The sequence below is a fragment of the Aotus nancymaae genome, unplaced genomic scaffold, assembly GCF_030222135.1.
Source record: "Aotus nancymaae isolate 86718 unplaced genomic scaffold, 86718_ANA_hifiasm-v0.15.2.pri h1tg000002l, whole genome shotgun sequence".
In the NCBI taxonomy this organism is placed as follows: Eukaryota; Metazoa; Chordata; class Mammalia; order Primates; family Aotidae; genus Aotus; species Aotus nancymaae.
Window position 1 is genome coordinate 41405947 of NW_026988413.1, and position 144179 is coordinate 41550125.

Here is a 144179-nt window from a genome sequence, read left to right on the forward strand (position 1 = left end):
TTACTAGTCTAAGACATCTAAAAGTTTGATTTTGAATTTCTATGTACTATAAGTTTTCAGGGAAATTCAGGGGGAAATATAGACTGACTATCCGAATGAGACAACATTTTAATGGCCACCATTATTAATATAAATATTACTATTTAAATATTACTAGTATAAAATAGCAACATGAATATTATATCTTCTAAGATCTTATAATATATCTGATAACTTTCTAAAATATTTTTAAATATTTTAAAAATTAAAACCTCTCAATAAATCTTATAATAAATCTTATCTTCTGAAAGGCATTATTTTTATCTCTGTATATAACACAAAAATGAACTGGGAAAAGATTTAGGTCTTTTTATTAAGATAAATATTTAGTTGAGGACGTGTTTTTGATACTTATCTAATTTTCCCTTACTGAATATGTAGGTCTGATACACACACACACACACACACACACACTCCTTATTTTAATTTGTATTACTAGATAAGTGACAATCTAAGTAAAAAGTACACAATATTAGAAAAGAAAGTCCTTCAAGGTCTGATTGCATTGTCCTTCACTAATTGTGCCTAACAATTTATTCAACTTTGAAACCTTTTTAAAAATTATGTTTTACACCATTTATAAATAACAGCAGAAAATTAAATGCTACACTGTTGTATTTTGAGTTACCGTATTTCTTAAAAGACAAATGGTTTTCTTTCTACATTTATAGAATTCTAAATGATAAAAATTTTTTATTGAATTCTGAGCTATATTCAAATGTTATTTCTTACTTTTTAACTTTTTAGATTTGAGATACAAAGATGGTTATGATTGGCCCAAAAAATAGCATTCAATTTTTAATATTGACAAACCTGATATATTTTAAAACTGAGCATATTAATTCCTCATTACTCCTGTGCTGATACCTTCTTCTGTTCCTGCCTCCCAGGAGATCTGTGTCTGGATTCTGGGTAATTATAACTTGGTAGACATGACAGTAATATTTAACATATGGCAAATATATAAATGTCTTAAAGTCATCAAATTATTAGGGCAGAAAGAAAGTTCTGAGATTGGAAATAAAATCAATTGTTTGAACAAAGCTATAAATTTGCTTTCCAAATAGCTATATAGATATATGTTATCTATATATGTAGATAGATAGATTCTATATATAGGAAAAGTGAGAGAGATTTTATCTCAAAACAAGCTAGACAGTGGCTCTGTAGCATAGACTGAAACAGGTATATTAAGTGATAAATGAAGCTGAGGCTGTAGCCCCACTGAGCTCTGGACCCACACACAGGTCAAGATAGCAGAAGGGTTTTTTTACTGTGATGTAATGAAGATCCCATACAATGTGGGAGCCTGCACCAACCTTAGTTCTTGAAACAAGTATCTGGAAAGTTGTTTCCTACTTCCTGCCTTCTGCTCCCACTGTTCTTTGAAAAGAGCATGTAAATAGGTGCTATAAATTACTTGGGATCATAGTTTATAGGATAACATATATTTTGAGAGGCAGGAAGAAGGGCATTCAGACTTAACGAAAACCCAAAATCCAACTCAGATACAGGCTGTCTCACATTTCTCCATGAATTACAAGAATGTTTGTAAAATGAACATCCTTGGGAGACAGAGATAGCATCTCCCTCTGAAGCCCAGGTCATGTTGCTTATTCTCCAGTATAATAAATACAACATATTCTTCCAGGACAAAAGTAAAACACATTTGCTTGCTGCAGATTAGAAAATATTTGAGTTCTCAGAAGGTTGGGCAACCCAGCCTTCTGCATATATAGGCATTGCCCATTCCTCTTTGTTTTACCTTGTGGGAGTTGGAGCTCTGGGACGTGGTGGAAATGCTGATATTCTGGATATTGCTACTTCTGTTAGTAATTATGTTCTTTGTCTTTAGCCCAGGAATCTCATGTCTTCTGACAGCATCTATAAAACTGTGGAAGGCTGACTTTTAACTCAGATAGAGTAAGCTCTCAAACTCTTCACAGCTGTAGACATTGTTAAAAGATTGAGATAAGTCTCCATGAAATGATATGGAATGATCTTCAAGACATATTACTAAAGAAAAAAAAATTTTACTGCATATACGTATATGAATACATATACACAATATATGTAATATGTACACATATATTCATGTGCACATATGAATATACACACACTATAAACCCATTCTTGAACCCCACATGCACAAATAAGTACGTAAATATTTAAATAAAGTTCTGGAAGAATTACAGATGATTACTTATCTACTAGAAGAGAAATGTGGGCATTTGGGCTGGAGGTGGGTGGGGCAATGAATCAGGTATTGAGGAGTAAAGAGTTCAAGCAGGAATTCTTTGACTCAGGATACGTTCAGTCACTTTGCCGATGGGGAGGACCTCTGAGTTCAAGAAAATAAGAAAAAGTAATTTGATTTGATCTCCTTGTCAACTGGACTTCCATGCAATAGACTAATAATATTTGCTAGGAGAAAGAGACCTTATTCACAGAAATCTCTTAGCAGGATGTCCCTGAGTAAAGGATTATTTATAATAAATATATCCAGCATCTATCAATTTATGAGGCATGACTTCTAGGACAATGTCTCATAAATTATAGAACTCTCTTGGATTAAAAAAAATGGAAATGTCATACCATTTAAATGCTTCTGATGTATCAAGAGACCTTACAAGACCTTGCTTGGAAGCCTCGTATGATGCTGGGCCAAAGACAATATGTCCAATCCAAAAAAAGGACCCAAGGAGCTACACAGAAGTCCCAGAGCTTTCTGTTTTATCTGTGCTTCTGGATTGAGGATAACTTTAAAATTATTTGTAAAGCTTAGTACTGGGTGTGATGTCTGATTTGTGTGTGTCTGCTTTGATAATTCAACACTACACTCATCACACTACTTCCCTGACCTTTTCTACACAACCCATAAATTTTGATTATTCTTGACAAAGCATCAAAAATACAATAAACCCTTTTCAGTATATTTTATATATTTGTCTAATTAAAACTATATTTGCAATTTTTCCTTGGATTCTATGATACTGTTTCTTTATGGGTATTTTTCCACCTTCTAACAACTCTTCATTTAATGAGCATTTATTTTATCCTTGGTACTTAGCACATGTTTCCTCTTTTATGCTCACAACATCACATAATATGTGTTATTATCTCCATTTTATCTGTTTTACAGAGGCGCATAATGAGGCTCAGAGAATGCAGTAATGTGCTCAAATTTACATAGCCAGTGGGTTATAGAGCCCAGATCAAACCCTGTCCTTTATGATTCCAAAGCCTGGGCACTTCTTTCCTCTTCTTCTCGCTGATTCTTAAATGTTGTTTTCCTAAAATGTTTTCTCTTACACTTCTGTGCCTGCTCCAAATTTGTATTCTTAAGCTATTCTGGATCAACAGCCACTTTGAAACCTTGATGAAAATGATGGACTTATTTCCCAGAAAAGGGCATATAGAAATAAATACAAACACATTTCATGCTTTCTATTACTTTACAGTGAAATTTGGCCATGAAAAGAGGCATCAGTTCATGTGTCTACTCTAGTGATATCATCAAATCAAGTAGCTTCAACTAGCACCTGTTTGTGGTTGCCTCTTATAGAAACTCATCTAATGCCCTGATTCACCTCTAAGTGATCTAAGAGTGCTACCTCTGTTTCAGCTGTGAATGGGGTCAATAGTTCCCTGGGGGCTTGCCGATCAAATCTAGCATAAAATAACCCCTTCCTAATGTTCTGCATCAAGAGTTCTAGCTCAGACCACCATACAATCTAGTTTGGCCAGAGTGAGTGAAGGTTGGCCATGTGGGATGTTACTACTGGCAGCAATGTCAGACACTGGAATAGGAGTTAACAGATTAACGTCCCTACCTCCTATCCTTTAGGTGCACATTTCTGGGAAACATGGTGTGTCTTCTCAGCAGTATTGTTGGAATGGAGCTCCACTACCCACAGTGACAACCTCAATGACACTCAATCTGGCTTTTCTTCTTTATCTGTCTCCCTCTTCCTGCTCCCTCATTCCTGCTCTTAAGATCACCTCCCAAGGCAGGGCACAGTGGCTCATGCCTGTAATCCTACCACTTTGGGAGGCCAAGGTGGGTGGATCACCTGAGGTCAGGAGTTCGAGACCAGCCTGGCCAATATGGCAAAAACCTGTCTGTACTAAAAGTACAAAAAAAGTTAATCAGGCGTAGTGGCACACACCTGTCTGTAATCCCAGCTACTTGGGAGGCTGAGGATGGAGAATCACTTGAACCTGGTAGGTGGAGGCTTCAGTAAGCCAAGATCGCACCACTGCACCCCAGCCTGCATGAAGGGAGTGAGACTCCTTCTCAAAAAAAAAAAAAAAAAGACCATCCCCCAAACTCGCAAATAAACTAAATGTGAATTCTTGCTTTAGACTCTTCTTTCAGGCCAACCCTATCCAAGCTAAAACAACTCTCAAATTCACTTTTCTGCTAGTGACCTCTCTTTTGAGATCCCATCCAGCATGCCAAACTGCATGCATAATTTAACTTTCATGTCCTTCATTCTTAGCACATTCCATCCGTCTAATGTCTCTTGTCTTGGTTAGTGACATCATTATAAGGCAGTTCTTCAAGATAAAAAATAAACTTTGGTGTCACTCTTGACTCTTTTGCATTCTATCTGATCATCAATTTATCTCCCAAGTTTCTCATTTCACCCACCCTCCTCCTTTCCCCACTGTCCTAGCCTTAGCCTTGAGTTCAAGACAATCACTTACCTCTCTACACTAACAGCCTCGTATCTGGTCTCACTTTCTCCCTTGTCTCTCCCTCATTTCCAATATCTTCCACTCCATTTGCCTAATGATCTCTCTAAAATACAAATCTGGAACTGCACTTCTGGCTTTAAATTATTGCAGAGAGAACTAAATATGAGTTACTTGGTATGGTATAAAAATTAAAAAAATCTTCATGATATAGCCACAGTTTTTCAGTCTCATCTTCTGCTTTGTCCTTATTGTAAAAGTTGTTTTTCAGCCACATTGAACATCCTCTGGTCTTAAAAAAAGTTTGTGCTCTTCACCACTTCACCTATTTGTTGTGGATTCTCTTCCTTCTGCCTGAACAATCCTCTCTCGTGTCTGTCTGAAATCATTTTTCAAGAACTAAATCAAATAACATTTCCATTACAATTTTTGCTCCTCCCAAGCTTTGGTGTTCTGCAATCCCATATGATTTTCATATTTCTGCCTTCTTACATTGTATTTTAATATTTGTTCACTTCATTATTTCCCTGAGTCTGCTGTGTGCTCCATAAATGCTACAATGTTGATTTATCTTGTCTTCCCAGTGCTTAGAAGAAAGTGGCTGCTTAAAAACTATGTGCTGAAATTCAATTGTAATGTACTGAGAATGTCAAGAGAGAAGCAGACATTGAAGAAAGGCCCAGAGAAAGAATGATGAACTGAGGAGACCTTATTTATAAACAGACAATTTGGGAGAAGTAAAGAGTGGTGAATGAAAATGGAGCTCAAATACAAAAGGAAAGCCAGAAGTCATAAGAAAAATGTGCACAGCCAGAATGCACAGAGAGGAGTAATAGAGATGGCACAGACAAATGCTCAGGTTCAGAGATGTTGCCATAATTTAAAAACAAAATTTGTCTTATGGGTGATTAATGCTAAATTTCCAATGTATTGCTGCTATGTATACAAACTTCTATATACTTAGGGTTAATTGAGCTTAATACGTCAAATTATTCTTTAAAAAATATTGTGCACATAAAGGCACTATGCATGCAATAATATTAAGTGATTGAAATGATATTTTCGAATTTGGAATGTTTCATAAACTGCAGTTTCTCTCTTAAGAAACTTGGTGCTCCAGGCTTGTGTGTCAGAAAGAATGTTGAGCATTAGTCTCTGAGTTTCTCCTACTTTACCTGATTTAAAAGCCAGAGGTGGAACCCCAGGAGTGATGGTATTAGGCTGCAAAAAGTCTCAGAAACCTTCACACATAAAAAACTCAACATGCTTTATCATATAAGTAACTTTAGAAGAAAAAGTTGTGATTTACAGTGTTAATTTTAATTCCCCTCGCCAGACTGTAGTACTCAAATAGATAAGATTTGAAATCTTTTTAAAATTTCAATATAGAAGATAGGTTGGAGAGATGCCAAACTTATTGTGATGTCCCTACATTCTGAATTCATATGAAAAAGGATTTTCCAGAGTCCTAATAAAAATAATATTTCCCCAATAGTGCAGTGATCCTTTTCTGTTGTTCTGCAGTGATGTGATAGTCTATTGTGTCACAATTGGTTGTTCCACAAATCCTTTGGCTTAAACACTGTCAATCATCTCTGTTAATGGCTTTTTAGTATATTACAATTGTATTTATATGCTCTGTATCTGTCCATGTTTTCTGTTAATCTGGGCTATTTTTCCTTGGGTTCCCCTTCTTAAAGGAGACAACTATATTCCTCATGCCTATATTATAATAAGATTTTGCTACTGTGGTGTCAGTGAACCTCCTCCATATCAGGTATTCAGAATGTTCTTCCAGGATATAGATGGTTACATCGAACAAGGAGATGAGACAGATAGATAGATATAGAGATACATCTCCTGTATCCTAATTATGTGTGTGTGTGTCTTTGTATCAATATACCATTAAAATTTATTATTTTCTGGAATCTGTTAATACTTAGCTCATCAGAAAAAAATAAAAATCTGTACTTCTGGATGAATTGGAAAAAACTAGAAGATACAAAAGGCAAACTGGAAAATGATATCAACCTAATTTTTAGACAAAGGGAATATCGTTGACATGTTGCATATATAAATGTAAAAAGTGATTGTATGATTTTTTTATTCTCCTTTGATGAGGTTCAATATAGGATATTAATTTTTCTTTGGCTAGAGTTTTTACATACATATATATATACCAGTTTCTCCCATTACCTTGTAAGAGTTCCTGGACCATAAACTATCCCTGAGAATTGATTCCACACTCCCTCAGATATCACTTTTCATAAGCCAAGTCCTTTAAAAATACATTTCATATATTTCTCAGACTACATGTCAAATCAGTATCATGCAAACATAATACTTTTACTACTTTCTTAGAGCATGGTGTTGAGAGGAAAAAATTTAATATATCTGTGCGACATCTACATTAATGCAATGGTGCAATATTGAAACTGCTTTTATCTGCCACATTTCTCAAATGAAAGCGGCAGCTAAATTTTATGGTAGTTAAACTGTGAACCCTGCTCACAATCTTGCCTATGTGAATGTAGCCCTTTGGTATTATTAAGGCAGTAGTCTTTATTCTGCATCTTAGACTTTAAAAGTTGCTATGGATATAAGAAGCCTATCATGTGGTCATGTCTATACTGTAAAATCTTTCCAAAGTGTGCAGCAAATTCTTGATAGAATTCACAGGCCTTTCAAGAAATTAGAGTAAAATTTCATCTGGCGTTGCCACAGTGTGCTGCAGAGAAGACTGTGATCTAGGAAGGCTCCCAAAGACACTAGAAATGAATGTATCACTAGTTCCTGCGTGAGTTTGAAAAAATCTGCCTGTTGTTTGCCTCTCCTGCTGTCTCCCTTACAATCACCTTGTGTTTCACACACAGGGAAAGCGTACCTTCCACTATTTGAACAAAAAAAAGGGCTATAATTCGGTATTTTGAGGTAAATATAGCCTTTATTAATTATTAAGCTAATTCTTTCAGAGAGGTATACCATTAGCAGAAAAACAGGATACAGATAAGCAACTTCCCATGTGAATACGTTTAAGTGGCTTGGAAAGGGATTATGTTTTAAATGTCCTTATACTTTAATGTAAATTGAGTATGCTAGAATCCTTGCTGTGATGCTGATAAACTCCTTGCATCACCCACAGTCAACAATATCTTTTCTTTAGCTGTTCTGATTAAATGACTGATATTTACTATTGGTAAATCCCCGACAGAGTAACTTGAGCTCACGTGTGCCTAGCCACAGTACCAGTAATGACATGACTCTGAGGGGATTTGAAACCCTACCTCAACAAATTTATTTCTGTTTTTTAACATACATTCAAAGCATTGTAATGTGATTCTTGACAGGACTAAGGTAAATTCATCATGCTAAACTGAAATGTTTCTGGCAGATGTCTACTCCATAACAATCAAATTGTGGTTACTGTAATATATGACAACCACAGTGTTACTTCTACTTGTAAAACTTACAAGTATAATGCTTTATTAATGCAAACCTGGAATGTAATTATGCAATATGTTATCCCGTAATATTTTTTTCATTTAGAAAAAACTTTGTGAAGACAGTCTGCCAACTTATAAATAATGGGAATTTTTAAATGAATACGGAAAGAATATAACTTTTCCATCACAAAGATATTCTGGCATTTTGATGCTTTTCAAAATTGTATACTTATTGAAATTTAAGAAAGCATAAAAGTGAAATGTTTTCTCTTATTAACTGTGGTCCCCATGGAAATGGCCGTTTGTCTGAGGTAGATGCTCTTCTTTGAAGAAGAAATGATTAAAATGCTAGCACTGAGTATTGAAATATTTTTAAAATAGATTTTGTGAAAACCTCTGCCTAAATATCTGAATTATTTATGTATTTAGTACAATTCATCATATTTGGGACTAAGAGTCTAAAAGTATTTGCTTGAGAGAAAATGTAACCGAAATGAATGGCAACCTTTTGACTTCCCTACACGTGGAAAGCCTCAGCCCATTATTCCTTTTAGTCTATGATATTCACTCAACACAAAAACACTCATGGAATCAGAATATGAAATCTTTCAAGATTCTGGTAAACTTAAGATTTTATATTACGGTTTGGATTCCCGTTGCCTTATCTCCTATGCTTTCAGCAATTATGTCAAAATAAATATTTGAAGGAACAGATAAAAGTTGTTCATTCCTATTTGATGATCTTGTTGCCAGATGCAAGTTGAACTCCTGCCTGGAAAGCTGCCTTGTGATTTCCTTTGAGTATCATCCTCTACTACTAGAGACAAAAATAATCCATGTGGTTTACCTTTGCCCTGGTGTCTACTCTTCTTATTTTTCTTAGTGAGCACCTGTATTTTAAAGACCTTGAAATTTCACTTGTATTTCCAATGCAAATTTAAATATTTACATTTTAATGTAATTTAAAAAAAAACAAAAACAAAAACAAATTTTCATTCCATGACCCTGTTGTAATTTATTGTGAAAATAAAATTGTTAAGGCAGGTTTGGATCATTTCATTAGGACTAAGAAAACAAAATGTGTGATGCACATAAATTATGACAAATTAGGCAATCTCTTGGGGCCAGTAAACACCCTCCCAGACTAACACAAAATTTGAAACATGCCCAACTGAGAATTTGAATCAGGTTGTGTAAGAGACAAAGGCTGGAAAAAAATATAATTTTGGAAGATTTACTAATTGCAGAGCTGCTGGAGACCAACCAGAGATTTGGATCATATAGCACCTAAGACTTACGATGGGAACTGAACTTCTTCATTAAGCAAATTAAAACCAATTCATTTAGCCAATTAGTAACCAGTAACAGGCTAGCTAATCAGTAGATCTAGTTAAAAATGGTCAAGCCAGTGTGTGCATATAGGTTGGTGGAAATTTTTTCTCTCTTCCAACTATTGTGCTTGTAATTGTCATGCAGTGTGTGTCTTAGGACTGCGTATCCCATTGTTCACATTATTTAGGTTACTCATACTACAATATGCATATATATGCACCCATTCGTTCACTTAAAAACCAACAAATATATAATTAACATCTCTTATATGCCAGGCACTCTGGATATGCTTTGTCAGTCTCTCTTTGCTCCTTGTGTTTCTCTCACTTCTGCCTACCACACCCCCTGACTAATACGCAACATTGGCATGCTAGGGAACTGGAAGATTTTACTCTGGTATTTAGCTTACCAGTTCACCCACCCGAGCACTGTTGCCATCCTATAAACCCTAATAGGTATTATGATGAAAGTTTCTGATGTTGGTGAAACTGCTTACAAATCACTTCCAAATCCATTGCCTTGCTTAAGGAAAACATAACGTTTGTGACCTGAAACATGAATGTACTTTATAACTTCTATGAACTTGATTGTTATTTAACATTCATATAGTCAGTTTTATTTAACATTCATATGGTCAGTTTGTATGCAAACACTGGGCACATTTAATACGTTTATTCACCTAGGATGGTTTTTCAATACCCTTTTAGAAAGGTATTTAATTCAATTCCCTCTCACCCATCTGTTCCTACAGCCAATGTGTTAGTTCAGGTCCTCACCATCTTTTGTGTTTGTAAATGAATGGAAAACCTCTCCACTGCCTATCCAAGTTCATTCTTCATCTCCTCGAGTTTATTATCCATATTGCTTTCCCCATAAAAATGTGATCAAAATATAAATTTGATCTCACCATTCCCTTAATATAAATCTTCAGAAGGCTCATATTGCCTACAAGACAAAATTGTGAGCCTTCAGCAAGGCATTTAAGGTGCTGCCTCATTGGACTCAGTTTTGCTTCTTCCTATTTCTCCCCAGATGGAGAGTACCATCCTGCTGCAAAATAACTGCAAATACACAATGCATAGATGAATTATGCATAGATGAATACTCTTTCTCCAAATCCAAGTTTGAATGCTTCCTCTTCTGAGAAAATTTCCTGATTCTCCTAGGGAAGCTTAGTCACTCTCACTTCTCAACTCTCATTGCAATTACACTTGTTTCTATTCCAACTATTTAATGCTGTCGAATTAACGTGCATTCTCTCTCTGTAGGCCAGGCGTGGCTCACACCTGTAATCTTAGCACTTTGAAAGGCCGAGGTGGGCAGATCACTTGAGGTCAGGAGTTCAAGACTAGCCTGGCCAACATGGTGAAATCCCGTCTCTACTAAAAATACAAAAAATAGCCAGAGTGGTGGCACATACCTATAATCCCAGCTACTCAGGAGGCTGAGGCAGGAGAATCACTTGAACGCAAGAGTCAGAGGCTGCAGTGAGCTGAGACTGCACCACTGCACTCCAGCCTGGGTGACAGAGTAAGACTCTGTTAAAAAAAAAAAAAAGTAGTGAGTTTTCTCACTTAGGGTTGAACTAGGTATTTAAGATCTGATAACAGACGTAACTTAGTTTAGAAGTATTTGTTGCCGAAGGTATATTGATGCCATATTGACTTGTAACCATTGGGTACATTTATATAGAATCTCCAAATATGGCATTTCTGGGTTGATTTGTAAGCTAAGATTTCTGCTATGGGTATGCTTATGTTGATAATGATGCTGAGTCATTTTAGATTGTGAGGAATAAAGGAAAATTTCATCACCTTTAGGGATCCTAAACTCTTGTAACTTAACCATAAGCTTTGTGTCACTCATGATAATGATACCCTCTTTATTTCTCTCCCCTATCCTCAGCTTGTTACAGTGTCAAAAGTTAACATGGAGGATATGTAGGCATTGAACCAAAACTATTGAGTAAGTTTCTGGAGTGTCTAGTGTAGTTCTTATATTGTTATATTTGCGTAACTGTCAATGTTAAATAGACACAAACATCCTAGATACCCCAGGATTTATAATGTTTTCATAAATCTTAGAAATACATGATAACAAGATTGAACTCCGACATGTGCATCTGCACACACACAAGCTCACTCTTTCTCACAACCTCATTATTCAGAGTACTGGCAGGAAACAGATGGCTCCCTCATAGGGTTTAATAAAAGGGACTGTTAGCAGAGAAACAATCAGTTGTAAGAAAACCAACAAGGGAGTTTGAAGTTCCAGGAACTAACAATGTTAGGAAATCTCTACTTCCCCAAGCCTGAAGAAGTACCAGGGGAGAACTGTAGCTATGGGAGAGGAGCCGCTGCACAGGAACCCCTAACGTGGAGGAACAGAGCTACTGTCAAACCACTGTCTGGAAGGAACAGGGGAAAGGATGGGGTAGGAATTAATGCCTTGATTTCTCTCCCATCTTTTGATTTCCCACCGGTGTCTACCATCAGCCAAAGCCAACTGGAAACCAGAAAACAAGAGACCCTGGCACAAAAATCAGGCAGAAAGAGAAAACTGATCTGAGGGGGTAAATGGAAAATGAGTGACACCTAATCTTATGAAGAACTTCTAACTCTTGATGCCTCATCCACCTAAAAAAAAAAAAAGGATATCGTTGATAAGTAGGCACAGAGCAGTAACACACTGCGAGTTCATTGACTTTTGGGTCAATGCATGTCATGAAAGATAACTAGTACAGTAGCTATGAATTGTATTCGCCCTTAGAGCCCAAGTCAAGGTACCCACTCAAGGTAGAAAAGATGGGAGACAAGGAACAAGACAGGCCAGACTTCAGATCCCCATGTTTCTAACCCACCTTCAAACAAAGCTGTTGTGATTGAACCTATTTATTATATTTGGTAATATGCAATACATAATAAATATATCCATCTAATGGAAAGATCCAGAAATAGAAATTATGTTTCCTAGATCTATCAGTAACTAACAGTGTTACTTTAAAAAGTAAACTTAAACAATCTGTCCCAATTTTTTCATCTGTAAAATGGAAGTAAAAATGCCTATCCTAGAAGAATCATAATTTTGTGAAGATCAAATGAGAAAATGGATACGGTTTTCTTCTGAAAAGTTAAACAAGCTTTACACGTGTTAAACCTATCACTTTTGCTATCTCCTAAAGCTGTCCCTGGGTGTAAGCCTGCCAATCACTGCATCCTCTTTTTTGGGCTATCTTTCCTCTACACATGGAGCACTTCACTCAACTCCAACTTAAACATCACACACAAAGGAAAGATAAGCAGCAAGAAAATCCAAATGCATTGGTAATACGACTGCATGTTAAAAAGAAAGAACTAGATTCACGTTGAACTTCGTTTTCGTGGTGCATAACTCCCCTTTCCATAGGTCCTATTAACTTCAAAGGGAGCTCCGTGCATGTAAATGATTATATTTATTGGATGCGCCAACTCTTTCTTATCCTCCGGGCACAATTAGAAATATCATAGGAAAATGAATGTCAGAGACTTGGATCCATATTTGATATTCTATGGGAAATTCCCCATAGTTACAGATGTTAAAAATCCTGCCCAATGGTCCAGTTATAAATTTATAGTATTTCCTTTTCTATATCCCTGGAATTATTTTTCTCAGATTTCCTTTTTACATTAAAGGAAAAATATTCCCTTTAGGTACAGATAAACTAGTGATAAAAACTTGGCTTGTTGTACAGCTTGATGTAGTAATAAAAATTTACACTGTGTAACTCCTCTCTTTTAAGAAACTATTAGTGCTTCCCTGAGATTATTCCATTAATACTTACAGCAACTCTGTTCCTAATTCAAGTTCAGTCTAGGAACTGCTGCTCTTCGAGTCAGTATCTAGGACCTAAATTCTCGGATGGTCAGTTCAATATCATATCCACTAAATCACACTGTAATTTCAGTGTTCTTGTAAATTCAGGCCGTTATCAATATTCTTGTTAGGTGGCTAATAAACTTAGTGTTCTCCAGCTGAAGTTGCCACAATCAATTAAACTTGTATGGAGCCCTGTGCTTTTCACACCAATTTGTTGTTTGTTCACTATAAATTTAGTAGTCTCATGGCTCACAGTCATGGCTCTAGTACTGACTCTGACAGCATAACGCCCCCATTCAGTGCTATCAGTGAATATAAAGACCTTGAAAGTGTTATGGACATGACTCCTCAGCAATATTACATATTATATATTTCATATATAATCTAAGGGTAGGCTAACCCTTTAATATTTTTTAAAGTGACAATGAAGGAGAAACATAGAAGAAACCTTTCAAATTAAATATTTAGAACTATCATAAAAGGGAAAATGTTACTATTAAATCATGAAAAATATTGCTGGAAATGTACCCACATCTGATGGACAGTCAAAAGATACAAAGACTTTTTTTAAAATAATGTTTTGATAAGCAATATGACTTACAAAAGGTTCATTTTAACTAGACTTACAAATAAACCATATCATATTAATTTGGACCTGTTTTTAATTATTAGTAAAAAATAAGTAAACAAGGACAGTCTAATTTTTATAAATATTTATAGAGCAAAACAATCCAAAGTATATATAACAATCAAATTTCTAGTGAAAATGTGTGTAAGTAGGTTTATTTTGAAAGGAAAAGTCCTACTCCCAGTGTCATAACCAATTAAATTCTCCAGGTAATGACCCCATTTGCATAGTGAGCGGAACCCACAAGTGGGAATTTTAATGGGTACACCACCTGAGTACAGTAATTGAGAGTGACACAACTTGAACTAGTTTTGTGCTTACCCCACTGAAAATTCTACTCATATTATTTTTAATGTCAAGCTACAAGTCAAATTTCAAGATGATGGATTTGTTCTTTTTTAAGCACCGAGTTTGAATAAAAGAAATGCTTTAATTCTGTTATGCATTGCATATCTTTGCTTTAACTAATCTGTACTTCTGATTCTCACCATTGCTTCATTTTCTTCAGTGATTGGAATTTAATTTTATTCATTAATTTGTGAATAATTAGATTTAAAAAATGTCCTCAGCAGTTAAATTACTTTTGGATTGTTATTTAATGTACATTTACCAGAATATGTATTATAGTTAAGCTGGCGTAACAGTTTACTAAAATACAATTGTGTAAATATGCCCAATTATTCTTTTTGATGATCTAACAACATCTAATATAATATGGATTCATGGGTATTTTACTCCTCCTTCACCTCAGCACCAATAAAACACAGTTTCTGCAGAGCTGATCAGAGACACCTTGTCATCTAAAGGTGTTACTTTTAAAAGATATTCTCCTTATCTCTCAGGCACTATTCATCTCCTTGAAAGAATTGTGCATTCTGATTGAGGGATCATATGACGTCCACATAAAATTACAAAATAAAGGTGATTTCAAGAATCTAAGAGTCAAACACACATGATGAACTGTGCTTTCTGGGTTTTGAGGTGACATTTTAAAACTTCTTTTGTTTCACTCTAAGATTGCTTGCGATCTAACTGTTTGTAGGTGTTTGACACCACTCTGCCACATCTGTAATTGGCATAGCATCCAGCAGACAGGCTCTGTACATCTTTACACTGCAACCTACCAAGTTAAGAAATGTATTGGTTCAATATAAAACAGCAGGCTGTTTTTAGACATAGTTACTAGTGCACAAGCTTTAATATGGCTTGGCTTCATCCTATAATGAGATCTTTTGGTTCCCTGCTCAACAGGCTTTTATTCCTTTGCAAAAGGCTATGAACTATGTCAAGTGGATCAGCTGCTTTTGTACACCCTCTTTCTTGGCTTTGGAGCATAATTCCTTTGCTTCTACCCCTTTATGCATCAGACAGAACTTAAGAACCTTTTCCATTTTTCAAGCTAAACTTAGAATTTGTTTGAATTTGCTTTTCACCATTTTCCTAATAATTACATTCTCAACTAAACCTCACACAAAGACCTGCCTGGAAGTGAACACCTAATTGCAGAGCTATACTTTGTCTTTAACACACATATCTACACCCCATGTTAGTAATGTGTCAAAGGATGGTTATCTGAAATGATTTCTTCATGGTCACAACTACATTCATGCTTTTTTTTCAGTGGACACTAAATGGGATGTGATGAGGGATTGAGAGCATACACAGACAGACAAACACACAATGGAAGTAGAACTACTAACCACAGTTCAGTTAGAAGGCAGGAAACTACTTAACTTGACATCTGGCTGCTTAAGAGTTACAGTTGTGGCTCTAGAAGAAAATGTCACACTATTATGAGAGCTTGGTGAAGAATGGGGTGGTGCAGATTCTGTTTGCATACAGACACTGCTTTCCATGTGGGGTTCAGCTGTGACTTTATTTCACTTCCCGATTATCAATTGTCTTCGTTAAAATTTCATCATAAATATGGTATCTTGAGTTGCAGTGCTTTAAAAGGAGCAGTCATTGTCCACTGAGAATTTTGCAATGTATGTAGAAGATTTAGTCCCCAATGATAGTTTGTGCAAAACCTACCCTCCAGGTTAGGGCTTCATTACAGTAGTATCCCCTCTCCACTACTTCTTCCATTTTAAGCAAACTCTAAAAGTAATCTTAAATAAGGAAGTAAATACTGGCAGCTTCACTATTGGAACTGTTTTCTCATGAGAGGTGCCAAATTTCTTCCTGGATTGAAACTTATTTAGGGTTATGTGACTTTCTTGAGGTTCCTAGTACCAGTCCAAGCACCAAGAAAACACTCATTATAATTTATTATAGGGGCATATGGAAATGAAGGGTTGAAAGGATTCTGTTTTAATACCCAATGCTTGATTATAGAAACTATAAATAGTAAGTGTGAAAGAAACCCTATTAATATATTGACCATTGTTTAAAACAAAAATGATATGCTCTGCTGCATTAGTGTAAAAGAAAAAAATGGGTTTTATAGTATTTGATGAAATTTTATCTCACCTGTCAGATTAGATGCAGCAATCTTACAAGCCTACAAATCACAAGTAATTGGAAGGGGCATAAAGGTCTTGAATAATTTGAAAAATAATCTTATTAATAAATAGCCTTGTTTATTATTAGGCAGTTAGGTAAATCTAAGCATTTAATCAGCACTCAAGAAGGCAAGATATAGAGTGTCTGGGCTCGAGTCTTATTTATGTTAGGCAGTGATGTTTGACGTTTATAGCATTAGAATCTGGGGCACTGATAAGAGTTTGTATGGATAAAGAATGGAAAGTTATTACATAAGGTTGTCTTGGTTACTCCTTGAACTGCTCAGATAACATTTGACTATCCAGGTGAGGAAAATGGATACAGCTGATACACTGTAAAAATGCAAAAGTAATTTTCTAAATAAAAGGCCTTCTCCTAAATAAAGTAGTACTGTATTGTTTTATTTAGATGCTAACTGCGAAGCATTTACAAAAATTGTGCCACTACATGCTCTATATGGAAATTCTTCAGATGATTTACTTTTGTGTGAAATTCACTAAATCTAAGACTCAATTTCATAGATGTTCAAGCACTTTAATCTTGGTTTTTAATCTTGGCATATATTATAAAATTACCTTAGTTTTTCTAAGTTGAAATATAACTCCAAAGTAAATAAATGAAATTAATTTACTAAAACGATGTAAAAAAAGTGTACTTTGACCTATTATAAATTATTTATTTATTTATTTATTTTTTGAGATGGGGTTGCCAGGCTGGAGTACAGTGGTACAATCTTGGCTCACAGTAACCTCCGCCTCCCAGGTTCAAGCAATTCCCGTGCCTCAGCCTCCCAAGTAGCTGGGGCTACAGGTGTGTGCCACCACACTCAGCTAATTTTTTGTATTTTAGTAGATACAGGGTTTCACCATGTTGGCCTGGATGGTCTCGATCTCCTGACCTTGTCATCCACCTGCCTCAGCCTCCCAAAGTGCTGAGATTACAGATTACAGGCATGAGCCACAGTGCCCAGCCATGAAATTTTAAAAGAACATTATGTTTTGAAATCACATGTCAATGATTGTTTACACCGTAAACTGATTGTCATAGTTCATTTATGAGCTTGAGTCATGTGATTTACATAAGATGACCAGGAAATCTTCAGACGTGCATGTAACAGGATAAAGGAACCCTTACGTTTTAATTTATGGTTGAATTCTTTCAAATGTAAGTTAATATGTCAATCACATATAAATATATGCTAAAGCAAAATGAAGTTATCTTTAAAAATTTTCAAAATAGTGTATTCAGGATAATATAAGTCCCATTTTTAAATATTTTAAAAAGCCTTTCCACATTTAAAAGGACACCAACTATAACTATAAATTCTAGCACTTAATTATGATAGCTATATAGTTCAACAAAACATTTTACATAAAGAAATCCTAAAATATATTGAAACGATTTTCACATTTGCCTAATTTTCCTTTTTCTGTTTTCCTTTTAATTATACAAGATGCTTTATGGAATGACTGACTGGAGTAGACAGAAGGAAAGGTACTATGAACATAAATACAAAAATAAAATTCTGGTATCCATTAACATTCTCTGTTATGGAGAAACATTATTTCAAATGTGCTAATATTTTCAACACAAATTGTGACAGTATATATTTAAATATTAGACAAATCACTTGGTTGACACACTTTGCATATAAAAACTCAAATATTCTAACAATTCCAGGTCTTTAGAAGGTTTTATGTGTCCGTAAACATGATATTCTCACATCCTAATATATGAGTATAAGTTAATTTGGGGTATATGTAAATATTCAGATTTTGGTTACTGTAAAATAGCTCAAAGATTTCCTTATATTTTATGTAACAAATGAAAGAAGTTCTTTAGAGGAGAAAAATGAAGAGAGCCGTTTACTAGAATTCTATTTAGATCCAAAAATTTAAAGGTTTTTCTTAATGTGTGTATGTATGTGTAAATAGCAATAAAAGAAACATTCAAAAGTTTGCTAACTTTTTCTTTTTTAAGCCCTTTAAGTAATGATATAACTACAAACTAGGTTTCATCTCAAAGGAAAAACCACAGGTGATGTTCTCATTCTTCAGCTTAAAAACCTCTCTTAAAAGGCTAGGTTTGCTGAAGGCTTCCTAAAAATATGCTTCTGTTATTACTATTAATTTGATATTCAGCCAGAAAAATTAAAAATAATTATTAATGCCAAAGCATACTTTCAAAATTTCTACAAAGACGTGTATTAAAGCAAACCAAACTACAATTTTAGAGAGATCAAACTGAGTAGGAGACTGCATAGTATGAACATTTGCTCTCCCTTCATCTAAGCCACAGTCTCCACGTCTCAATAACTGCATAATTAGTCTTGTAATTGACTTATTTCTTTACACTTAAGGATTATTATAACCTGCCATATTAGTTTAATTTAACATAAAATTGTAACACAGAAATTTTGTCATAGTAGTGGATATCTAGATTTCTTCTGCATTGAAAACAATGGTTTGCACTTATCTGTGTTTACAAAAAATAGCACTGCTTAAGAAACAAACCAGAGCAAACAACCAAAACACTCTCAACCCAAAAGACCTAAAGCTCTCAAAATAAAAGAAAGCCTCTGAATAACTCAGAACACTAGGATTTTAATAATAAAACTTTCCTAATTTAAATGTAATGTGTCAGAGTAATCAATCTTCTTTATTAGATAGAGCTATTTTACTAAGGCATTATGTTTTCATCAAAAAAGTATGATAATATTTAAGTTATGTGTAAGAAAATGCATGTTTTTAGTTAATTTAAACTTGATAGCTTTTTAAAAAAGCTATATTCCTGCAAATAACAAAAAGGTATGCGGAAGGCATTGTTCTTTTAACTGGTTAAGGACACACACAGTTTAGGGTGTCCACCTAAAACTCTGTCAAAAATCTAAATAATTCATTTAAATAACAAATGAATCACTCATCCTAAGAGAATTCTCAAATACACATCCTCCCTGAAGCCTTCCTGAATATTCTAGTAGCAATTTTCTGTGTATTCCCACAGCCTTTTGAGTTTATTTCTCTTACGATCCTCACTTCAGCATGCCTTGTGGTATGGTTCAGTCTTTACAGATCTCCTTAGTCTGCTAAATCTCATGTTCCCGTGGACAGGAGTGAAACTGTATCTGTCCCCACAACCTGAAGCAGAGAGTCTACACAGTAGGCATTCAGTGTCTGTTGAACAAGTGGAGAAGGTAAGGCAGAGAGATCAACACTGTTTCCCAACTACTATGTGGGTTTGTTTCCTAAAGTTTCTTTTAAAATAAAGACTGCTTACTTTTAATCATGAATAGATACACATCAAAATAAACTGCCTGGTTTAAATACCCACAGAAAAATAATATATTTGGAGCAAAGGGCTCCTGAGAATAGTTAGAAGAAATAGAAATGTCAGTAAAAAGGAGAAGACATTGAACATTTGGGGAGGGGGGTGTCAAAATGTCCCTAAGTTATTGTAACATACAGAAGAAGTTTATAAAACTAGTTAAAGTAGTTAAAATTTCACATATTAAACCATGTGGATTTGGTTAAAGTAAAAAGGCTTTCAGAGATTACTTACAATAATGAGTTAACAGTGCAAATACCACGTTGTTTTATGAGAATCTTACCATGTGCTTTTCTTCCCCCTAAAAAGTAAAATTTTTAAACACTCTCCAGTTTTAACACAAACAAAAGATAAATATTTATGAAGGAAAACAAATTCCACAGCATTCCATACAGATTTCCAAGCAGTCTGATGATTCACAACAGGCATCCATGATGCCACAGTCCATATCACAAGGGCAGTTACAGTCATCCCCCATCTCGTCCCCACAGCAACAGCAGCAGGCTTCTGAGGTGCAGATGCCACATGACGCTTGCCCCAGGACAATATTGCAGAGGGTCAGGAATTCGCAGAACAAGCATGCCAGGATACAGTGGACACAACAGTCTTCATTTTCAGTGGTGAGGAGACCACATAGTGAGAAAGAGGAGGAACACAAAATACATGTTATCAACAGACTCAATAAGAATTGAGCAAAATAATTAAGTAATCCACAACCCAAATGAAGTTTGCTTTGTGAGCTAGAAACTCATAAAGAAGCTTAAGTGAAACTCTAGATGAGTGATCTTTAGAAGTAGATACTTCATTTGAAAAAAAAAAGGAACGTGTGTACACATGTGTGCACATGTGTTAGATTATTACTCTCACAAACTGTGCAATGATCCTTGGTCCTAGACACCACTTCTCTATGCTGCTTACCCATCTTTCTATATCTCATTGTTATTTACAACATTGTGCTAAAACAATAGCATTATAGCTATTTAAGTCCTTCAGAAATAGAAATTTCCTTCAATTGCTTCACCTACCTGCTCTAAAATTGGAAAAGAACAAATTTAAATATGAAATATTTGATATATCATTAAAAATTAATTCAGTAGTTAAACCAGAATCCATTAAGACTTCACTTTGCAATACAATTGACTCAATTGCATGTTTTTAGATTTTTTATTTCACAAAAAATTAAATAAGAACAGTGAGACTCTCTGGTTGGGTCCAATTATTGTTTCTAGAATGGTTCTTCTACCTACTTCTAACAAAGGAATTTGTACCTTAGCAAATGTGAATAATGACACAGTAACATCGCTTTTCCACTTCCTTTGGTGGCCAAGAACTTTAACATCCCTGTTATCTCCTGAGACATCTCTAATAGTGCCTCTCTAAACAACAATGTTCACTAAACTTCATAAACTGATAAAAACGTTGAGAAATCAAACAGATTACAGTTTAATAAATTTAGATTCTAATGTTCTAATGTCCATTCCTTTAGAATTCTGTGGCAAGAAGAGTAATGGAAAGAAATTTCTATTTCTAGACAACTTTAACACATGTAATAATATTATTTAAAACCAATGTTACAAGACATTTGTCTGATATCAGAAATAGTTGTGAATTTTCACCAGGATGAATTCTGGGTTATTTTGTGCAGGTTTCTTGTTTTTTGTTTTGTTTTTGTATTTTGTTTAATGCAAGTTTTAATAAGAAGATTTAACTTCTGACAATAGCGACAAGACACAACAATCCCCATCCTCTTCCCATTGTCACATGTCCTTTGTGCTTCTATATTTGGTATTAAAATTAAGTGTCTTCGATGGAGTGTCAGCAAACTGGGAAAACCAAATATGAAGGAAAGAAAAGTAGGTTGTTGCTTGGCAGCCATGCTATTATAAAAAAGCATGCTCTTCTCTATAGAATGCCATATAACTGCATGTAGATGTGAATTGACAGAATTCCTCTACTACAAATTCCTTGGCTACAAATGCTTCAGGTAAGGAAAAAAAAAAAACAAAACAAAAAACCCACCAGCGTACCTAAGGCAGTCTCTGAACTCTACAGGCCTATCCCTAACCATCCCATCATAAACTCCCTAACTCCTTCAACACCCTTCTGTTTCTCTGCAGTCTCTAACTGTACAGAATGCAGAGGATGAAAGGAGAAAATGTGGAAACGCAAAGACATACACTCCACCTGCCAGATCATGAAAAGGAGGAAGAATCAGAGAAGAACACAAAAGAAAAACTTTAGAGTTGTGTTTGTAGAATTAAAGGCTAAAAGGACACACTGATCTTTCCTTTCTTTTTAGTGTCACCCCACTCTTACATACGATGGTTCATGTAGCAATTGGGAAAACAAAAACAAAAACAGAGTTGTGAGAGTTTTCAGGTCTCTCCATCTTCCCCTCATGTTGGTATCTGATAGTAACCAGTCATTTCTGGGGAACTCTAAAATCAACCTACATGAATAAAGGCCCATGGCCTTACAATGTTCTGGATTTCTAGATAGTATCTGTGGTTTTCCTTTATCAATACTGTTTCTATGCTTTCATCCCAGCATCTGTCTTATATGACTCTGTTCAGTTAAGCTTTTTCAGAATTACATTATCATCATGATTTGTAAAATATTTGAGATGTTATAAATAGCAAGCTTCATTATTACTCAGAAGATAGGATTTAACTGGCAGCATGCCAGTTTTATTCAATGTACCCTCAAGTGAATATCCATATTATCTAAGTCCAACAATATTTCACTGAGACCTTAACTTTCTGTTCCACTATGCAATGCTTAAATATCAAGAGTGACAGGGATTCAACAAAAACCCACTTGCCATTGAAGAACCTTTAACTGAATGTTTTTAAAAGGCTAAGAGTAGTTACTGAGTATGTAAATTATTTTTATACTAATCATAAAATTTATCAGACATAGAACTACATATAATAGATCTATCTATTTTAAAGGGGAAGGAATGTTTGTCTCATCCAGCCTTAGAAATAGAAGGTTACAATATTTTTGAAGCCTCCTTTGGTCCCTTCCTGAATACATGTTCCTCTCCAGAGAAGTAACTACTCTCTTAAATATTAAGTGATCTTTCCCTGGCTTTTCATCATATTTTTCACAGCAGTACATGTGTACACATCCCTAAAAAATGTATCAGATTGGAAACTATATGAATTCTGTGAGTAGCATCTTCTGCCCAATATCATGTGTTTGAGATTTATCTTTGTTGATTCACGTAGCTGTAGTTCACTCACTTTCCAGGTGCCTAGTATTCAACTGAATTAATATACCATGATTGATTTATCCATTCTACTATATATATTTTTTTTCAAGACAGTCTTACTCTATCACCCAGGCTGTAGTGCAGTGGTACGATCTTGGCTCACTGAAATCTCCACCTCCAATGTTCAAACAACTTTCCTGCCTTAGCCTCCCAAGTAGCTGACTACAGGTGCCCACCACCACGCCTGGCTACTTTTTTCTATTTTTAGTAGAGACGGGCTTTCACTATGTTAGACAGGCTGACCTCAAACTCTTGACCTCAGGTGATCCACCTGCCTTGGCCTTCCAAAGTGCTGGGATTACAGGCATAAACCACTGCACCAGCCCCATTATACTATTTATAAATATTTTGGTCATCACCAATGTTTTTGCTCTTCCTAACATTGCTGTTTGAATCAATCTTATGCAAGTCTCCCAACATACATGCTAAATAACCAGCAGTAGGATGTTGGGTCACAGGCTTCCACATCTTTAATCTTATTAGATAATGCCAATTTTTTCCCCAAAGTTGTTGCTCCAAAATTTACTCCCTCAAACTAAATATGGGAGTGCTCATTTCTCCACATTCTCACCAATCTTTGAAACTGTCACAATTTAACATGTACAAGTTGTGTTCATGAAATGGCATCTCTGGTGGTTTTATTTCGCTTTTCCTTGTTTCCTAAAAGGTTTGGACATTTTTTCATGTTCATTGGCCATTCATGTTTCCTCTTCTTTGATGTGGGTGTTCAGCATGTTCATATTTTTCCCTCACTTTTATATAGGGTTGCCTCCTTTTTCTCACTGATTTGTAAAGGTTTTTCACAAATTCAAGATACCGGTCCTTGGTTAAATATGATTGTCTTCTCTCAGAATGTGACTTGTCATAATTAAAACAAACTAACAAGAGGGAGGTAAGTTAACTTTTGAACTCTGAGAGTTTAAGGTGAGGAAGGGAAAGCCAAATTAAATCTTGTTTGATAACACTGGAGTTACGGGATTACATAGCTGAGGAAGTCAAGTGGCAGATAGAAAAATCTGATAATCAGCAAAAGGAGGAGGTGTTAAAAAGATTTGATAGCATAATGAAATAAAGAATTTTAGTGTCTGATTCAAAACAAGGAATTCAGCCATGCCAATGACAGAAAGGGGGAAGAAACCAATAAGCAATTAGGAGAGAGAGATTGGATGTGATTGGTGTGAGACCGAAGCGCTGAGGATGAAAAGAGATGGGAGTGACATTCCAAACAAAACCACCTGTTGCCTCCCATAGGATATATTCATTTGAGAATTAATATTTCTTCTAGATTGTAGACCACAATGACACATGTCATGAAGAATTTAAAAGCCTTAAGCCAAAAAACGAATCTCTCCTAACTCTTACTTTAATAAACAAGATTTATAAATTAATTTCCTGTTAAACTGTCATTTTATTTTTAGCAGACAAAATTGTTTTTTATGTTCTTAGCCCTAAATAGATAAAATACTCCTTTTCTAACTTATCTTCTTCAACAAAACCTGGTTTCTATAACTAATTGATATAAGTGGTTGCTTTACTAGAACAGGAGCTCTAGCATTAATGCAGGAAAAGTCCTTATTTGCTGTTTTCAAAACTGAGAAATATATTACCTTAAAAGTAGAGATGTTTTCATCAATTTTTCATTTTTTGAAAAAAATTTACACACTTTGTACTAAACACTCTTTATAAATATTGATTAATTTAATTCTAATAATACTCCTAAGAAGTCATGCTGGTATTATGCCTATTTTACCAGGGCAGAGACTGATTCACAAAAAATTTACGAAAATTTCCCAAGGTCATAGAGGGAGTAAGTAGCAGAACAAGAACCAGGACCCAGGCAGTTAACCTCCTGAGACCATGCTCTCAGCCTGCAAGCTATGCTGATGCTACAGGAGTGGGTCACTTCTAACACTGGGTTGATGTTCCTTGGAGGAAGAAGAGTTACAAATCCAAAACTCTCTGCTGATTTGTTTTGTTCATCTATCTGTTTTTAGCCTTGGTTCATCTTCCTTTTCTTTTTTAAAAATTACTCTAAATTTTAGTTTTAATAAAAAGTTGACAGTAAATGTTACCCTTCAATATGTAAAAACAAAGTCATCACTAAGTTGAAGCATTAATAAACTGCCAGTTACATTGTCAAAATAGACGTAAGAGAGAAGGCAGTGTGGAGAGAGATTATGTCTCAACCAAAGAAACCAATCTATAAATCTAAAACATAAAAATTAAGGTCTGTAGTTAGATGATCAAGAGTTCCATATGTAGCTCTTAATGTAAATATTAAAACTTAAAAAATGGAGACATTGTTTTAAAACATAAGTCCTTTATAATTTACTAGAAAAGTACTTTGGGTTACCCTGAAAAACCAAATCTATTAACAGGCATCTAAAGAAGCCACAAACCAAAAATGCATTTACAAGATCATAGAGATATTAAGCAAGATGTATCTACAGAAGTATCTACCAAAAACACGTTCATATTCTGTATTATTTAAGCAGAGAAATATTTAGAAATGACAACAAAAAATCAACCAAAAAAGGTTCCTTAACTTCTACCAAATCTTTAAATACTCTGATTGTTATTCTTTGCCAAAAACAATTTTTTTTTTGGTGGGACCTCTTTATAAAACCCTTCTATTTGTAACCTTCTATTTTTAAGTCATAGTTTGTGATTCAGGGTGATGAAAACGTTAAAGTAAATTAAGAAGAAACAGCTGTTATAGTTTGCATCTCTGCCACTGCTAACAGGTGTCAAGAATCATACAAGGCACAATAACGGTGGTTTTATTTGAGGCAAAGAGAAGATGATAAGAATTATCAACTTAAGAAGCCTTGAATAGAGAAACAAAATTTTCTTTTTTTGTTTTTTTTTTTACAAAAATGGGTCCTCTGCATCCGTGTGGCTTGTAGTCAGGATTCATCTTTTCCCCCTGTTCTTGAGATTTCAGTTTTTATTACTTTATTCTGTCATTATTTACAGTTTTTGCCAAAAGTATTTAACCTCTGAGAAGCCCATGGGGTTCTGGGAAAGACTGCTGTGTAAAACTGGGCCAAGCAAGAATTGCACAATTTAGTGTACTTAGAGGAGAACTCAGCACAAGACTGGCAGCTACTGTAAATTTAGGAAAACAAAGTAACATTGAAGAAGCCAAGTAGCTAAGAGGAGAGCATAAAAGGAATTCTTTACCATGTTTGATTTCAAAGCAAAACAAAACCACACAAGCTGTTATGAATTACTGAAGACACAATCCCAAACAAAATTTTTGAGTCCTACAAAAGGTCATCAGTGTTACACCCAGGCAGCTGGCCTATTATCTGGAGAACTTCTAGCTCCTCAACACCATTTAGGTAACAACTGGAATCTACTTAAATAGCATCTTAGAAATGTGGTGAAAATGTCTGTGACTGATCCCAAGAACTCTGTGCTGCTTAAAATGAGACTGAAGATCAGCTTTTGTAAAAACAAGTCAGTTTATAATGAAATTATCCCAATTGATACTTATACCTGATCTGTATGTGGCCAAATTACACTAGGGAATATGAGGAATGCAGTTTATTAAAGTGGAAGGAAATCTGATTGAGTCATCAGAAAACTATTTATACAGTAAACTCAGCTCTCCTCTAAACAAGCCTCTTCTATCTCTTTCATTTCCTCTTCTTAAGATGTGGTATGACAGGTGCTCTGAATTTCTTGGAACAGAGATACCAAACAGCTAAGGTGGAGTACAGGAAAGGACAGACAGCAGAGAATTCTGAGAATAACCCACAACCCATTTCTAAGAGAATGCGATTTGAATGGGTCTTATCTTATTTCTAATAAAGTTTCCTATGAAATAAGAGGCTTGAAAATACTTTCTTAATCAGGTCCACATCATGTAAACTACATGCTGAGAAACAAAGGTTTATTAGCATTTAACAGGCCAATAATATGCCAAACAAAGACTGGGGATTAGAACATGAGCAGTCAGAGTTATGTTTATTGCTTTCAGGACAAACCTGACTGTAGCTTTAACATCAAAGCCACAGAGCACCCCCAGTTGCTCCCCATTCTTTAGCTGCAATGACTGTCATCTGCCCAGTGGTGGTATAACAAAGATTCTGTGCAGAAGTCTAAGTGAAGGCATTCCTCTTCCTAGATATTGCTTTACTGCAACTGTTCTTTCTCAATACAAAAAGCAAAAAGCAAGCTAGAAGCGGGCTGTGGTTATCCTGAATCACAGCTGAGATAGCTAAGTGAGCATCTAGCCTCTCTGAAAACCCAGCTGTGAGGGACAAGACACAGACATCTCTGGGGAGTTCTGCTCCTCAAGTGTGTGTGGGGGCGGGAAATGTTTACTAATACCACACGGTAGCTCAGCTCCGAGTAGCTCATGTCTCCAAGACAGAGGACACACAGCACTTCTGGCCAGCAGCCCTAGTCTGACCTGCTGCCTGAATAAATTGGCCTAAAGTGAGCCTCCTACACAGAACGCTCTGGCCCAAGACTCTCCCGAGAGGCCATGCATCTTTGCCAGAATCCCATCAACATTTTCCTAGTGGGGAACAAAGTGAGATGGGTCAGGAGGTAAAAAGAAAGTTAGAGAAAAGCTACATTTTCCACTGCAGGACAAAGAAAACCGTATTTTGGGAAATCGAACAATAATCTTTACTACTATCTTTCCTCTCAACAAAGTCAAAAGAACCTAGGAAAAAACAGCACTGTCCTCCCACACCCCACAAGGCGACTCCGCAATCAGCTTCCTACCACATGGGCAAATCCTAGAATCCATCTCCATCCTATGGGAGGTGCTTTCGTATTTTAAACGACAGCAAGTGGATAGCACAAATTTTTTTCTTCTCTTATTTGTTTACCCCATTGCCTGATCTGTGGTTGATTCATTAATATTTGAAACTCTCAGAGAGATTGAATCCAGTAATTGTTGATCATGACTTAACTCTAGCATTGGTCGAGTAGTTCTTTCTAAAGATACGGATTTTACAAAGTCCAGTAAGTTAAGCTGAGGTGAGGTAGTCCATGCCTATAATCCTGAGGCAAGTGGATCCCTTGAGTCCAGGAGTTTGAGACTAGCCTGGGCAGTGTGACAAAATTCTGTCTCTACCAAAAACACAAAAAAACAAAAATTAGCTCAATGTGATGGCAAATACCTATAGTACCAGCTACCTGGCTGAAGCTGGGTGTGGGAGGGGTGGGGGAGGTGCTAAGGTAGGAAGATCACCTGAGCCCCAGGAGGTCAAGGCTGCAGTGAGCCATAATCACTGCTCTCCAGCCTGGGTGACAGAGAGAGACCCTGACTCAAAAGCAAAACAGAGTCCAGGAAATATATATATATATACATATACATATACACACACACACACACACACATACACACACACACACACTAGATAGATAGATCTCAGAAAATATTTTGATTCTTAAAAGCTTAACACAGAACTCTGAAGAGGGATAAAAGTTTAGTTATTAGAAGTTCTTATTTAAAATTTTTTACCTAGAAGGTCAGTTTTTGGGCAGAAGGAGAGAAAGAAATGCTAGAAAATATCAATGGTGCAAATAATATTTACATTCACTTACTGAATCTCTACATTTTAAGATCACAACCTTAATAGCTGGTAACAACAAACAACATTACTGTCCTCATAGGGTTATGATGAAGATTAAAAGAGATAACACACTTTAAGTGCTCAATAAAGGATTTAACATATAAATGCTTACTAAATATTATTACTGTGACAACAGTGACGATAATAGCAAAATACTTATTCTAGCAAAACCACACCTGCCACCTACCTATGTTCCATTTACTCTGATTATCACACTGACATAAGGCGATTCTATTTTAACCTAAGGAGGTTTGTAAAAGGCTCTGACCGCAGCTCAAACACTTGAAAGAACGAACCAAGAAGACAACTCTAAGAAACAGAATTTGCAGAGGAGTAGAGCATAAATCTGCCCAGCGAGAATTAACCTTGTGTTTGGCTACTGCAGAAGATTTAAAAATAATAACCTATCTTTCCATATTTCAATTATTATCTATTTATTTTTTCCGGAAGCTAGAAAGCAAAAACAGTAAAAGTATACTTTACTTGAACCTATTCGGAGCTATTTTAAGCTGACCAGTTGAAATATTTCTAATATAACAAGTTTAAATAATAACGAAGTTGAATGTAATTTTTGGATAATAAAATCTACTTTAGATCTTAAACATATTTTCCTAGAAAGGATCAATGTCCAGCAGTTCACTCAAGTTGGTAACAATACCATTTATAGCTAGGCAAAAAAGCAAGCAAGTAAATCCTCTAACTTTAATGAAAATATGCATTGGGATAAAAATAATCAAAAAAAACTCTTCCAAATACTTAATATATTTCCCATTTTTATTTTCCCAAATGTGTTTATTTCACAATTCACATTTCAGCTTCACTTCTTTTTATTTGTCCTTGGCTTATACACTGTGCAAGTTATAAATAAAAATAAACTAGTTTTGTCTTGTTTACAAAACTTAAACCACAATGTGCCCCTTGGGTGATTCTGCAAAAGCTGCTGCTGCTGATGATGGTGATCATGATGAGTAAAATGACACCCTGGCCATATTCAATGTTTTCAGTCACTGATATTAGCCTGTTACAGAGATGCACAGGGTTGGCCAGGTCACCTAGGACATAAGGTCTTTACGGCAGTATGGGAGGAAACAAACACACTAAAAGAAGGCTGACTGATGCTGACAATATTCACAGGACTGGGATCATACACAATTCTCCAGGCACTTGACCAGTCAGGGCTCAGCAAGAATCCAAAGGGCACTTTTGCAATCCAAAGGGCTGGGAGGTCCCCAGCAGTGACTGTTCCAGCAGGACCCCTGGAGGCAGGGGCAGCATCCCCAGTGGGAGGTGCAGACCTCACACAGGCAGGAGGAGCCTCGCCTGAGAAGGCCCAGGATGCACTCCCCATCCCTGACAGAAGAGACAGGCCCCAACCAAAGAAGCACAGCAGTCTAACAGACAGGCCAGGCAAGATGAAGCGAAGCAAGCAGAGTGAGATGTTACAGAGAAATGAGACACCAAAGCACATTTCAAAGCAGTGCACAGGAGGTAAATCCTATTATTTATGGAATTAATTTGTGAATCAATGATGGCATTGTTACTCTTTCCACATCCCTCCCTCTCCACCCATGTTATCTATTAATAACATTTCATTTTTTTTTAAGGCACTATTGCAAGCCTCAGGTGAAGAGGACAGTATGACATTGAAATTATAAGGTATAAACACCTCTGCCTTAATTTAGTGTACAAACAATTCCGGAGCCAAAAACAATCTACGAACATGTTGTTTGCAAGTATTCTCTAAAATTGCCAAAAACAGATAAACCTAGTTTTCTCATGCAATAAAAATGTTGTGGTCTAGTGTATTATTACTTATTACTGGGGAAAATAAGATAAAATTAAAATCCTCTTCCTGACGTGCTTCCCCATTCCCTGCGTGTCATCCGAGCCACCCCTCAACTGAGTTATTCCTGTCACAGCTCATTACCTACTAGTACCATTTGGGCAAGCTAATGCCAGAACTACAAAAAGAAAGGGCTGTAAGTGTCTGTGGTTGTTACTGCTGTTTGTTCAGTTTAAATGAGACTATTAGCAACACGGACACAACATAATAGCACAAAAACAAAGGTGTTTCAATTAATGATCACCCTTCCAACTTCACAAGTGGCAAAGAAAGCCAAGTATTAGCGTATTTATGAGGCTTGTGATGCTGGAAAATTAAAACCAGCTTTCTGGTCTTGGCTCTGACACTACTTGGCTGAGTAAGTATCTCGAACAGGTCATTCCACTTGTTGTTGATACACATACAAGTAACAGAAAATGCTAAGTTTGTTTCAAGCTCTGAAGTTCTAAGAAGATATAATCCATTTTCTATAACCAATAGACGTTAAATCTAGCACATGGCCTTGAACAGGGCCATTACTAGGTTTAATGCAATATTCAAAACAGAATGGAAAGTTAATTAATGCTGAATACAAGTTGATTCAAGTTGGCTAAGCTCCGGGAGCAAATATCCATACTGTGCAGAAACCACAGAGACAAGGCCTTGCCTGCCTTGTTGTAGATACTGAATGTGGACCTAGAAAGTAGGCGTCATAAAAATAATGGCCAATGATCAAAGTGCAACCTGTATACTCTGGTCCATCAAGGACATCAGAGGCACATGGAATTAGCCACAGAAGACTCTCAAAGCAGTGAGTTTATAGAAAGTGGAAGAAAATGGAATAAATACAGTCTTCATTCCTAACCAAATACAGTCTTCATTCCTAACCAGCATAGGAGCCCAGAGACAATGCCTTCATGGTTAAATGTTCATTCAACAAATCTTCATTGAGCATTTGACTACATGTCAGATTCTGCCCAAACTTCACAGACAAATGTCAAGGAACATAAAGTGTAGGCAAATAAAAATATAGTTACAATACAGTGTGGTAACCGTTGTGATCTGGACAAACACATCGTGCTGGTAGAGTAAGTAATGAGTTACACTTGTTTCGTTTTTGTCCTTTTTGTCTTTTCTCTTTGTGGAGAACAGCTTCTCACTATATTGCCCAGGCAGGTCTTCAACTCCTTGGGTTCAGGCTATCCTTTCGCCTCTGCCTCCCTAAGTGCTGGATTACAGGCATGAGCTACTAGGATTATAGGCGTGAGCCATCGTGCCTGGCTGGAGTAAATTATGAGCAAGGAGTGCTTACACAGTAAGTGCCTCACAGGCATTGCCTCTGCATCACAGACAATCTCATAAGGTGAACATTTGTCTCATTTTATAGATGAGGAACCTGATTTTCAAAGTCTTTATATAGTGGCTTGAGGTACAAAGCTATTAAGGGGAGCTCTGGGATTCAAATTTAGATCTATGTGATTCCACGGGCTATTCTCATCACCAAGAGATAATGTCTCCATATTTTATTTTTATTTTTTAAATTTTTATTTAGCAACATTTTATATAGTGCTTACTGTATTCCAGGCACTGCTGCAAGTAGTTTATAAATATTTACTCACTAAACTCTTAGAATAATTGTGTAAGATAAATGCTATTATTAACCCCATTTTACAGATGAAAAACTGGAGGTACAAATGGATGGAATATCAAATATCCAATTCAGATTTGTAAGATGGAGCTCTGAAAGGGGAGAAGAGAGCACAGGGTAGAGGAGGAAGTAAGGGGGATTCCTGAGCTATGTCTTAAAGAAGAAGCATATGTTAGGTGAAATAAAAGCAAAGATTGTTCCAGCCAGTAGGGAAGTTATGCAAAGACACAGGGGCAAGAAGACAGTTTTAGAGATGCCGGTGGCTCCATATTTTCGTTGGATCTAAAGAAACCGGGTAAAACATCTTCAATTTTCCACGTCAGAAATGAGGAAGCAAGAATGGCATGCAGTGATAATATAGTGTCAGTGGGGTCAGGCAGGATGTCTTTGAGGAAATAGCAAGAAAGTAGGATTAGCATGAGTTGCTAAGACCTTGGATGAAGCAGTGATGAGAAGAGTCAAGCACGACTCCCTGGTTTCTGAGGCCATTTACTAAGGAAGAAATCCAGGAGGAAAAACAGTTTGATTTGAAATATGTTGAGTGTGAGACTTGTTAAGTCTGGGGATGTTCAAGACTTAGCTGCAGACCATGATCCGGAGCTTGGAAAGTAGACCTGGGCTAGCGGGTGAAAGGTGGCTGAAGCTGTCATAGTGAACGGGCTTATTCAGCTGCCCAAGGAGGATGTACTCAGTGACAAGAGATTCAAGGTAACAAAAGCATTTAAGAAAGGGAGGAGCTGGCAGAGGAGACAGAGGAGTAGACGTGGAAGTAGAAACTAGGAAAGGGAGGTGCCATGGAAGCGCAAGATAACAATATTTCAAGGAGGCTGTGTCAGGTACTGTGGCCAGAGAAATTTTAGTGATGTGTTAGGTCTAGACACAAATAGCAGTGACATGAGGAGTGACTGGAAAGTGAAGGAACAGAGACCACACATGCAGCTAGCTTTCCAAGACATCTATTTGTAAAGAGGAGGAGAAATCTAAGGATGCAGAGTCCGTGAAGAGATACACTCACACATACACACACTCGTCACACATGCATTTTTAGACAGGAAAGACTTACATACGTTAACTATTCTCCAGAAGAAAGTTCAAACAGAATGCAGAAAGGGCTACTCAGTGGAGTGAGTGTATGCAAAGATGGGCGTGATGGGATGTGTGCTGCAACGGGAAGAGCCGTCTCGCCTTTGAGTGGAAGGTAAAAACAGGCTCAGAATTAGGTAAGTTTATAGGTAGGGCCCAGGGTGGAGATCCTGAGGAAAAGCCGGAGGGCCTCCTCCCCCCCTGGAGAGTGAGGGAAGGTTGCTGAGAGCTTCTTTAAAGAGAATGGCACCAAAATGGGATGGTCATTGTGGAAAATGGGAGAGGGCAGGTCTGCTTGTCTTTGTAGTTCACTGCTGTGTTCCCGAACTGTACCTAGAAGAGTGTGGCACTTACCTGCCACAGAGTCAGTGCTTGAGAATGACTTGTTGCAGGAATTTGAGACACACTGAAGTACTGTGGAGGGATTCTGAGGCTCCGGTTGAGACCTGAGACCACACATGTGTAGTGATAGTGATATTTATGGTCATCACGGTTTCTTCAGGAGTGTTTAGCTCCCTAGTATAGACAGGAGTTGAAAAGACAGATAATCCAGATTTTTGGTTCTGAAAGGTAGGTATGCCAGAATGACAGCGTTACAAGTAAGTTAGACATTTCATCAGGAAATACAACTCTGGATAACGGGGAAAAAAAATAGCATACGAGAGCCTTTTTTTTTTTTTTTTTGAGACATTGTCCAGGCTGGAGTGCAGTGGTGCAATCTTGGCTCACTGCACACTCCACCTTCTGGACTCAAGCAATTCTTCTGCCTCAACCTCCCAAGCAGCTGCCATTACAGGCATGTGCCACCACAACTGGCTAATTTTTGTAATTTTAGTAGAGACAGGGTTTTGCCATGTTGGCCAGGCTGGTCTCAAACTCCTGACATCAGGTGATCCACCTGCCTCAGCCTCCCAAAGTGCTGGAATTACAGGTGTGAGTCAATGTGCCCAGCCGGGAGGCCAGTTTTAAACATATCTATCCACATACATATATGTCTTTTCATGGTTAATTAGAGTTCAAGAGCCAATAGGTTCATACTTATTTCTAAGAGTGTAATTTTTAAAAGCAATAGGAACAAAAAATCAAGGGCACTTGATCAAAAAATAAAACAGGACTTCCCTACAGACTCCAGCAGACTGGTCTGGACATACAGTAGACCCTTAATAAACACCTGTTGACTCGATGCAATTCAGTTTTACGGCCTAAGGTAATGACGGCTTTTGGTTTTAACTTCCTGTCACTCTACAGAACACATTTTCTAGGAGATATCTGCCATAGATGTTAAAATGTTCTTTCTAAAATAACTACTCTTCTGTCATTCCAAAACACAATTTCTGCATCCTTCCCTGAGCATAATTATCAGGAAAAAAAAATAAACTTCAAATTCTAGTGTCAACTTCAAATTATGTTATGTTATGGTGATATTATTCCCCAAGAGGTCCAGTTCCTCCAGTTTGATTTCCCAAGAGACGTTACAGTGGAAATTTAGGCAGGTTTAATATTTCTTTGGAAAACTAGTATATTAATCATTTTGCTCTTTTCTTTCAATTACCTTCACATTTACCCCAAACTCCTGGATTTCTCAGTCTTCTAAGAGACAACTAGTATTTATTTGTGGGAATATTTTTTCTCCTTCAACGTGGATAGAATGATTAATATCCTTGAGCAAACTACTTAATAATTATTCAATTTTATTCTTCTAATTGCCTCCTACATCCACTTGAGAGGATGCTTACCACCTTCCATTTTTCCCTTCAGTCAAGTGTATAAGAGGAAGGAAAGCTGGTACAAATTACCAGGGTCCTATGCTTGGAAGGGGGCCTGAGGCCACACTATGTTGCATATCAATTAAAATCCCATGGGAAGATTTGCCTGGAAACCCTGAAAAACATGTGTCACCAGGTTGTTGACTTCGAAGCACTTCCTCTGTTTTCTCTTGCACTTATTTATGGAAATTTAAATTAAGGCTATCTAAACTGTGCCATACAAAACCCAAGGATTTTATTTTCTCCATTCTTCTGTATCCTGGCATTGCTGACTATGCATTGGAAAAGCATGACATTAAAATGCAAGCGTGAAAACAAGTCACTTAGGAATTTAATATTTAACATAGTTTTTTAAGGTGAAAAATTGAATATGTCCTTTATTATCATTTCAATTTAATATAAGCAAAAAGAAGCTATTGAAAAAAATCTGTGTTCTCAGCGTCGTGAAAATTACATACAGAAATGCAAATTTATAAAACGAGTATGTTACAAAATGAATTACTTTCACTACAAAGAATGCTTTGGATTCCGAGGGGCAAGAGCAGGCATTTTTAGTTTTCTGGGGTGTGCCATGGAGATAAAGTATTTTTAAATCCATAAAATAGAATCCACAGGATTTTGAAGGAAACAAATTATGTTAAAATATAGGGACACATTCTGAGGAAGGGGTCATTAGGTGATTTCATCATTGTATGAACAACAAGAGAGTGCACTTACACAAATCTGGATGGTATATAGTCCACCACATACCTAGGCTATATAGATAGCCTATCACTCCTAGGCTACAAAATTGTTCAGCATATTACTGTACTGAGTACTGTAGGCAGCTGCAACACAGTGGTAAGTATTTGTACATCTAAACATAGAAAAGGTACAGTAAAAACAGTGTTATAATCTATGGGACCATCATGCTATGTGTGGCACATAGTTGAATGAAGTGTTATGTAGCCCTGTGACTATAGTTGATAATATTAGAGTTAAGGTAGAATAAATATGTGCTGCCTTTTTTTTTTTTTGAATATGTGCTTCTTTTTAAACACATTAATAACAAGTTCTAGCAGTGATCTAATAACTACTATAATTTTAAAGTAGTGATTGGCATAAATAATATTTCCTAATTTCTGCAACAACTTTAATATATGAAAATGTCATCAACAAAGCCACAGGTGCTATGAGTGCCACTGAAGTTTATTGCCTATATGTATAAGTGAGAGACATACTAAATTTAATTTAAAGTTTAGAAGTTAGTAAAATTAAGTTGGTTATCTCAGACTTAGCATTGGACCCTCCCCCAATGCTAAAGACCCCTGAGCTGGAGATTCATAAGTGAATCTTCCTAATACCTTCCTGGTATATTCAACTTAAACCTTCTATATTTAAAAAATTCCCCTTGCAAGAGATCTTAAGAAATATGTCAACTTTAAACTATAAGCTTCCTTCTATACTATTTTACAATGTATTAGTTGAGAATTACACCTATTAATTATAAAAGATTCTCCAAACTATACATAATAGTTTAACAACATAAGTAATTTAAAAAGTAAAAGTATTTCTAAAAGAAGCTAATATTTCTATGTTGCTTCAATTAGTTTTGGGAGTCATCTTGGAATGTAATTTTTTAAAAAGCAGCAAATAGCTAAGTAAGTATGTATTTTGAAAGAATAATAATAAATTCAAACACTATGAGAAATTCATTTAAAAAAATCATTGTTGAAAAATTCTGGTTGTTCAGTGGAGATTTTTGAAGGTCTTTCTTTTAAGCTATGTACCCACAACTCACAAACATACAAGCTAAGAATAAAACTAGCTGAAAAAATTTTAAAACATTATTATGGAAAACGTCATTAATCACTGCCATTTGGGTTTCTGTAAATTGCAATCGATAATTAAATGAAATCATGTGAAATTTGCAAATGAAACAGATAAGGGAAGGGGAAGGAGAGAAAGTATGGAAAAAAGAAATGAGAGAAGAGAGGAAGGAAAGATGAGGAAGAGACATGGGGGACAGACAGTCAGACAGAGATATGGAAGGTGTACTTTAGAGTAACAAGCAAAATGAGATCACCAAAACTCTGGAAGCAGCAGGCTAGATCTGCAAAGATAGACGCTCCTCTTACTAGACATAAAGCAGTCATACCCCTGACATGAGTGGTGCCCTTTTGTTCCTATTCCTTCGAAATCTTTTCTTTTTTAAAAACTTCATGTTCAAAATTAATTTTCCCCAATATTAGCATACTCTGTTCTTAAACATGTTGGCGTCAATTCAGCCAGGCAAACAACAGATCTTTTAAGTCTATAAAGATAGAGGCAGAAGCACACAAAAAAGAATGGAAAGAATATAGTAACAAATTTGGGGGGAAAACAGGTAATTACAAAGGTACCAAAGGCAATAACAAAAATATAAAATATATAAAATATAGTATCATAAGAAGTAGTTCCAGTTAAAGACAAAGAATATAAATATAATCTAACTAAGCTTAAAATTTAGAATGTTCTCTACTCTCCAGATTTCCAGAAGGTAGACCACATGTAATGGACATGAATTAAGGCATGTATTACACATCAGTATATTTCTTTAGTTCAGCTATTTTAAATACACTCACTGTTCCACCCTCAACAATGCAACTCATTTTCTAAAAGGTAAAATATTTTAGCTAAAATTTAGGCTAAAGCAAAATGAAAAATATAAAGAAAATATTTTTATTCACCATGAACACCTGAAATAAGTTTTTACCATAGATGGTTATCATAAGTAACTGAAGTTGAAAGTTATATTCAGTGAGTAATACTCTGATACTATTTTTCTCTATGTATACTCTCAACTACAAGACACTCATGAGTCATTAGACAGTTTTTGTCAGAAAATTCAAAACATCCTGCACAAGCTGTATGTTTTCCTAAAAATTTCCTCCTCTGAATTGTAGTATTATGGAGTGTCTAGTGCTATTATTGTAACTAAGAAATAATTTTTTGAAGTCCTTGTAAAATGAATGGAAACTCTTAGTGTATTTTTCATCATCCCAAATGATAAAATATTTTCTTAGGTGGAAAGTTTCCAAAACGTGTAAATCTACTATGCCATATCCGACTGGTCATTTGAAAGAGCTCCAGTTAAACAAATTGCATAGGCCTTTTCTTTTTCTTTTCTCTTTCTTTGTTTTATTTTTCTGTTTAGATGCAGGGTCATGCTTTCACACTCTGTTGCCCAGGTTGGAGCACAGTGGCATGACCATAGTGCACCACAGCCTCAGAGTCCTGGACTCAAGTGATGCTCCCATCTCAGCCCCCTAAGTAGCTAGGACCACAGGCATACAGCAACATGCCTGGCTATTTTTTTTTTTCTTTCCTGTAGAGATGAGGTCCAAACTGATCTTGAACTCCTAATCTCAAGCCATTCTCTTTTCTGGGTCTTGAGACTGCCCTCGGTGACTCTTTCTTTAAAGTTTGAGAGGGACAAAACACACATACACACACACACACACACACACCCCTACAATACCGCAGGGTACTTTGTAATGAATCTCCTCCCCTCTCACCCTCTCAAGAACATCATAGTCCTGCATCATCAATGTCTCCTCTACTAGAACGTTACCAATAGCATTAAACCATATACCCTATTTTTAAAAACATTCACCTTTATATTCCAGTCTCTTTACTTATTCTACTTTTGGAAAATCCCTTGATCAAACTAATCTAGATTTTCAATTTTCTATTTTTATATTCTCATTTTCTCTGGAATCCACCTCAATCAGACTCTATCCCCATCACAACACCAAAGGTATGAAGGTCACCAGTGACTCTTACATGACAATTTCAGTGGTCATGTCTCATTCTTCTTACTGGACTTCTCAGTTGCTTTTGACACATGATCACTCCCTCTGTTTTAAAACACTTCCTTCATTTGGTTTCTAAGCTGCCACTCTTTATCCCTTCTCCATCACTGGCTACTCATCCTCACTTATTTCATGGTTTCTCTTCATTTCCTACCATCTGCATAATGGCCCAGGGCTCAGTTTTTGGAATATTTCTACACTTTATCTGTATCTGGGCAAGAGTTCTTAATCCTACATTCAAATGAGAATCATATAAGAAGCTTCTAAAGGATGCTGGCACCTTGGACCTACTCCATTCCAAATGAATCATAATTGCTGATTTGTATTTCATTTCCTATTCCCTTTTCCCTAAAGCTCTTTCTCCAAATATCCAGATGCCAGGGTTGAGAACCCCAGTTGCCAGCAATCTCATCCACTGTACCTTCTGCACCTTGAAAACTCACAAAACATATCTCAAGCTGTAGATATTTCCTTTGAACTCCAGACTCCCTTATCCAAACACCTCCTCCACATCACTACTTGTACAGATAATGGGCATCTCAAATTCAATATACTCAAAACCAAACATGACCTTCCTCCATGAACCAAACCCCATTATTCCTATAGTCTTCTCATCTCAGTTGATGGCCACTCCATACTTTCAACTGCTCAGGCCCAGAAATTTTGGAGTCATCCTTAATCCTTGTCTTTCACACCAAAATCTCATTCTTCAGCAAATCTTGTTCTGCCTTCAAAACATATCCAAATGCAACAACATCTCATCACCTCCACCACTGTCATCCCAATGCAATCCTACCACCTCCCATGTGAAGCACAGTAATTGTGTCATGGCAGGCCTCCATGTTTTGGACCTTGTGTACCTGTAATCTACTCTGAGCACAAAGGGCAAAGTGATGTTTAAAAATGGTAAGTCAGATCATGTCAGCCATCTGCTCATAGCCTATCACAATTAATCGAAACTCCAATTTATTATAGATTAAGCCTTAACCTTTTCAAGCCTTTGTTTGTGATAGTAATTCAGTGATGAGTAGGTCATACTAAAGCATAAATTTACTTTAAATATATTTTAAAATTAACCTACTGTTTCCCATTTGTCTGGATTATGCAGTGGCTTCTTTATTTATCTTTTCGTCTCTTACACTGTTTGTTTAGCTATGCTTGTTTTACTCCTTATACTATGTGTAAAAGCTATGATTAAATTCAATTAAGAGCCTTATGAACAGAAAGTGTAAGATGCTATAGGTTTTCATCAATCTGTGGTCCAAAACACAAAAGTCAGAAATTCGGAACTCAGAATCATAAGGCCCTATCAATGCCCTCCATTCAAATTCAATGATGTTTATGCAATGAGGTAGGAGTAGTGATTTGAGAAAGGCTTTTTAATCATCAAAGGTTACATGTCCTCATCCCAAATCATTCCATAGAGGTTACTCAGAAGTCTTCTAAAATTAATCAATCACATAACCCATACAGAGCAGAGCCATCGAGGTTAACAATGCAGTAAATGCTTCTCTGGTTGCTCAATTCTCTTGTTTTGACAATGTAAATGAATTTATTTAGTTCAGTGTATTAAACTCTATATCTAAACCCTAAAGACACTATATGCTGGCTTGTCAAGAAGGTATCATTATTGGCTTCTCATATCTTCAAATGTTTCTTCTCCCTGGATCTTTTCCATCCAAATGTAAATATACTGAAATTGTTCCCATCTTAAAGCAAAATAATACAAACCAAACAAACAACCCTTCTGAACTTGCACTTCTGCCCTGAATTTTGGCCTTTCTAGAACTGTTTTCACATTCCACAACCCACATCATTGTGGCTTCTCCACGAAAACAACTCTTAATAAGGTCACCAAATGATGCCCACGTTGTCACAACCAACAGAAATATTTCAGTACTCATCTTACTGAACCTGTCATCAATATCTGGTGCACTTTGATATAGTTCTCTTCCTCTTCTTAAAAAATTTTTTTCCTACCTCATGATATCATTCTCTACAGTCTGTCTCTCCTCTCACCTTTCTTGTTTGCTCTCAGCCAGCCAATCTTCCTCTTCTCTTTGCACTGTGACCTTTCCCCTAGGCTATCTTATCAGTATGGCCTGACTCTGACTTACTGTCTATCTGATATTACCTCTGGAGAAAAATCTGAACTTTCCATGGGATTGCCTCCCAAGCACACAAGCTGAACCCACACTCCCATCCCACCAAACTGGCTGGCCTCCAGCGATCCCTGAGTCACTCAGTTCTCAGCCATCTGACCTTTTCTCTTAAATCTCTACTTTAAAAAACTCATCCAGATTCATAGTCAAATATCTCTGAGAACAAATATAAACAAGTATGTTTGCCTCTAACTCCTTCTCTCCAGCTCCAGCTGTATATTTCCAAATGCATTTTGGAACTCTTCTCTTGAATTGTGTATAATCTCACAAAACTGAACAGATCTAAACTCAACTCATGATCATCTCCAAACTACATTCAGCTATTCCTCCTAATTTCCTAATCTCTATTCAATTTCCCAACTAATTGAACTAAAATGTTAATGACAGCCATGCTCAGAATAATACATATCTGACTGCTTTTCTAGGTCTACCCAGATTTAGCTCTGGATGATGACCACTCATTTAATCCTGAAATTCTAAAGTAAATCTTCAATTCCTCTACTGCCTGCACTTGACACAGCACTTGGGGTTGAATCCCTCAAGAACAAACTTTCATCTCCAGCCTGGCTACTGTGCCTACATATTATGTTTGACCTAAAAAGATAAAAAATAAATAAAATCACCTAACATTTCATCACTGTACTAAAAAACAAAACAAAACCTTGGTGCATTAGTAGGATCACAAGATTTATTCAATTCTTTCCATGATTCTGAAGCTTGGTTTCTAAATAGTCTCTGATCCAACTACCCCACACCCCAAAGCTTCCTGGACAATCTATCTGTATCTCCATTGTTTTATTTCCTCCCCACCCCTGTCCTGAGTGAATGCTGAGCTAATTTAATTTGCTACAGCAGTGACCTAAGACAGCTTGTCTACAAAACCAAAAGTCTGTCCATACATAAATGAAGTCCATACATAGCTGATAGCTTCTATCTCTTCTTTAAGATGGCCTGTAAATTGTTATTACAAAAAAAGAGCTCTGAGCCTTGAGGCATATTTTGAGTTATCTCTATGTTTCAATATGAAGTCACATATTTTTCAGAACCTTGTAAAATATTTTCTTTGCTTCTCACCAAATAGATAGGTATGAGAACAAGCTACACATTTAACTTATTTTCCTAAGCTCTAAAGGTACTTAAATGCTTACTTTTGGCCCTACAGAAACATTTACTGTTTATCAATACTTCTGATGGATAATTGCTTTAATTAAAAAAAAACAGCTAATTTAAATATTTCAAGTAAACAAAAATTAATGATTTCTATGTGTAGAATGATTTATGCTTTGATATAGTCAACTTTGATCATGTCTACTCTTCACACACACACCCCTCATTGTATTACTATTTTTCCATTTAACATTTTGGCTGAGCAGTGAAATTTCTTGAAGTCCTATTTTCCAAAGAGCTAGCAAATATTGCATTGGAAAGCAGAATTCTAAACCTTTCGCCTACACCATTATTGTGACATGGGGTGGAAGGCACTGTGCCTGAGAAAACAGAACACAAAAAAAACAAAACATCATCCAAGCAAATTAAGTATTTTGAGGAATGCAGTGACATATCTTGCCAAAGTCACAGAAAATTTGTTTCTGGAAGCTCTGATTATAACTTTTATGGTCATATCATGAGTTCCTATTATTATCTTTCCACTAAAATACTACTGTAGCACTTCTACAATTACAGTCAAAAAGCAGATGCTTTTCATGGGAAAAAAATGAATGTAATATTTTACAATGCTGTTGAAACTAACAACAAACAACTCAATTTCAATTTTACCTTTCTAGTTTCTTTTCCCAGCTTCAAAATTCAGGAATATGTAGTTGTTTGAAAACCATATGAAATAGTGAGAAAACTTAATGGGGTTGGGAGGTAGGAGCTCTGAGTTCCAGGCCTTCCTCTGCGGAGTCTCTTTTTATATTTCTTTTAGCTCCAACATTTGCCTTTCCTTTTATTTCTTCACATTCTCTCCTTCAAGGATTTCAACCACTCCCTTCTCTTCAACCACATCGTCTATGGAGTGGTAAAGAACAAGTCCAGTTCTCCAGTTGACACTCCTAACTCACTTTTTACTGAACTTGTATAAGACAGGCACTAGGCTGTATGCTAAACATAAAAAGATGAGTAAGACAGAATCTTGTTTTCAATGAGATTACATTTGAATACAGAAAGGCAGATTAATAGATACACTTCAGTACAATTTTGTGCCCCAAGCACGCTGTGGAGACCCAAAAGAGGGGCAATTAGCCCAAAATGGGTCATCAGGAGATGATGCCTAAGATGAGTTCTGAAAAAAAATGTGTAGAGATCAAGAAATGCAAAGAGAGTTATGAGAACATTCCAGGCTGAGGGGAGAGAAGAAACAAGGGCATTCGGCAGTGTCTCACCTGACCATATGTACAGACACATCTATGGATTACGGTGGAGGCACAATTCCAAGTGCAAGGAGTTAGGCTTGGAGTTTGCAAATGATGAAAGGAAGGGGAAGTAGTAAGGTCAAGGAAAGATATTTTTACCATTTTACCAGTGATTCACAAGGAAAGAGGCGAAATCACTTTATAGGCTTTTCTAACTGTCCTGCCCAATTCTGCTTTATCCTTTTTTAAAGCTGTGTGCCCTACCCAGACTGTCTCCTGGAGAATCTTGGCTGTACTCTTGCTGGTGGGGAGTATGCACTGTCCCTCTGGCATATTCTGAAAAGCTATTTTGCTATAAATGCAAGAAAAAAATGCATCAAAAAGACAAAGAAGCAAAGCCTAAAAAGAAAACAAAGTAAGGTCATAGACCTTAGAAACCAAAAAATAGTTTTAAAAAAAGAAAACAGAAAAAGCTTGTAAAATATGAACTGGGTTTCAGTCCTTCCATAGGTCCAAATGTCTCCTGTGGAGCTCATTAGCATCCCATGTTCAACACATCTAAAACCAATTCATAATTTCCTTTTTGATAACAATTCATTATTAATGTACAAAAAGACTGCAAAGGCAATCAGAGTCCGGATGGCAGGGCAGGTTAATACATAGCAGTATTGGCTACAGGTAAGAAAGGACCCTGATTCTATATAATTCCAGTCATGGAATTTTTGTATTACAGAGAGAAAAGAACGATTTTCCAAAAAAGTATATATGGGATATGATATCCTTTAGATAAATCATATAGATCTGTGTGATGTTAATAGCTTCAGAAGAACAGGGCATCCCGGGTTCTATAGACTGGTCCATTCCTACTCATCTAGTATCTTCTCTACTAATTTAGCTTCTGAGCAACAGCAAACTGTTTACAGTTCTCTGAATAAAACATACGAATTCATGAATTTACATAGAGAGGAGCAACACACACTGGGAACTTTCAGAGACAAGAGTGAGAGGACAGAGAGGATCAGGAAAAATAACCAGGAAGCACTAGGCTTAATATACGGGGGATAAAATAATCTGTACAACAAACCCCCATGACACATGTTTACCTATCTAACAAACCTTCACATGTACCCCTGAATTTAAAATTAAAGTTAAAAAAAAGAAAAGCACCCCCCTCAAAAAAAAAAAAAAAAGATCCTTTGGCTTTGAATGCCTCCCTCTATTCCCAACTCCCTAAACTATCTTTGTCTTGTCTTTCAGCTCCCCATCCAGGCACTGACTTTTCCATAAAGCTAACATTCCTGACCCCGCCGTGAACCTTAATACTAATGATCATAACAGCAGCTAACACATATCGAACACTTCATCTGGGCCAGTCTGTATTCTAAGCACTAAGCAGTACCAATTCAAGTTCTTCATAACAATCCTATGAAGTAGGTACTAATAATATCCCCAATTTAGAGATGAGACATTGATGCAAAAAGAGGCTAAGTAACCTGCCCAAGGACACATCACTGGTTACTAATAAAGCCAATATTCGATCCCAACCAGACTAGTTTCAGAGTCTGTGCTTTAATTACTACACCATACTGCTTCAATGTGATTAAAAACGAGATGACTGTAGTTATTTCCATCTGTATAATGGTCTTCATTGTTTTGTTTAGCATTTATGTTCAATGATATATTAGGACTAGATATATATTTCTCTATACATTCTAAATGTAGAATATCAAGTATGAAGTGTAAATTAACTATCAAAAATTCCTAACAAGTATAAAATCTCTTTAAAAGTATTTTGCTGAAACTTGATTTTTATAAAAATATATAGATGCAACTGGCACATGTAAAACACATTAGGATTTACCATTCCTATGATAAGAAAGTTGTCTTTGAGTCTAATGAAAACCCTTGGCAATTTGAATATTATATGATACTAAATTATACTATAATTATTTCAAAGGTCAAGAATCTTAAACATTTAGTCCTAAAACTCTCCACCTGGGTGATGCAATCAGAAAATTAAAGTATGTATGAAAATATTTAATTATACAAAGCAAGTAGAAATCTACTAATTTAATAACCTTTAAATAAAACATGTAATTTTTTCCCACATGGATTTTTTTCCTTTATTGCAAAAATGGAACTTTTTAAAAGAACATTTTTTTGTGTGACTATGAGCACACATTTTATTTTCCAGGGCTTGTTTCAAGGAAGAGTAGGATAAAGTGATTTGGAATAGAGCATTGTATCATTTATTAACTCTTGAGAGACTCTACAGTGCTTTTATGCTGGGCATCACATGCATAAAAACAATTTTTTTTGACTCAGACTCAGTCCAGCCTTTTCAGGAATTTACAATCTAGTAGGAAAAGGAAAACAGAGAGCACAGGTGTGAGAGTTGTTTTTAAAACTGTGGTAAGAAGGGCTTCAAGAGGCAAATGTGTACTAAGAAGAAGATCACTTTTTGGCCCACAGCTGTAACCCATGAACATCCTATGTGATGTTGAAATGTCTGATAAATTACCTTTTTCTCAGAAAACTTCAGTTACACAAAATAGCACAGAGGTTAGAAACATGGACTGTGGAACCAGAATGTCTGAGTTTGAATCTCAATTTTACCATGCACTAGTTGCCTTCGGTGGTTTCCTTTAACTTCTCTGTATCTCAGTTTACTCCTTTATAATTAGATAATTTCATATAATTCATAGAATTGCAGTGTTGTTGGGAGGACTAACTGAGTTCATGTGAGAGAAGCAGGTAGCACATAGAAGGCACTCTAATCATATGAATCAACATGGCTTAAAAAGTACCTGATGAAGTGCAGGCCTCTTTGTTCTCAGGCCTTAGGACACTCAAAGATAAAGACATTAAAACATCTTGCCGGCCGGGCGCGGTGGCTCAAGCCTGTAATCCCAGCACTTTGGGAGGCCGAGGCGGGTGGATCACGAGGTCAAGAGATCGAGACCATCCTGGTCAACATGGTGAAACCCCGTCTCTACTAATACAAAAAATTAGCTGGGCACGGTGGCGCGTGCCTGTAATCCCAGCTACTCAGGAGGCTGAGGCAGGAGAATTGCCTGAACCCAGGAGGCGGAGGTTGCGGTGAGCCGAGATCGCGCCATTGCACTCCAGCCTGGGTATCAAGAGCGAAACTCCGACTCAAAAAAAAAAAAAAAAAAAAAAAAAACATCTTGCCAACCCACAGACTCAATTCTGGCTGGTATGGATCATGTCTTAGCAGTGTTATGCTATGCTGGTTAGCAAGGACACTCTTAGTGTTCTTAATCAAACACTAGAAAATTTGTAAATATTTTATTCCATTATCGGAACAAAAAAACTCTTTTAGTTGTTGATATAATTTATATGCAGCACGAAAATCACAACCACAAGCACTATGTTTGTATGTCAACATACAAAACATTGTCAAAGTGGGCATGATTAGTTGCTTTTGATAATTTTAGTTAATACTATTTTGCTATTTGTTTGTCCATTTGCTGTTGGAAGAACAGGCATAGATGATTATTTAACAAAATGTAAAGCAGAAAAAATCATAAAACTGAGAAAAGCATTGTGCTATGGTTTGAATGTAAGCTCTCCAAAACCCATATGTTGAAACTTAATGGCCAGTGTGATGGTATTAAGAGATAAGTCAAGTCCTTTAAAAGGTGATTTGGTCATGAGGCCTTCTCCCTCATTAAGGAGATTAAGGCCATTATAAAAGAGGCTTCATGCAGTTTTTGGTCTCTTGCCTTTCTGCTTTCTGCCATGGGAGGACACAGCGCTCCTCCCTTTCCAAGGATGCAGCGACAAGGCATCATCTTAGAAGCAGAGAATGGCCATCACCAGACAACCTACCCTGCCAGCACCTTGATCTTGCTCTTCCCAGCACCCAAAACTGAGAGAAAATAAACCTGATCTTCATCAAATATCCAGTCTCAGGTGTTTTATTTATTTATTTATCTATTTATATATTTATTTTAGAGACAGGGTCTCACTTTGTCACCCAGGCTGGAATGCAGTGGCACAATCATAGCTCACTGTAACCTCAAAATCTTGGGCTCAAATGATCCTCCCACCTCAGTATCCTGAGTAGTTAAGACTGCAGGTGCATGCCACTGTGCCCAGCAAGATTTTTTTTTCTTTTTTGTAGAGATGAGATCTTGCTATGTAGCCCAGGCTGGTCTTGAACACCTGGCCTCAAGTGATCCTCCCTGGCAGCTCTCCCAAAGAGCTGGGATTACAGGTATGAGCCAACCCGACTAGCCTTTAGTCTCAGGTATTATGTTATAGCAATACAAACAGACTAAGACACCTAGCCACTAAATCCCCTCATTCTTATTGCTTTAGAAAAAATAATTTCCATCCGTTTTTGTTTGCACAATAAATCAAGCCTATTTGAGACTTACTGTTCTGACATATGGATCCCCTGAAATTCAGGTGCTATTTTTGTCCACCACAACTGTTTCTGCCACTGCCCTGTTCCGCACATCAGGTGTGAGGTGTTTCCTCAACAAGAGATCACATCTTCTATACAGCAAGAGATCTATCCTGAGAGTAAAGCAGGTGCTGTAAAAAGAGACTCACAGAATCTTGGAACTGAATTTAATTTTTAAAATTATCTAATCCAAACCCTTCATTTCATAGAAAAAGCATGCCCAAAGAAACTCAAGTCCCCTAGAAAGCTGGTGGCTGAATTGAGAATGTTTTTCCTTTTAATTTGCCATCTACCAGTTCAGTAGATTTTTTTGTTTTGGTTTGGTTTTGGTCTTTATCACAGTACATTGCCAGAGAATAAACGTAACTTCAAAACTTTGAAGTTTTGAAGTCAGAAGAAACAACAAAATTTTAGGGTGCAACCTTAAATGTGAAAAATCATGAAGACATCCAACTTTTAGAAAAATACGGACAATGAAATTTTCATCTAGATTGAGGCAATCGCAATAAAAGAAACCTACAATTGCCTAAATTCTGCAGTCTTAGAGTGAAGATACGGGTAAGACTTTGCAAAATATATTTAGACAGTTACATTTGTATTTTATGCTCCTCATGTCCCCAACCCAATCTGGAACATATTTTGTGATAAAAGCAGATTACAAGAGACTTCCTTTATCCAGAGCTCTGTGATAGTCCCTAAGTGTGAAAGTGAGCATGAGAGGAGAAGAGAAAGAAAAAGAAAAAGCGGGAAGGAATGGGGAGAAGAAAGGAGAAGGAGAGAAAGAGGAAGAGTAAAACTAAATCTCAGTCACACTGAGTGATTTTCTTCCTCCTTCATATGTTACTTATGAAGCTGCATTCTTACACTAGAAATAAATTCAGACATGGTATTAAAGGCAAACAATAATAATAAAAATTATAAAAATTGCATAAGCTATTTCAAGTTAGGATTGAGATGCAAATGTTACCATTCTTTAATACAAAAATAAGTAAATATCAAATGAAAAATAAGAGTTTAGGGACATAGTAAGTAAATTCAAATGTATAAAACAAGTAGATTTCAATTGCATTCAATTATTTCACCCAATCACCTAGAAGCGAAGATCCTCTAAAGAAAATTGCATTGCCTTCCCAACTCCTTGGAGAGCTGGTTTAGTTAACAGCCTACCTATGCTTCAGAGATGACCATGCAGCTTACATGTCAAACTCATTTTAAAGTGTCAATCAAGTCCCTTTCAATCTAATTAGTTTGGAAAGTAGTGTCACTGACCTGGAACTATGCAGACCATTTATTATCATATCATTTGATCAACCTAACACTTTATCTCAGTTGAGTTTGAGACACCTGTAGCCAAAATGTAATATCCTTTCTCCCACTCATTACTGGTAATTCTCAATACAATTTCCTATTTACAACTCAATTTATCTCTATGAATTAGCATGACCAACTTCACAGAGGCAGTCCACAGAATTTCTCATATTTAAGATTTCATAGCAAAATAGAAAGGAAAAGGGAATAAGGAGAAATATATGTATATCAGATACATATAACAGATTCAAGACTTTAGACATCCAATAACTGCTAAAAGGGGAAAGGAGGAAAACCAGAGGATCATGGATACGTTGAAAGACATTCAGATCCTTAAACATGGGAGGAGATTTTTATTTTTTTAATATAATAAAATGAATCATGTAAAGGGAGTCTGTAGTTTGTCACCATGTGCAATTTGTTTGATTAATAAAGAAAAACTTTCTCAGGTTCATAGTATTTAACCTGCCTTTAACCCAGCCAAGGGCAGGATGAGATAGAACTGAAGAGGTAATAACTAGTTTCCCAGGGGACAGAGAACACAGCCAAGTGCCTCTAAAGGAGGAGCTGGTGACCAGAGCACAGTGAGGCTGGAATGTGATGGGAGTGGAGGTAGTTGCAGTGCTGGCCAACATGGTGGCTGGAAGATGCTGGTCAATCAAGCAACAGAAATCACCTGGCCCATTCCCTGGCAAGAGTGTGAAAATTACCTAATCTTTCTCTCATTTTAACTTTGTCTATTTAAGAACTGATTTGCAAGACAAAAATACAAGCAGGTAATCTTATCTCTGAACTATAGAATAACATATTGCATCAGGGAGGGATAAAAATACACACACACATACTCGTGTATGCCATCGAAATGTTGTATTTATATTTTTAAATGTGGCATTAAAAAAAGAAGTATAGCAGATATATTTAAAGTAATGACTATTCACTCTAGAAGACGATCATCTAAAAGCAGGATGTCAGCTGCCACTGCTTCCTTTTCTAACTTGTGCTTTCCTTTGGGGAAGTTAATCTGCATTTTACCAAAATTCCTGTTTGTCTGAAGGATAAGCAAGATTCTTCAATTATATTGGCTTGATCAAATAATTACCAGAAAATATTATTTTACATCTGGTCAAATAAACTCTACATATATCTCAAACTTACCTTCAGGTGAAGAGCCTGTCTTTTGGGAAAAGACAGCATTTACTTTGCTCTTCTTACTGATATCGCTGTTTACAGACAAGCTGGACTGAATTTTTCTATGCATTTTTTGAGAAACAGGTGCTGAAAGTTTGCGATTATCTGTGGATCCATGTTTGGCCCCATGGTGAATTCCATTTCCATTGCTCAGACCTGTGTGGCCGTTCTTTATCTTGCTTATTTCCTCATCACTCAGTGCCTGTGCTGAAGTCTGAAGCTGAGGCAAGCGCTGAGGTTGGGCTAAAAAAAAAAGAACAGAAAAAAGTCAGCCAGTTAAAGAAAAATAAATTAATATTTTTACATAATGAAAATACATTCAGTAACACAGATTTGGGGTTTTATCCATGATACTAACACTGAAGAGGCAACAAAGAAAAGAAAGGAAGAAAAATACTAACATAGACATAGAGAAAGTATAATTTACTAAAAGGAAAAATGGGAATGGGGTAATCAAAAGTGGGTTTGTACAAGGATATAAAAAGTAGAGCAGAGAAATGCTGTTTTGGGTGGTTTTAAAGGAAATTCAAGTTAAAAATCTGAAAAGGTAATTCTCATTCAGAGAAAACTGATTGTTTTCTATGTGCTGGGCCCTCTTTGTGCAATAGACACAACAGTGTTATCTCAATACTACTACAACTAATAAACAACTCAATTAGACATAGAGAAAATATAATTTACTGAAAGAAACATAGAGGAAGTATAATTTACTAAAAGGAAAAATGGGAACGGGCTCATCAAAAGTGGGTTTGTACAAGGATATAAAAAGTAGAGCAGAGAAATACTCCTTTGGGTGGTTTTAAAGGAAATTCAAGTTAAAAATCTGAAAGGTAATTCTTATTCAGAGAATATTGATGGTTTTCTATGTGCTGGGCCTTCTTTGTGCAATAGACACAACAGTGTTATCTCAATACTACTACAACTAATAAACAACTCAATTGTTTTTTCAAATAAAAGGAAAGAAATGATAAGTTCTGGTATTCAAAGCTGGACAATACAAAGAGATATACAGTGCTTTCTTAAAAAATCCCATTGTAAATCCTGCAGAAGCAAATCTTTTCCATATTTATTCTTTAATTTGATTTTTAAACAAACCAGTTATGAAAAGTTAGGAATACAAGCTAATTTCTTTAATAAAACATATCTACCAAAATTAAATGTCAGGACTTTAGACATACTCCCTGAGGTCAGGAACCAGCAAAGAATGTCCACCTTTACACAACTTACACAACATTACACAGGAGATCATAGTACAGGCAGTAAACAAGGCAAAGAAATTTAATACGTCCGACTTCTAGACAGGAATAAACAAAATTTTTGAGATATGCACAGATTTGAATGTTCTGGGGATAATCTAAGACTATAAATACTGAAAGTCCAAAAACTTAGCGAGATTGATACATGAAGAACCATATAAAATCAACAATGCTCCTATATGGAAATAGTATAACCAATTAACAAATACACAAGAAAAACAACTCTTCACAATAGCAAAAAAAGAAAGAATAAGCCAAAGAACAAACAAAAGATGCTATACGTATCTTGGAATAAAACAAAAAAAAAACGGGCAAAGGTTTTATGGCAAAAATTACAAAACACGACTGAAAGGTATAAAAGAAACTCAAATAAGTGGAGAGAGTATAAATATGTTACTTATGTTAATTCTCCCCAATTTATTATTTAATGCCAGTTTCATAACACTTCCAACACGCTTGTTTTGGAATTTGACAAGCTGATCCAAATATTTAGGTGGAACAGTAATCAAGAAACACCAAGGAAATTTTCAAAAGAAAAAGAGGGTTGTGGGATTTGACTTACGAGATATTTATATTACAGTACCTAAAGCAGTACAGCATTGGATAAAGCAGAGACATATAAGCCAATGAAGCTTATGAAATTATTGAGCCCCAAACATGGGACTCATATATTGTTAGGTAGACATGCACAGACCTACATATTTGGGTATAATTAATATGTATAATTAATTTATGTATTGTATCAAATATGATTAATTAATATTAATATTGACATAAATATTAATATAGCAAGATATAACATGTTAATGTTTATATTAATATATAACATAATTGTGTTAATTATATAAATATTTCATAATATTTATATATTGTATACATTATATATTCAATATATAAATATAATATTTATATAACTAACAATATAATTTGGGTATCATGTAATTAATATAATTAGTACATGTAAATTCCAAGTTTAATAAATGCCTATATAGAAAAGACAAAACTTTTTATTTAAAGTGAAAATGGACAAGACTGTTTTAATAGCATAAGTACAAACAAATATGATTCTTTAGCCAATTAATCATAAAACAAATGGGGTGAATATTCAAGTGTAGTGTTGTGTTGTGGTGTCCAGCATTTCTGGTCATACTAGTGGCATTAGGTAAATTCCTCTATGACATCCCTAGGCTACTCTGGAGCTAGAGGACAAGGACGTGACCTAAGTTCTACTGAACATAAGTATGGCTTGCATTTGGAAGTGATCAACGCAAGCTGTTAGCCACACCAGGGTGGTGGAGTCTCTCAGCACAGGCAATGAAGCGGCATTTGTTGACTTTGGCAGTGAGGGACAAGTTATGGTGTCCACCTCCTGGCAAAACAGTGGCCCAGTGTTTTCAACAGAAAAGCCCTACTGAATGGATGGACATGATCCTTGTCTGTATAACTCTGGGAGCATCTATGTGCTGCTAATAAATTTATTTTCTATTTAAATTAGTCAAGATTTTTGCAGCTAAAAGCCCTGATGGCCCCCCAAAAGTTATCTATTTACATTGGTTAAGTAATAAGGTTATTATTAAAATCATTTACCTTCATTGTATAAATTTTAAGCAAAGCTATAAATGACAGCTTTTCAGCAAAATCACCAGCAACAACAAAAAAAATTCATTGTGAAAATTTTACTGTGCTATACTTTCCTGGAATTTCAAAATCTAAAACTTGCTGTTTTAATTAGTCTTTTTTTCTGTTCACGATTATGAGCAATTATGAAATGCAAATTACATAAGACTATGAAGAATTGTTCCACTTGGAAAAGGTATTGCATGGAAACCTATAACAGTTATACATGGGGTTGATAAATGTGCTAAAGAGAACTTATTATCTTTAGTATGGGGATTAGATAGGACTGACTTGAAACATTTTTCAGAAAAAAATAAGACAGTTTGCATCTGAGTAAGTCTTTAGTAAGCCATTGTTTACTTCAAATTTTGTTCATATATCCTATGTACTATAAAGAAAAATATCATAACATATCAAAACATTCTACTCATTTATAAGCATATTTCAAGAAAAATGATGGATTTTTTTATTTAAATGCATACTTTCATACCAAGTCTATTAACATTATCTGATTTATAAAAATATAGAAAATTCTGTTATAGTTTTTCAGTTATTTAGTGATAAAGAGGAATAATAGTCTAAAAGTAAACATCTGTTTAGCAGTTATATATGCCCTTCTTATAACTAAAATCTACAAAGCATCTCTAAAGGGAGATCTATTTCTTATGGGTGTGCATCGTTGGATTTAGATATTAATTTGCTGCTTCTGTAACTTCCTGTATCAACTAGAATGACATTCTAATGACTGCTATTGGACATAAAGCTAGTTATGCATATCTATAAAAAAAGATGCCAAAAAAAAGTTAAACCTAATTTGGTGTTCTTTTCAGAGCACTAGTTTCTAATAATCTCACCAAATAAATGGAATGTTTTGGGCCACTTTTTCCTCTGAAAAGAGTAATTCAAGCAATCTGAGAGCTTGATTAAGTTAAAATGCCATTGACCAATGCTGAGGAGACTCCTTGTCATTCAAAAACATCCTGTCATATTTCATAATCCAAAATAAATTTAGAATTACTATGTAATAAACATTTTCAATAAATAAAGAGTGGTAAAAGACACTTGTATCCTGCTAACAAATTCTAAAATTAACATATTTGACCTTTTTCTGATATCAAAATTGACTATTTGCAAATTACTAGGTATGGCTGGAGTGCTATTCTCATGCATTCTTAATGATTTATCTACATTTCAGTCTTCAAAATGATATCCATTTCTGTTGGCAGATAAGTAATAGTACATTATTTTTGTTTCACTGTCACCTAATTATTTTCACTATAGTTTGTATTATGATCAGGTAACCAAGTATTATCCCTTTACTCCAATTTTTTTAAATTAAAATAATTTCTTAGTTGAATAATTTTGCCAGACGTGTGTAGTACGTAAGTCAAATCAAAACTGGGTAAGCCTTAAATACATGAACTATCTCAACAAAAATTAAATTTAACTTTATTGATAACTGTTTATAGGTATGACTTGAATTATGGCAAAATTACAGTTAAAACCAAGTAGGAAACATGATTTTATTTTCAAGTAAAGAACAAAAATGCCCGACTGATTAAACCACAACCACTTGACTTTAAACAGATTTCCTCCTTAATGTTTCAAAGTTGTGTATGTCTTTAAAAAAAAAAAAGCACGCTAATATGGAAACGACAATGCTTCTTAAAACACAAGTGATGCCTAGGGACCCTCGCTCTCCCTTTAATGATCCACTGCTCTCATTCAGCTGTCTTTCTTTTTTCAAATCTTTACATATATGACAGCTCTCAAAAGTAGACCATAGACCATCTGGCATTTTCAGAGGTGTAACTTGTGCAAATTCAGCTCTATTGGGAGCGCACTGCTATCTTCTGCCTGCCTTATAAAGGGACAATAGAATGTAGAACTTATGAGTTGTTTTGAATTATTCATTTTTCTGCCGTATATTCAAGAAATTTTACAAACTCTGCATTTTGTACTACATAATCACACACGTTAAAGGTACAAAGAAACTTTTTGACACCTCTTTTCTATAGAAAGCTGGCATTTTGTTTGATATGTGAACATTCAGCATCTGTTATATCATTCTAAACAGGATGGGTGCTTCTACAAAAGACCCTATTTTAAATTTACTCTATAATACTAGCAAAAAAAAAAAAAAAAAACCCACGTATTCTTGATATTCAGTAATGAATGCAATACACATCAAAATTTCAAATACCACTTATAAGACCATTCAGCATCTTCAAACCTGGATAGCATTGGTCACCCGCTTACCATATGTGTAAAAATTTGGGAAAAAAAAAAATCATTGCTGACACAATGCAGTACGATTGTAATTTTAATATCCACGATGAATAATTACAAATGTCTTAAGAAATACTGCGCTTTCTAGGTTCAAATGTTTTCAATCAGGAAGGAAATCAATAGAATTAGGTCTAGTGATTTTCAATAATAATAATAAATATGGGAGTAAATGAGTCAATAGCATGAACTTCTTTTGATACATTTTTTAAAAAAATTGGTGATATTGTAGCTAGTAATAACTATGCTTGAAACCAAAGCTGCTGGGGTAGCAATATAAAACAACATTTTGCTATAGCGTATAATCTATTAGCATGTGCAAATCATCTTCAGCTACTGGTCTCTTTATACAAGTCAGATTTAATAAGATTACAAAAGAATTCTCATGCTATTCAGTTTAAATCGTTGTTGTACACATAAAAAAATCAAAATTAAACACTCAGGATGTAAAATTGTCAGTAACAAAATGTTCAATGTAGAATATGAAAGGGGAAAATGACTTGGTGTAAAACTAAATGACTTTCCTCAGGGATAGCAACAAAGCTTTATCTGGTGCCCAGGACCTTGCCACTCCATGGTCACGATGGGACAAATATACACACACACAGATAGTAGAGGATATATATATGTAATATACATCAAATATGATATATATAATATGCATATATATACACAACAGCTTTAAAAGGAAGATGAAAAGTTACTTCAATATGCACTAATATGATAAAACTATCTTTTTATTGCTATATAATGTGAATTTAGGCTAAAATCAACTAAAATAAACATCCTAACACCCAGCTTTTTTCATCAACTTGATCCAAGTCTTTCTCAATATGGAGACCCTGTATGGACCCCAGATCCTAATACTGATATAGTCTAGAAGCTTCTGGCACTTTCTGTATCTGTTTCTTTAGTTCCCCTACAAGGGTCTTCTAAATTTTTTTTTCTTTACCTCTTGAGCTTCTGGACTCTTTTATGAGATCATATTTTCTATCTTAATTTTATTTGATGTATATATTTAACACACTGAAATACATTTTGGGATCCTGACATTTTTTGGAGCATTGATCAATTTAAGGATCCCAGTCAAATTCTGTAACTACTGGCTGGGAACTCGCATAGGAGGCAATTGTTTTATGATTATATCATGTCTTACAGAATTTTTAACATTAGTTTAGTTTTAATGATTGCAAAATAAATCTGCAGATGTCAACAGGAAGTAGAACCCCACCCTCACCAAAGAAAGGATAAAACTTTAGAGGTTGTTTAGAGAGGCAATAATTTTTCTGCATTTCATAAAGAACATTTAGAGAGTACTTAAACAGATTTAAATAATGTATGGAGTGACAGACTCTTCTCCGAATTAATTTTCCCAATTGTCCCAAGTACATGGCTAGTCCCATTTCCCAGTTTTTCCTTGGAGTTAGGTTCAGCTATGTAGCCATGTTCTCTCTAAAGGAATGAGAGCTGGAATTATTTCTGCCACTTTTAGGACTGGGCTTTAAAACCTGGGTGTGCCCTCTCTACTTTCTTTTTTGCAGTTGGCAGCAAACCAGTTTTGACCACAGCTGAGTGAAATCTCTTAAGGGATGTTGGAGAGAAAAAAACAAAAAGAATCTGCATGGCAGCAAGGAGGGGAGCCTCTCTCACTGACCTGCAGTGCTCATTTCCTACTGTTCTATAAGGAATTAACTTTTATCCTATTTAAGCTACAGAATTAATGCTGGGACTCTGTAAAACATTAATAGCATCTATCAAGGCCTATTAACAACTATGTACTATGAATATATATATACACACACACACATATCCATATATACATATTCATATATACATATATATTCATATATACATATATATTCATACATATATATCTATGATACATAAACTGCCCTTAGCCCAAATGACTCAAAATATGCCAAATTTCACAAGAAAGAAATGTTTAAATGATGATCAGCTACAAATATAAACAATCTATTAGTAACATATAAACGATCTCTTAATAGCAGTAGAAAGAATGCTGCTTAATCCACAGCTACAGTGGATCTTAGAAAGTAGACAATCTGAACCGGGCGCAGAGCCCAGTGCTTTGGGAGGCTGAGGCGGGAGGATTACTTGAGCCCAGGAGTTGGAGACCAGCCAGAGCAACATAGTGAAACTCTGGTTCTATGAAAAGTAAAAAAAAATTAGCCGGCTGTGATGGCACATGTCTGTAGTCCCAGCTACTCAGGACATTAAGTTAGGAAGATGGCTTGAGCTCAGGAAGGCGAGGTTACAGTGAACCAGGATCAGACTACTGCACTCCAGCCTGAGTAACAGAGGGAGATCCTGTCTTAAGAAAGAATTAAAAAAGAAAAAAAAAGAAAAGAGAAAAAGAAAAAGAAAGTTGACAATCTTTACAATGCAAGGTCTAATTATTAATGAGTTATGATAATGATATAATGTAGTTTTTTGTTTTTCTGTTTTGTTTTTGCTGTGTTTCTTAAGAAGGAGTCTTGCTCTGTCACCCAGGCTGGAGTACAATGGAGTGATCTCAGTTCACTGCAACCTCCCAGGTTCAAGAGATTCTCCTGCCTTAGCCTCCTGAGTAGGTGAGATTACAGGCGCGCGCCACCATGACTGGCTAATGTCTGTATAATTAGTAGAGAAGGGGTGTCACCATGTTGGTCAGGCTAGTCTCAAATTCCTGACCTCGTGACCTGCCCACCTCGGCCTCCAAAAGTGCTGGGATTACAGGCATGAGCCACCATGACAGGTCGATATCATGTAGCTTTGCAGAAAAAATATCCCACCTACTTTGCCATTTGAAGACCATTATTTACAATTTTGCCAAATTTCCATCCTAATCATGGCTAGGAGGATATCAAATAGGGTTGCCCAACCATCCCAGTTTACTCAGGACTAAGTGGGTGGTGGAGTGGAGTGGGGCTTCCTTGGATGAAGAATTTTTAGTTTTAAAACCAGGTGTGTCCCAGGCAATCCAGGATGAATTGGTCACCTTTGTATCTGGAATAATTTATAAGCTTTTCTCAAACAGCTTTCTTCGAACAAGATATTGGCAACGATAAACAGTGGTAAACCTGTAGATTTTGAACAAGACAAACCAGTTTGAATGCTAGAGTCAGTATTTCCCAGTTCTGTCTTGCAAAATTTACTTCGCCCCTTACCTTAAACACTCCCTCCCTCCCACACATTAGGACCTTCACTTGTGAATGAGAGAAATAACAGATCCTCTTATGTATGGGGAAGCCTACCTTCCCAGCCCCTTACCCTTGTTTTTCCCTTTCCTTATTTTCCTCTACATAAATTTCCCCATTTCTTCCTGATTTACTTTTTGCCTTTTGAGTTTTTTTTATTCTGTGTTATTAGTTGTTTTTTTTTTTGTTTGTTTGTTTTTCTGTAAATCAGCCCAGAACCTTTTGGCAAATAAACATTTTTCAAGGTAATATACAAATATTTTCTTTCATTTTTCAGAAAAATTATGATGTGATAGTAAAGTAAACCAAACCTAAATGGTTTTAAAGAGAATACTCATCATTTTCTTTTAAGATCTGCATGTATTACCAAAACATCCCCAGATAGCAAACCAATGAAGAAAACAAATATATACACTATATTCCCTCCTAGGATAGTTTGTCTCTAATGCTTGTTATCCAGAGACGTTAACTAGAAATTATGACGTACAATAGCTGGCCTGATGTAAAGCCAAATTTGTCATTCATCTGAGGATAAAAGCAAGCATTAGAGGCCACAAAGCATGCAAGAAGACCTCCCATTAAGAAGCATGCAGCACTCTTAGGTTTCAATTCAATATGCATATTGAGAAACTTAGATAGATGCAGATCAGCTTTCTGATACAGGTCCCAGACCCAGCCCTGCCTTTGGATATCTTTAGCCTCCTCTGTGTGATTCAGGTTCTCTGATAAGACAAGAAGATAGATCAAAAACTTTGAAACCAAGAATTCTGATCTAATAAAAACACTTGTATCAGAAGTAGATTGTTGAAATGTGAAGCTAGCCAAATAAAGGCAAGAATGCAAACAATGGGATCACTCCATCCTAATCTGAAAAACCATCACTTAATATAAAAGAGCAGCTAAGTGGTTGGTTAATACAAGCCTCATCAGTTCTTGCAATGTGTATGCTAAGACTAGAGCTTCAGGGTACTCTGTAGAACACTGCCCATGTATTGGTATGTTAGACTTCTTATGGCCTTTAGAAGTATCTACAACAAAACAATAAACTTCGTTCTAACTAGCTGAAGTAAAAGCCAACTAGAAAAAGTAGACAGCTTTATTAAAAGCTGTTTTTTACCTACAGGTGATACAGCCAAAGCTAGCAACATGCAAATAAATTTGTTATGGTGTAAACTTAAAAAGGTCCTCTCCTCTGTATAGACACATTTCCAAAAATCATGCTTGGTGTGGTTCAGGCACTGGTGAGTAGAGGAAGAACTGGAGTTCAGTCCCCACTTGCCTTTGTGCAATTCACACATGTATAAACTAAGCAACAGTCTTGGTAGTCAGGGATCTGGGACCACTAAAGTTAAGATAATCATATACATGTTAGCAGAATTTCAGCAGCCAAGTTACTTGTTACAATTTGAATTTAGTGTGCTCACTAAAGTGCTGGAAAATGGAACAGGAAATATTAGGGAGGAGATTGAGCTGTTGAAGACTCACCCAAGTGCCTCCCCCACTCACTGCCCTTAAGTCATTCAGCTAATTCACTCACAAGGGGTAAATTCTGGGGAAGATGCAGCAATCCAGGTCAAGCCTCACCACTCACAGAAGTAGAGCTAGTGACAGGAAGCTATTAAATTGATACTAAAGAAGATATGGAGAGCCCAGAGCCCAAAAACAAAAGTGGTGAAGCAAGGGACCAGAGTGAGTCAAATATCATTATTTGACACAAATTTGGAGCCAGTAGCCAGAAAACAAAGTCTTCTACTGCTACCTCCAAAAAATAAGGATAGATAAGCAATCAACAAAACTCATAAAGAAACTGTATTGCTAGAAACATCCCTAGCCTAGCAAATAAAGGCTTATGACTGTTCCACCCTAAGGCAATCTGAATCCAAGTCCTTGTTACCAACAAGGAAAGCACTGCTGAGGCTCCTCCAAGGGAATCCTCCCTGAACCCCTTCTCAGAGATGGCTATGAAGGGCACCAAACAAGGGGAATCTTCTTGGCAGATAATCCTGCAGTAAACAAATCCACTGTGACAGGACCCAGACCAAGGTTAGGGAAGAAACTCAACAGCAAGATGCTTATGATAGTCCCTGGCCATATCAGCTTCTGTACCAGCCCTGGCCATGGAAATCCAATGCATTCCCTAGACAGCACTGTACTTCAGAGTTTACACTGTGGCTGTTCTACAATCTGTCTATTCAGATGTATTTTAAGCTATATATTGCAAGATCAAGAAGGGCTCCACCCAAATTTGATTTAGGTTAGATTTCTGAATTACTTCAGAGGAGTAACAAACATTACCTAGAGGTCTGCAGAATAAGATGACACTAGCTCTAGATGCTTCATCTGGATGTAACTTTGATTTGCTTCTCATTAGGGAAAGAAGTACATATATGTTTGTGTGAGAGATCACTGGACCTCATTAAGTAGAAACATTGTGACATTATCTGCATGTTTACACACACATACCTGTGTGCTGATCAGCCAAAAACAAGGCCATAGTAGACAATTTCTCTTGGTCTATCCAACATGACCCCTTTCTTCTGGTAGCAATAAAGATACCGAGTCTGGGACCTCAACTTACTGACATAAACCCTTCACAAAAATAAAGTATTTTTAATTGTATGCATTTTGTGCACACAGTTTGACAATACTGGGCATTTGCTGACTTGCCTTGATTATATAGAGTTCCTTAAGGACAAGATCCTATATTCTTAGAATTCCATCAACCTTATCAGACACGTATGCTGACAAAGAGCCTTGTACGTTGTTCAGCACCCAGTGGACACCCAGTGAAAATTAACTGATGATGATGAATTATACTAGCTTTTAAGCTGTCACTTGATCCCAGAATATAACAATCTTCCTGAATAAATCAAGCAACAGTTTGGTATTCAATACCATTATAAACTTCATCCTTCACCTTCATGAGTCTAGGGAATTGCTGTAAAAGCATAATATGAGGATGGTGGAACTGTAGCAAGGATTCAAGAAATTCACTCTGTTGTAACAAGGGAATTAAAGATTCAGTTACAGATATCATACTATGTGTAGAGAAATGCATCAAAAATACTAGTTAAGTAACCTTTTTGAAAACAGCGTTAGAAAAGTCAAAGTCAAATTATGTATCTAAAAGTTGTTTATTTCTCCTTGTAATAAAAGCAAACCCAACTTAATATACAAGTGAAACCAGTATATCCTTGAGATTACGGCAGTGGGTATGCAAATGAATTTCCAGTTAGAAGATATGGAATTAGGTAGAGGAACATACAGATTGCTAACTGAACATTTACAAAAGTAAATTAATTTCTGGTAGTATACACAAGGTAAATCAGAAGAAAATCAATTCTATTATTATACATTTCCAAAGCTTTAATAGTAGTGCTGATAGCCCTTGAAGTTCATTGGTGAGCAGTTGTCACTAGAAGGGCTTCCACAAATTCCCTTAAAATGCAGCCTGAGAAAAGGAAATCTTTGGCTTTAATTCTAATAACAGTTCTCATTACGGATGACCCTCTCTCTGACATAAGTTGATAATTTAGGAATGCAAGCAGAGTGCTAAGAATTGACTTAGGAAAAAAACTAGGATGGTGCTAATTAGCTTGTCCAAACCATATAGAAGATCCTGGGGCGTTTCCTCCCTAAAGAAGTAATGAACAAGCTGCTTATCCCACCTAATCAAACAACAATATTCAGATAAATTATGCAACAAAAGTTTTCAAACCTGCAGAAGCAGATTCACATATATGAATTTTAAATTTTTTTATACGTCAAAGATTATAGCTTAAACATAATGAAAATTTTTAGCATGTATATGAATAAGTAAAAATGACACTATTTTCTCATTATGCTCATTTGTTTTCTCCTGAGATTAAAATCTTGCCCATGTTTTAATTTTTTGGAGCATGATTCGGGGAGTATGAATTTTAGATTTTGTCTTTATCAAAGTAGGAAGACAATTTTAAACTCTCTGGGAATAAAATGTTACATAAAATATAAGCATCTGCAGGCCAGGTGTGGTGGCTCATGCCTACAGTCCCAGCACTTTGGGAGGCCGAGGCAGGTGGATCATTTGAGGTCAGGAGTTAGTAACCAGCCCGGCCAACATGGTGAAACCCGTCTCTACTAAAAATACAAAAATTAGCCAAGCATGGTGGCAGGAACCTGTAATCCCAGCTACTCAGGAGGCTGAGGCAAGAGAATCAGTTGAACCCGGGAGGCGAAGGTTGCAGTGTGCCAAGATCACACCATTGCACTCCAGCCTGGGCAACAGAATGAGACTCTGTCTCAAAGACACATAAAAGCATCTGTAAATGGCATAAAGAGACAAACTCATTAACCACATTTTAAGATTTTAACATGATTAAGGCTGGGCATGGTGGCTCAGGCCTGTTAATTCCAGCACTTTGGTAGACTGAGGCAGGAGGATCTCTTGAGCCCACAAGTTTGACACCAGCCTGGGTAACATAGCAAGATCCTGTCTTTTTTAAATGAGCTGGGCATGGTGGCATGTGCCTGTGGTCTCTTCTACTCGAGAGGCTAAGGTGGCAGAATCGCTTGAGACTGGGAGGTCTAGGCTGCAGTAAGTTGAGACTGCACCACTCCAACCGGAGCAACAAAAAGAGACTTAGTCAAAAAAAAAGAAAAGAAAAGAAAAAAGATTAATATAATTGAGACCATTTACACAAATATTTTTCCTCTAATTGTGCAATTAAAACCCACTAAATCTCTCAAGGTAACTTTGGCTGCAAATTGACTTAAATACATCATTATAAAATATTTGTTTTATATACTATGGTGCCAGGCACCGTTCTAGGAATAAGGGACATTGCAATGAACAATCTTGTAAAGACTTGGCCCTCTTAAAACTTACAAATATTTATCATTTTACATAACAGGAAATCCGAAAATAGGGCAGCTCTAGTATTATTAATTTCACAGCTTTATATTATGAAAGACACAGGTTCTATATCTTTACAGTCATCTCTAGCATATCAACTTTCTCATCTGACCGTTGCCCTCATAGTTACGAGTCTATGATGCAGCTTCAAGCATTTCATCAAAGAATGACATCAAGCCATGAAAAAAGGGGGCATTCTCTCTTAATGTCTCTTTCCAAAAATATTTAAAAGCTCTTTCCCGGAAACCCTCCAGGGGATTTCCTCTCCCATCTCGTTGGTCAGCACAGAGTCACAGGCTGACTCCCAAGGCAATCACTGGCAAGGGGAACAGGATGACTGTGACTAGCTGAAATTAATCAAAATCTTTTCCCCTGATTTTCATACATCTGAACAAAATCTGTACTCTCTTAAGAAAGAAGGCAAATGTTCAGAGAGCAACAAGTAATTTCAACTGCATTAACACTTGTTACAAAAGTAAAAAAAGAAAAGTATTGGGAATAATATATGACACTGAGAAATTTACCAGAATTTTAAAAATCTGAACGTTTTACATATTTGCTTTAAGTAGGTACATTTAATTAAAAAAAAATCCAATACACTTTTTTGAATGACTGAGTATTAGCACCTTCATCCCTTAACATCACTGAGAAGCTAAATTCTGTCCATTAACAATCTCCTAGAATAGTCTGTCCTCCAAATTGTCCTATCACTACTAACCATGCTTCCCAGATACAACTTCTACATACGCTCTGGGGGCCTAACCCTGTCCTGCTGGATCAAAATCTTCCAGGGAGTGGACCCCAGAAACAATATATGAAAAAAGCTTTCAGGTGATCCTGATATAAAACCAGATTTTAAACTATTGCTCCAGTATAAATTATTATTCTGTAAATGTTATTTTATTCTTTTATTATAGTGTTTAGTGACACAAACAACCTGTTTTTTTTGGTATTTTCCTGGTGGGAGCCATAGTCATGTGACTGTGGGTTGTAAAATTCCATGATGACACCTTCCACTAGGTCTCATCAGCCTGAAGTGCAGGTGGGTGCTTCAAAAATGTTATCTTGGTGGTTTCGTCTTGAGGATAGAAAAAATAAACCATATTAAAATAACAACATCCAGTTTGGTGGTGGTTTTTATTTTTTCTTTTTTTTTCCTGACTAGGACATTAGAGTGAGCATAATGAGCACAGACTCTCCCAGTCATAAAAGAGAAGTAACAACAGGCTCACAGTTTCAGCACAGCCAAGCCCAGTGGCACTCACAAATCATTCTTTACCTTTGGGAATTTACTTTGATAATGTAAAACACTAACTGTTATCTTTGACATCATGAAGAACTAATTTTGCTACATCAAATAAATAATATAGCCTACTAAAACTAAATTGACTTTCTAAATTTGCTCAAAAGATTGCTTTCATTAATGAAATCCTGAAATTTAATCAATGCTTATTTTCAATGACAATAGCATCTGGCAAATATGTGAAACACTAAAGTAAACTTAAAGAAATCTAGAGATTTGGGTTTTAAATGTTGTCTCTAGAAATAGCATCCTGTTGGCATACTGTACATATATAGAAAAATTGTAACCTGAAGCAACACGGCATGGTTGCATGTGATGCATTTTAACCGAAGTACCTTTCTAGGGGAAAACAAAAGCAAAACTAAAAAACAATGTCAGAATACAAGGGTAAAATGTAAGAAAAATGAAATAGGGCCAGGCGCGGTGGCTCATGCCTGTAATCCCAGCACTTTGGGAGGCCGAGGCAGGTGGATCACGAGGTCAAGAGATCGAGACCATCTTGGTCAACATGGTGAAACCCCGTCTCTACTAAAAATGCAAAAAATTAGCTGGGCATGGTGGCACGTGCCTGTAATCCCAGCTACTCAGGAGGCTGAGGCAGGAGAATTGCCTGAACCCAGGAGGCGGAGGTTGCGGTGAGCCGAGATCGCGCCATTGCACTCCAGCCTGGGTAACAAGAGCGAAACTCTGTCTCAAAAAAAAAAAGAAAAAGAAAAATGAAATAATAAAATAGGGAAAGATACAATCAAATGAGAGATAAAGAAAAGATTACTTTTTCTCACACTATAAACTTTCCTTGAGCACCTAATAATATCCAGAAAACTCTGTGCTAGTTAATAGGGGTCAGAGAGGGAATACATCTCCAAAACTCTCCTAGATTACAAAACTGGCCTGTCTCTGCTCATTCCCCACCACCTGCCACTGACTGAATGAGTAAGCCTTTGCTATGTGCCTGGTGCACAAATACCTCTCAAATGTCAACTGTGTTCCATAATCCATCTTTTCCACTCCATCTTCCTTGCCAATATCAGTTTAAGTCCTCACCATCTCTTGTCTAGGTTATCTTGGTCTCCTAACCTGAACTCCCAGCCCTCAGATTTTCTCTTCCAGCCCATCTTCCATTTCACTACCAAAAATATATCTCTAAAAAATAAAACCAAAACAAAACTTGTTTATACTAATGTGCTAGATGAAAGCTACAGTATGTGCTTATCTCCAGGATAAAATCACAACTCAGTAGGCTCTGCCAAACCCTTCACAGTATTGCTCCAAACTCCTATCCCATTGTTTTCTCTTATTTTCCCATGCTCTAGCTACACTGAATTTCTCCTAATTCCCAAAGATATCATGATCTTTCCAGGCCTCCAGGCCTTGCACCTACTACTCCTGTCCTTGGAATGCCCTTCACTACGTCCTAGTCTTAGGACCAAGGTCAAATGTCATCTACTATCTGCCTTTGCTAAATGGTTCCCCTGGGAACCTTGTGGCTTCCTCCTCTGTATCTAGAGCAAAATTTGTTTAAAGGTCTGTCCTCGCCCCCAAATTATATGCTTGTCCATAGCAAGAAACATTCCACTCCTTCATTCATATAGTCACTCAACAAACATTTATTAAATGACATATGGAAATCCGCATACATGCAGTGCTATTCTTCTGATCCAGCACTGAGAACAGTGGCCACGTAGAAAAATGACATACAGTAAGAATAGAAAGAAGCAGTAATGTTCTACTGCAGCTCCCCATTTCAATGTTTAAATAAAATCTGAATAAGTACATATTGCTTACCTAGAAAAGCAAATTAAAAAAAAATAATAATGCAATTGCCTTTCTCTGCACTTCCCTGATGTAATCTGACTTCTTCTACTTAACCCTGATGATTTTTGAAACCTGTAGCAAGGGTCTGCCTCTTCCAAACCACCATAACCATCTCCTGCACATAACTCATAAGGCCAATTATTATTTCTAATTCAAATGGGTTGGAAAAATGACAATGTCAAATGTATTCATCACCACAGACCTCACATTAACTTCATCAATAGAAAATGTAACTCTGTATTCCAACAGTAGACAAAAACCCATAAATAATACATGGAGCTAACAAAAAAAAACCTGAAACAATAAAAAGATTTCGGCACTTGAAGAAAAACAGGGAATGGAAATACCCATTATATATGAAATTATGTTTTCTTTATGTTATGCATTCTTTTACCATTTATCTACTATGTAACAGATACAATGCTAATATGAGTTAAACAGAGGTGAACAACAATACACTAAACCTGTAAGTAAACAAAGCCCAGCACAGTGGCTCACACTTGTAATCCCAGCACTTTGGGAGGCTAAGCCAGGAGGATCAGTTGAGGCCATGAATTCAAGATCAGCTTGGGCAACATAGCGAGATCCCATCTCTACAAAAATTTTTAGAAAGTTAACTAGGAATGGTGGCACCTGCCTGTAGTCCTAGCTACTTGGGAGGTTGGAGCTGGTAGATGGCTGGAGCCCAGGAGGTTGAGGCTGCAGTAATCTATAATTGTGCCACTGCACTCCAGCCTGGGTAACAGGCTGACAGACCTTGCCTCAAAAACAAACAAATAATAGATACCCAGTTTTAAATTATGGCAACTAGTATAAAAATACTACTGGCAGAGAGAATGTCAGGGGAAATATTTTAGTTTGGATAGCAAGGAATGGCACTTCAACAAAGATCTGAAGGGAAAGGGCCCTCACAAAGACAAGGAGTAACAGGGTCTCAGATCAGATTAACAACACCTGCAAAGCCCTGAAGCAGAACAGGGCTCAGCACATTTGCTGACCTGATGGAAATCCAGTGTGGCCAGATAATACACACACTGTCTGCTGGACTGTATGTTTATTCCCTAAATCGAATTATAAATATTAACAAATACATTAGAACAATCACAGAATGTACTTCCATAAACCTTTCCCAGCAATATTCTTCCAAATATTGTGCTTATTTACCATATAAGCCATTACCATCATAAATTATTCATTTATAAGACCACTCTTAGTATAACTGACCAGAAATTGGCTTAAATATTTACTGCAAACCAAGACACTCCCAATAAAAGGTTCTTCTAAGTTACATATAGGGGCCATCGACTGTATATAAATGTAAAACACAACCACAATTTGGAATATTAGAAAACATTTATAGAAATTTTATACCTTAATTACTCTCCAAGAAAGAAACACATATTCATTTCTCTGAAAACCTATTTATATTGAAATTGAGTGAAAATTGTTCTTAGGCTAGAGAGAATACCATGAATGATTTGATGCTCTTTAATAATAAAATGAATGGTTGTGAGGGAATCATGTTGCCATTCTTATGAATCTGCTCAAATTTTAGAAATGAGACTATTACTCTGATTTGTATCTATCTTTATATTTTAGTCTAATTTCGTAAATCTGGTTCCTTTAGTCAATTAAAACATGTAATTCTCTAGCAATAGTTCTCAACCTTTTTCAACTCCACAGAGTTTATCTGAGCACATCCTTTAGTAATATCCTGTGAGGTTCAAAAAAACAGTCTCCTTCTCCAGAGACTCTTATGTCTCCTGCCTTCTGCACTTCACTGGAGAATCATAATTCTAATACTGGAAAAATGGAAGGTTAGAATGATGACCAAGGGAAGTTTTTATCATAAGGGCAAACCCCTATGGGAGAACAAAATGGACAACTTGACAGTAAATTGAATCTCTATATATCTGAGTCCTTAACGATTCCCATTAATTTCAAGTAATTATTTTCTATTAATATAGCTTTTCAAATCCCATATCATGGTTTACAAATTTCAAGTGGTTACTATATATTCTCATTGATAATCAAAGATCATTTTCAAAAGTTACAGCTCTGGCTCTGCCACTATCTGAGTATTCTTGGCAAACTACTTACCTCTATGCTTCAATCAGTCAATTGAGAAAGACAGAGGTTGAACATACTGATCTCTGAGCACCTTCCCTATCTTTAAATTACAAGAGTATAGATCCATGATTTATTGTCAACATGTAGAAAAACAATGCGTATATGACATGATATCTAGAAAACACTCTGGAAAGAATCAATATAAGTACCCACTTCATTAGGCCTTGTAATTCAGAATCTAAGCCATCTAAATAATATTTATTAACATAATTATTAAAATTTTCTTCTTTTCTAGAGAAACAATTAAGAGAGGGTAAAAGGTGTGATATCTTTCACCCTCTCTTACTTGTTTTAGTAGGATTAGTAGTTTTAGTAGAATTAGAATCTGAATCACAGAGCTCCACACCTCACCTTCTCTAAGTACATGTGGTCTTTCATTACACACAGGTATTACATGCTGCCTACCCCTTTACAACGTCTAAGTAGGAGCCTCACTCCTATTAAATAGGGAGTGGCTAATGAGTAAGCTACACTTTTAACCATTCTTTTATTTTCAATTATCCACCAGTTGCATTATTATTATTACTATTACTAGTCAACTTAGAATGTGGGAGTCAAGCTAATTGGTTTACAACAGGTATACCTTCCTTTCTTTATTTTTTTAAAAAGTACCATTCTATGTTTGTATCTATAGTCACTGACACCTCCAGTTATTCCAAAGTCTTCCTACATAATCATTATGTGGTGAAATTTCAGCAGTTATTTCCCAAGGCACACTAGAGTGGACTGCAATGGGCCTGACTGACTGGAAACTCTAAGTTGAAATTAAGTTATCTCAATAATGAAACTTCCTTATGGCATTTTCCAAAAGACTAAGTTTTAATGTTGTATGCCAAAACAATATCATGCAGGTATGTCAAAAGTGGAGATGCACATGATAATGAGCCTGTCTTCCAAGAGAACTTTCACAAATATTTTCACATTTGTATTAACGTACAAAGATGTGAAAATGACACTACACCTTCAATTAAGAGGGAGAAAAATAAAACCATCCCCAAGTGATTTAATGTCTTCTTTGCTCTCTGAGAAATACTATTCTAGGACTATAAACCACCCATTTTTCAATTCACTGTAATTTAGTGTTTCATACACTAAAATGGACACTAAAATCTGTCATTATTACTGACCAGGCTATCATCGCACCTACTCAGTCACGCCAGAGCTGTAGCTTCTGACTCTGAGAGCTTATTTATCTAATTCTGTTTTATAGACTCAAGAAGTGATAGTTGGTCTTGTGTTTGTTTGTTTTTAGTAAAAAGAAAAATTAATTCAGAAAATGAACACTACCACACATTTGTGTTTTTTGCACATAAAGTATGTACTCTTGTGAACTGTATCATTCAAATATTGTTACTTTAATACTGTAGATGTCATAACATAAACAAACAAAATTGAAGACTTCTTCACAGTCAGTACTATAACAAACCCCTCATTTCCTCTAGGCTTAATGAGGACAAGGAACTGATCATGAACCCAATGTTTATGAAAATAAGCAAACCTGAGGAAGATGATAAATGAGGAGTGGCGATTCCTTAGCTAAGTAATAGGCTCCATATTTTAGGGAAAATAGTTTTAAACATATTTAAGGTAATGATGATAACTTGCATCAATTTCAGAGTAAAGACTTCACAGAACTGTGCAAAAGATAAGAGACTGTATTTTGTTTGCGTGTCTCCAAAACAATCCAGAGTATATGGTGCTTGCATATGGTCTTATACTACATGGACTGTGTATGCTGTATCCTAATTAGTTTCCACAGTAAAACTAAAGCCAACAAAGGAACTCCCTCAATGTGAGAGTGATTAGAATTCTATTCTGCAAGAACAGTTTAGTTTATAATATTTATTCCTGGTAGCAAAATAGTTCCTTCCACAGAGGCAGTTGCTTCACTTTTACTTAATAAAAGCAACTTATTACAAGCTGTGTTCCTTCTGCTCTTTCTCAGCACATATTTATTGCACAATGATAAGTTTTCCTACTTTGTTAGTGCCAATTTTTCTGGAGTAAGTCCATTACTCAGTTTTTAATAAGAGAGTAACTTTTAATAATTAAATGGCCAAGTCCTATTAAATGTTTAAATATTGTGATACAGATTATTCTGAGACAAGCAAATAATTATTATTGGCTTACTGACTACAATGGTGCCAAAAGTTGTATAGAAGCAATGTTTTCCTGGCAGGCCTATAAGTATTTGTTATTATCTTTGTTTTGGTAACTACTCCTAAATGAGCAAACTATGAACTTTTATACAGTGAGAATGGCTTAAAGCTTCCCCTAATAAATCTTCTTGGTCTTATGCTGTATTTCCATACCATTGAAAGAAAAAGCTGATACTGCACAGTTTTGAAATACACTGTTCTCCAAAGTATATGCTTCATCAGCAATTTATTTTAACATCCACATCTCCCTCTCAAAGGGAATTGAAACTAATTATGTATTGTCCCAAATGCCTAGATACCACTGATACCATATGAATTCATATATTATTCAAAAAGCTGATCTTTTTTTACTTATTAATATGACTCTTAGGTAAACTGTATCTCTATTATAAGAGACTTTGCTTTACGCCAAGAACAAACTCTAGCTATGATAGTTAAGGAGACATTATTTCCAATATATCTACAAACACTCGATTGGAAGGCTGCTTATTCCAGAAAATTTTAACTAAAAACACAGCTTACTCCAATTTAGCAACAGAGGGTCAAAGGAAGATAAAAGCAGCAGGTGTTTGTAATTCTTCAGAAAAAAAGGCAAAATAGTTTCCATCCTTAAAAACTTTATTCAAATCTAACATAAACCTTGATTTCAATTTAATATACCACAAATCCTAAGATAATCAACTAATTTCTTATGATTACATCTGAAAGATTTTAAAGTCCTTTCACTGTACCATTTAGCCAGACTACCTGTGAAAATTATAATCATTCTTTTGTAATATTATAAAACTTAGGTAAAAGTGTTACAGACTAAAACTAAAAGTCAGAAACACATTCTGAACAATGTTGACATCTCTTGAGAAAACAACTTCCCAAAAGAGCTAAGGGCTAAGCCTTCTAAGAAGACAATACATGGGCTATCCCAAACGGAAAGCCATACCTATCAGTTCCTGTGGGCCATCAGTCATAACTATAAAAAAACACTTTCTGAAACAAGGTCTTTAAGTATTCAAATAAATGACTAATATTCAACTTATTATACAAGCTTCGTTGTAGAGCAATATTTTTAATCAAAAACCTTAACACTAAATCTGTGCTGCACCTCAGAAGTACCTGAAGGCTTACAAATGCCCAAGCCCTACTCCCAGTGATTCTAAGCTCACTGGTCTGGGGTGGGTTCTGGATATCAGCACCTGTTTTAAGATCAGATAAAGAGTTGAGAAACATTATTTCACACAAAAGGATATGAGTATAGAATAACAATTCCTACCCCCACCTCATATCATAGCTTTAGTTATCAAGTTTTTTGTCTTGCTGCAGAAGGAAAATGCATATTTATAGCACATTAAAAATGGCATATGCTGAGATTCTCTACCTATCCCTTGGAATGAGACTAAGTTCTCTTGGAGGCAATAAGTACATGCTATTAAAGAATAAAAAAGCCCTTTTTCTAAGATGGCATATATATATATATATATATTTATAGCCCAAGAACTGTTTTGAATTTAGCACAACAAAGATGAAATTCTGAAGGAGTATGGTATACTGCAATTTTTCCAACTTTTCTCTGGCCAACACAAGGGCAGAATGCAATCTTATTAATACTAGTGGTAAAAGAGCCTTAATCATCAACTAGAAAAGTGGACTAGAACTGGGAGCTTGGAATAAGGTTATAACTTGGAAAAACTATCCCCTCTCCTGTGATTCTAACATACTCTCTAGAGGACCATATACATCACAAAGTCCCTTCCCTGTCCTTATCTCTCCTGCACTCTCCATTTGAGAATCACTCTAGGGTTAAAGCTGTACGGGGAAAAATCAAGGTATCAGGTGCATGGCCCTAGGCCACTTGCTTGACTTTGGAGCTCAGTCTTATTGATAAGTAATAAAGATACTTATCCCAACTGCTTGAGCTGCTGATAGGCCAGGTTAGATCAAAATATGAAAAACTTCATTAACTGTAAAAAGCTATGGTAATAACATTGTTAATATTACTAATAAAAACATCCTTTAATATGCATGGACTGTGGACTGAGAAAATTAGCTCCTTAAGAGAAGCAAAAATAATCAATCCACATTTTAAACAAATTGCCACAGCTTAACAAATTGAAAGCTGTCAGTCTCCTACAGAGAAGCTAAATGTAGTCAAAAGGTAAAGACTTCCATTTATTCAACAATTAACATAGACATATTGGGGGGAACTTTGTGTGGCCCTGGGCTGAGGCATATGAGGACTACAGAGCTGAAGGAGACACCAATCTTACCCTTAAGAAGCCTTCAATCCAGTAATGGAGAAGAGGGTCGTAAACACATGTATTACAATTTTGAAATTAATGAGTCCTTTAGGAGAGATACAGGTAAACGCTGCAAATCCCAGATGAGGCAGAAATCACACAGGCCTTGCTTGTTGAGCAAGAGGCGTGGAGAGACAGGTAACATGAGTGAAGCCTGGGAGAAGGAAAATACTAGACAAGTGAACAGAGGCACAAGTAAAATATTTTGGTTATGGCAAAAGTTCATGAAAGGAAGTAGTACAGAAAAAAATCGATTTCTTTTTAATTTTTAAAATATCTTATCCAAAATTGTTTACTGAAAGTTTATTGTCGTCCTGGAATTATGCTGATTGCTGGGGGTACAACATAGAGCCAGCAAACATTAGACATGTGAATTGCACAAATAAATTACAATTGTGGCAACAGCAAAAAGAAAAGGGTGTTGTGAGAAACAAGAAAAGCTATTCTAGATGTGAGTCTGGGAAGGCCTTTCTGAAGATCTGGTATGCAAAAGACCAGAGGCAGAAAGGAACCTAATGGCATCTGAGAGACTGAAAGGAAGTCAATATGAACTACAGAGGCAGAGAGTGGTGAGAGGAGTAGCAGGATAGGGAGTGAATTTCAAGCAGAAAACATGCCCTGTCAAATGCTACAGATAGAATAAGGATTGAGAAGAGGCCACTGCACTGAGATACATGACCTATCAGTATCAAAAGACTACTGTGGTAGAATTTACTAATGCTTCCAGGACATAGACCAAGATGGCTTAAGTTATCAGGCATCTACAGCAGAACTGGATTTGACTACCAGGAGATGTGCTTAAATATAAACTACAATATCCCAGAAATGAGGGGACCAGAATATAATCTGAATCCTTATAGAACAATAAGCGTCATAAAATAAAAAGGTAAGAATGAACTAAAAATGGAAACCAACTAAAAACTGAGAAGCAGAGACATTTCAATTGAGATTAGAGGACACATATTTATACTATAATTAATCCTTCCACTACATAACACTCTTCATCTATGCCCCACAGGCTTGGAACCTGAAGTGAGAAGACTGATGAATGGTCTGTTACCACAGCTTCAGCATAAGCATGGCAGAAATGGCATAAGACTGTGGAATTTAGGGAGATCATGAAAGATCATTTGCAGATTCCAGCTGACCATGAAAAAAGTCAGGTGAAGTCAAGAAGGAGATAAGATACTACAGAGGAAAAGAACATAATTAGCAGATTAGACATAATTATTATTAAGGGAAAGGGCAGGGAGAAATTAGAATGTGAATTTCTGGTTTCAAAATCTTAGGATGGAGCAGATCTCCATGATAAAAAAGTCAAAGATATATCAATAGGTTGTGTAAGGTGGACTGAGTGAAATAGGTAAGGCTGTTAGACTTAAAGAAGTCAAGAATCAATGTGATTTCAAACAAATGAAAAGAAGCTCTAGATTAGTCTGGTACTGGGAAGTAGTGCCTTAGAAGGGCAAATAAGACACTAAAATCAGCTCCTGTGTCCATGGGTTTCAAATCTATGGATTCAGTCAACCACAAATCAAAAATACCCAGCGCGGGGGAATGGTGGATGTGACTATCCCAAACATGTGCAAACTTTTTCTTTGTAATTATTCTCTGGACAATACAGTATAACAGCTATTTACATACCATTTACATTGTATTAGTTATTAAAAGCAATCTGGAGATAATTTAAAGTATACTAGAAGATATGCATCAGTGTTTTGCAAATACCATGCCATTTTATATAAGGCACCTGAGCATCTGAATATTGGGGTCTGCTCAAGGGTCCTGGAAACAAACTCCCACAGATACTGAAAGAACAACTGTAGTTAGAGATCACATAGCTGGAAAGTGGAGCAGAAGGTGTAAAGAATCACAGCCATATCACACTCAACACAGTTTCACACAATGACTGATTGACTAACTCAAGGTTCTGCTATTTGATTTTCTGTGACACCTGGGAATTAATATAATATCAACACCCTTTCACTATCCAGGAACCAGATTGACAACTAGCTTCAAATTTAATGTTGAAATAATCAGAAGTTCTTGAAACTCTTCAGTCTACTTTGAATTAGTCCAAACACATGTAGACTTTATGGCAAAAATCAATATTATTTCAATCCTATTTTTAAAAAAGATTTTTTATTATATATACTTTTTTATTGCATTGGGGTAAAATCTTTAAAATTTATTTAATTTAAAAGACAACCTTTTATTTAGAAATCAAAAAACAAGTTATATGCATTTGAATAAAAAATGCTGAATAACTTGTTCTTTAAAAAATGTAAAGCTAGATGAAAAATCAACGATGACAAATTGGCTAAAATATTGTAAACTTAACTATGTAAGAATATGGGTTTAATCTTACATATTCAGTAGTAAATATTTTTACATGCAACCATTTGATAAGACTTTTAAAAATCTACTGAGTATGGGAGAAGTGCAATAGTAAGAACCCAATTCACAAAGAACAGGAAGAAAATGGTAATTATTAATAATCACACCATTCATTGGGTGTGTTTTTGTTGCCACCGCTGCCTACATTATCACTCTCCTTTGTAATTATGACAGCGCCTTTGCAATGCTGAAGGAATACCATGAAGATAACCTGCAAAGACAGGCCTCCACATAAATGATACATTAATATCTTTTTCATAAAGATAGGAATGACGGGCAGCATCCAAAGTATGATCTTATTATGATCACACTGGCGTGAATCAATTATTCATGACAATTTGAGATGGTGGGAATCTTTTTTTTTCTTAAATTTTCTAATCGGAGTTCTCACAAGTTCTCATGAACCATGGAAAATATACTTAATTAAAGAATGTTCCAAAGCAGAACAAATTTCTCCACCCACTCTCTTCTATGGTTCACTTTAATGTAATTTTCATCCTCCAAGATAGCATCTGTGTGCTTTAGAAGAGATTTCCCTTGACTTTTGTGTATCTTATTGCAGAGCTCAGGGACCTGGAAAAAATCCAGCTTTTGGTGGAAAACTGTGGAGCATGGATTTACCACTAACTCCTTAAAGGCTAGTTGAAAAAAAAAAAAAAGACCCAGGGGCAAATCACGTATTGATTCTCAGCTTGCTAGAGAGGGATTTCTACCAGCCCACCTCATTCTGATACACCCCTATCCGCTGTACAGAGCCTTAGATAAAACTGGAAACAGGTCTTCCTGCCTTTTGTTGGCTGAGGGCAGCTAAGAGCTGAGAACAACTGTCTTCTGGAGCTTGCTCATGGCAATTGTTCCACATAGCTATACAAGTTACTCATGTTTGTGACTAGCATAGCAACTGATTTCCCCAAGTCCAGAAAAAATTCTCTTTCCTGAATTTTGGGAATTTACTGATAATTATAAAATAGGTATAGAATATTACTTTACGTTTACCAGAACTGGAGTCCCACGCCTTCAATGCCTACAGCCAGGCCCAGCATCGTGGGTGTGAACTATGCAGTTGCAGAAAGCCCCGTACTTGGAAGGACCCCCATGCCTGGCTTAATGTTCTGCTGTTGTTGTCTTGAAATTCATAATAATATTTTAACAAGAGACCCTACATTCTCATTCTGCACTGCCCTCCATCTTGCAAATCATATAGGTGGTCCTGTCTCCTACAGAACATGAAGGAAGCTGAATGTACTAGTCTACCTAGAACCTGAAGCATCTTCTATAGATGACTAAGCTCTAATGCTACTTTGAAGAGCTGGTACCCCACCAGCATGATTTTGCCATATCATGCAATAATTTTCTTTTAAAAATGTTTTTGTTTTTAAGATAATAAAATAATTCACTTCATGGAAAAAAAATAACAATACAGAAGAGAGAACACAGAATATTAATTGGGAGTCCTCTTCACCTATATTCTCCCACTCAACTTCGTAAAACTCCCTAAAGGAAACATTGTGAGGAGCTGGAACTATATCTTGCATTAAGAAAAATGTAAACGCACATGTTTAATTTGATATTAATCTTTCCTTCATATATTTATGTATCTATATATATACACACATACTGACATATGTCTTTTTTTATTATAATTTTGTTTGTCTACTAGACTAAATGGAGAAGACTCTTTAGAATCTTACAATAATGAAGACTGGTTCCAAAAAGTCTGTATTTTTTTTTTCCATTCATTTCAGGGACCCACCTTAGAGAATATCAAACTACTATTCCATTCATCCCCAACAGGTGACTGACCTTAGGCCAAAGCAGCAAAGAACCAGAGTTGACCAACTGGCTATTCTTCCTAAACCACTTGCTTTTCTTTAGTCTTTTTTTTTTTTTTTTTTTTTTTTTGAGACATGATCTCCCTCCATCACATAGGCTGGAGTGCAGTAATGCAATCACAGTTCACTGTAGTCTCGTCCTCCTAGGCTCAAGCTATCTTCCCATAAGCCTCCCAAGTAACTGGGACTACAGGCAGGCACCACCATCCCTGGCTAATTTTTTGTTTGTTTGTTTGTTTTGTTTTGTTTTGTGGAGTCAGGGTTTCACTGTATTGCCCTGGCTAGTCTCAAACTCCTGAAATCAAGCAATCCTCATGCCTTGGCTTCCTGAAGTGCTGGGATTGCAGGTGTGAGCCACTGTGCCTGGCCCCTCCTGAAACTTTAAGGCTCAATGAAGCATCTGAAATTCAAGAAACATTGATTAAAAACCCAGTTTTACCTATTATTGGATATGTTTGATTAAAACAAACCTCTAGATCTTTTCTTCCCCAACTGTTATATATGGCAATTCTTATGCAGGCTTTTCCAAAACCTGCACTTTTGGTTTGGGAGAAACTATTTCAGTCACTCATCCTCCTTATGACTATACCTTGAGCTTCTACCTCCCCTGAGACCATTCCAACTCAGAAATCTTAAATTCATATTTCTCATTCTCATACTGCATCTTCTCTTCCCATATTTTCTATTCAGTTACTACATCTGCTTTATTTCTGAAACAATAGGAGACTATTAACGCTGCTGCTGTTTTTTCGTATTTGTGGTGCCTTTCTTGTCTTTTTCCTTCCCTACCTATTTTATAGCCATAGCTCATCACTTCACACCCTCTTTGGACAATATCCTTAAATCACTTGCCCCATTGTAATTTCGTCACAACTATCACTTGTTCAAACTAAAACCTTGGCCTCATTCTCAGCAGAAGTCATTCCTTTAACCACATACGTCTTATTGGCTTCATCCCATAGAAAGCTGAATCCATCTCCTCCTTGTAATCTTACCTATCATTACCCCAGTCCAAGACACCTTCCTTTCTCAGCAGAATTATACAAGTCTTCCAGTTTATCTCTTAATGCCTTCAGTCCTTCCTGTTCCTATTTATTTTCTAACTATTTCAAGAATCATCATCCTAAAATACAGCCAAATTAAAACACACTGTTGATTAGATCACTTCTCCCTTCAATACTTTCTATCTTCCCTTAACTCTTTAACAGATTATTTCTCTCTCATCTCTCTCCACTCCTCATCTAACATTTACATCCCAGCTTACACAAAACTTCCCCAGCTCTCCTCAAAATGTCCACATCCTCTCTTACCTCTAGACCTGAAGATGTGCTGTGCTTCGGGCTTGGAACACCCCAACCTCAGCCCCTCCCATGAACGGCTTCAGTTGGTGGTATCACAGACAACACTTCTACTGGAAAGCTCTCTCTGGCCCCCTCCCGACATGAGGGTTTGTGTTATCCCATAAGAACTTACCACAGCCTGCACTTCCCCTCTGGAGCACTCATAATACACATGATCATATCACAATAAATTGTCTCTCCCAAAAGGCTGTAACCTTTGAATGCAGAACCCATACCCGTCACTGTATCTCCAACATAACACAGCTGGTAAACTGTAAGCATTCAGTCTTCCTGTAATCAATTTTTAATTTTGTTTTTAAAATTACACCTTAACCCCTAATTCCCAAATTTCAATATAACAACATGATCTGCAAAAACATAATTTATGTGTAAGTTCACAGTGTCCAGATCCAGGAAGTTTGAGGTTTGAGTACTAAAATTGTCTAAACCACAGCATTTGTGGTCTTGATCATTAAATGTTATTTATTTCTTCAGTGGTTAGCATTTTTGGGATGATCTCTAAGCCAGTTCCCAAGCCTCAGCTCCTTCCTGAGGCTCACAAACACTCTCAAATGGGAGAGGAATACATCTGCTTCCTCACTGAGCCCTTGTCCACCACTGACACTTTAATACCATCTCATTTCCCCAAATAATGACCAAAAAATTTAGGAATAATAGGAAGAGATTAAAAACTTTTAACCAAAGAAGCAGGATACAGATTACAAATCAAATGTCATCAAATACAATAAAAGTGAAAGGTAAATTAATAAATTAGAATGATGGTATCAATGATCATAAGAACAACAATAGCAACATACATTGTGCTTTATGGTATTCGAAGCACTTTAAAAATATTCTTGCACAGGCTTCACAATAGCAAATCTGATCACTTACTCAAACATAATGGAAAGTATCTAGAAAGCTCGAAAAGAAACCTGGTTTGGGGGAAACACAGAGAAGTATACACAGAAACATCTACTTCCATAAATTGCAAAGCAGTCTCTTTCTTTGTTTCACTCAGCAAATTCATTTGTATATAACTTGTCATTTCACAACTCATTAAAATCCATGAGGAAATTGAAATTTACAAATCCAGAAAAGTAGAGGTAAATATGAGAAGGAATTTATTATCAGTTACAATCTTTAAATAGCAATAGGCTTCATTATACATACTTTTATACAGATGAACAATATCTATATATGCAGTAGGATTATACACGTCTGTTAGAAAGGCCGAGAATAATATGAGAAAGAAGAAGAAAAAAGAAAGAAAGGAAGACAAAAGAATAGGAAAGAGAGAAGGAAGTATGGAAGGAAAGTTCATCCAAGCTGGAGGGAAGGATGCAAAAGTCAGGGAGGGAACTAAGGTCTTCTCAATTTTTTTTTTTCTTGGTAGCCAAGAAAAATAAGCAACATGGGAAGCAGAAAAGACCATAAATAAAGTGTCATTCCTGTTCACCTCCTCAGAAAATAAATGTTAACACAGAGCACTACCGTAAGAACTTCACCGAAAACTCTTCAAAGTAGCCTTATCAGTAAACGATAGTCAAATTTAGAACTTGATTGCTTTAATATCATAAAAGTCATCTACACATACTTCAAACTTCACATGAGTAAACAATGTGAAGCTTGGGAGTAAGAAGGGAGTTAGAAGGAATACATGGAATACTGTATTGATTTAGAATCATCTCAGGGCCTTAACATCTGAAATAATAGAGGCAAGGTAGGTAAAGCATCTCTTCTCTCCCCCTCATTAATTCAATACACTTAAGTCATCATGCATTTATTAAGCATAAATCATGTAGCAATCAGTGTGCTGGCTAATGTTGTAGACAATATCAAGGGTCTCAGAAAGACGTGATCTTTTGGATGCAGCCTGTCTGGACATGTAACACGATGGAGCCATGAAGAACCCCAAAACAAAACACGCCTTAAAATGAAGTTAGGCTCAAGGATAATAATAATGAAAACCAACAAATTCAGTGAGTGCTTACTCATTTGGCTCTATGCTAAGGAAGCATACAATATAATCATTTAAATAACAATGAAGCATAGAGTGTTAGCACCACCCTCTTAAAAATGAGAAATTAGAGCCCACAGAGGGTAGGTAACCAGCCCAGCATTAGCAGTAATGATACAGTCAGGGTCTGACTCCTGGAAGTCAGTTTCTGTTGACCTCTCAGCCCTTGAACATTAAATACTCAAAACTAAAATCGTCTCAAAATGAAATGATTCTCCCCAGCTTCTGGGCAGAAAGCAGATGAGGAATGGAATAATGAGGCCTGAGAAGGAGTGTGTCAGGTAACTTGAACTCCATTCTAGAATACAGCTTAATGGCTGCCATTGACCAATGAGATAATACAGGAGCACATCAAAAATTACTTAGGATTATCCACCCAACCTTGAACCCAAACGATTGGTTTGATTTTGGAATAACTGACCATAAAGATCCCCCTTTAAAACAATAATCAAAGCATGTAAACTATAGCCACATAAGTGTTTGGCCAACATATCGAATAAACAGAGAATTTTGCTGAGAGCCAAATGGAGGAAGAAAAGACACTGAGCGAGGCAAAAGTTAGAATTACTTGCTTCCAATATGTGCTCCCCAAAGTGAATGAGCATGAAATAGTAGGGAAAAAAACTCCTACATTACCTAAGAAACATAATATGATAGCTGTATCTTCCAGTCTTAACTAGGTCATAGTTATCTAGGGGCTAGTTGATGTTCTTTTTCATATAAAGCGAATTCTAGAGAAATCCAGTTTAACACTTACTGAAATGTGCTTTCAAATGACAGCTGTGAAATAAACTTAAAAACGCATCTCTCAATGTTCTTTCCTTACTAACAAAGTAAAAGTGTTCTAAGTATATAAATAGCATACCTGAGTATCTGCTTTTCTCTCAGTGTTTTACATAAAGAAGGCATTCCCTAAAATGATGAAATGGTATGCATTAAGGGGTGATCTGCATTATGTTGGCAAAGGCTAGGAAAAGAAATAATAGAGTTCTAATAACAGAGACTGTTGATGTTGAGAGGAAATGCAGATGATGCCAAGAGAAAGGTTTCAAGTAGCAGGATGAGTGAAAAGGCATGATACAGCAGCTCCATAAGGGTGAGCAAGTGTGAGCTGGAGAAGAGCTTGCATTCTACTGCCAATTAAATGCTTACTATTATCAGAGCTAAAAACTCTTCAAAATGAATAAATGGGTTAAATGGAACGGGGATTACCATTTAAGTAGAGCATTCTAACTTTGCTTCAGATCATGGGAATTCTATAAAATCACAAAGGAGAGAATTAGTTGAACAAAATAGTTTAATTTAATGGGAAATTTATTTCGGAAGAGAAGCTAAGGAAAATTTCTGGAGTTAAGTAATGACATTTAGAATTAGGAGACATTTATGTAAAAGCAATGTCCAAGGATAAAGTTAAGTAATAAGAATTTTCAGAAAGACCTAGAAAAACCTGAGATAGAGACCTGAGGCACTTTACAAAGAGGAACAAAGAAAAATGTAAGCTCGCTATAGGAAATAATTAGAATAGTAGAATTTGACCTAAATTAAATGAAAACATTACACATGCCTGAGTGTAAGCACAGTAACACACACACACACACACACACACAGATACACACTTCTTCGTACCTTAGAAATTCCCCCAAAGACTGAGATGAAAATGTTGCTTCTGTTCCTTTTCTTGTCTAAATAAAACATGAAATATTGCCTATTGCCTGTTATTGGTTTATGCATATTACAGGTTAAATAGAAAAATTAATACTAACTGAGGGTGTGACTTCACTGTAACATTTATTTTACCAAGTCAGAGGAACAGTGATTGTTAAAACATGGCATAGCTTCAAATTATATACAATACCATATATGCTAATCTGAGGGAAAAGCCAAAGTCTTAGCTGATGCTCTTACAAATTCCAAAATTTAAGCCAACTTCCAGAAATTAAATTATACACCAAAATATATTCTAAGAATATAAAAGCCTGTTGAACTGTAAAAGGGATTAAAAAGTCATAAAATTAAAAAGGAGATTTTCAAGTTATAAATTTTTTCCACAAAATTTCTATTGTTTTTAATTCTTTACTAATTTGATTTAGAAATTTTTAAACAAATTTCAGTGGCTGGAATTGTCTTTTTAAATTTAAATTTCATAAGAAAGATAACCAAAATGTGCATGTTCTGACCAGATTGTGTGTGGCCTAATTTATTCAAAATGTTTGGTTCCATATGGGTTTCTTCTTTTTATTTATTACTTCCAGAATGTATTCTCTTTAGTAAGTTAGCAATTCAAGGGCAACCAATTTGAAATCCACACCCTGAAAGACCACAGTACCCAGGTCTGCCACCTGCAATGTTTTCTAGGTGAACCAGGGAAAGCAGACTAAGTACAAACTTCTGTGTAGAGCATGAACCAAGTGTGAGTCTAAGCAGGTAGTCTACTAAGGTTAGGGTTAAAGTTCACAGAATAATTTGGAAATTATTCTCAGCTTGAATATCCCTTATGAGGCCTGAGAATACACCCTTTAATTAGAATACAATTTCCAAAGCAGCCACTCCCTTGACTTTCCAGAGCTCAGTTATTCTCAGCAAAGAAAAGTAAAAACAGCCTTATTACACTGACAGCTAACAGTCCCCTATAAATTATGCCTTGAATGTCCAGTAAAGAAGGCAGCAGCCATCCGGGACAACGGAGACACGAGCTGCCAGCCCTCACTAGCCACTTTCAAGAATAAAGAAAAAGAAGTCACATTAGACAGCGTGTCTCTCCTTCACTTCTTGAGTATGCAGCTGAGCTGCCCCATGGAAGCTTGGAAAAAGAGTGGGTTGTGCATTTGAAAATGTTCCCACACCCCGGCCAGCCTCATTTTTCTGATGATCCCTCTATTCAGCCAAACTAGCACTACAGCAGGAACACTAACATCAATTCCGTGAGAGCCAGCTGTCCGCCTCTTCAGCCTCTTCCACGGTGCTCAGAGAGCCACACAGGACTCCTGGAATGGGAGCCAGCCCAGGCCTGACTCACCACAGATGTTCCCCTCCTCCCATGGAGCTCTGAGCCAGAGTCTCCTTTTCCAGGGCCTATTGTTATTACAAAAGAGTTACTGGGCCCCCAAAATGTGCAAGATGCTTAAGCGAGAAGAAAATACACCTCTTCCTAACCTCGGAGTTAGACAGACATTAAATTGCACTGAGGTGGCCAATGACTCTGTGGGGAAGGCCAAAGAAGGAAAGTCAGGCAGTTCTGAGAGTTTAGTATCAAAGGAGTTGGAATAGCAGAGGCTACCACAATACAGAACTTTCAAATGCTATCCAGAATTGAGTCAGTTTTAAAGATGATATAAAATGTTCCACTTCTGCAAATCCAGATATCAAATTTTTTCTGTTGATCCAACAAAGCAGACTTTGTCTAGAAACGTGTGACTGGGAAAACAACAAAAATGGAGTTTTTGAAATCTGTAATCAAAATTCAGAGTCAGATGTCACCCACAAATATTTGGAAATGCTTGCCAGCTTATGTTTCAGTCAGCAGCGGCATTGCTATCTTTGGCCAGTCTTTTGTATATCCATTCATCTGTCAGTTTTCCCAGCAGCCCTTTCAGATGGGGCTATCAATTTCTGTATCTCTTCATTCCTTCAGTGACTGTTAGTAGGAAACTAGATAGTTGTTCCCTAATGTTCCAAAGTCCCATGGCATAGGCTACATCATTATCACAGTAAAGAAGCTCCTGCAATTTACAATATATTTGATCAGTACTCACTTAAGCAATTAAATAACTGGCTTAATTCATTCTTTTTAATGGTATGGATTCTATCACTAACATGAGCTTTACCAAATAATACAAACAAATTTAACACATTAGCATGACTCTCCATATTCTTATTTAATAGTGTGTGTATTTTCGTTGTTGTTGTTCTAAGAAATCTTATTCACATTTTCCTATTGTGAGCCCCAGGAAAAGAGATTAAGGAAATAAATCAATTAAATGAAACACACACTTAAAATTGTTACTACTGAAAAAATGTGAGAAAACCATTTTGCTTCCCAACAAGTAGAGGTAAAATTGTCTCTAGGACTTCTAGTGCTAACTCTGGTTGCTAGGAAATCAGAGACAAAACAGGCCAGTTATTCCACAAAATCATGTGTTTCACAATAGCAGAGTCAATATTAGATGAAAGCTAACCAATATATGTTTCTGAGATAAATGTTTTCTTGAAATAATGTTTATTTGATTCTTCGGATAAAGCTATATAAATCCTCCTCCTTACTAATTTCTGAGTCTCATTTCCTTCCTTCCTACTCCCTTCTCCAAAATGGTCCTAAAATTAAACTAAAACATACTCATTTTTAGAGCTTTTGTTTGAAACCTGGAAATTTCCTTCAATAGTGTTTTTATTGTTGTTGCTTGTTTTCTCCTAAGTTGGTCTCTTTTCCTTCTTTTTTTCTAATTCATTTTGTTTGGTTTTCAGTTAGGGACAGGTATTCTTATTCTAGAGAGGAAAGAAATGTTCTAAGCTTCAAAGTGTAATATGGAAGAGAGTAAAGGGTCTTTAGTGTGAAGTTATTTAAACTAAAGAATTAAATTTTTAAAAATAAAATAAACATTTGGTCCCAGAAGTAAATTATCCTCTATCCACTCTGAAAAGCTGAGAAGGAAACATGGTACTTGAGTTACTGTAAAGGAGAATATCAAAAGATTGACTCCCATGCTCTTCCAGATGTGGCCTAGCAGCAATCTTTACACCTGCGTGTAGAATAATTCATCGTATGGCAAATTCATCTTGAATACACCTACAGGAAGTTAGTGACCAGAATGTAAGCCCCAGGAGCTCAAGAGCAGAACCTGACACTGAATTCGCATTCTGAACAGCACCCAAAAGACATGGTATTGCAGGGCATTCAAAGAGTAACATTAAAACAGACCAAAGCTTTTGTATGTATTCTACACAGGAATTTTAGGAAGAAGAATATCAGAAAAAAACTTTAACAACAGTGATAAAATATGAATTATAAAGAAATTCAGTCAGTTAGCCAGAAGAACAGAGACCACAGTAGCTTTTAGCTCCAGCTTTCTCTTTTTAGTTTCTCCATCCACATATACTTAGAGTTGTTTGACTTCCACTTAGTTGCTACTCAAAAAGGAACTGAATTTTGACTAAATCTCTCTGAGAATAGAGTCCAATGTTAATGGGTCAATTATTCCTTTCTAAAGAAAAGAGTACACTGACAGCATTATTTATATCCTAGCTTTAGCTTTGTAATTTAAAATACTAATAAAACCACTTTCAGATAAACTCTGTTGACTTACAGATGAGCAGAAGAATTATGAGGGACAATTAACAGAGAATATATTATCATAGTCATATCCCCAAATCACTCAAAATTTTTCTAAAAATACTTACTTTTGATGAGTTCACCATCTGAAGGATTTCCCCAAATGGACTGGTCTTGCATCTCTCCATGTGTGAAGTGGCTATCACTAGCTTGAATTATATCTTTCTCAGAATTGTCTTTATCACATTTTCCTGAATTAAAAAAAGATACAGTTATTATAATTGAATTTTACATATTTTTCTCTTTGTTTAGTATATGGATTTTTCTAAATGCTTCCAAGTCTGCCATAATTTAAAGAAATAAACAGGTATTCCTCTATTGACTGCTGCTTGCTTTGGCTCAGTAACAGATATTTACTGAGGACCCACTATCGGCCTGACATTAAAGAACCAGAGATATTCATGGTAAACATGATCTGTTAAGTTTACAAGTAATTTTAGCACAGCAAGTGATGTGCCAGTGATAGAGCAATGTGGAAAGATTACAGCAAGGTTGAAAGTGAGTGAGTCCATGCATGTAGTGGGTGGAGCGGCAGAGAAAGGAGCAAAAGAGAAGAGGCTCTGATGAGTGGTGGAGACGAAAGTCAGCCTGCAGCTGAATGAGGAGTGATTTGAGTAGTGATGAGGTATAGAAAGCAAGTATAACACTCTCTCTGTAAAAAGAGAAAAAAGTCAAGACTGTATAATGCATCCTCCAAGACGTGGGTGTTTAGGATGAGAGATATGCAGGTGGGTTTATGCATTCTCAGGGGGAAAGCCAATATATAAGGAAATGTAAAATCTTGAGGGGATCATAAGTCAAGCCAAAAGCAAACTGGTAACAAGGTAAAATGCATGCTATGAGAGGTCCAGAGCACTAAAGAGGTTCAAGGGAAGAAAAAATACTCATCAGGATTTAGAGATCAACAAAAGCGATGAAGAAAAAGGTATGTGTTGAATCGTCTTTAAAAGATTAGTTGGATTTCAAAAAGTACAGTTGGAAGAAAAGTGGAAGAACAGCATGGGCAAACTCCAAAAGCAGGCATTTGGGCAAAGGTTCCAACTCTCTGGACTATGAAATACTGTGAGTGGAAAATTAGGAGATAAGACTGTAAAGGTTTGATTAGAGACACTGTGTGGATATTAGAATGCTAAGGTGAGAAATCTGGATGCAATTCAAAAGCAAGAAAAATAAGTCAAAGTAGCCACTAAAGCTTTATGAAATGCCTTATCAGAGCCATGCCTTAGGAAGATTAATAAACTTGTGCAAACTTGTGATTATCAATTCTGGCCACACCCATATTCCTGGATACCACTACCAAAGATTCTATTTCAACTGAGGGAGAAGAGGCTGCACTCAGATGATTCCACTGGAGTATGGATACATGTAAGAGGGAGAATACAGTAAGGGAAGCTAAAAGAGAGACTTAGCAAAGCCCATATTGAAGTTGACAAGAGTTTAATTAACTGGATAAAAAGATGGAACAGAGGGTAAATGTGAGACACTAACTAGGGGTTTGTAGAGATAATCAAGGAAGATGGGGTTGGATATGACCAAGTTCTCAGTCTGGACTTGACTGAGAAAGCCTAGAAATCAGGAGAACAATTTATTCTTTTAATAATAGATATTTTTGCACAGTAGATGTTTAGGCACTGTGCTAGGTGATGAGGATACAATGAATTATGAAATGCTGCTCAGGCCTTCTTGGAGTTTACAGTCTAGTGGATGAGTTCAGTACTGGATATTTGAATTTGCAAATCAGAAAAAGGGTTAGAGCTAGAAATAGTCATCTTTCTATACTTGATTTCCAAAGCCATTCAAATTAATGAGCTCACTAAAAGAGTTACTATATTAAGAAGTATCATAAAGAGTAGCAAGTACCAAGAAGAGTCCGTACAATTAGGAAGAAGTTAGAGAAGTAAGAAAAGCTGGATGATGTCAAGCCATGGAAGCAAAGAAAGGAAAGAGATTCAAACAGAAGTTGTTAGTCAACCGTGTTAACATTTCCAGTGGAAGGAAAAAATTTCTGCACATGCAAAACTTTTTCATGTACCATGGGGATTTCACAACAATTAAAAAGTTCTGCCATGAAACAAATTTCAACACATAAAAATAGACAGACACCCACTTAGGACCAAGTCCAGAGGCTAAGAAGGTCTCTGAACAAAATGGGGTCTTAAATTCCAAGGATTTTTAAAAACAAAACCATATTCAAATAGCAGTAAAATATAAATTGAAAGCATACTAAACCAATATGCTTTAGATTTATGTAACATTTACTCAGCGTTATCATAGAGAAATGTAATCTTCATGAGATATATTAGTTTCAATTAAAATCTTTACTTTTTTAAACAACTCCAGAAATCGTTCCACTGCTACAGTCAACTCAAGGCCATTCTGAGATTATCAATAAAAGAGATTTTTCATGGAAACTCACTAGTAGACATGAACTAGCTCATCAGCACAGTCCTACATACTTGCCGCCTCTGTTATGTAGCTGACTGCCGCCAGGTGTCATGCTAGTAGGCTTGATTCAATTAGCAACTTTAATTGAAGCTGAATGAAATTAATTATATAATTTTGAGCTGTTCAAGTTTAATTCCATTAAAATTAATTCATGAAACCAAGGCATTATGAAGCATTGCTGACTAAAAGAAAATAGGTATGAATAAAGCCTCTAGACACACTTGACTCATATTTGAATCATGTCCAATATTCGAGTGCTGAACACAGACCCTCTCAACTCTCCATTGAATAAATGAAAATGCCATGTGGTCCATATACACATAAATGTACAACTATGTAACCCACTCTAGGCAAAAAAAATGAAGCTCTTCCTGCTCTAAATTGTTATTAATGGACAATTTATTGCACTTTTTAAAAAGTTTCCTTATCTGTGAAATTCCAGAATTAGGTGATTCCCAGTGTCCTTCTCAGGTGAAAACAAAAAATCTATCATTCTCTGTCTGGTTATATTCAATAAATAATATGCAATTATTATTAATTCACTATTCTCAGTCTATTCAATTTTGCCTCTCTTGAAAGCTAAATGTCTTGGCTAAAAAGTTGGTCTCAGGTTTTTGCTGTGATCCACAGCACCCAGCCCAAAGTTCAGAAAAGGTTCCCGATAAAAAATTTAAATTGACTTGCCAATTCTCCACTTGTATAAACTAAACTTCTGTGACCACTTGACTGTTTTGTGACTTTCTAATTTATACATGTTATTTTATTAATATATCCTTACTACTTACTAATTTCAATTAACTACCCATATGGCAGTCTCATAAATGGTGAGCAGTTACATATACCACTGAAGAAATGCTCTCAAGAGAGAGCAGGACTTATTGACAGATAATTGTAAGATGGGGACCATGATATCCAAACATAAAACCAACCTCACTAAAGCTTTCAATGGGTTGAGTCAGCCACTACTCATTACAACAACAAAATGGAAGTTTCTAGTAACCAATTTCTATTATCAATGTAGGTTTTCTGTGTTGTTTCTGAATTGAGAAACAGAGACTCAGCCCTTGTTTAATAAATTTCATTCTGGATAGTGGAGGTTTGTAGTTGCGACTCAACTAGTAAGTAGGCCTGAAAGACAATCCATAAGCAGTCAGGTGATTTCAGTCATGTATGAAATCAGTCTATACCTTTCTACAAGATTTCTATTTACATGTCCAACAGGCGTACATCCCCAACCCAGTGTAGGAATTTTCTCTTAAAAGGGGGCCTTCATTATCTCAACAATGCTGTCCTTCTGAGCCACTGGTCCTCTACTTTCCCTCTGGGTCAGAACTGCTCTACAGCTCTTTAAACATAAAGATACACAGGCCCAACTTAAGAGATTTCAACTCAGTTGTGTGTAGGGCTGGGGGAGTGATATCATTGTGATATATGACCATATTTGAGGGGCACTATTCTAAGTTAACTCTTATCTTATACTACACAGCTAGTTATATTTAAAAAAAAACCTTAGGTATATCAAATATTGAGATACAGATGTTGCTACTCAGCCCCTTGTCACTGTATTCCAAGTACTAGAAAATAGATTTGTATCTAATCATCTAATAAAGAGGTATTTATTTCTGTCTCCATGTAAGGACAACTATTAAGAATACAAAATCTAGCTGGGTGTAGTGGCTCATGGCTGTAATCCCAGCACTTTGGGATGTCAAGATGGGAGATAACCTGAGGTTGAGATCAGCCTGACTAACATGGTGAAACTCTGTCTCTACTAAATATAAAAAAAAATAGCTAGGCGTGGTGGTGCCTTCCCATAATCCCAACTACTTGAGAGGCTGAGGCAGGAGAATCATTTGGATCCAGGAGACGGAGGTTGCAGTGAGCCAGGATTGCGCCGCTGCACTCCAGCCTGGGCAACAAGAACAAAACCCCATCCACCCCCCACCCAAAAAAAAATAATATAAAATCTAAATTATATACAATGCTAATCAATTCTACTAATAATGGGATAAAAGAAACATGTTTTACATATTAAAATAAAAAAGTGAAGACATGGTAAAAATAGTATTAGATCAAAGGATAGTTGAACACCACTGGCATCTCCTTCCAAAAGACTAGCTCCTGAGCATCCTAGTATGCCCACTCTGGACAAAGAAGTGAGGAAGAACTACTTTCCTTTGAATGAGAAAAAAGGCTAGGTCCCTGACAAAATATCCTCTTGCTGGAGACACCAAATGCACACACATAAACAATCAAACAACTACAAAACAGAAGGTAATAACAACTGCTCCCTCCTAATTCTGGCTCAAAGGCTGACCAGCTGTGTGGCTGAGACTCATTGTCTTCATCCTCTTCATCAGAAAATGACAGTATTGAACTGGATGAATGCAGAGTCCTGTCTGGCTCTAAAATTCTGCAAATCTGATTCTGCACAAGGGCTAAACAATAGAGCCAAAATCTCATATGCACGCAGAAGAGTGTTTAGAATGGAGTAGAGGAAATCATAGAAAAGCCATTCTAGGGCATTGGATTTGAATTAATTCTCAAAGAAAGTGACGAACATGAATTGAGCAAGAGTAAATGGAAAAACTAAGGGTTCCTAATGATCATTTTAAATACAATATATCCTACACAGAAATGACTATCTATCTTATAGGATCAATACCCTCTATTTTCCTGTTTCTAAAGAAGGGCATGAATGGTAAGAAATAATCTTCTCCAAACTCAATTCTTCCTGTTGAAGAAGAATGAAAAATATTCAAGTAAATAGAATTTCCATTTACTTTAAAATTCTGTAATATTTTACCTAGTTGGCATTATCCAAACTTAAAACTTTGTAGTTTTACTTGTCTCCAATAGTTGGGGAATAAAATAATCAGATGGTGATTAACAAGACAGAAAAATCTAAGAGCATTAATAATAAATTAGATAACTTATATAAAATATGATATATGTTAGCATATAATATAATAGCCACTCAGCTAATATGTGGTTGTTACATATGTTTTAAAAAATAATGTTTTTTGTTGTTGAAAGAGTAAATTAATGAATGTTTACAATTACAGTATTAATTGTTTTCAAAGGACTTAAATATATATTTATTTAATCTTCAGAACCATCAACAATGTAATATAGAAAACAAAAACTTAGCTCAGTTTTAACTCACGAGAAAACAGTCTCAAAGATAGATATTCAGTTGGAAACAGGAAAATAAAATCCAGAGTTGGAAAAGATCTGCAGCTCAGCTAGTTTCATATCCCACCCAGGGAAGAAAGGTCTAGATATAGATAGTTCTAAGATCGGGACTACTGCAATACTCAGCCGTTCTCCAAAATTTCAAGGATTGGTACTTCACAACAGAACACCTTTTATTCTTGGTCAGGTTGGTGCATTAATAAGTTGTTTTTTTAACATAAATCTGCTATTAAGTCATTTATAACTAGCCTTAGTTCTGTTCTTTGTCGGTGGAAATAGTAAGCTTTCCTTTTCTATAAGACAACTGTTTAAACTATTGAACAGGGATTTTTTCCTATCAATTTTTAATCAAGCAATAATATTATTTCCATAGATGAATGCTTTTAACAAATAATACTATAATAGCAGAAGAACCTGAGAATGTTGCTTCAAGTTTCTGTACATGCCACAGTTTTCCAAAAAATGGGGGCAATATTGTCACTTCAAAATCCAGATAGTTGAATCCTTCCTGATGAATAAAAAGATTCTCATTAGTGTCTCTGGGACAGAGGGACTATTCCCAAACTGTACTCTGCACTAGAGAAGTTGTTAAAAGCACAGGATCTAAAATCAGGGTACCCGGGTCCACCACTAATGATGTAGATCCTGGGCAAGTTAATCTTTGTCAGATTCTTCATCTTTGAATGGGAGTAACAACTGTCTCTACCTTGTAAGGTGGATGTGGAAATAAATGAAATCAAGCCAGAAAAGCACAGTGTCTGATGTAGAGTAAGAGCTCATTCACACTGGTTATTATTATTAATTTAATTGTTATTGCAACAAGCACCTTTTAAAAACATGCTATAAACAAATCATAGAGAGGCTGGTGGGGGCCTCCATTTCATTATCCATTCAGTAATCCCTATATGAAAAACCAGGCAATAAGTACGTTTCCAGACTGAATACAAGGAAAAGCATTGTTTCCTCTGAGTAGCTATATGCTATTTTTTTCCTTATAGACAATGAAAAGTATATCCCCCAAAAGTTTTCTTTTGAATGCACATCTACATACAAAATTAAATAACTCTGTTTGACCCCACAACCTATACTTATGTATTCTGATTTCCCCAGACTTGGATGTCCTAGGCTACTTATATTTTCCATTATTCTGTTTTAATCCTTTTTAAAAAGTATTCTTATAAGCCACCTCAAATAGTCTACTGAACCAATTAGAAGTGAGTGTAAATTAACAAACCAGAAAAACAAAATCAAAAAAGAAAAATACATTTTCTACTCGTTATCCATACTTTATTTGCTTACTTCAAGAAAGGCTAATACAAATGATGTTGGTTGGCAGGAATCTTTATAAAACTTCATCAGTGTGAAATCTACTTATATTCTTATAGAAAGGAGCATAAATCGTTCTGTGTTTAAATTCTGAGACTTTTGCATGTTAGCTCTCATACACTTCAATTAAAAATATTTGATGATAATCTACGACAGATCATTTATAATCTGCTTATTATGTATGTTATTATTGCTGATATGAAATTTATATTCATACCTCCTTTATCTATAACAAACTTGCTTTAAACAATTTCATATTTACTCTTCCATTAAAAACCCAGCATTATTACAGATGATCGATATGTATTCTAGTTATGAAATTTCAAGTAATCTGAGACTAAAATCTCTGGGAAAGTAAAAAAAAAATCTAGGTCTGTATTTTTCCAGCAGTTCAGAATAATGTGGAAATTCTACAAATGTTTCCCAACTGTAACCTTTAAAAAACCAAAGATAAGGCAGCTTTCAGGAAGACCTGAGGCTCTGGAATTTTACTTCTTCACTGATCCAAAAAAGAAAAAAAAAAAAAAAACCATCAAGCCTAATGACCTTTAAGGCACATTGCAAAACCAGCCTGCTTTGTCTAACATTCTAAAATGGATTAAAATCTCATTGTCCAAAAATGCATGTTAAGATAACCAAAGCATTTAAACAGATGAGTGAACATATGCATAAAACTTCAAGATTTTGCAAACACAAGGAAGTTATAAAATCATACACTATAAATGTTTGTTGAGTAAATCAAATGCTTAAATCAACTTAATTAATTCATTGTTATCAGTATTTTGAAAAATAATAAGACTTCTGAGCAAGATCTAAAATATATTCCTTTGAAGGGCTTTTTATGTATTTAGAAGCTTATGGTATATTTAGACTCAAAAGAGTGGATGAAAATGACATTGACTCAATCATTTTATAGGTTTGGTGTAGGTAAAAGGAATGGAATATGCACACAGGAAATTGGAAAACAAATTACAAAATTATATGAAAATGCAATGAGTATTAATATGCAAAGGAATAGGTACAGAGTGCAGCAATCATTTAAAATACATCTCAATAAATCAGGGCTCTAAATACATGAAGGGAGAAGGAAGAATTCTATACTTTTCACTTGGGAAAATAAGTGTATGTACCTATGCAACAATCCTGAGTGTTCTGCACATGTACCTCAGAACCTAAAGTGTGATAAAATATTTTTTAAAAAGTGAAAAATAAAAAAAGAAAATAAGTGCTTAGATAACAGCAATCTGATATAAGAAACAGGACACATCGCAGTCATCTTAGTCTCCTGCACCTTTTACATCTAAAACTACTGTTCCTTATCCTAAGAATAATTTTTTTAGGATGATTGACCCTTAGGCACAGTAAACTCCTTCTTCCTCACATACAGGTTCAGTTATGTTTATTCAGGAAAGCAATATGCTCATACTAAAGCCAAACTTTCATAAGCTTATGGAATCTGGAGTTAGATGAGCTCTTAGAGGTCCCTCTGAACAAACTGATAAAATAAATTCAGATGAAAACATTCAACATCCAACATTTCCAAGAATAGGTCAAGGTATGAATACTTACAGGGATAGAGAAATAGCTTCAGAAAATAGTTTACTCCACTTTGGGAGTTTTAATTATTTGGACCATCCTCACGTTGGACTAAAATCTACTTCCCTAAAATTGTCACTGATTCATCGTATTTTGCTTCTTGCAAAATCAAACTAAGTAAACAAATCAAAGTGTAATCTTCTCTCCATGTGACAGCGCCATATTAGAAAGTATCTCATGTTCTTCTATCTTGTTTGTGCTAAACATGCTCAGTTCATTTGATGGTTTTTCAGAGGCATCACATTCTAATCAGTTTTATAGGTACAATAGCCTTCTTAATCTTGTCTAGAAAACTACCATGAAAGAGGTTGTCTGACTGCCAAAGTCCAGCGACACCATATCTATAGCAGTTCCCTTAACTGTCAGTCTACATACGCTATTATAAAAAGGAACGGAAGACTCTAACATCTTCCCCTTTTTAAATAATGATTCACACCCATCTTTAGTTTTTCAGCATAATCGCCTGCATATGCACCACAGTTTTAAAAACCTTCTGTTACCTCTCAGTTGCACAGTTATTTTATCAAGAGCACTTTTACTCTCAAGCTGTCTAGTTAAGCAATGAACCCTCACTTGGCACTATTACTTGAAATGAAGGCCAATGGAAATCAAAAGTGAATCAAAGGGGGCTGTTTAATCTGTAAGAGCATTTCAGAGTTATCATTTGAGTCCGATCTTGGAGTAAATAAATAGAGGACAGAGAAGAGCTTTTCAAATAGTGGCAAAGGCACAAATAAGATAATGGTAAGTGAATTAGAAGTATATTGAAATTGATTTCTGGGACTTCAGAACAGTAGATAAGGATTTGAAGTCAGAAAGTGTGCCCTCTGTCAATTTGCATAAAGGCAAAACCCAGGAACTTCTTATAAACTTCACTAACTCAGTCTCACACCTTCTGGGCCCTCTCCACCCTTGCTGTGGAGCAATGAGTTCTTTGGATTCTCCTCTAAGACCATAACCTATATTCTTCTGGCTCAACCATCTTTGCAGTCTCTTCAAATTCCACAGTTTCAGTAATCTGCAGGAAGATAACCTGTAGATCCATTATCCTAGCCCTGACACCTATCCTGAGCTACAGATTTGAAGTTTTCACTCTACATAAATGTATCTTTAGCAACTCAAACTCAACACTTCCCAAAATTCATCACCACTTTTCTTCTCTCCCTGCCTGTTTCTATAACTGTTGTCTGTCTCTTAGCTAACAGTAGTTACAGAATCACCTTCAACTCTTTATTTTCGTCTTATGTTACCTATTCCAAAATAATCAATTACCAGATCCTGCTAGTAACAACTTCCCAATTTCTCGCCAATCTACACTTTCTTTTCCACACCCACTACCAGTGCCTCAGTCTCTTTACCCTGCAACCAAAAATACTTTCTGGATTAAATATGTTACTCCTTAGCTGAAATATGAATTACATTCATTTTGATTATTAATGAAAAATTGATACAGTTAGTTGAACATGGTAGATATTTTACATTGTAAACTCCTATACTTTTTCATGCTGAATAATTTTATTGTATCCCAGTGAGAAATAAATAGTACAACCCCTCAGATCTTATGTGTTGCTTGGGTAATGAAAGAAATAAGAACTATGTTTATAGAGACCCAAAAGTGGGGTCTATGTTTTTAAACACCCAAAAGATCAGGGCTGATGGACCATGAAAAAGAATAGGAGGACTATGCCTTGGAGTGGCAAAAGTAAGGGGAGGAAGCTGGTTTTTTCATACTCTGACACCTAGTTTCAGAGAGCCTGTCACCTGCTCGACCACAGGGTACCTTATTTTCAGGGCCCAACACAGCATAATTCTCACCAAAAATCCCTACAAACTGTAGTGTTCTTCAAGTAGGGTCACTAGCAGTCCAACCCAGGCAAAACTGATTCCTTCTCGCCATCCTGAAATCCTCTCTCAACCCCTAAATTTACATACTCCAGGATGATACCAGTCAGTTGGCAACTGGCCATGAATTAATCTGTCACATGGCTGTTATTTTAATCTTGAATTGATATTTCAGTAAGAGATTGCAATTTAATTTGGTAAACATTTGGATCTCATCCTCTCTCATCCCGCTGACATATTCCTTGTGGGCAAAACTCTACATTCTTAATCTTCACAGTACCTTGTAGGCACAACGAAAAAATGTTTGTGGACAGTGTTTCCCCCTTCAAATCTCTCAATAGTAAAATATATGTGCTAACATAAAAATTAATTTCAGACTTTTTTCCTGGAACTACCAAAAATCGGGCACAAAGGCACATGTATATGAATCATCTCACTTGAGATCATGTGGGCGTGAACCTGAAAACAGAAGTAGACTGTAAGTAAAAACCACAAACGAAATTAAATTCACGTTAAAATAACTCTTTTCATAGTTCCTACTTAGCAAACACTAAGTGATTAGAAAACGAATCTATAAAATATAACTCAATTTCAAAAACTTAAGATTAAAAAGCTTGCTCTTTCAGGACATGTAAGCTAATGTAAAAAGAAGATATTAAAAGTTTAAGTAACTTCAGTAGAGTTTTGCTGGCAAGACGAAGAGAGAGGGAAAGGGATGAAGAAAAGGAGAGGGGAAGAGAGACAGAGAGAGACAGAGAGAGACAGAGAGAGAGAGAGACAGAGAGAGACAGAGAGAGAGAGAGAGAGAGAGAGAGAGAGAGATCAAGTAGCCAAAATACTTGTATATGCATATACATAGCACTGATTAAGACAGAAGGGATGCAGCACCTTTCTTTGAGCTACTCTAACGAATCAATGAAGTTAAAATATCCAAAATCCAGAATCTATGTAGTCAATACAGAATATCTTCTCTTAATAAAAACTGAATAAACACTTTTAGGAGTAGAAATACAGAAATCACTTGATTTATCCTCTGTCTTTATACAGGAGAATATTTACATTACCTCAGAAAGATAATCTGGTTGAATTTTTTCTGCTTCATGTGCTGTTGTTCTAAATAACTTTGTATGTGCAAATGGCCTAACTTTAGATTGTGTCAACTGATGTTTCCTTATTATCCCCAAACCTTTTATCATTATAAAAATATAATCCAGTAAAATAATTGCACACTGTTATTAGGCCTTCTTTCCATGAAATCATCTCAACAAGATCCAGGAAACAAGGTTCAAAGAAACGGGAAAAGGCTTTACACACCCAAAAATTCCGCAGCTTCCCTCATAGCCCTGAAAGGTCACTCGATCATATATATTAAAACCTTGTATGTGAACTGACCAAACGAAGCAACAGCCATATTTTTTTTCCTCACCAGAAGTCTTAGCCTGTCAATTTCATTGCTCTGGATTCTCTTCCCAGCTTGGAACACAAGACCAATTAATATAAACACACTCTTCCCACACTGGTGTGATAAGCTTCCCTTGTTATCCTCTCATGACTTCCACCCTGCCAACCTCCAACCCGATGTTAATTGCAAAATCCATTCTATTTGCTTCGTTTCCCAAGCTCCTGCATGCTCCTCGCTGAGAAAGGCGATCAACCATGCTGATCACTTCCACTAAAAATTCCTGCTATTCGGTCCTAGTTAATCTCTTCGTGTTATCCAGCAGCCATTTCGTTTGCCCCAGATTGACTACCTCTTTAATTTTTTCTTCTTCCAAATCTTTTCTACACATCTCAGAGTTCTTGATTCATCCTAACCTCCTTTGCTCTCAGCATATGTTACCATTTACTTTACTGAGATCTAGGCCCTTGATATTCCTTTTCATATCAATTTTCTCTAGATAATCACCCATCCTTTTCTCCCACCTCCAACTCAAAGAGGAACATTCCCAACTTCCCAAAGATTGGTCTCTTCATCCCATTCCTTCCCAGAATTTTTATCTTTCCCTTACAAACACCTACTATACCACTTCCTTCTTCCGCTATCTCCTTTCATCTTCAATCTCTCCCTATCTTCTGACTTTTTTCTCATTAGTGCACAGTGAGCGTGTTCAGTCCTCCCATCTAAGCAACAGAAGTCCTCCATGCACCTTGTTTCTCCTTAAAAAAACTCAAACTCTTTTCATCTTTTGTATCCACCAAATATCTAATGCTCCTGTGACTAAGACTCAATAGCTTCTCCTAGGTTTCCACTCAGGCTCCAAAACAAATTATGAATTACCTTAAATTTCTACTTTTCCACCATCTCCCATATAAAATATTTTACCCAACCACGGGCTGGGCACAGTGGCTCACACCTGTAATCCCAGCACTTTGGGAGGCCAAGACGGGCACAAGGTCAGGAGTTAGAGACCAGCCTGGCCAATATGGTGAAACCCCGTCTCTACTAAAAACTACAAAAAATTAGCCAGGTGTGGTGGCAGGCACCTGTAGTCTTAGCTACTCAGGAGGCTGAGGCAAGAGAATTGCTTGAACCTGGGAGGTGGAGGTTGCAGGGAGCTGAAATCATGCCACTGTACTCCAGCCTGGGTGCTAGAGTGAGACTCCATCTCAAATACACACACACACACACACACACACACACACACACACGTATATATTTTACCCAACTATATGAATTCATCAAAATGTGGACACTGTACTTGGTCTCAGGAGTTTCAAAGATGAATAAGTAAAAAATCTATTCCCTCCCGGGTTCTCACAGCTAAGAAATCTCTATCCTACTTTTGCTATTGTTCTTAAATCAATTTCCTCAATTTTACTCCTGCTGGTGTTCCCTTAAGTCCTCTAATCTTTTGTCAGCTTACTGTAATTGTAAGGCCTGTTGCCTCACCAGGAGCACAGATGCACACCGCCCCCTTTTTTTCGAAAGATTGGACATGTCCTCCCCCTCGCACAGCCTAGCTTTCCCTTAAAAACCTCGCCAAAATGCAAACGAGGTCTTGTAACTCTAGCCAATAGCAGCCGAGTCCTGTATGCAAACAAAGTCTTGTAACTCTAGCCAATAGCAGTTTAGTATGCAAACGAGGTCTTGTAACTCTAGCCAATAGCAGCCGAGTCTTGTATGCAAACGAAATCTTGTAACTCTAACCAATAGCAGTCGAGTCCTGTATGCAAACAAAGGCTTGTAACCCTACCTAATCCTGCTTTGCCCACACCCTGCTCTCCCACAACCAATCAAACACCTCCACTCCCTATAAAACCCCACGTCTGAGAGGAGTCCGTGCGACTTCTCCGGCCCCTCCTGTCGGACTGCAGAATCTTGCCCGGGAGCCGAATAAACCCTTCGCATTGGATCTTCTTGTGCTGGCCCCAGTTTCTTCATTTTAAACTCAGCAAGAACCCAATAAACCTTACAGTAATCACTGCCTCCGCTCTTGCTACTTCCTTCAAAATCATCCTATGAACTGTCACCAGAACAGTTTTCCTAGAAACACCAGTGGGTCCTGTCCTTCCCTTCTTAAGAAACTTCGGTGTTCACCAACTCCTACAGAAGGCACATGCAAGTTCCTCAGCAAGAGAATCAGGGCCTTCCTGGTATTGACTTTAGCCTATCTTGTTCTCTGCTCCTTCATACAGTCCATACAATGGTCTTGGTGAAGTACCCAATATTCTGTAACCATCTCCTTCAAGCCTTATCTGCTACCATGTATCTCCACAGAGCTGAGTCCTACAACAATACTAGGCTTCCTGGTCCAACTCAATTCAAAACTTTTCTTAAGGCTTTTCCAAATCCCCAACTAGAGACATTTTCTCTCACCCATGTTCTGCCATCCCACTTTCTTTGTGCCTCTATTATGGCACTGATTTACTTAACATGCCAGCCACAGTCTCAGCATGTACTATGATATTCCTTAGGACTTTTTTTTTCACAGATCTCAACTCAAACAGTTCAACTTCTCCAAATGCTTTCTTAAATTTACAGATATATCTTCTTTAACTGCTTCCTTCCTCCCTTTTTGGTTTTTCCCAGTTACATCCTTCTCTTACTCATTTGGTTCTTTTTCTTAGCAAAGGGAAAATGAATGTACCCAGCTGATAAGCCCTCCACTTGTATAACTAAAATCATAAAATGTACATTAGTTCCTTTAGACATAAAAAAACTAGAAGTATAAGTTCTAAGATTCATTTTCTAAACTGAAAATGTTCCCAAATCCTCTTTCCAATCTACGTCTCCCTATATTTTTCTAATTAAGTCTGTCCCTCCTCAAGCATCTGTATTCAAAAAGTGTTTTAAACCAGTTTCTATTCAGTTCTATTTTATTCTTTGTTATTCATATTTGCTGCCAGTTTTATAATAGTATGTTTTCTGTGAATTATCATTATAATCAAACAAAGTTTAATAAAACTTAATTCTAACAATCTTTTGGCATTCATTAGGGAATATAATTTATCACTCTGTTTCTATGAGAAAGTAGACTCCAGCTTCCGAAAGTCCAATTTACAATGGAACACAACTCGTGAAAACTGAAGACTTCTTTCCTTGTTTTGCCATAGGTTGGAGTCTCTGAAGTGTAGAGTGGCAAGAATATCTACTGAGATAGTGAAATAAAGTATTAAAATTCTGTTTATTTACTCCCTCATCCTTTTTTTACTTTTGCATTTCTTTTATAACGTTCAAAATATATTTGAGTTATAGTGCATATAATTATGAAAACAAACAAGCTTTTTTGAGGATAACTATGCAGCAGTATTTTGAGGATGAATTAAAGCATATGATAAAAATTTTAGAGAGCATTATTAGAGCGTTTACATGGAGGGGTAACAATTTAAACTTTTGAACTTGAAAAGGTGAACTTTTTTTTTTTGAGATGGAATCTCGCACCGTCGCCCAGGCTGGAGTGCAGTGGCGAGATCTCAGCTCACTGCAACCTCCACCTCCTGGGTTGAAGCAATTCTCCTGCCTCAGCCTCCTGAATGGCTGGGATTACAGGCACCCACCACCACACCCAGCTAATTTTTGCATTTTTAGTAGACACAGGATTTCACCATGTTGGCCAGGATGGTCTCGATCTCCTGACCTCATGATCCACATGTCTTGGCCTCCCAAAGTGCTGGGATTACAAATGTGAGCGCAACCCTGTTTAAAAGGTGAACTTTTAAACAGCTTTCTGAAGTCTTTCCAAAAAAAAAAAAAAAAAAGATTATTTTTAATTGTCTATCAATATAACACATCTTTTTAAAGATTAAAGCCTGTAAAACAATGATTCTCAACTAGAGTTAAGGAGCACCTGGAGCTTGATTAAAATACAGATTCTTGGCTCTTACATCCAGATATCCTAATTCTATGAGTCTCGAATGAAGCCAAAAATGTCAATTGCCTCAAAAATAACAGGGTTTCTCAATCTCAACACTATTGGTGATTCCTTCTTGTAAAGGCTGTCATATCTTATACATTACAGGATGTTCAGAAGTGTCCTTGACCTCCACTCACTAGATGCTAGTAGCACCCCTTTTATGACAGCCAAACATGCCTCTAGATATTGTCAGATGTCTCCTGAAGAGCAAAATTGTCCCCAGTAGAGAACCAGGAATAGCAGCTGTTCAAAAATGACGTATTTTGTGAAATGTCATACTTAATCAAAAGGATAAAATAACATGATAAATATAGAATAATACAGATATATACAAGCATACATTATATACATTGAAATAAACCGCCTTCCCAAAAAGAAAATCTGATTAGCCTCTATAAACTACTGACAACTCAGCTAAGTTTCTAAGTCAAAATTCCTCTTATGTAATTTCAACTTGATTTTCTCCCCAGCCTCTATTTTAGATTATTTTTAATTAACTTCACTGGCATTTTGCATCCTGCTAAGAAAAGTCCGCCTAATAGTCTCAGAGGACTCTCCCAAGAGAGAAGACTGCATTAAATCACACATTATCACATTAAAATATATTCCAGCACTCAGAGTCCAACAGTCTACGTCTTGGTAAATCAGTGTGGTGGGGCTTAGGGGAAAGATACAGGGACGGGAAAAAGCTCAAGTGATTCACAATATCCCAAGCCTATTGTCAATACATCCAGCCCTATAAAAAAGTTGAACTGATTCTCTACTTCAACTGCAGTTATCATAATGACACATAATTTATGTTTTTAATTTTGTGCTTCTACCCTGATTTCTCGCTACTGACTGTGTATGAGACCTTGGACAAGTCACTTAAATTCTTTGGACATCCTTATCTTTATCTAAAAAATGAACAGGTTGGATTAAATTATTTCTAAAGACCCCTCTAGTTACAAATCCCAAACTTATAAAAGAAGCACTTAATTCAAAGCTTCTTTTGATTATAGGAATTCTAGTAACTATTACACTGAAGGGCAAATACCTACATTTTCAATCTTGTTTGATAACACAAATTTTAAAATGCTTAATCAAAATAGGACAAATGGCAATCAGAGGTACCACATAAACAAGATCCATTGTGTCTTAAAAGAAAAATAAGTTTGATTCAAATGGCTTTTCACCTAACAAGATATGTATATGAGTACTTTATATGAGAAAGTACGTCAGTATTTCACAAGGTAGTCACAAATAGCAATATAGCTTTAAGTTACATGTTTACTTTCTTTTTTCTATCAGAGAGATCACAAATCAGCTGCTCAGAGACCACATCCAGGCTACAGTTGTGGTTGTTTTGTTTGGCCTGGACAAAAATTGTGTTTAATTAGTTGCAAACTCTTAAAAATGGAGAGACGATACATAAAAATCTGGATTTCCAGTGTCACCTGAAATATCAGAAGATACTAACCCACATGCCAACAATTAGCTGGAACTGAGGAATGTTGTTTCCTGGCCCATGAGCTCTCCAGTTTCCCAAAATTCCCATTGCTCCACACTGTCTGATATCTATCCTGGTTCCCTCTTACAGCCTAGAGCATGTAAGCTTATGTTCCTGCTCTGTAACTATTTTCAAAACACATGGGAAAGATTTGTAATGCTTTTTAATGCTTTCAAAACAATAGCAAAGCTTGCAGAACCACAACAAAAGGTAGAAATTTTAAGGAGGGGCAGAATGTTCTTAATATGGACAACCTTTCTAATTGTTAATGCTGATATTAGAATCGGCTGCACTAAAGGTTTTTAACAAAAAACCTAAAAGGATGTGCAATGGAATTGTAGACTTGATGGGCAGTTCAGATTAGAGAATCCCCAAAATTACTTTCAACTCTAAGGTTCTATGCCTTTGGTTAAGAGTATGGATAGCTCATCACAATATAGTATAGTAATATATGTAGAACTTACAATGTTATTATTTACCTAAATGTGTATATTTAACTTTACAAAGATAGACTTGATCATATCCTTCATGTTCCTGAAATAATATTTTTTTCTGTTAATTTGTATTTAAAATTCCATTTTCCTTACTGGCTTTAATATAAAGAATTTAAAAATTAGGTTTCTATTAACTAAGCAGACATATCCTACTGGAGAATTATTAAGCTATTCTTCAGAAAAGATGATAAAAAAAATCCAAGGACAAAAGCAAAAGGATAGAAGAATTTGAGAAAGGGCTTTAGAGTAGAGTGGCCTTTGAGCAAAGCTTCTTCACAAATGTCTTTACCAATAAAAGCAATCTAACCAAGCTTCTCTTGAAGCTTTCTTCTACCAATGTGCTCCAAAAATTTCGTTATTTAAATACACCTTATGAGATCTGCCTGTTTAAGATATAGTACTTCAACAAGATTCTGCAGATTCTTTTCAAAAATCAACTTTGTATTTATAATTAAATTGATCCCTATTTTAAAAAAATTAAAAAGATCCCTATTTAACTTACATCAAAGTTAAACGAATAATAATGATAACATATATAGCTATGTTGGTAAAGCTAAGGCAATTTTCACGTAAAATATAACCCAAGAGTTTCTACACTGATGATATGTGTGTTGTACCCAACAAACGTGCTACTTCAGGCCATTCTAGATGTTCTGCTTCTTAAGGTCAGATCACATGACATTATCCAGCAACTTAAATCACAGATACATAAAGTACCACTTGAGGTTCTCCCAGCTGATTTGAAAAATGCAAACTATTAAAGTTGGATATTGTAGATATTAACTATTTCCAAGTCAAATTGTTTTTCTTGAGTGTTTGATGTTGATTTTTGACATAAGCCTAGTTTAACAATAGTGATTAGCAGCTCAAGCGTGAGCATCAGTGAGTGATATGACTACTAAGGGCATGCCTAAAGACAGGAAAATGATTGTGCTGACAATACAATGTGGAGAACATGGGCTGCTTCTGAGAAAACATATGTTTATCATTCTAGTTCTCTGATTTTCTGCGGTTAATCATTTTTATTTTCTATTTAGAAAACTGAGTCACTCATTTAGAAGCAAAAAAAAAAAAAAAAACAGTGATAAATATAATTCAGTTTAACAGCGCTGGGTGCCAGAACATTTTAATTTAACCGTTGATGTTTTCTGCTTTTACCTATTGTGGCATGAAAGTTAACTTCTTCCCCAATTTTTGCTGCCTTAAGAAAATCTCCCCCAAATTCACTACATTACTACTACAAGAGGGAAAATAAGCTATCAGATAATGCTTAAAATCAAGGGTATATGGTAGGTTTTTGAGCACTGGCAAAATTACTTAGTTCTGCTATATCAGTGACAGGGCTCCTTAGATCAAAACCATCCTTAGAGTAAAACGCATTAGAAGTTTAAGAACCTTCTCTCTGTCACCAATGGAAACCTGAAGTATACTGCCTTCAAGAGAAGAAAGATACTGTTCAACTCGTTTAGAAGCTTGCTATGAAAGTTTCCCAGACACAAGAGTATTTTATAGGCTGTGTGTGTTTACACTTTGGAAGAACACAAAGGAGCTAATTCATTCTTGGAAAGTGTTTCTTATAAAGCTTGTTTATTTCAAAACAAACCAGTTATTGAAAACATGCATAAGCCATTCCAAAGAGATTGGTCACAAAAACCTGGATTATCAACTGCGTTGTGGAGGAGCCAACAAGAAACAGAAAGATGAAACGGAGACAGTGCATGCTTGTTCAGAGAGCTGCGGCAGTCCTGGATCTGCTGAAGAGACCTAGAGGAGAAGCGCTTCAGAACCTACACGTTGCGTCTTAGGCCCAAACATGCATAAGCTTAAGAAGGACGCAATCCTGTTATCCCGTTTCTTCGCTACCCGAGAAAGGGGGAGTGGAGGGGCCAACGGATTCCGCCCTCTTATCTAGTTGTTGATATAGGGCAAGGATCCTGGAGAACTAGCTTGAGTAACGCGAACTGTGCAAAACTTCTCAACTCCTCACAGCACTCCCCCCACCCCCATCTGTACACGTGTGAGCAAACTGAAAAATGCAACAAGGACAAAGAAGCTTGCAACTTGCAAGCGCGCACTCACCCTGGGCTGGGGAGCCCAGCCGGCCGCCGCCCGCCTCGGCCGCGCGCTGCGGCCCCACGGGCCCGGGAGCGGGGACTTCGCCCGCGCCGGACATGGGCCGCTCCGCCGAGCCCGCGCCGCGCCGCTGCCGCCTAGCTCGCCGCCCTGCGGGGCGCACGGAGGAAGGGCTGTGAGGTGCTGGGTGCAGGGAACTGACTGCTTCTGGCGGAAAAAAATTTTTTTAAAAAATTAAAAAATGTGTTTAGAGAAGAGCACACCACCCCTGCGGGACGTTCCCTCCCCCTTCACTTCCCTCCCTCAAACTCCACCCCGGGGAAGTTTTGATTTGAAACTAGCGAGGAAAACTGTTACTGCGAGAGTTGACAGCGGCGGGGTCCCGGGGGTGCGAGGCGGACCCAGAGGGGAGGGGCTGGAAAGAGAGAGCAGGTTTGGGAGAAGCCGGGGATGAGGCGCAGACCCCTCCTCTTCCCCGCCCGGAGACCACCACCTACCTCCGCATCCCCTTCAATCGCTCCAAGCCCCTTCCTCCTCCTCCTCCTCCTCCTCTTCCGCCCGGGAAAGTTAGCGAGGCTTCGGCAGCGGCCGCATTTTCGCCCGGGTGGCCTGACGACGGCGGCAGCGGCCCCTACGCGTCCTTCCCGCCTCCCTCCGGCTCTGCCCAGACGCCGCAGTGGCGGCAACTGCGGCAGCGGCGGCGGCTCTGACTCCGCGCACTCCGCCCCCTCTTTCCAGCCAGCTCACTCCGGCCGGCTCCCCAGCGATGGGGCCTTCCCCGTCTCTGCCTCTCTTTCCCCTCTTCCACTCCTACACTCCTGAAACACTTCTCCCTCTGTTGCTCCTTTTCATCACTTCCGGACCGGAGAGGCCTCGAACTCTTGGCAGGCGGCCCCGAGGAGGCGCGACCCGGGTTCGGCCCCGCGGTCCCTCGCGCCCTGCGCTGTCTGGGTCAGGAGGCCAGAGCCGGCCTGTGCTGGCGCGGGCTCCCCACCCGGGCGCTGCGCCTTCCCCGGGCTGGGAAAGGGGAGTGAATGGGCAGGTCCCTGGCTGCCCAGACGTCCCCCTACCCCGCCCAAAACGTCACCTCATTCCTTCTCCCTACTCCAGCCTCCAGACGGAGGCTTTGGGAAGACCCTGAGGGAAACCCTTAGGGTGGACAAGTAAAACCAAAACACTGCTACAGTATCGAACTTCCCTGGCGGGATAGAGAAAGTGTGCGTTTGAAAACTTGACCCCCTCGGTTAAACGTTTACTCATTTCATCTCTGGCTCTTAAATTATTCTTACGTCAAACAGGATTTCTGATCAGGTAAAACCAGTTGCAGTTGCGCGAATCCACTGAAGGCATCCAGGCAAACAAGGTTGGCACCCTTGAGGATGCCAGGAACTGGCCCCAGCCCGGCCTATGGCAAGCTGATGCCTCACTGGATCAGTGGTATCTGAGGGAAGATAAACTTGTGGTCGGAAGTAAAAAGCTGATCAACTTTCCGTTTGTAAGTGAGACATTCTGATTATAGCTTAATCTGATGAGCCGAGAATAGCAAGTGTAATTTACAGATAAAAAGTACTTTAATCATATACTCAGATAACTTTTGCTCTTTATTTCATTGTGAGTGAAATGCAGAATTCATTTATAAAAAGTTAGAACGAACTCATTCTTCGACTCTCTAGGACAAGCGAGGAGGAATCACAGTAACGTTATCAAAATTGAAGAAAATGTACATTGGATTCACTGTCTTTCTAGGTGCATCATTAATAATATACCAGAAATTTCATTTCTTCAGAAAGCCTATTGGAATCGATTAGAATTGATTTCAAAGATTTATTTCTTACGTATGAAGAGACAGTGCACTCTAACTTGATTTCCATGATTGTAAAAAAGCCAGCCTTCAAAGTTGCTGAGGACAGTCATTTAGACCATACTTCCCCAAAAGACAAATGACATCTTGCCCAATGACCCATAACTTTTTTTTTTCATTTGGAGATTTCAGAAATTGTATGAATTTGAGTGCATTAACTCTCTTGAAAATTTGTCTAGGAGCCTGGACTGTTTGGAATCTCTTTGATGGAAGCAGATCAATTCTGAACATGACTTCGTCACTACTACAGAACAAACATTTAGGATGTCTCAGAGTCCACTGCATCATCATCTGCACTCAAAGGAGGTTTACCTGCTCTGGAAAATTCTGTTTTATCCCTGTACCATTCCTTGACCTATTTTTAAAATTCTCTCACAAAGATGTTAAGATCCAAGAATATAAAGAATTTACAGCTTTCTTCTAGAAAATCATAATCAATGAGAAATATTTGTTCATTTAATTTCACGCAGTTCTTAATATTACAATAATGGAGAAGACACAAAATTTACATAACATTAGGAGCAAATGAGAAGCTGTAGGGTAGAATCACCAAGGTGGTCAGATATGTACCTCGTTCAGCCTTATGACTTCGGGCAGTTAGTCACCCACTCTGTGCCTTTGTTGCCTCATAATATGAGAATGAGATTCTTTGTAGTTTCTTTATGAGCACTAAGTAAGGTAGTTCTCCTATAGTATTTGGAAGACTGTCAAATAAGGGAAAAGGTGTTCAAAAGTATTAACTATTATTACCATTATACACAGAAACATTTGATGGGTAATGCTGAGCCTGCCATAATGACTGTATCAAAAGGGTAATATCAAAATACCAGGTTGCCATTCTATGCACCTGACACAAATGATCTCAATGAATTCTTCCATCAGTCCTATAAACAAATTGCTTAGGATTAGAACTTAGGTCTGTCTGTCTTCTAGGCGATCCTGCATCCTTGGTAACTCAAGTCCTCCTCTGGGACTTAGAGGTGGTCTTAATGCCATTAACCTGGTGTCTGATATGCCAGGAGTTAAGTGTGGGCTCCTGAGTGTTCCCCATGACTCCCATTTCCCACATCCCTGGCTGTAGTTGCCTGTTCTGATTGCTTAGTTTGTTTCCTGACAAGCACACAAGTACCTTCATCTCTCATTGTTGTACTCAGTGTCAAGAACTGAAAATTTGTGTTTCCCCAAAATTCATATGCTGAAATCCTAGCCCCTAATCTCATAGTATTAGTAAGTGGGACCTTTGGAGGTAATTAAGTCATAACAGTGGAGCCCTCGTGAGTGGAATTAATGCCCTTACAAAAAGACACAAGAGGCCAGATGTGGTGGCTCACATGAAGGCAGAATCTTTTGAGGCCAGAACTGTAAGACCAGCCTGGGCAACAGAGAAAGACCCGGTCTCTACACAACTGTTTTTTAAAAATTATCAGGGCAGTCCACGGCCATACCACCCTGAACGTGCCCAATCTCTTTTGATCTTGGAAGCTAAGCAGGGTCGGGCCTGGTTAGTATTTGGATGGGAGGCCACCTGGAATCCCGGGTTCTGTAGGCTTTAAAAAATAAAAAAATTTAAAAAATAAAAATAAAAATTAGCAGGGCATAGTGGTATACTCCTGTAGCCAGCTACTCTAGAGGATGAGGCAGGAGGATCACTTAAGCCCAAGAGTTGGAGGTTACTGTGAGCTATGTGGGCCACTGCACTCCAACTCCAGCAACAAAGCAAAACCCTGTCTCTTAAAAAAAAAAATACACACGAGAGTTCCCCAGGCCCCACCTTCTAATACCATCATCTTGGTGATTAAGATTCAACATATGAATTTTGGGGAGACATATTTTCTAAGTTACTGTTTATAAAAGCCACTCTGGTATTATGCATAAAATTGTGTGTAGGACTGAGAGTAGATCTAGGGAGTCCAATTTGGAGGCCAGGGCTAATGTTGGAAGAGCCAAGTAGATAGGGATAAAGGATGAGGAAGCTAGAGGAATTAAGAGACACTGCCAGCTTTCTGCGATTAGGTAGATGGTGGTGATACAACCTACAGAGATGGAAACATTCAGGAGAGGCTGGTTTTGGGTAAAGCTGCTGAGTTAATCATGTAAATGATGCAGTATGTGTGAAAGGGCTAATTGAAACTGTCCTACATAGGCTGCTGGACATGTGCCTGGATTATAAGCATATATAGGGCACTTTACTAACTAGCAGGTTGTAAAAGTGCCCAAGGTTAGTGTGCAGAGTGAAAGCAGAAGCCCTAAGACGCAGCTGTGCCCTGGAACTCAATCCACATGTGTCCTTACTGGCCTGTCTCCCTTTCTCCACATCCTTCCCAGTGGCATAATACCATTATCTGCCTGGCTTGGAGAACCACTACTGTTTATAAGTGCAACTACTGTCAGTGTTCCACTTGCTACCCCAGATTCCCCTGAGTTGTCTTTATTAAGCTAGATTTTGCCATGTCTTATGCTATCTTAATCTGGGTGGGTGGAAATTCTCCAGGGGTATCAGCCTGCTGGTGGAACTAAATGCCCTAGCCCTGGATCAAAGCCCCCTGCCTTTGAAATTCTAGTGTGCCTTACAACCATTCCTGCCTAGTGATGTACACACTAATGATGATATGATAGTATGTGAACACATTGTGAAAACGGTCTGACATGAGCTAAGCAAATAAAATAAAGAACTAATTAAAAGAGTTTATAAAGCATCCTTATGGACTACTTAATCTTCATCATTCATTCATTAAACATTCATCAAACACTTATTGTGCACCTACTATATGCTAGGCCACATGTTAGGCTCTGGAGATAAAGAAATTTGATTTGATGTCTTGAAAAGCAGCTAAATTAGTTTTCACTTGAGCAGAGGCTTATTTGCCTGGTAAAATCAAAGTTAATCTCCTGGCATAGATCTCTAAACCAGAGGTCTACAAGTGGGGTGTGTAACTGTAAGGGCATCCCAAGGGATGCATAAGACAATCTACTGATATGTGGGCAGAAAATATTAGAGTGAGCATTCATACATGTTTTTTATGTTATAATTTTTTATTTCTATTTCTTAGTATGTTTTTATGCATTATATTGCACATTCGTACAAAAGTACTTGGGTATGATTTATAAGTAAACATACATTAAGGGTTCACATTCAAATACTTTGTTTAAAAAAAATTTTAAATGCTTTGAATCCTTTAAGGAGTCATTCCCAGATTATATCAAGGGTAGGTTTTCTGGAAAATATATTTACCTCCTTTAGGTTAGAAGCAGGACTTTAGCAATCCCCAAACCTAGTGACGTAGAAACCAGGAAATAACATCAACACACTACATACCTAAAATAACCTTCATGATGTTCAGAAAGTGCCAACACAAAAGGCATATTTCTTCTCAAATCCTACATGTTCTTTTGTGAATACACACCTCTAATCAAACTTTATTTTCTTTTGTTTCAGCTCACAGTATTTTAGAAGAAGAAAACTTAGGGCAGAGGGATTTTGAGGGGAAGAGATTAGCTAAGGGATCTATTAGGTCAGAAAAACTGACAGCAGGAGAGATGACAGCTGACAGACAAGGAAGATACAGGAGAATAAACATGTTGTAACACCTTTGTGAATTCAGCTTCGTGAAATAGTCAATGTTCCAAATGAGACCCTGAGTCATTAAGGAAAGAGTCAGTTAGTTTTGTTAGTGCTTTGTTCTGTTTTTAGGGGGTCAGGTCAATCTTCTTACATTCTAGGAAAAACTCCTTCAAGCATGTTCAAAAATTCCTTTTAAAAAACATTGCTACTTAAAAGAGTAAATTCCACAGATGACAATTTTACAGCTGTGAGGGAAATTAGCAATCATAATTCCAGGCAAAGCTGTCTTGATGGCACTGCTCCATCCACCTCCTAGTACTGTGTCAGGTGCACTCAGGGGCAGAGGAGGTCAGGTTCACAGGTTTCTGGAACCCTGCTCTTAAAGTAGAACACGTTCTTCTTTTTCTCCATAATGTATCAGTCCTTCTCTTAAATTTTAACTGAAACAACTGGTTCTTCCACTTTTTGAAAGTTAAAAAGTCACTAGTCTTACTCAACTCATTCATTTAACATATAAAAAAAATACAAAGACATAAAGCTTACTCACTAGGTTCAACAAATTTATATTGAATGTTTGCTATGTGTCAAACCACATGCCAGACACTAGCGTTTCAAATATAGAAGAAATACTGTTTTAGTCTTCTGGGAGTTTATAGTCTATAAGGCCAGGGGCAGAAGAAGGCAGCAATGTAGCAGCAGAACAGTCACACAAAACCTTACCATACTGCAGGAGCAAAAAGGAAGTAGCACCTACCTAACTCAGCTCAAGTGTAGGTGGGGAGAGTCAGGGTACATTTCAGAGAGAAGATAATACCAAACTGAGTATTGTCCTGAGTAAGTTTGCCTTTCAAAGAAGTTAGGGAATTCCACAGAGAAGTAACATTTGCAAAGACGAAGAAATGTGAAAGCCCCAGAGAAGTTAAATGACTTGGCAAAGGTTAGTTAGTGGGTTAATTACAGAGTCAGCCTTAGGAGCCTAAGTTTCTTGTCATCCAGGCTTCTTGCTCTAGCTATCTGGATAATGCATGTAAATGAATCCATCACTTCTAATTGATGGTGAAGCAAGGGCATGCCTTTTGTTATATTTTGAAGTTCTTAAGATTTTTCTGTTGTGAATGGGTAACCAAAGAACCAGGCATAAAGTCTCTTGTTGCTGAATTAGTCCTCTCCAAGCTCTCGATTAGTGTCCCTTTCAGTTGGCTGACTTCTCTGGCCTGGGGCACTGGCCTTCAGGGTCTTTCCTTGCTGTCACTGTACTGTCCTTCTTGTGTTTTAAAGAAAGGGAGGGAGATGTTAAGGCATACACTGGCACTTGTCAGATAAAAGCAACATGACTGAAGACAGAAATGAAAATGGTCATAACATATACAGTAGACAATAAGTAGACATTTGCTTCATACTTAGAAAGTGAACCTGGATATTCCAGGAGAATAAAAATTGTGGAAAAGTAGTAAATACAAGAGGCTCCTGAAAATAATGACCAAACTGCTGAAACTGCAGTTGGAAATAATGTTAGCATGATGATCATGACAAAAATGTTTAAAATGGTGTAGAAGATGATGGTTCTATTGTTACTATAACCCCTAACCTCATTTAAAGTCTCAGGTTAAGAAAGAAAATATCAGCTTTGAAATTTGAATCAGTGCTCATATTTCTTCAAATTTTTTATTAAGAAATACATGCCAAATTTAAAAAGCAGAATTATAACAAAACTACAGTCATGAGCAACATAACAATGTTTCAGTCAACAACAGATGACATAATGGGAGTGGTCCTGTAAGACTGTAACAGAATGCCTTATATAGGTCTACCATTTTTTATCTTTTATGCCATATTTTTACTGTGCCTTCTCTATGTTTAGATATATAGATACTCATTATGTATCAATAGCCCACAGTCCTCAGTACAGTAGCATATTGTACAGGTGTATAGCTTAGGAGCAATAGGTATACCATACAGCCTAGGTGTAGGCTATACCATCTGTGTTTGTGGAAGTACACTCTGTGACATTCACACAACAGTAAAATCACCCAGTGACACATTTTTCAGGACATACGTTAAGCTATGCACGACTGTATATTGTTCACCCAAGCATGGTACCTATAATCAACATTGGGAAAAAGGCAGGGTTTCTTGAATATCCTTCCACCTCCCATCCTTCTTCTCTCTCCTACTTCGAACAGCCCCTGGCTGTCACCCTGGCACTTGCAGCTCTATATTCTTTTCTTCCTACCTTAGGTAATCAACTTTAGACAGTGTGCAAATTTGTGCCAAGCATTATAAGGAATACATTTGATTTTACATGTTAAATACAAAGATATGAATAACTCATGATCTTCTTAACTCTACCAGCAACAGTTATGTCTCTATCTTCATAGACCCTCAAAAATGTATTTAGGCCCACAAGGAGACATAGAGAGGTTATTTATTGCCACACTATTTGTGTGGCAGGGAGTTGAAATCAACCTAGGCACTCATCCTTGGGAAAGCAGGAAGTTGATTAGGTAGATGCACAGCATGGGATATTGTGTAGCTGTTAGAAGGAACAGATGATAAACACATGTAGAAACAAAATGGATCTAAAAATGAGAGTGAAAAGTGCAAGAAGCAGAATGCATTTTTTGTTTAGCATCAATTTATAACTAAAAATATGTGCAGGGAGAACAGAGCACATCTTATGAGAACGCACACAAACAAGCATATACATCAATATATGAGAATGCTGACCTCTGAGGAGACAGAGAAGAGAGTGGAGAGTGGGAATAAGAGAGAACAAATAAATATATGCAGACAAACATAGGCATAAAAAGGGGCGCCTTGCACAGACCAGTGAATATAATGTACCATATACCAAGGTGCTGATTAACTCAACTCTGCTCTAGAGGTCCAAAATAATGACTATGACCATCATAATGACAATTTCTACTATGACTACTACCACCATCACCACCAGAAATAAGAAATCATCATCATTATAAAAATATTACATGAATTTGTATTGATAGATTATCAGGCAATGTAATAAAATTACTAGACGAAATGAAGATGTTATATATCCCTAAAATTAGGTAGAAGCGACTACTTAGTTTGGCTTTGTTTAAGATCAGCAGCACTAGAAAATTTTGGTTAAAACAGTATATCTATACATATTTGTGTGTCTTTTTAACCTAAGCTCATCCAGGTTGAGCATTCCCAATCCAAAAATTTGAAATCCAAAATGCTCCAAAATCCAAAATCATGTGTGACATGACACCACAATGGAAAATTTCACACCTTACCTCACGTGACAGGTCACATATATTATTTAAATTACTATATAAAATTCTCTTCAGGCTACATGTTTGAGGTCTATATAAAACATAAATGAATTTCATATTTCAACTCGGGTCCCAGCCCCAAGATATCCCATGATGTATATGCAAATATTTTGATATCTGAAAAAATCCAAAATTCAAAATGCTTTTGCTCCCAAACATTTTGAATAAGGGATACTCAACCTGTAGAGCTGAATGGTGGTTCATTAAAAGGTATGTTCATGTCCTAATCCTGTTTGCTATCTATTTGGGTAAATAGTCTTTGCAGATGTAATTAAGTTAAATATTTTTAGATGAAGAGATACTCCTGGATTATCCAGGTATGCCCTAATTTCAGTGGCAAATATCCTTATAAGCGACACACAGAGGAGAAGACACAGAGGAGAAGGTGTTATAAAGATGGACACAAAGGTTAGTGTTAAATGACCACAAGCAGAAGAAGCTGTCCAACCTACAGAAATCAGAAGGGTCATGGAGTGAATTTTCCCCTAGAGCCTCCAAATGGAGGATGGCCTTTCAACACTTTGCTTTCAGACTTCTGGTCTCTATGACTGTGAGAATAATGTTTTGTCCTTTTAAGCCACCAGTCTTGGGGTGATTTGGCACAGTGGCCACAGGAAACCAATAAAACTTGTCTTTAGGAATAGTGAAATTGAGGTTATTTAGGCTCAGTGTGCCAATGTTAAGTATTCTAATTTTGCTGTTCTTTCCCTATGAAGAAAACAAGCAATCTTACCTTTTCATTCCTGAAGGAACTCAGGTTTTTTTTTTTTTTTTTGAGGCTGACATATGTCTGTCCCAATATCTCTGCAGCTCCAGCCCATCTCTTCATTATAATGACTCTCATGTAGAAAGTTTCTTAAAATGCACACTTTTTTTTAAACCACACATCACTCAATTTTATCCTTGGGATAACTCTTTGTAACTGGTATTAAATGTATTGTCATCTTCGCTCTGTAAGTTGGAAAGTGTGGAGTTAAACTGAAATTTGCATCTAGACTTTCTGTTAGGTCCTAGCAATACAGAATTCATTTGTTCAACAACAGAGATTCATTGCTTTGCCAAATACTGGAGTAAAATGGGAAAGAAAGCTGATGTGTTCTGGCTCTATAAAATTTAGTCATGAGGCAGATAGACATTAATCAAGTAATCACACATATAAATATATAAGCACAAATAGTGTTTAGTGATGAAAATGATGAAATGCTGTGAGAGTGTGTAGGAGGCACATAGAATAAGAGACAAAGGGCTGGGCGCTGTAGTTCACACATGTAATTCCAGCACTTTGGGAGTCCTAGGTGGATGGAGCACTTGGGGTCAGGAGTTCAAGACCAGCCTGGCCAACATGGTGAAACCCTGTGTCTACTAAAAATACAAAAATTAGCTGAGCGTGGTGGCACATGCCTCTAATCCCAGCTACTCAGGAGACTGAATCAGGAGAATTGCTTGAATCTGGCAAGCAGAGGTTGCAGTGAGCTGAGATCAAGCCACTACACTCCAGCCTGGGTGAGAATGAGACTCCATCTCAAAAAAAAAAAAAAAAAAAAGAATTAGAGACAAAGCCCCTGCTCTAACAGAACTTAAAAGAACAGTAGGGAAAAGGGCCAAGTAAAGAGAAGATTAAGATATAAAGAAAAGATTAAAATAAGATCTTCATCTTAAAAAAGAAGGTCTTCATGGAAGATTCATACGATAAGATAGGAATTAGGTTCCGTGGAAGGATGGAAGAGGCAGCATGAAACCCAATCTGGAGAGAAAGGAATTTGAGAAATAAAATGAGTCTGGAGAAGACATGCTGGTTGACAAGGAGTTAATCCTGGAACAAAGGAAAGGAAGGGAAAATAGAGCAGCATGTGCAAAGATACAGGAGAAGACGTTCAGAGAACAAATCTCATGCCTGCTCTGTTGTATTTCTTAAAATGCATATCAAAATAGGGCATTTACACATTCCAGAAGTTTTAAGTTCATCTCAGAATTCTATTATAGGGCTTTACTCTCTAACAATGAGACTGTTCATGCAATTTCCCCCTAAGTGATCAGACAAAAACTCATTTGAAGTATGTCCAAGATGCCCTTGGCTGCATGTTGCTGGCAAAAATTCACATGATAGGAAAAAAAAAGTATTCTTAGAAGGTTCACTTGCACTAACACCATAAACTGCACTACCAACGTTAGAATAGTGTTGCTTCACTTCATAGGTTACATAGTGTTGTTAAAGTGTGACCTCGTCTGGAGGCCCTTAGTTCATCTATTTTTATCCTATACTCTATCATTTAGTTGCTGAAGAGCAGAAAAAAATCTCTCCTGGGTCTCTCAGTAACCAAGAAGCTGGTATTTTGAAAGCCCACTAATGAGTAAGAGATAATTTTTTTAACAAAAGAAAGGGAGTGGTGCTTATAAAGATATAATTGTTAAACTACGTCAAAAGAAATATACAAGAAGTATAAAACATAAACATTAATGCCAAAGATTATAAAAAGGTAAGGTTGAAATAAACCATTACAAAATGAAACCACTCTATTTGCAATTGCTGGAGTGACTTTAGAATATCTCATTTGGTATGCACTCAGACCCACAGTGCTCTTCTCTTAAATACTGACCAACAGACGTTGTCTGTGGTTGCTCGGTGTTACAGACACTAAATCTCTCTCTTACAAAGGAGCTGATGCCTTCAACACCAGATAGAAGCAACTTCTTAGGGCCACCCAGATTTTTTCCTTCTGATAAATCAGTCCTTGTAGAGGGTGTGAGATTCTCTTAGTATCACTTTTGTAAAAGCATTTTAAAAATTAAGTGTAATCTTCAATAGTAAGCATAACTGCCTTCAAAACAAGGCTGGAGGATTCTTAAATAACGCAAATTATGATTCTGATTTTTAGTTCAGCATAAAGATCATAAATCACTTTCTTTCTTCAGCTTTGCTAAAGTCAGGCTTTCCAAGAGACTCATCTTACATCAAGGAGCCACATCCCTCCCCAAACCCCTTCCCAGTCAGTATAGACAATGGAGCAACAGGGGAAGAGAAGACTTTTGATTAATTAGGGAATCCTAAACCTTAATCCAAGAGTAAACTGAAATATCGTAGCAAAACAACCAGCAGTTTGAGATACTTCTTTAGTGGCATTTGACCCAAAGCAACAGATATATGAAAAATAACACATATTTAAATGAGTCAAAATGAAGAAAATTCATCTTTTCATCTCTGGCGAGCATAACATCATTCTTTCAATTTGTTAAAATTCCTCCAAAAAATGATAACCTCTACCTTAAAGAATCTCGCTTTTGGGATTATGGATAATACAGAAGCTTAACTAATAAAATATATTAATAAAAATGTTTACTTATCTATAAACATGTAGTTTTGTGATTTTAGTAGGAGACAAATGGAAATTCCAAATATTGTATAAAAGATATATATTTTTTCTTATATTATAAAAATTTTCAAACTATTTTATTATCCTCTATATTTTAAATGCGTAACAGTAGCATAATTAATAAATTCTTTAAAAATTAATACATTTTAAAAATCAGCTTTAAGTTAAATCATTACTTTTGGTGGTTTGAAATGAGCTCTTTCATTGACATATCAAACCAATAAGTAATTAATTTTTCATACAGTCAAGTTATAGCTATTATACACAATGAACAAATTTGTATTTCCGAAAATGATATAGTCAACTTAAAACATCTAGTTAATTCACAGTAGCCAAGATTTAAAAGCAACCTAAGTGCCCATCGACAGACAAATGGATAAAAAATAATATAGTACATGTACAAAATGGAGTACTATTGAGCTATAAGTAACATGAGATCCAGTCATTTGCAACATGGATGGAACTGGGGGACATTATGTTAAGTGAAATAAGCCAGGCTCAGTCAGACAGACATCACACGCACTTACTTATTTGTGGGAGCTAAAAATTGAAGCTTTTGAAGTCATGGAGATAGAGAGTAGAAGGATGATTACCAGAGACTGGGAAGGGTAGTGGGGGTGAAGGGATAGGGCATAGTTAATGGATGATATGAAAACATAAATAAAATGAGTAAGATCTAGTATTTGATAGCACAGCAAGGTGACTACAGTCAACAATAATTTATTGTACATTTATAAATAACTAAGAGTATAATTGGATATACCACAAAGAAAGGACAAATGCTGGAGGAAATGAATACTCCATACATCCATATGTACATATGTGCTTATTACACATTGTATGCCTGAATCAAAATATTTCATGTACTCCATGAATATATACCCCCACTATGTACCCATAAAAATTAAAAATTAAATAAATAAAATGTACTGCATGCTTTCTTAAGTACAAAAAAAATCAAGTTAAATTACTTTATGTAGATGATAATCCCTTTAGTACTTACCTTTACAAATTGTAGTAGAAATTTAATAATTTATGACTCTGAAATATTTTGTTCCCCATCAGTCAATGTTTATATTATATAATTATCTGTTTATTTATATATATATATATATATATCTTACTATTGCGTAATATGAAGGTATATTTGAAGATTGCTGTATTTTCTCTACAGTATCATGAAAATTTCTCAACATTAAGGTAAAAGAACTTATGTATATGGAGGTCCAGAAAATGTAATTTTCCTTAAAGTAGTATATTACGTTTAGTATCTCCTTACCTAGACACATTATTAAGTATCTTAGCAGGTAGCATTCTAAGACAATCTTTTATGATCCTCACTTCCTGTGTAGCTGAGCCCAGTGACTTGCTTCTAATGAGTATAATAAGGCAAAATCATGGAATATCTCTTCTAGGATTAGGTTACAAAAACCTGACAGTTTCATCTTTATGCTTTCACTCTCTTGCTGTCTTCCTCCTCCCCCTCCTCCTCCTCTTCCTCCTCCTCCTTCCTCCTCCTTATGTTGACACTTATTCTCTCTGTTTCATTACAGCAAGGAACTGAGGGTGGCTTTCAGCCAACAGCCCTTGAAGAACTGGATCCAGTTGAAAAACATATAAGTAAGTTTAGAAGAAAATCCTTCCCTAGTTGAACCTTCAAATGAGACCACAGCCTGCTGACAACTTGATTTCAGCCTGTGAGAAACCCTGAAGTAGAGAGCCTGGTTAAGCCTTGCCTATATTCTAGACCCACGGAAACTATGGAACAACAAATGGGTGTTGTTTTAAGCCAGTAGATTTTGCAGTAATTTGTAATGCAATGATAGATAACCGATATAACCATTTAGCCACTTGTCTCTTTCTAAATCTGCAGTGTACAATAGAACACCATTCAGAACTATAAGGAGATAGCTTTAGCCTTGGCAACTGTCTAACTGCCCAGCACTTATGCTGACATTCCCTAAGCAGAGGATCATTGTTTCTTTACTTCTCAAACCAAATAAATACATTCTCTTTCAGTCTATTTCATAATAAATGTGTGCCTACTAGTAAAGTCTTAATATTGTCCTTCATACCTATGAATAAATGACTTTTTCTACCCCCATAAAACATCAGCTATTCTGATATTTTAACTGAGATATGAATAATATGTAAGAAAATAAACAGAGCATAAATGTTTAGTTTGATAAGTTTTGAACAATTGTATCTATTTAATCACTATCCAAAAAGCCACAGAATATTTCCATCACTCTAGAAAATTTATTCTTGCCTTTTTTCTGTCACTATTTCTTCCCACTCAACTCTCCAACTCTAAATTATCTAATTTCTATCAACATATATTAACTTTGTCTTAAGTAGATCTTATATGAATACATTTAAACACACTGTGTAGTGTTTTTTGTCTGGATCACTTAGCTTAACATAATTTTTAAATTTATTAATGCTGCAGCAAGTATTAGTAGTTTCATTTTTTATTGCTGAGATTAATTCATTTAAGTGGATATACTATCATTTGTTTATTCATTCATCTGCTGTTGGGCATTTGGGTTATTTAAAGTTTTGCCTATTATGAATAAATCTACTATAAATATTTGAGTACAAGTCTTTGTGTAAATATATGTTTTTATTTGTGCTTGATAAGTACCTGGGGGCTGAATTTCTTTGTAAGCATGTAGATAATTTTTTGAAAAACTGTCAGAGTTATTCCATTTTATAACTCCATTAGACATTTTGGAGAGTTCCAGTTGCTTGACATGCTTGGTAACATTGGTAGTGTTTATCTTAGCCATTGTAGTAGGTAAAAATCATGTTTCGCTGTAGGATTAATTTGAATTACTTTGACAGATAATGAGATTATGCACTTTTTCATGTGTTTATTGACCATTCATATATATCTTGCTGATTTTTATGTTGAGTTGCTTGGATTTTTATTGTCATATGTGTATGTGTGTATTAATATAAAATATTATAGTATTATAATTATATATTGTATAAGTCTTTTATTTTGAGGTATGTGCTGTGAATACTTTTCCCAGAGAGTAGCTTGTTTATTGATTTCTTGACAGTCTTTTGATGGGCCAAATGTTGAGTTTTGATAATGTCCAATTATTTCTTTTTAAATGTTATGGTTTATGCTTATCTTAGCCTGTCCAAGAAGTCTTTGTCAGCTTTGAGGTTGTGAATTTTCTTTTAGAAGCTTTATGGTTCTGATTTCTAAATTTAGTTCTATAGTCTATTTCAATTGTTCTTTCTGGGTGTGTTAATTGAGATAGGGATCTCGATTAACTTTTTTTATATAGACATTCAGTGGTTCCAGCAAAATGTGTTAAATACATTTCTTTCCCCCATCCAATTAATTTGCCAGTTTTGCCAAACCTCAAGTATAAATCCATGTGTCTGTTTCTGGACTCTATCTGTTCCATCAATTATCCTTCTGACATTACATGAATACCACACCATAGCTCTGGTTTTACTGTAAGCATTAAAGTTATATAGTTCAGGTCTCCCAATGTTGCTTTTTCTCCAAAATTGATTTGACTGTTTTAAATGCTCTGACTTTTCACATGAATTTTAGAATGATCTTGTGTATTTCTTGCAAATAGCCTCCTGGAATTTTGAAATGGATTGCATTGAATCTATAAATACAGGAAGAATGAACATCTTAATATTGAGTCTCTTGATCAATAATAATCTTACGCCTCTCTGTTTACATTCTCTTTAATGTCAGTAATGTTTACAATTTTGAGTGTTGAGGCATATTTTTGTTATATTTATTACTAAGTATTTTTGTCAAGAACTATGAAGCATCAGAGATTTTAGCCTACCTGCATGCTAACTAGATAACCTGTCATAGTTGCATATATATATATATATATATATATATATATATATATATATATATATGCTGATACTCTGGCTACCGCTATCACCGTGAGTAATAAACTGTTCTTTGTCTCAGATGGCAGTGTTTCTTGTCTTCTGCCAATATCCATATATATATTTTTATTTATTTATTTATTTATTTATTTATTAAGTATTAATTTACACAGTTGCAAGGTGGTGACAAAGACATTTTGGGAAGAGGTATACAGATGGACCTTTCTGAGTGGTCAAAAACTGTGAAGATATTTGTATCCCATATGAGTGCTCGCCAATGGGTGACCTCCGCAGAGAAGGATTTTAATAATCAAGTGGATAGAATGACCTGTTCTGTGGACACAACTCAGCCTCTTTCCCCAGCCACCCTTGACATTGCCCAATGGGCCCATGAACAAAGTGGCCATGGTGGCAGGGATAACAGTTACATGTGGGCTCAGCAACATGGACTTCCACTCACCAAGGCTGACCTGTCTATGGCCACTGTTGAGTACCCAGTTTACCAGAAGCAGAGACCAACACTGAGCCCTTGATATGGCACCATTTCTCAGGGTGGTCAGCCAGCTACCTGGTGGCAAGTTGATTTTATTGGACCTTTTCCATCATGGAAAAGGCAAAAGTTTGTCCTCACTTGAATAGATACTTACTCTGAAGGTGGGTTTGCCTATCCTGAATTCAATGATTCTGCCAAGACTACCATCTATAGACTCACGGAATGTCTTATCCACCATCATGGTATTCAATACAGCATTGCCTCTGACCAAGGCACTCACTTTACAGCTAAAGAAGGGCAGCAGTCGGCTCATGCTCATAGAATTCACCAGTCTTATCATGTTCCCCATCATCCTGAAGCAGCTGGATTGATAGAACAGTGGAATGGCCTTTTGAAGTCACATTTACAACACCAACTAGCTGACAATACATTGCAGGGCTGGGGCACAGTTCTCCAGAAGACCATGTATGCTCTGAATCAACATCCAATATATGGTATTATTTCTCTCATAGCCAGGATTCATGGATCCAGGAATCAAGGGGTGGAAGTGGAAGAGGCACCACCCACCATTGCCCCTAGTGATCCACTAGCAAAATTTTTGCTTCCCGTTCCTGCAACATTAATTCTGCTGGCCTAGAGGTCTTAGTCCCAGAGGGAGGAAAGCTGCCGCCGGGAGACACAACAATGATTCTATGAAACTGGAAGTTAAGATTGCCACCCGGACATTTTGGGCTCCTCCTACAATTAAGTCAACAGGCTAGGAAGGGAGTAACAGTGTTGGCTGGCGTGATTGACCCAGAATATAAAGATGAAATTAGTCTACTACTCCATAACAGAGGTAAGGAAGAGTACACATGGAATATAGGAGATTCATTAGGGCATCTCTTAGCATTACCATGCCCTGTGATTAAGGTCAGTGGGAAACTACAACAGCTCCAATCCAGGCAGGACTGCAAATGGTCTCGACCCCTCAGGGTTGAGGATATGGGTCACTCCAACAGGAAAAAAAAACATGACCTGCTGAGGTGTTTGCTGAAGGCAAAGGGAATACAGAACGGGTAGCAGAAGAGGTTAGTCATCAATACCAACTACCACCACGTGATCAGCTGCAGAACTGAAGATTGTAACTGTCACGAGTATTTCCTCCTTCTTTTGTTAAAAACATGTTTGTGCATATATACACTTGTACTAAGAAAATATCTTCATTTTATTTTATTTTCCTTTATCATGTGGCATAAGATTTATTGACTTCATATCAGCATTTAAGTATCATTAACTTTATGTAATAGCATTTGAGTTGGAGATTGGTTTGTTTCCAGTTAGTTATATTATATTAGGCATAGTTGTATTATGTTAGGCATAATTATGACCTTATTATTGTGTTTATTTGAAGATTATGTATGATCTCAGGAGATGTATATAGGTTCAAGTTTAAAAAGGTTGGACTTGGCCAGGCATGGTGGCTCACATCTTTAATCCCAGCACTTTGGAAGGCTGATGCAGGGGGATCACCTGAGGTCAGAGTTTGAGACCAGCCTGGCAAATGTAGGGAAACCCTATCTCTACTAAAAATACAAAAATTGGTCAGGTGTGGTGGCTGTTGCCTGTAATCCTAGCTACTCAGGAGACTGAGGCAGGAGAATCACTTGAACCTGGGAGGTAGAGGTTACAGTGACCCAAGATTATGCCATTGCACTCCATCCTGGATGACAAGAGCAAGACTTCATCTCAAAAAAAAAAGAAAAGGGGTAGAGTTGTGATGATTAATACTGAGTGTCAACTTGATTTAATTGAAGCATGTAAAGTATTGATCCTGGGTGTGTCTGTGATGGTGTTGCCAAAGGAGTTTAACATTTGAGTCAGTGGGCTGGGGAAGGCAGACCCACCCTTAATCTGGTGGGCACAATCTAATCAGCTGCCAGCGAATATAAAGCAGGCAGAAAAATGTAAAAAGGTGAGATTGTCTAGCCTCCCAGCCTACATATTTCTCCCATGTTGGATGCTTCCTTCCCTCAAACATTCCACTCCAAATTCTTCAATTTTGAGACTCAAACTGGCTCTTCTTGCTCTTCAAGCTTGCAGACAGCCTATTGTGGAACTTTGTGATTGTGTAAGTTAATACTTAATGAACTTATTTATATATATATGAGTTATATATATGTTATTAAAATGTTATATATGTGATATATATATATGTGTGTGTGTGTGTGTGTGTGTGTGTATGTGTGTTAGTTCTGTCCCTCTCGGGAACCCTGACTAATACACCCACCTGCGAGGTTGTTGACGTAATTCTGTTTCTTATGTATAGTTGAACTAAGGTGCCAGTTTTTTGTAAGCTATGGACTAGAGGCCTCATGAAATTTATTGCTATATGCACCTCTCTATAAATTACCACAACATGGAATCTAGCTTTATCAGAGCAAGTGGACAAGTGGGCCAGAGACTGTCAGAAAGAGCGTGAGTAAGCGAGAAGACACCTGATGACACAAGCGACATCTCATTACTTTTCTCATATTTGTTGGTTTGAAGCAGGTGACCAGCTGTAGCCTACCCTACAGAAGAGTAGATAGCATGAGGGGGTAAATAGCAAGTGGTGGGGATCATTAGGAACCACATCAGAAGCTTCCTACCACAGTGTGTTTAATCATCATAACCTTTCTGTGATGTTCTCTAGTGTTTTCCTAATGCATATATTTAAAGCTCTATGGTTAGAAAACAAATATGATACCAAGAATCTACTTCCCAAATCTGCATTTTATTCAACAACTCTATTGAAGTGTTATTGTATATTTGTGTGTCCTTTCTAAGAAATCTTGGCCTGCACTGAGAACACAGATTTTCTATTTCATCTGGCGTCACTTTTGGTAAACTGTATTTTAAGAAGTTAAAAATTTTGGCACAATGTTATTGTTAACATTCTCCTGTTATTCTTTTAATATGTACAGGATATGCCATGATAATTCATCACCTGTTCTTGATTTTACATACACTCTCTCTCTTTTTCTGTATTTTTTTGATCTGATTAGTTAGAAGTTTATCAATTTTATTGGTCCTTTCAAAGAATCCACCTTTTAACTCTAAAATTTTCTTCATTGCTTCTCTGTTTTATTGAGTTCCACTCTATATTTTTCTTTTTTTCTATGCATAATGGGTTTAATTTGCTCTATTTTTTTTTTTCTGGGTTCTTAAGGCACATCATTGATTTGAAACTTTCTTCTTTTCACATAGACGTATTTAAAGCCATTGATTTTCCCTCTAAACACAGTTTTTTTGGTCCTGATGCATAGTTCAGAAACATGAGAAACCATCTAAGGTATATCAGTTCTAAGAAGTCATTCTCTTCTATAGCTCTTTGATTCTTAGGATTTATCCTTCATTTTATTATGGCAGTGAGCCCTTGAGCTCTGTGTTTTGATTTCTTAGTCCAGAAAGACCATGAGCTTTTCTCGGAGTTTCAACTTTCCACCCTCAGTCCAGAGTTTGTAAAACCCAGGAACTCATACCATGCCCTTTCTTTAATTCAAGTTTTGACTTACTTTTAAAATCTCTCAGCCTTTGTCCATAGTTTTTATTCATATCCTCCAGGTAGTTGATCTCTATTTTCTCTAAAATTTTTAGCTGTAATCTGTGGGATGATTAGTCTCTTAGAGGTTTATTCCTCTATAATAGAAACAGACTTGCCAAGACTATGCATCGATCAATAGATTACAGGTGTACATACTTTACAAGTATTTTATTTTGTTAAAATGTGAGTTGTATTATTCAATCTATATAATGTCTATGTTTATGGACTAGCTAATGATCTGTAATAAAATACTATTCATCACATTACTGTGCAGTATTGATGAAGTCCTAAAGGCTAACTAAGTTTGTGCTGTATGTTCAATATGTATTCAGATGTATGCCATAATGTATCTCTTTTTGTTGCTTCAGTATTTTTAGTGAATGAGGATTAACAAACCCATGTATTCTGCCTTTGGACCATTACTATATATTGAACCCATAACATGTGTCTATTATTCTTCATACATATTCAGAGTACATCTTATAACAGTTCCTTTGGAACCATTATCCACATATGCTGTGAATGCATATTAACAGCAGAATACATTTACATATTATGAGTTCATCATATTGAATGCACAGTAAAACCTTTATAAAAATATAGTTATATATTCAAAAGCTGTTTACTTAAACATGTTACTTACTATTCTACCATTTATTAAATGTTATTTCTAAATTTCTAGTGGATATTTGCAGAAATTCCATGTTTCCAGAAGACTACGTTATAAAATAAAAATTTATCTCTTTTTTTCTAACAAGATCCTTCTTCTTAATATTCTCAACAACAGAATATAGTCTACATAGGTAAAAGAAATAGCAAATTTAGTTGTAATAAACACATTTTCATGATGAGCTCATTGCAGAGCTCTTATTTTTATTGGTCCTGAATAGAAGCAAAACTTTTGATAAACTTCTGAAAGTCCCCAAATTCTGTAAGATATAAATGAAATGGAATTTGGACCCACTTGACAAATTATGCTATTATATCTAGCTAGTTGTTTATCAACCAAATAACCTAAACTCTTAATATGGTCAGGGCCATGTCTTTCTTACATTTCAGGATACTTTCTGTATCTTTCATGGTGCCTGGCCCAGCGTAGGTGTTCTGAATGTTTCTGAATGATTGAAATAAATGAATATCTTATTCCTTTTTGTAACCTCAACTAGTGCAGGTAGAGAAAGCTGTATGTATCGAAGTGTGTTATAATTGCTGTCACAATCAAGTATGGCATATGCAATGAAATAGTAAAATATGTTACATGGTATTTTAAGAAGCATAGCACAATACAAAGATCTCCAGACTAGATGAGAGTCATGAATTTTGGGTTCCGTTCAAAGTTCTTTTACTTTGCAAAGGACCTTGGTTATCACTGGGGCTTGTGCCAGTGTTACCTCATCTGTAACATAGTAATATCTTACCAGAATCTGTAAGCTCTTAATGTCTTTACAACAGGAAAATTTATATAGTAATACAACTTCAAATGTCAAATGTCATGGATATTTCTTAATTGATGACAAAGTAGATATCCCAAATTATTTCTTCAAACTGTTGATAGTTTTTAGGTGCAGAAATAGTGCAGACTCATAAAACAAACATTTTGGACATTTACACCTTATGTAGATACTAGGGATTGTCATATCCTCCATCTCTTCTTCTGAATTTTTATCATTCTACTTTTCATGTTAGCATTTAAAGATATAATTTAATTGCATCTTTATTTTAAATAGAAAGAGAGAGATTAAGTAAAGGATGAAAGTAGAAATGACAGATGGAGGCAAATGTTTCAATTCCAACAAAAAATCATCAGGTTTCTACTCTTTATAGAGAATAATAATATTGTGAAAAACTAGATATAGACAAATAGTCTTTCAAAGTAGAAACCCACCAGGCAAATAAAATTGAGATAGTGTTGACATTATGTGACATGAAAGTTATTTTTTAAACCAGTACCAGCCACTGCAAAGACACACCAAAATATAAAGACCAATGAAACTATGAAGAAACTGCATCAACTAATGTCCAAAATAACCAGCTAGCATCAAGAAGACAGGATCTAATTCACACACAACAAAATAACCCTTAAATGTAAATGGGCTAAATGACTCTATTAAAAGACACAGACTGGCCAATTGGATGAAGTATCAAGCCCTGCTGGTATGCTGGATTCAGGAGACCCATCTCACATGTCAAGTCACACATAGGTTCAAAATAAAGGAATGGAGGAAAATTTACCATGCCAATGGAAAGCAGAAAAAAGCAGGGGTTGTGATCCTAGTCTCTGACATAACATACTTTAAACCAACGAAGATCACAAAAGACAAAGGGCATTACACAATGGTAAACAAGAAGAGCTAACTATCCTAAATATATACACAACCAATATGGGAGCACCTAGATTCATAAAACAAGTTCTTAGAGACCTACAAAGAGACAGACTTCCAAACAATAATAGTGATGTATCAATATTAGACAGATCAATGAGACAGAAAATTAACAAGGACATTCAGGGCTTGAACTCAGCTCTGGATCAAATGGAACTAATAGACATCTACAGAACTCTCCACTCCAAATCAACAGAATATACAGTCTTCTCAGTCCTGCAGGGCACTTAAAATATTATTTAAGGTTGACCACATAATTGGAAGTAAAACACTCCTCAGCAAATGCAAAAGAACTGTAAATAATGACAAATAGTCTCTCAGATCACAGTGCAATCAAATTAGAACTCAAGTTTAAGAAACTTACTCCAAACCACACAACTACGTGAAAATTGAACAACCTGCTCCTGGATGACTCCAGGGTAAATAATGAAATTAAGACAGAAATCAAGAAGTTCTTTGAAACAATGAGAAAAAAAAAGGCAATGTACAGAATCTCTGGGATGCAGCTAAAGCAGTGTTAAAAGGGAAATTTATAGTACTAAATACCCCCATCAGAAAGCTACAAAGATTTCAAATGGACACCCCAACATCATAATTAAAAGCACTAGAGAGGCAAAAGCAAACAAATGCAAAAGCTAGCAGAAGACAAGAAATAACTAAAATCAGAGTGGAACTAAAGGACATAGAGACAGGAAAACCCCTTCAAAAAAAATCAATAAATCCAGGAGCTGTTTTCTTGAAAAAAAAAAATAATAATAATAAAATAGATAGAACACTAGCTAGACTGATAAAGAAGAAAGAATAGAAAAATCAAATAGACACAATAAAAATGATAAAGGGGATATCACTCTGGCCTCACAGAAATACAAACTGTCATCAGAGAATACTGTAAACACTTCTATACAAATATATTAGAAATTCTAAAAGAAATGGATAAATTCCTGGACATATACACCCTCCAAAGAGCAAATCAGAAAGAAGTTGACTACCAGAATAGACCAATAACAAGTTCTAAAATTGAGGCAGTAACAAATAGCCTACCAACCAAAAAAAGCCCAGGACCAGAGAGATTCACAGCCTTATTCTACCAGTGGTACAAACGGGAGCTGGTACCATTCCTTCTGAAACTATTCCAAACAATTGAAGGAGGGACTCCTCCCTAACTCATTTTATGAGGCCAGCATCATCCTGATACCAAAACCTAGCAGAGACACAACAAAAATAGAAAACTTCAGGCCAATATCCCTGATGAACATTGATGTGAAAATCCTCAATAAAATACTGGAAAATCAAATCCAGCAGCACATCAAAAAACTTACCAACCACAATCAAGTCCACTTCATCCCTGGGATCCAAAGCTGATTTAACATATGAAAATCAATAAATACAATCCTTCACATAAACAGAACCAATGACAAAAATCACATGATTATCTCAATAGATGCAGAAAAGGTCTTTGATAAAAGTCAATATTCCTTCACGTTAAAAACGCTTATTAAACTAGGTATTGATGGAATGTATCTCAAAATAATAATAGCTTTTTATGACAAACCCACAGCCAACATCATACTGAATGAGCAAAAGCTGGAAGCATTCACTTTGAAAAATGATATGAGACAAGGATGCCCTCTCTCACCATGCCTATTCAACATAGTATTGGAAGTACTGGCCAGGGCAACCAGGTAAGAGAAATAAATAAAGGGTATTCAAATAGGAAGAGAGGAAGTTAGATCATCTCTGTTTGTGGCTGACATAATCCTTGATTTAGAAAACTACATAATCTCAGACCGAAAGCTCCTTAAACTGATAATCAACTTCAGCGAAGTCTTGGGAGACAAAACCAACGTGCAAAAATCACAAATATTCCTATACACCAACAACAGACAAGCAGAGAGCCGAATCATGAATGAACTCCCATTCATAATTGCTACAAAGAGAATAAAATATGTAGGAATACAGCTAACAAGGAATGTGAAGGACCTCTTCCAGGAGAACTATAAACCACTGCTCAAGGAAATAAGAGAGGACACAAACAAATGGAAAAATTTTCCTTGCTCATGGATAGAAAGAATTACAGATTCAATGCTATTCTCATCAAACTACCATTGACATTCTTCACAGAATTTTTAAAAACTACTTTAAAGTTCATATGGAACCAAAAAAGAGCCTGCAGAGCCAAGACAATCCTAAGCAAAAACAACAAACCTGCAGGCATCACACTACCTGACTTCACAGTAAACTACAAGACTGCAGTAACCAAAACAGCATGGTACTGGAACCAAAACAGACATATAGACCAATGGAACAAATAGAGACCTTAGAAATAACACCACATATCTACAACCATCTGATTTTCAACAAACCTGACAAAAACAAGCAATGGGGAAAGAAATCCCTATTTAATAAATGGTACTGGGAAGACTGGCTAGCTATATGTAGAAAACTGAAACTGGACCTCTCCATCGCACCTTACACAAAAATTAACTCAAGATGGATCAAAGACTAAAATGTAAAACCCAAAACCATAAAAACCCTAGAAGAAAACCTAGGCAATACCATTCAGGACATAAGTATGAGTATAGATTTTATGATGAAATCAACAAAAGCAATTGCAACAAAAGCAATTGCAGCAAAAGCTAAAATTGACAAATGGGAACTAATTAAACTAAACTGCTTCTGCACAGTGAAAGACACTACCATCAGAGACAACAGGTAAGCTACAAAATAGAAGAAAATTTTTGCAATCTACCCATCTGACAAAGGTCTAATAGCCAGAATGCTCAATGAACTTAAACAAATTTACAAGAAAAAAAAAAACATCAAAAAGTGGGCAAAGGACACGAACAGACACTTCTCAAAAGAAGACATTTATGCGACCAACAAACATATGAAAAAAAAAAAGCTCAACATCACTGATCAGTAGACAAATGCAAATGAAAACCACAATGAGATACCATCTCACACTGGTCAGAATGGTGATTATTAAAAAGTCAAGAAACAACAGATGTTGTCAAGGCTGTGGAGAAATAGGAATGCTTTTACACTGTCAATGAGAATGTAAATTAGTTCAACCATTGTGGAAGGCAATGTAGTGATTTCTCAGGGATCTATAACTAGAAATACCATTTGACCCAGCAATACCAATACTGGATATATACCCCCCAAAATATAAATCATTCTATTACAAAGATACATGCACATGTATGTTTATTTGCAACACTATTTACAATAGCAAAGACATGGAAACAACCAAAATGTCCCTCAGTGATAGACTGGATAAAGAAAATGTGGTACATAGACACCATGGAATACTATGCAGCCATAAAAAGAAATTAAATCATGTCCTTTGCAGGGACATGAATGAAGCTGGAACTAACACAGCAAACTAACACAGGAACAGAAAACCAAACACCACATGTACTTACTCATAAGTGAGAGCTGAACAGTGAAAACACATGAAACAATACACACCAAGGCTTGTTGGGGTGGGGGTGAGGGGATGGAGAACATCAGGACAAATAGCTAATGCATGCAGGGTTTAAAACCTAGGTGATGGGTTGATAGATGCAGCACACCACGATGGCACACGCATAACTATGTAACAAGCCTGCATGTCCTGCACATGTATCCCAGAACTTAAAGTAAAATTTAAAAAAGAAAGGTAAAGAAAGTTATTTCCTTGAGATTAGGTGCCATGTTTTGGGGAAATTTTTTATATTTTTTCAGTCAGTTTTTTAAAATTTCTAACACTGATCTCAGTGTTGAAGAAATGTAGTCAGTACATGTTGATGAAAAACATTGAAAAGAAGAAAAAAGAAGAGAAAACAAGTAAACTTTTGATAGTACATATATTGAATGTATATAGTTCATATAAAATTTAATTTATACAGCATTGATTCATTTAACTCAACTCACTTTACTAAAAGTAACTGCTATAGTCTAGAGATTGAGCTAAGCATTGAGCAGAACTTCAAAACAAATAAGACATGATTCTGCCCTAAATTATTTAACAGTAAGCAAGATAATACACAATAGAGTCCATGAAAGAGACAAACTGTGCAATATCAAATAGTATCTATATACACAGAAAATATGGAGCTGTATCATGAATATAGTTGTCCTTCCATACCTGCATTCTGCATTTGAGAATTCAACCAACTGCAGATCACAGTATTAAATAAATATATATATATATGTGTGTGTGTGTGTGTATGTGTATATATATTTAGAACAACCATTTACACAGTATTTGTACTGTATTAGGTATTATAAGTAGTCTAGAGGTAGGTTAAAATATATAGGAGGATGTGTGTAGGTTGTTTGCTAATATGACCCCATTTTATAGAAGGGACTTGAGCATTCAAGATTTGGGTATCCACAGGGATCCTAGAACTGATTCCCCTTAGATGCCAAGGACCAAGTGTACTCACAAACAAATAGAACTGGGTGTCTGTAGTGCTTTAGGAAGATGCTATAGTTCACTCTCACCAACAACTCAGCCCCACCTCATTATCATTGTCTCTTGGCTGAAGCATTAGTTCTACAGAAAATGATTTATCACTTCACATCAGCTTCATTCCTGATAAAACAACACTATATTTCTCAAAGAGGAATTATCTTATGTCCAAAACTAGCAAAGGTAACAAAAAGGCTGTCATTGCTCTAATATTGTCAATACCATAGATATACTCAAACACTTTAAAAATAAAACATTCATAATAGATAACTCCTCAGGCTGTTACCAGACAGGACCTGTGTGTATGTGCACATTTGTGTGCACACACACATGCACGCATGGTAGTGTATTAACTGACTGTGTAATTCGTACAAATTATTGGTCAAGTTTTCTTTCCTCTTTGGCCTCATGTATATGCACAAACCTGTATCTCCCTACAAGTTCTTTTTCTCTTTTTCTTTTTTCTTTTTCTCCATCTCTTTCTAAAAATATTTTGGGAAGCTGCCATAAAAGTCTGGCTTCCAGGTATAAATACTCTCCCCAAGAACTCAAAAGTTAATGGTAGTAACTGCAAGTATGCTTCAAACTAAGAAAACAATGTGATAAGAGCTGTAATAAAGAAGGCCAGGTGTGGTGATATATGTCTGTAATCCCAGCAATTTGGGAGGCTAAGACAGGCGTATCACAAGGTGTGAGGTCCAGAGATAGAGATCATCCTGGCCAAAGTGGTGAAACCCCGTCTCTACTAAAATTACAAAAAAAAAAAAAATTATCTGGATGTGGTGGTGTGCGCCTGTAGTCCCAGCTACTCGGGAGGCTGAGGCAGGAGAATTGCTTGAACACAGGAGGCAGAGGTTGCAGTGAGCCAAGATTGCACCACTGCACTCTAGCCTGGTGACAGAACAAGACTCTGTCAAATAATAATAACTAATAATAATCATAAAAGAAGAAGAAACAATCAAAGGAAATAATTAAAGAGAATTAATTACTTCTGCCTGGGGGAGAGTGGGAGGTGACCTAAGTAAAGTCCATACTTTCCCATGTTTAGAATTGTAAACGCAGAACTTATACCTTATGTAATTAAACATCTGAAAATATATGAAACCCCTTATTGCACAAAATCCCTTAATTCCCTTTCTGTTATTTTCTGCCCCTTCAATGAATAGTCAGGGAGTAGTAGTGAGGGGTGGAAAAAACCAGAATCAAGTAATCCATGATTGCCAACAAGTCAACCCTCAAAAAGTATGCTTGTATACCTGGACAACAAGGATGGTGACACTACAAACATTAATAAAGTCATTGTCCTCATCACGAAAGACAGTCTACATTTCAGAGTACAAAGCAAAGTTTAAGAGAGACATATAATACAAAAGTGTTGGCAACCCACTAAGAGAAAAACACTTCAAAGAAGCACATAGAGTTGACAAACCTAAGTGGATGTGAGTCACTATTTCCCAATCATCTTGACTTTAAACTATGATTCATTAAGCTACTTACTGTCTTCCTCCAAGTGCTTTGTGAATCAACACAGCTTTTTTTTTTTTTTTTCATTTTGCCCACTAACACCACATTTCAAGCTCTCATTATTCCATACTTGGATTGCTATGATAGATTCTCCACTAGTCTTCCTGGCTTTGTTTTTCTCTTTTAATCAATTACAGATACTACCCAAATATGGATTAATTCTTCCTGAAATTTTGAATTACTGTTAGTGTCTTTTCTATTTTATTTTTAACAGCTTCATTCACGATAAAAGTCAAGGCCAGTCATGGTAGCTCATGCCTGTAATCCTGGCACTTTGGAAGGCTGTGGTGGGATGATCACTTGAAGCCAGGAGTTTGAGACCAGCCTAGGTAACACAGTTAGGCATGGTGCAAAAAAAAAAAAAAAAAAAAAGCTAGTCATGGTGGTGCCCTCTTGCAGTTCCCGCTACTCAGGAGCCTGAGGCAGGTGGATCGTTTAAACCCAGGGATCTGAGGTCACAGTGAGCTCTGTTAGCATCACTGCACTCTAGCCTGAGTGACAGAGCAAGAATGTCTCAAAGAAAGAAAGAAAAATGGATGGAAGGAAGGAAGGAAGGATCAAAACCCACAATCTGTCAAAATCTCTAATGTTGCTCTCCTTATTCAATTTTATCTTGGTTTTCTCCAGCCTGGGGGTGGGGTGGTCCCCACCATTCCTCTGGCACTCCATGTTCACTCTTTACTCCCGGGTAGTACCCAGACTTGTGCCATACCTCTGCATAATAGGTTATTTTTCTTCCTTCATCTTTCCAAACTCTGACTATCCTATTATTTTCACAAATCCTTGTAGCTCACATAGAAGTTTCCATTTTTAGAATTATATATCTCTGGGAAAGATGTTGTATTTGAACACCGAGGTTTAGACAAGATTATTAATAAACATAGTGTTCAGGAATCTCTTTCCTAAAAATTTGAGACTGAAAATAGGTATCAGATGACTGGCAGAATTTGGACAAAGAGGGAATGAGCACAACTATTTCTCCTCTTAGGAAAAGAGGCAGCTTAGGAAGGTGGGAAGGACTGGAGGACCCAATTTCAGACTGTCTTGGTTCAAATTCTGTCTCTGTCACTTATTCTATGTCACCCTGGGCCAGTTACTTGCTATGATTTTGGTTCAATTTTCTTCTTATAGGATGGTGGCAAGATTATTTGGTCATCATTTAGTAAATGTAAGCTATGCACAATACTATTCATAATAAACCAAAGCCATGTCAATGATATCAGAAGTACTGGTCAATAGAGAGGGTTTAAAATACAAAAGCAAAAAATGGACATCCTGGGAGATGAAGAGAGAGTCAGGAGAGGGTGATAAACAGTCAGTGAATGTAGTGATCAGGAGAGTCTCCTACAGTGGTCCTTTCTATTAAACTCTCTTGACATCTTCATTTTCTCTCATCAGAGGATCAGCCCTTTAAGCCTGACACAGAGCCAAGTGCACTATAATGGCAATTTGGATACTGATAACAATGGCTGGCTAGTTGATAAGAACTAGGCAAAGAAATTTTTCTGTGTAGATTCATAATCCTCATCAAACCATCTTAATAATTAGATATTATCTTCCCCATTATGAAGACAGGGAAATCAGCAATTATTTGCTCAGTCACACACCTAAACATTTGTAGAATGTCATGTAATTAGATGACTGCCACCTTTCGGTCTCTAGCAGAAAACTCTGCCCTGAATCCTAGATTCCAATTTTCAACTTCTAGGTGGGTGTTTTTAAACTTAAAATTGAAAACATCCAACAGCTCATATATTTCCCCCCCCCAATTTTTGTGTCTGTCTACTTTGTTCCTTCAGAAAATAATCTTTCCTTTCTCTCTACTCCCATAACACTTGCTTTCTCTCTTTGGTACTTGCACATTATGGCCCCACTGCCCTGTAATGGATGACACAGAGAGAACAATGTACAGGTGACCACTTTAAGCAAAATAAACACATTCTTCCTTCCCCAGTGGTGGTCCATGGTCCAGCAGACATGGGGTGATCAGCACCTGTAATAGAACACAATTAAGCTAACTTCTCACAGTTATGGTTTGCTGTGATGTATTAAAAGGGATTTTCTGGTTGCTTCTAGAGTATGTTATTGTGTACAAAGGAAGGAACTGAAGATGTGACTAACATAGAGAGTGGGATGGACTCAAGTCTGTGCGTTTAGTAGAGTTCTGGACATGATGGAACTGTATAAACTGTCATAACATAGAATACATTGCAAAGGTTTACCTTTTAAAGGATGTGTTTTGTCAGATGTTTCTACATAAGTATATGCATTTGATGGTCCTGATACGTGAAAATCAATACTTTCTATTAATTACATTTCTTAGTTAACTTTATTAGTAAGAACGTCAATTCCATATTTAAATCTCAGGAGTGCTGTGAAAAAGTACAAAGTGGTTCTTAAGAATTTTCTATTAAGATTTAAGAAATCAGTCCAAAATTACCCATATTATGGGTGCTGCATATTTGTCTGTATTTTATACTGTATAATCTTCTTGAGAATAGGAAAATTTTTAACTCATATTTTGCTCTTGTGTCACAAGTAGATACTGATACTGATATCTAAGGACAGAAACATTGCTTTTGCACAGACACACTAGTTCTGACTGTGTGTTAAGAAGAGCTGTTTCTGGAAGAGATGTTAAGTTTCTAAAAGAATAAGCTGTTAGGGGATGTCTAAATGAGAGGTGGGGGATAAGAGGAGAATGAGCAGCCAATGCAGTAGTTTGGAAAAAGAAAGCAGAGATATCAAAGGGCAATCAGGAGAAATGAAATGCTTCTTTAGACCCTTTCCCCTTCTCCCCTTCCCTGCATCATTTGTGGATTAACACCCCAGTCCCCAATTCAACAAGGTTCTGTTGGTATTTCCAATCATTTTGTGTTGCCTTGTGGTCCCAGGGATGGATGCGGTCACAAGGATGGGCATAACCTTGGCCTGAGTAATCAAGATGGAACAAAGTTGATCCCAACTAGAGTCCTTCTCAGAGATTTATAGTTACTGGAAAAGAGAAATTCTCTTTTTCCATGATTCACAAACTGTAAGAATGACTCAAGCTGCAATTAACCATTCATGCCTGTGCCAAATGAAGGGTATCTATTTGTTGTAGGAGAAAAAGAGCCTAATACACAGAAAGAAACAGAAGGAGAGAAGGAGATGGCAAGAATTCCATTAGTTCATGGCTTCAGAGACCAGGAGTATCCCTCTTCTTACTAGGTCTGTGAGCCAATATATTCTCTTTAGCAAGTTGGAGTTGGGCTTTTTATCACTTGTGAACGAAAGTTCTGGTTGATATAGGAAACAGATGCTAAAGATGTCATATATGTTACTGTGAAATCAAGGAGATTGAAGACAGAAAAAGGATAATTTTCTGTGACTTTTAATCTTTACTAGTAATCTCTGAAAGTGTAATCTCAGTATACCTCAGTATACTACTATGGATAAAAGCTAGTTTTCAAGTGATTTATTAAATAAGGTTTAGGACTACCGTAACATTTTAGAAATGTTCTCTTGATTCTCACCACTACCTCCCCCAAACACACACACTCAACAGAATCTTTGGTTTTTGTACACAAATAATAAACTAAACTCCCAGTATTATAATCCATCTGATTTAAAGTTAAGAAAGGAAATTGTGAATATGAAGCACATAATAAATTTAACTTTTGTTCAGTTTAAGTATCCAGTTCAGTGAATAGGAAAGCAGTTCTGACTTATACACTCAAAAATATATTCCTTCAGAAGTAAAGTTCTTAAAATAAAACTTTCATGTGGGAAATATACATTCTTAGAACCCAAAACAACACTAGAAATTACCCTTTCCACCAGAACAAATAATAGTGAATTAATACAGAGAGAGGTGAATGGCTCAGGCTGATGTTTGTTAAGATTTTTTAAGTACCCTACGTATGAAAGAATTCATGTAGCATGAACGCTTCAGTAATATAGAGACTAGAAATCTTATATATTGTGCGAAACAAAATATATTAAAGAACAACGAAAGAAACTATTTTTCTCAGTTGGGATTGTCATGTAGAAGACAGATCTTTGCTCTGAGTTCTTTTGCTTCAGGTGGTGGAATTAATCGCTGTGTTACTCTCTGGGGTAAAGCCGGAATCCCTTTTTCACTCTTAGGACATTTTTGTGCTAAAGAAACTTATTATGACTCAAAAGTAGGCTAATGTGCAAATTTAATAATTTCTTCACATAAAATACATTGTAGCCTGGATCTAAATCTAGATCAGTAGCCATGATATGCTTGCATTTTGTCAGTGAGAGTTAATTGCGCCCTTCCTTTTTTTTCCCCCTATGGCTGGTGACCTCCCTGAGCCAGCCTCTCATAATGTTACAGTTTGGTACATTCGTATTCTCTGGCCATGAGCACTCAGGTTATACACTTTTAGCATAGAAAACTCCAGTTCAGAGCCAGATAGAATACTTTTTTATTCTTCATTAGACTTGTTACTTGTTTTAAGAAATTTACAAATTTTGATTGAGTTCTCTGATATGAACATCATAGCAATATACTTGCTAAAGGGGAAGGTTACTGAGCACCAGGACATACATTTTAAGACATCCACTGTGAATTCTAAATGCTTTATTTTCAATTAAAATGACATCCAGTTAGATTGGCCATGGTTCATCCAAATGAAGTGAGAGAAAATAATTTGAGACAAACACAACCAAAAAAAAAAAAAATCTCATTTGTAGCAGTTATTCCTGGAAATCCTTCTAGCTTTCTCTAAATATATCAGTGATTATTTAAAAACTATTTGCTTTATAACCCCTTACCTAGAAACATTCCATTTGCAAATATCACAGGATACACACTGGTGTCACTGCACTAAAGGAAGAGAGAACAATGCTTCTGTGTGAGAGGTTGAATAGAATTAGAAAAACAGAATCCATAAATTACTTTGTAGCTTAAAATTTGACAAAAATTTTGAAAAGCATCAACTACTATTTTATTAAAGGCATATAATACAGATAAAGTATATTTTATATCAGTCAGTATCTCAAATGCTAAATAGTCCAACAATGAGATCATCTCAGCACCTTGCCAAAAGAATGAAATATGATGAAACAATAAAAAAAAATTAACCTAGAAAATAAAACATTGCTCATATAAGCCTATTAACAAAATATAAAACTGGATTAAATTTAACAAATGTTTAAGGTCAGATAACCTAGTAGTATCTAAATGGGATAAATTAATTTTTATTAACTTTGAAAGACCTCTAAAGCACATTGTTGGGTAAAAGATACAAGATATAGAATAACACATATATGTGGAAAAATAAATGCATTAAAAATGTAATGGCTGAAACACACCTAATCTATTAACAGTATTTCCGATGTTATCTCAGGAGAAGTAGATAGAAAAAAGGAGTTAGGAACAAAAGAAGAATTTTTCTGTTTTACCCTGTATTTCTTGTTTGTTGCATTATATTAAATCTTCTATATCGAGAATGTTTTCTTATAATTTGGGTAATTATGATATTTTTTAATGAGTAACAAAATTTACTCATATAACTATCTCCTTATACATTTACATACAAATATGTACTTGCATGGAGATTTATTTTTATAAAGATTATAATATTTTATAAAGTTTAATTCTTCCAAGGAATATGCAGATCAACAAATAGCTTAAAATATCATTATAGGTTATATCTTCTATATATTTTGTAACTCCTCAAGTGCCCAGTATAATGTTCTATACATAGTGAAGATTGTTAACTAACAAAAAGTAAAATTGAGAAAAAAAAAAACTAAACAAAGGAACATGTCTTAGTAAAACTTGTTTTCAAAAAATAAATGGATTGATATGTTCCAAAGCTGTATACATCTGAGGAGGCTTTTAAAATTGCACCACAAAAAAGCTGTGCCATAAATTTTGAAAGCTAATTTTTAAGGTTAAGAGAAGTTCCTGAATTCATAAATAATTTTTGAGCATTTACACTGGGCCAAGTTTGACTAAAAATACTAGAGAGTCAATGATGAGCAAGAGCAAATACCTGTTTTCATGGAACACGCACCTGAGATCAAACACAAGAGTAGTGCTGCAGATACAAGAAGCCAAAGAAAACAGTGATATGATGCCATAGTGAGTTACCACCTGTGGTAGCCTTGATTAGGCCCATTTGGGGCCCAGTGTTAGGGTTAAGTAGAGCTCAGAAACATGCAATTGTAACATAGTGACAACTCCAAGACAGCTTTAAATGCCAGTGCCTCCCAACCCCACCTCCCATACGAAAGGCAGAAATGTCTGACCCTAGACTCCTCTGTTTTAACTGATTCCCCACTCAGCAAAAGCTTCATTGACAACTGAAATGCAGGTTCTGTAAGAGAAAGGGAGTCAACAAGGAGATTTACATCTGCCCCTCATTCCCTCATCTCATGGAAACCTGTTGGTTTGCTGGACCACTGGTATCAAACAAGAAGAAAGAAACCTTAAGCTGAACTATTGTTGCTATTCTTGTCAGTCTTTGAACTTAGATCTGCATTTGTGTTCTCTCCCAGGCTCACAATTTACCAGGAGAGATAACCTTGACATTACTTCTGATTTTCAATTGAAAATTATTTTCATGAGACTTTAAATAAAAGGCATTTACTAGCTAGGGTCATTCAAAGTCTAGAAAGGAACAGAATGCATCAGTTTTAATCTCTAATATATTACAATATCAGAAGAGAAACCAGGATTACAAAATTTTGATGTATTAAAAATATTTATATATAACAAATTAACCCTTTTAGCACACACAGAACTCTCATTTGAAATAAAAATGTCAAAAGTCTGAGTTTGATAACTTTCATTTATGTTGACCTTTACCTTTTAAATTGAGCTTGGAGCAAATGTCTAGAGCATACAAATCCTCATCCCATTCATCAGGACAATAAATATCCATTGATATTCTTCTTAGTGATCATTTTGTGAATTATGCAGAAATGTTCTATAGGTTGCCATTTCTTATAGTCATTCTCAATAAAAGTGAAGGACACGTTAAGTTTGTTTCCTATAAGGTAATTCTACAAATTAGAGTGTTCTAAAGAAACAGATACTGTACTATTCAAGCCAGTAGTTTCCAAATAAAAAACCATGGACTAAAATTACAGACTACTAGACAGTGTCCACAGGGATTCTAAGCCAACAGATATAAGATGAAGTTTGAGCAAATTATGTCTTTTAAAAATGTTTTAGGTAATTCTAATGGAAGAACAGGTTTAGTAACCACTGTCTTCGACTAAAGCTCCTCAGTATACGTTGTTTCACTAGGCTCTTATTCTTTCTTTTATATTTTGGCATGTCCTTCTGTTCTTTTTTCCCTAGGTCACAGATTATGTTTACCTAATCACCATCGCGGTGTGATTAATTTTCTTTTCTATTTCTTTTCTTTTTTGAAGTTGAAATACCCCAATTTTTAATATTCTCACAAACTCTAAGCTATTTCATACCTCAAAAGGCAATGTATTTAAGTGATTTACTACATAAAAATTACATATAAACTAAAAAATAGAAGGGTGGTACCAAGTTTCAATAAACTATATTAAATAATATGTAATAGATTGAGATCTTTTAGATTAATGAAAATTCTGAAAATGATAGTCATTTAAAGATTCTTCAAGAAGCTTACCAAATTAAATGGAAGAGATGGAATTCCAACTGCTTTTCTGTATTGTAGGTGAAAGAAGTTTTAGACTGACCATAAGGACTTGCAGAACATAATTCACAAATATGAGAAAGCGGTTGGTCATCTTTTACAGAAATGCTGAAGTGGGATGGCTAAAAAGTTCTATGTTGAGAATAAATTTAAATACTAAAGAGAATAGGGAAGATGTGATTGTAAAAGTCTTTTTTCTTTCTTAATATTATGTAATAATTATCTATTCCATATGTTATAAGGAAAAAACTTCTTCCAATTTATTACAACCTGTATAAATATGATTTGTTAAATTTAATCCCTAAACAACTAGAAAAACCATTACTGCTTGTTTCATCCCATATTTCAATTGGTTAGTTACCAGCCACTAAAATGAATGGTGTCTAAAATGAATGTGGTTAACATGAAGAGAAAAGACTTCTTAGATATTCCGGATGGTAGTAGATTTCTTGAACCTACTACTGTTTACAGAATTTTCTGAAGCAGGAACAGAGACAGAAACGCCAGAATGAGACATTCAGCTAGGCTCTTACAGGAGTTTTATAACAAGTAAGAAACCCGGGCAGAGCACTGTTTGCCTCCTCCCCCACTACGCACTAACCACCCCCACTCCCACCACTGGAACACCAGATTTTAACTGCTGTCTATACACAGAAAAGCACCATCACCAAAAGCATAAACCAGGTACCAGCTAGACCACTGTGAGGTAGAGCTATAAGCAGGCTCTTGAGGTCCCTAATCCAAGCCTAGGATCTCAGACAGTGTTTCTGGGCCTGTCATGGGCCAGAGTGGAGCCCACTGCCCTGAAGAGTGAGGCCTAGGCCTGGCAGCATTCAATCCAAGCTGATGGAAGAGCTCCTGACCTTTAAGCAAACACTGACAGTGGCCTGCCAGAACCCCTTGTGGACTGGTGGTGGTGGTGGTGGCCAAAGGGAGAGACTCTTCTGCCCACGGAAAGGAGAGGAAAGACGGGGAAGGACTTTGTATTATGGTTTGAGTGCCAGCTTAGTTGCAGTAGAATAGAACATCAGATGTGTTGGTAAAGTTTTTGACTCCAATTCCTGGCTCTCAGACAGCATCTCTGGACAGACTCAGGGCTGGAGGAACTCAATATGAAGGAAGGACCTTGGGCAGGGTCCAGTGCTGTACCGCTTCAGGTCTGACCAACTCTTCAATGCCCAGACACTGAGAACATCTACAAATACCAACGACATCCAGGAAAACATGACCTCACCAAATGAACTAAATAAGGCACCAGGAACCAATCCTGGACAGATATGTGACCTTTCAGACAGAGAATTCAAAATAGTTATTTTGAGGAAACTCAAATTTTGACAGAAATTCAGAATTCTCTCAAATAAATTTAGCAAAGAGATTAAATTAATGCAAAAGAATCAAGCAGAAATTACGGAGTTGAAAAATGCAATTGACATGCTAAACAATGAGTCAGAGTCACTTAACAGCAGAATTAATCAAAGAGAAGAAAGAGTTAGTGAGCTTGAAGAGAAGCTATTTGAAAATACACAGAGGTGACAAAAGAAAAAAGAATTTAAAAATAATGAAGCACACCTCAAGATCTAGAAAATAGCCTCAAAAGGGCAAATGTTAGAGTTATTTGGCTTTAAAGGAGAGGTAGAGAAAGAGATAAGGGTGGAAATTTTATTCAAAGGGCTATTAACAAATAATTTCCCAAACCTATAGAAAGATATCAGCACTCAAATACAAAAAGGTTATAGAACACCAAGCAGATTTAACCCAAAGAAGACTACCTCAAGGCATTTAATAATCAAACTCCCAAAGGTCAAGAATAAATAAAGGATGCTAAAAGCAGCAAGAGAAAAGAAACAAATAACATATAATGAAGCACCAGTATGCCTGGCAGCAGACTTGTCAGTGGAAACTTTACAGGCCAGGAGAGAGTGACATGACATATTTAAACTGCTGAAAAAAACAAAAAACAAAAACAAAAAAAGCTTTTATAGTGTATCTAGTGAAATCCATTAAGCATGAAGAAGAAATAAAGAACTTCCCAGATAAACAAAAGCTGAGGGATTTTAGCAACACCAGACCTGTCCTGCAAGAAATACTAAAGGGCATTCAATCTGAAAGAAAAGGATTTTAGTGGACAAGAAGAAATCATCTAAAGGTAG

At 36.4% G+C, this 144179-nt stretch overlaps 1 protein-coding gene and 1 pseudogene across 1 annotated transcript; one reads left to right on the forward strand and one right to left on the reverse strand.

The window, feature by feature from the left end:
- Window positions 1–17535: 17535 nt before the first annotated feature.
- MDFIC (MyoD family inhibitor domain containing) lies at window positions 17536–106068 on the reverse strand. Its single transcript, XM_021673408.2, has 4 exons — window positions 105975–106068; window positions 86223–86345; window positions 50259–50534; window positions 17536–20430 (listed from the first exon to the last, which is right to left on the reverse strand). Exons 1-4 carry the CDS (start codon window positions 106066–106068, stop codon window positions 20183–20185), a joined length of 741 nt encoding a protein of 246 aa, XP_021529083.2. The 3' UTR covers window positions 17536–20182.
- Window positions 106069–109260: 3192 nt separating this feature from the next.
- On the forward strand, window positions 109261–109378 carry LOC135274597 (5S ribosomal RNA; annotated as a pseudogene).
- The last annotated feature ends 34801 nt before the right edge of the window (window positions 109379–144179 follow it).

Excerpts from the sequence above, each read along its gene's own strand:
- MDFIC (XM_021673408.2), bottom strand. The coding sequence starts at position 106,068 with ATGTCCGGCGCGGGCGAAGTCCCCGCTCCCGGGCCCGTGGGGCCGCAG. Across the intron at positions 86,346-105,974 it reads GCTGGGCTCCCCAGCCCAGG|GAAAATGTGATAAAGACAAT; the intron begins GTGAGTGCGCGC and ends TTTTTAATTCAG. Across the intron at positions 50,535-86,222 it reads AGATGGTGAACTCATCAAAA|CCCAACCTCAGCGCTTGCCT; the intron begins GTAAGTATTTTT and ends TTTTTTTTTTAG.